Genomic DNA, 144179 nt, shown 5'->3' with positions numbered 1-144179 from the left:
AAATGTATGTACTTTCTTCCTAGAGGCTAAAGAAAGCAGAGGTAGAGTTAGCTCAAAGAAGGTCTAAATCCTCTATTTTGCACTGAGAAAAAGCAAGAGTGACCTCCAGCTTCTAATTTTGTACCATGAACAGGGTGTACATAAAAGGAAATCCAAGAAAAGGACAAGATGCTCAAACTGGAGAAAACAGGAGAGGACAGTACATCAGTAAGAACATATTAAGAGGTCTCCTTCTTCATGATAAACATCTCACAGACCCAGGGAGTCTCAGATGAAGAGGTACTGCTGCATAACAAGAGTGCAAAAGGCCCAGAAAGCCTTAGAAGCCAGTCAGACAAAAAAAAATACAGAGATCATGAACTATTCTTACAGGAGTTCCTCTTATAAATGTGGAGTACCTGCTACAAGAGAATGAGCACTATGTCCCTAGAGAGAACGTACGCTTTTAGGGATTGTTTTGTGTACCCCCCCCCTAAAAATTTGTATGTTGAAGCCCTAACCTCTATTGTAACTATATCTGGAGATTGGACCTTTAAGGAGGTAACTAAGGTTAAGTGAGGTCATAGAGTAAGGCCCTGATCTCATAAGACTGGTGACCTTATAGGTCACCAGAAGAAAAGAGACACCAGAGAGCACTCTCTCTCTCTCTCTATCTCTCTCTCTCTTCTCCCTCTCCCCTCACACACACAGAAGAAAAGCCATGTGAAGACACAGCAAGAAGGCAGCTGGCTGCAAGCCATGCTGAGAGTGTTCACCAGAGACCAAATCTGTCAGCACCTTGATCTGGGACTTCTAGCCTCCAGAACCATGAGAAAATAAATTGCTATTGCTAAGGACACCCAGTCTGTGGTGTCTTGTTATGGCAGCCTGAATTTACTAATACACTCATTCATTCAGCAATAAAATCCAAGGAAGTAGGAGATCAAAAGGGAGATGGAAAGAAAAGTTGGGAGCTTCAAAGAAATGAAACACCGAAAGGAAGAAGGAGACTTCAGGAAAGATCTGAGGATGGGCAATGCCACTATAGGAACGATATGCAGGAGCAAAAATACAGGAGCTTTAGATGCCACCCATAGAGAAAAGACAATCTGTAACAGTGGCAGATTGCCCTCCAGAGTACAAGAGTTATTGTCACAATTAACTTCCTGATGGGAGATTCCTGGCAACTGAGTTGTAAGTTCACAGGTCTTCCACTCCAGACAACTGGCATAGATTGATTACCACCTGGTAGAGCCCCAACAAAGAAATCTTTCTTTTGCTCTCTTCTGTTTACTCTATCAATCAACTTCTCCCAGAGAAATCTCTTCTTTGGCTATAATCCTTATCAGCAATGTAGATCTAGAATATGTTAAGTTTCAACTAATACTTTATCAAAGGACATGCTATTGTATGAGGAAACTGCATCTCCGACTGACAGTTGCGGAAACAGGATTATTCGTTGCTGCTGTTTTATGTGTTCTGTATTGCTGGGATTTTAGAGCCATAAAACAAGTGGAAGTTGGAATTAAATTAACCCAGATTATCAGATGCTTGATAGTGCTGGAGGAGCAGTTCCAGAGGAAAGCAGCAGCTGTACAGGAAACCCAAGTTCCAGGCCCTGGCAGGTAGCTCATTTGGAGCGTTGCCCTGATATGCCAAGGTTGTATGTTCGATCCCCAGTCAGGGTACATTCAAGAATCAACCAGTGAATGCATAAATACAGCAAACAACAAACTGATGTTTCCCTCCCTCTCTCTCTCCTTCTCCTTCCTTTCTCTCTCTAAAAAAAAGAAAGAAAAGAAACTCAAATTCCAAATAAGCAACCACTGACAGAGAAGAAGTCAACCAAGAAAAAATGGGGGAAATTACTGTTTTTATACGTATTTAGGCCCTGTAATTTTTCTACGGCAACAAGAAAAAAAGCAGGTGTAATTTCTCTGATTAAACAAATTGACTAAGGAAATTCTTACTGCTCAACTTTTAGGTTTCTTATGTTATATCATTATAAAGTAGATACGCCTGGGTTAAAAATCCTATATCCATATTTATTAACATGCTGTTTTGGCACATTACTTAACATCTCTAAGCCACAAGTTTCTCACCTATAAAATGAGATATACAACGATACTAACCATTGCAGAATGTTAATATGAAAATTGAGTTAAATAGTGCCCAAAAAGTGCCTAGCAGTTATAGCCAATAAATGTTAGATACCATTATTATTACCTTTCTCTGAACTTTGCTGCTCTGGGGTAAATAGTAAAATGGTATGTGGTGAGAAGGGCTGGGGGGGTGGGTAGAGGAAGGAGAGGAAGAGAAACATCTAGCACACACCCGGTTCTTACTATGTACTAGACAATATACTGATTGCTAAGACATAGTTTATTTTATTTTTTAAATTTAGTTATTATTTCTTTATTATGTATTTTTGTTTTTATTATTTATTATTCACCACAATTTTATGGAGTAGTTTCTATTACTTTAAAGATGATAAAACAGAGGTTCAGAAAGACTAAGCATTTTACTAAGGTCAACATAGACAATAATCAGTGATGCTAGGATAGATACTAACCCAGGCAATGTGACTCCATGGTTTATCATCTTGACAAGAATCAAATAAAACCCATTTCAGCATAATTCAAGTCAAGAATAAAAAAGCAGAAGACTTTTCAGGTAATGTACAGAGCAATGTTGAGCTCACCCCCAAAAGGCTTGCAGGGCAACATCAGAGGCGCCCACGAAAGCCTTGCGAGACCAGGCTGCCCGTGTCACAGCCTCAGGCCACCAGGCAGTGCCTGAGTGAGCAGTCTCCTGAGAGGGGCATCGAGGCTGATCTTTTCCTGACCTTCACATCTCATTCTACACTTAACGTTGAAAAGTCTGTCTCTGGATTGACCTCCATCCTTGAATGTACATTTTGAAGGGAGTTAAATAAAGGTCAAGTGCAAAAATGTATGTTCTCTTTTTGTATTCTCCTTTAAGCTGAAGAAGGAAGACAGGAACAGAGCCTGCTCTGTCCTGGGAGAAAATCTGTCCATCCCTGTTTCTTCTTGGCCCTCTCCTTCCTTGCTAGACCTACCTCAAACTGGTGAGCAAAATTGAGTCTGGAGATGACTCCTTCCGGGGGGTTTCTAGAACTTCTTGTTTTTTTACTCACTGCTGGTGCTCTGGCCATTGAAGCACAAAGATCTGAGACTCAGGGGTGCACTTAATGGGAAAGAAATACACTAGTTTTTATTATCCTTGACCACACATTAGAATCTACCTTGTTAGGCTTTTAAAATTCCCTTGGTCAAGCCACATTTTATACCAGTTTAGCCAATATCTCTGGCAGCAGGGGAGAGAACCCAAGCAACAGTTATTTTCTTTTAAACCCCAGATCATTCCAATGGGCAATTAGTGAAATAATCTGTTTTGGTTGTAGAGCTCGGCACTGACCTTAAGATGGAAAAAAAATAAGTTTTCCATATGGCTCAGCACAGACCACTAAAATTCTACAGTAGCTTTAGGGCCAGAGCATAATAAAGAATACTCCTGGACTCCACATTTTATCCTGTTAATACAGAATCCTTTGGGGGGCTGGGGATGATTAAACTGGAACAGTGTTTCAGGGTTTGGGTCAAAGACAAGTCTCATCATCTTAGTCCACAATATTTGTCACGAATTGCAGAGGCCACATTTTTCTCTAATTTGAAGAATGCTCTTTCCCCTTCCTGATTCCCTCAAGTCTCCAGATACACTTAGGCTGGAAATTAGGTTCTATCCAATTATGGTATGGTTCCCTGCAGCACCAAGAGGAGAAATATAATAGGCTGGCCAAAGCTTCTATTTATGTGCACTATGAAACAAAAAGAGGAGACCCATATATTAGGGTTTTTGTTTTTATTTGGAAGGATAGTGCCCTTCAAACTTCCAAGAAAACTCCAATATATAGCCAAGATTGAGATCCAATACTTGAATCCAGCAATTTTTGAACCGCTGTGCCACAAGAATTTTTAAAACACACAATACCTATTTGCCCTAGCTGGTGTAGCTTAGTGGATTGAGCACCGGACTAGGAAGAAAAGGGTCACTGGTTTGATTCCCATTCAGGACACATGCTTGGGTTGCAGGCCAGGCCCCCAGTATGGGGCAGTTGAGAGGCACCCACACATTGATGTTTCTCTCCCTCTTTTTCTCCCTCCCTTCCCCTCTCTCTCTAAAAATCAATAAATATGATTTTTAAAAATCAATATTTTAAAAAAATAATAATAAGACACACAATACCTGACTATTTGGTCAGGGACACTGACCTCTTTCCATTGGACTGTCAAATTAAAAAATGACAACAGCCAATACAATAACTGTCTGATGTGAATGAATCAAAATTATACCTATTTTTTTCAGATTGACAAAAAATATATATTTGTGTGTGTCCTGCAGAATTTTAGTAATCAGTTTATTTATGCCATGAGATTAAAAAAAAGGTTAAAAATTGATGGTCTAAGCAGTGTATCAGGACCTTGGACAACTGTAAACAGCCTAGGCATTAGGAAGAAGATAATAAATTGAGACATTGTTTTTGAACAAAAAAAAAGCTTTTTACCAAAGAGACAAACAACTTGAAGAAAGCAGGAACAGAAAAGAAGTACAAAACATCAATAGAAAACCCCATTCCTGTTTAAAATAATGTTCTCAAACCAAAATGACTTACACGGTCCAGGTAGATTTTATTAAGAAAAGATATAGACAGGGCTTTTTACATGATGGTAGTTTGAGTTTATCCTTTTGAAAAAGATACCATTTGCATACAGATTACTCTTCAGGTACAAACACACACAAGACAGTGTTCTCTGATTTCTCTAAAAGAGCTGTGACCTTCTAGGTTTGTATCTTATTATTCTACTTTTGATGGCAAAATATTCATAAGACCTAATTGCATTTTCCTTTTTATTCTGCAAGAGAAAAGCAAGATGGTAATAAATGAAAACCTTGTGAGACAATAACAGAGACTAAAGAGCGCACCTGTAGGAGGATTTGGATGTACTAACAACTTGAAACTGGATGAAATTAACAAAATAATGCAAAACACAGTAAACTTTCTAACTCACTTCAAAACTGAGCTTAAATTAATTCTCAGGCCATAATGCACTTTATGATTAATGGGTATTTAAAGAAGAAAGATTTTCACTATTTATCATCAGCTCTCCCTACTTCCCAGTCCATGTATATTAGCAAATTTCCATTTTGCAAAGTACCTGTTGGCCTGATCACTACAGCTCACACAATGCAAAGAACTCTTGCAATTACCTAGATAATTCCTGGTGAACAGGGCATTTGCATAACATTCAGGACACTCCATTATCATTTCCATTACAATGTGGGCAAATTCTCTTTTGGAAACCCAGATAAAGCAGTTCACATTTATCAGGCAAAGCCACAGAGACACTATGCAAATACCTCAACCTTTTCTGTCAAATGTGGTATTTCCATCAGTTAATCATTGAAAGCACCTTTCATTAAGCAAAGGAGCCTGACTGTGAAGGCCTAAAGCCAAGCAAAACTCTTTTTATCCAATCAATCATGAGAAAATAGAAAATGCCCACATTACCTAATTTTATTTATAACGATTAGTCACTGAAAATCAAGAACAAGAGAGAAATTTTTTTTCTCCATGAGCAAAGTAAATCACTTTCATATTTTTTTAAGCGGAGCATTTTTCAGTCACCTGGTTCATCTTATCTGTGACTATTGCAAAGCATCCCACTGCATCCCTGTTCTAGCCAATGAGCTTTGCATCCCGCTCTTTCCAGAGGATACAAGGCAGCGATGGACTGCACTTCCTGTGACTCTGAAGAGAATCGTTAAGGCATAGTGTCAGAAATGTTTATACAGTGTTGCCAACAATTCCACCTCTGAGCTAAAGTTATAAATACTCAACTAAATTCTAAAGGAATATTTATGAGATATTTTCTCCTGAGAAAGAATAGCAATCTCCAAAAATGTCTGTTAAAAAAAGTAACTGAGTATGGGAAATACACTTTTCTTTCAGGTTTCACAAAACTCTGGAATCTGTGGTCCAAGAGGTCCTAGACTTCTCTCTCCAAACTTGACCACTGCCTGGGTGCCACATGCAAAACTTGGGGGGCTTGGGCTGCTCTGAGAGCTTGTTTGGCTGCCTTGGCTTAAGGTTCTCTGGTAGATCCTGGTTCTTTTTAGTGCTACTAAAACCTGCCCATGAAATAGGAACCGGAACAAGATCACTGTGAATATTGGAAGTCCAACAACTCAGTTTCCAAAGCATATATTTCTGAGGCTGATCAACCACATAGGCAGCCAGAGAATAGCAAATGTCACTAGCACACAATTCATTTTATATCCCAGTCTGTGTTTTATTTCCCAGAGTGTAAATAAAGACCACAACAGAGAAAGCCTCTAGTAATTTATAATAAAACTAATGGAATAGATGGCTAATTTAAAATTGATAGGCCCTTGCTAGTGTAGCTCAGTGTATTCAATGTGAGCCTGTGAACCAAAGAGTTGTTGGTTCAGTTCCCCATCAGGGCACATGCCTGGGTTGTGGGCCAGGTCCCCAGTAGGGGGCAAGCAAGAGGCATCCACACATTGATGTTTCTCTCCCTCTCTTTCTCCTTCCCTTCCCCTCTCTCTAAAAATAAATAAATAAAATCTTTAAAAAAAATAAAATTCATAGGAAGCTTTCCCCTCCAGTAGGACATTTTGCTCATTCAGTTATTTTATATGGTGTGTGTTTTTCTATTGAGGTGAAATTTTTATAACAAAATTAATCATTTTTAAAGTGAATAATACAGGATCATCTTGTAATGGGATAGATCAGAGCAGGGGCCCCTGGAAAGCAAGGGAACCCCACCATCCCCCCAAATCCTGAAAAAAGGCACAGAGTGGGGAGTGGGGGTAGGCAGGGAAGAGCCGAAGGTACAGCATTTGAGGCATACTGCATAGCAAAGCAGGTTAACAGCCCTTGCCTTGCTGAAAGGAGGAGCTATGGAACAAGGCTGCTACCCAGGGAAAACTCTGTGTGTGACTGTGAATACATGCACCAATAGAGTAACTAGTGACATAACCGGGTGGGTTGGCGGGGGAGGAGGAAACAAGCTCATACAGCACCTGCATGAGCTGCGGGGGCTAGATACCCACTGTGGATGCCTGTGCATGGCTGGGGATTCTTGCCCTGACTAAAGATGGCAGCTGAAAAGAGGGTCAAAGACACTGAGGAGCTGACAAAAATGGCAAACACTAAAACACCATAGGAAGAACCAGGTGTTCAGCTGCACAGAAAGTTCTGAGCCAAACCTTTAAAATTAGGGTGTGCCAAAAAATACAGGGTCTTCCAGGAGGTCTGCCTGTAGGGCTGTCTGTGGGGCTGGAGGTCTGGAGGCTCTCAGCACCCCTCCCTCGCAGAAGATGGTGGCAGAGGTGTCAATGCTGTGGGGGGCCTGCCTGGCCAAGCACACAGGCACACTGGTGAGCTGATGGCTGAAGTAAAGGCAGCTCAGGAGAGAAACAGATGCTGTGAGAAGGACTCAAGGCGGTGTACACAGACTCATGGGAGACACCTGCAGCTGAACTGTGAGATGCAGGGACCACTAGGGGCTTAGACTCTGCATGGATGGGAACCCACTCCTGGAGAAAAGGTCCTACACAAGGACGCATGCTTCCCTGGGCTCCAGCATCTGAGACACCATGATGCAGTGCAGCATGGCATATGGTTTCCTGAACCGCTGCATGAAGACTGAGAGCAGTGCCCCCCCAGATCCTGAAAGAGAGCTGCTGTGACAAGACAGCTCTGAACCCCATGAGTGCACTTTCCAGAGAGGATAGAGATCTGTTTGTGTGATCAGCTTATGGACAGTAAAGAAATGGGAAACTTCTTGGCATGGTTTTGGCTTGTAGCTTTTAGGGGAGCAAGGGAAATTCTGGGTGTCTTTGTAGAGAAGGGCTCACAGCAGGAGTGCTCTCAGCCCCACCCCCTCAAAGTCGGACCCCTATTAATAAAAACCTGTTTCCTTAAATACAAATCATCGACTCATATAAAAAGGCACCAAGTGGCTGAAACCCAGTTTGCATCGTTACAATCTTCCCAGGTATTTTAAAGCCTAGGCTGGCTACCATGCCATTCCAATGCTAAGAGTGAAAACTATAATCAATCAGAATTCTTTAGTACTCTACATTTTTGCTGTGTACATACCAAATAAAATGTTCAGCTGATTTTTTTTTCACCTACCTGACTAGTTTTAGACATGATTAACTCAAATTGACTACTAATTCAGGGAATGTTTATATAACACTGAAATAACTAATCAATCCAGAAGGAAAATAATGATCAAGTAGATTGTGTTCTCATGCATTTGGCTGACAGACAAAATTGTTACTTTTTAATCTACGATTGCAGTGTCTTAGAGACATAACCTCAGCAAAATTCTATCAGACTCTAAGCCCTCCACAAAGAGAAGCCCTGTGCTCACAACAGGGAACGTGGTCTCATCTCCATCACCACTCAGATATTAGCACTTGCCTTTGACACCACCAGATCCCGCTTCTCCAATCCTGCTGGGGCAGGAACTCTACCATCGCAGCTGACTTCCCACACTCAGCAGTGAGTCTGAGCAGCACATGACAAAACTGGAAAACATACAGAGGCAGCTCCAGAGAACCTTCAGTCTGGCATGGTTTTATTTCAGTGCTAGGTAAAATTTATTTTACCTTCGGTGCCCGTTGGGATCCTTTTCCTGCCTGTTACTCTCTGGTGATGGGTGAATTTCTGGGCCTCCCTGTAGCTGGTCCTATGCTTCCCAAGAAGCCACCAAAATCCTAAACCTTTCTCAACTCTGAACTAACTACCTGTGCTTTTTGCCTGGCGCTTTACTGATTGCAAACAACTCAGAACTACAAAGCTAAAGGCTGTTAATGAACATCACCCCACATTGCTGTTATGCTTCAATCTAAGAGACACAAAGGAGGAACCAGTGATAACATTCTGAAACCCCCTATTAGGCTGAAGGGGAGAAGGGGTTGGGGACCCCAGGGTCCCTTCTGTGCTCCTGAAACCACCAATGTGGGCTGTTACTCTGGTAAAGCTCAGCTCAACCCAGAAATCTGTTTACTTTATGCTTAAGAAAGAATTGTCGCTCCAAGTATAGAGTTTTCACTGCACAAACAACTGTGCAGCTTTTCAAACAAGGAAGGCCCCCATGCCCATTTCCCACCTCCAGCCTCTCTAGTGTCCAGGCATCTGCACTTTTTGAAATCACCCAGGTGAGCTTCAGCCACAGCCAGGGCTGACTCCCTCTCAAAAGGATTCTAGTCATGAGATGATTACAGGGGCCAGCCTGAATCTGAAGTCCTGTGACCCGCAGGAAACATTTCTCTCTCAACAATCAGAAGAGAAAATCACATCCCATTGTTTGTTCTGTTTGTCTCTTTTGGATCTAAGATTCTTTGTGGCAAACATGACATTCAGGTTTTAAATCAGATTCCATTTTTCTCCTAAGACTCACCATTGGTGAATGGGAGGTTAAGGTCTCACTGACTTCATTACTGAAATGAATTGAAAGGCATCAAGGAAGCATCCTGACCAAGCCATCAATAATGTAAAAATCATGTTCCTCGTGGATTGCAAAATAGCTGTCTATTTCCATGGGAACATCCTGTGTGGTTTTGGTGCCTGAGGGGGTGACTAATTAAGACAGCACATCATCCCTACCAGGACAAATTGATTCTCATTTGATCTTCAAATCTTAACAAGAGCACGTCTGCCACCCAGTGTTCAAAGCTGGCATTAAGTTCTTGTCAGCATCACAGAAAAGCAGCTCCTTTCTTTCAGAACTTCAGTTTTATTTCCCTTAACTAAGGTCAGTTCTGGACTGTTTGGGGGTTATAGGAAGAGGTATTATTTCTATTGTTTTAGATTTTATTTATTTATTTTTAGAGAGAGGGGAAGGGAGAGAGAAAGAGAGGGAGAGAAAGAATCACGGATGTATGAGAGAAACATCCATCAGTTGCCTCTCACACAGCCCCAGCGGGGGACCTGGCCCACAGCCCACGCATGTGCCCTGACCAGGAATCAAATCAGCAACCTGTCTGTTTGCAGGGCAACACCCAACCCACTGAGCTGCACCAGTCAGGGCAGGGAGAAGTATTGTTTCTGAGAGAAACCTATAAAAAACATAAATACTTGCACTCATTACTCGTTCATTCAGTCACTGAAGATGACAGAAATTATTCTAAACAGTTATGATCCATGTGCCTGACCCTCCTTCTCAGCAAATTGTCTCCGCAATATTGGCAACCAGAACCTGATGTTCTCAGAGCCAGACTTGCCGTTGGTGAGCCATCTGTGATTTCTGCTTGCATGTTTATAGCCTTGAGAAATTTTGCTCCTAATTGGCTTAAGGTAGTCTGTCCCATTATAGTAATTTAAGTTTCAACAAGAATGTAACAGTGAGGACTGCCATATTTGGTGCTGAAATTCACAGTTCACAAAACACAATTCATATCAAAATGGCCTGTCCCTACAAAATGCATGGGCTCACAGACCAGTGGACCTAGCTGTCCTGTCTCCCCAGGTGATATAATGAGGATACTTACTCTCCCAACCTTATTTCAGCCGTAAAATAAGCTTGAACCTACTCACAAAGAGAAACAGCTATTACATGCAAGAGCAAAAGGTATGGTGGAAGCAAAGACAGACCTTCTTTGATACACTGCCCTCCCCCCAGCCACAGTAAGAGCTGTGCTATGGTAACATGACTGGGGATGGATCACCAGGTAATGGATTCAGAGAGAGGAACCTATGAGAATAACCAGCCTTCTCCTCCTCATGGTTCTACCTCTATAAAGCAGTCTATTCTTTTTGCATTCACCCAAGTTAAAAAATAAAATAGCTATGGCCCACTGGAACAAGTAAAAGACTAAGAGCCATGAAAGAAATGTATCCAGCTGCCACTGTGAGAGTAGTCTAAAACTGACCCTTCCTCTAGTTACTGCATTTGGCCACAAAAAGAACTGACTGACTGGCATTAATCAAGCACTTACTATGTGCCAGGCACTATGGTTTACCTACATTACTACTCCCACCTTACCAGTGAGATGCATTGACTGTCTGACACCAAAGCCCATTCTCTTTCCAAAACCCTGCACCAGCCCTCCTGGAGGGAGCCAGGGGTGCTCTTCCCAACATGCAGGGAATTACAGCATTCTGTTTATCCTTGGTACCACAAGCCACTTTGGCTCTGGGATAAGGGGGAAAAGGCTACAACAACTGAAAACCAATATGCCTCAGATATTATTTACTAATCCCGTTTATATAGTCTGGTACCAACCCTTTCACAATATAAACCCATATGAACAAGCACTCACCCAAGATCCTTCCACCTCGTGCCAGGCCTTTAACAAGAGTCTCCTAACTGATGTTTCTCAGTCCATTAGGGTTTCCCCCCAATCCATTATGCTCTAAATTAATTTTTCTACCTATCTACTTCATCAAAACACATTCAAGCTTTTATACTTTTCCTGTGGCTTAGGATAAAATCTAAACCACTTAAAGTAGCACTTGAGGTTTTCCTCGCTCTTGCCACAGTCAAGGAGCTCAGCTTTTCTGCACTCCACTTCATGCATCTTCCCTTTAATCAGGCACATATATCTACTCGTGAGGAAAGTACCCTGGCTTACATTTCTCTGCTCCTCTCCCCGTGTTCCTCAGCTCTGGAGTAAACTTGCCAAACCTCCCGGCTTGTGTAAATGCTCCCACATTTATCTACTCTCACCTCCTTTATAAGAACTTCCCCCCTGGGTCTCCTCCAGCCCTTATTGTTGGCATCACTTAGTGAACTGTGTGACTGTGTGTGTGTATGTGTGTGTGTTCCCATCTAACTGAAGCACCTTTGGGGCAAAGATCATGCTTCCAATTCAAATTTAAATTACATTTATTGAGAATCTATTTTGTGCCAAGCACTATGTTCCATGCTATCTTATGCCTCTTTTAACCCCCAACAAAACACCCCTGACAGCTGAGAGTAAAGTAGGTATTTAAGAAATACTTGTAAGAAAGGAAACAGTTTTTAAGACATATCTCTATAGTAGATGTTTTATGCACACTATTTATTGATCCTAAAACCACCCTAGAAAGAAGGCATTTTTCAATTTTTGTACATGAAAAGGCAATATTCTAAGATCATAAAATCTTACCAAAGATGTGGTTAAGTTTGAACCAAAGGTAGTTGTTCCTGTCTCCAATTTTTTCCCACTATGTTATGTCTTTATCACAGGTAAACATTTGCTGGCAAGAGATACCATGAAAGAAAATTTTTCTTTGAAGGACAACTGAGGCTTCCAAATGAATGCCACCTTATAAGAGAATTCTTCTTTTAGTCACCAGATTGTCTGTTAAATTAGTTGGTGTATCTGAGCCTAAGTTATTAACTAGATGATGCAATATTGTTATAATAGTGTAGCAATTGAATATTAGCACAAATACTATGTTTGAACTTTAAGAATGTAGTAATATAAATAATTCTTTCCTAAAAACTAAACTTCTAGACCTAACTATCAATTTATGAAAAATATGGGAGTTTGGGGACAAGCTGAGCAATATCATGAAGATTCAACCAGCCAAATCTAGAAATGTGGGAAGAAGATCAATAAAACAGCAGTCAGCAGCCGAGCCAGGACTGAACCCGGGCAGTCTGCCGTCTGCTGAAGAATCCGGGTCCGGAAACACTCTGTTACACTGTCCTCAGCAACGCACCATTCTACCTTCTCCCTTCCCAGTTTATTCTCAGCCCAACTGAAACAAAAAGGAAATATCTCAAAGTAACACCATTTAAACCTAAATCAGAAATGAAACAGTTTCACTTTTCCCAAAAAGAAAAAAAAGAAACAAGAAAACCATTATAGAAATGTCTAATTCTTTCCCAGTGGCATAAATATTTCTGACAGCTGGTTCCTGAAAGCATGTCGCAGTGCCATGGTGAAGAATGAAACCACAGAGCCACTTCCGGGACACCATCACTGACACAGCCAGCCTGGGTGGCTGTCACAGCTCCCACACTGCTGTACACCATTGCACTGAAGTTCCTTTCTACCAGGTCAGGCAATATTGGTAATAATGCCTGTTGATTTACACCTTTGCAAACATTTACAATTTCTCAAGCTATTTATGACAAAAATTCTAAAGATAATCTAAATCAATGACTAACCATATTCTATTGTTTTAATGCATGTGAGTTAGACTATTTCTTCCTAGCAGACAAAATATATTTCTGCCATGTTAAATGCCCTTATAAAAGCTTTATGAAGACAGAGCACCCCAGGTTTAAGTCAATTGTTGAGGACATGACTGATCATCAGAAATTCCTGGTCAGATATTCAAAAATACAGGCTCCAGGCCTCACAGTGAGCCATCTGAATCTGATTCTGGTGAGACCCAAGGACCTATAACTTTTTGAAACTCCTAAAGATTCTAACAGCTGGCCAGGTTTGAAATCCTCTGCTCTGTACAGCAGGAGGGGCCATTCTCTTCCTTTCTCTTTGTTCCTATTTGGCTCATGAACTAGGAACTTCCACTCTGAATTTTAGAGAAGTTTCTGCCAGCCATTGGTTCCTCTTCCCCACACTTGTTCCCACAGAATGGAAATGCTGCAGGACAGTTACTCATCCTGCACAGCCTGTCACATAGGTTCTGGTTGCTGCTCTCTCCCAAGCAAGCTGCTCACTATGGAGCATCTGCTCCTCTCTCCTAGGCTTCTCTCTTGGCCCTCTGACTCTTGTCTATTTAAACTTGAAGGGCTATGAGCAGGCTGTGACTCTTAAATTGTCTGGTCAAGGAAGCATCTACCTTACAAAGCCAACTCCCCCTGCATGCAGGTCCTGTGGTCTGGACCTGGGTGAATGTAAAATGAGGTTCATGCATAAATAACAAGGTGGATTCTGCATTTTAATTCTCACCTGGTTCCTATATCTACTTCTTCACCAGCTCCTCCAGAACTTATGATTCCAATGACTTGGAATTAAGCCAAAACACATCTGAATACTCACATGTATAGACAAAAAGGGTCCACATACTCAATCTGACAAGCTCAAGGGAGACCTGCATGCCAGCCTTACAAACTCAGAGAGCTAAAGTAATCACATAGGATGGTCTGAAATTAAAACTTTCTAACTAAAAGCAGTTCATGGTGGGAAGCCATGTCTTAGGCTAGAATCTTCCCTGACAAAACTCGATTTTGACCTTAATTGAGCCTTTCTATTATCTTTTTGCATCTACAATAACTACCTTTGAAATGTCAAATTTCCTTTTTCTGGACCCTTCAAAGTACAGGCACCAAACTAGAGGGAGACCACAAATGCCTTCATTGTTATTGTTATCATGTTAATTGTTGATTGTCAACTACCCTCTACCACCTGTGTAAAAGAAGTACGTGTGTATTATTTTACTTTTTATCTAGTCCCAAAGGTTTCCCCACTTTGCTTTCTCCCACCTCCCTCATTTGTCACCAATGAATTTCATGTAATGCATTTGTCTTTTCTTTTTATTGTAGTGTATAAAATAAGGTGCAAAACTACCATTCTCCAGAGCATTTTCTCAATCTGTTGATATTTTGCTTTCTACCAATTGTCGTCACTTTAGCTCAGATAAACTCATACAAATTCTTACAGGTTTGGGTGTTCTGTACACTGACACATGATGCAGTTTGCCATTAATCAAGAAATGGATAAACAATGGGCCCCAAGGTAAACAAAGAGTTGGAACCCAGAAGCAGGCAAGAATTTTGTGAAGGGTACCCCTCCCGACCGCCTCTGCCAAACCTCATCTATAGCATCAGGAAGTCCAGACTAGAGGATATAGCCAGGGAGGATCCGTTGCTTAAAAGTATAAAAATAAAGGGATTGTGTGGGACAAAAGAAAAAAGACTTTCTCAGTTATTTTGCAGAGTGGAGCCAAATTCACCAGCATCTGGGGGTAGAGAGTTTATCCTCCTCTTTTTTCCTCTCTCCCATAACAAACAATTTTTTCTAGATTTCTATAAAAAATACTTCAAATTCCTACTTTAAAGCAGCTTTCTTTATACAAAAAATCACTACACTACAGGTAGAAATGGAGAGGCAGTTTTATATCACTTTAAAAAATGTGTCCAAATTTTTTCAGTTGAAATATAAATACTCCTATGGGAGATCCAAAATGGCAGAGGAGTAAGTAGAAGCTATACTAACCTCCTCCCAGGACTAATCTAGAATTACAACTAAGTTGTAGAGAAATCATTCCTAATAACTAACTGAACGCTAGCTGGAGAGAAGTCTTATAACCACGGACAGACAGAAGAAACCACTTCGCCACAACATGACTGGTAGGGAGTGTAGGGGACATGTGAGAGGGCTGGCTGCACTCCTATGAGCAGCAGCTGAAGTTCCAGAGGGATATTTCCATAGCCAGGGGGTTCCCTCTGAGAATCGTGGGGTCTAAACTTCAAGCCTAAGCACCAGAGTCAGAAAGGAACCCAGATAACATCCAGCTATGAAAAGCAACAGGGTTTTTGTCTACACAGAGAGGGATAGCTGGAGATGCAGAGAACCCTTTAAAGGATCAGTGCACAAAATTTCATTTGCAGCTACTTATCCTGGGCTCCAGCAGAGGGAGGGGAGAGTGAGCTAGAGACGCTTGAGGAAAATCTGTGGTTGTGACTTCAGGGAGAGAACTGAAGGAACAGCTAACAGGATCCCTGTGCTGAGTCATTCCCCATACTCAGAAGCCAGCTTTCTCAGGCTTTCTCCTCCAAGTGGTATCAGCCTGAGGGGAAGCAAGAGCCCTGCCCACAAGAATTACTCTGCCCCACCCAGTGGTGCTTAAGCAGGCGATTACAGTTTAAGGCTATATCACTGAATAATTTAACTACTAAGGCAGAAAATACAAAGAGCAGCCACAATGGGAAGACAAAGAAATAGACCCCAAAGGAAAGAACAAGAAAATACTCCAGAAGAAGTAGAAGAAATGGAGGCAATCAATTTATCAGATAGAGAGTTTAAAGTAATGACTATAAGGATACTCAACAGCTTGAAAGAAAGACATACAAACCACAAAAAAGGACCAGTCAGAAATAAAGAATGCAATATCTGAAATAAATAATCCACTGGAAGGAATAAATAGTAAGTTAGATGAAGCATAGGATCAAATCAGCTGTTTGAAGACGATGTAGAAAAAACACTCAGACAAAGCAGCAAACAGAAAAAAAGAATTTTAAAAAATGAGAAGAGCTGAAGAAACATTTTAGACAACATGAAGCATAACAACATCTGTATCATGGGAAAGAAAGGAGATAAGAGCAAGCAAGGGATCAAGAACCTATTTGAAGAAATAATGACTGAAAACTTTCCTAATCTGGTGAAGGAAAAAGACACACAAACCCAGGAAGCTCAGAGAATCCGAAACAAGTTGGACCCAAAGAGGCCTACACCCAGACACATCATAGTTAAAATGACCAGGCTTAAAGACAAGAAGAGAATCCTAAAAGCTGCAAGAGAAAAGCAGGTCGTTATCTACAAGGGAGCAACAACTAGACTGTCATCTGATATCTCAACAAAAACACTTCAGGCCAGAAGGGAGTGGTGTGAAATATCCAAGGTGACGAAAAGCAAGGACCTACAACTAAGGCTACTTTACCCAGCAAGGCTATCATTTAAAATTGAAGGAGAAATAAGGAGCTTCCCAGACAAGAAACAACTAAAGAAATTTGTTTTAACCAAACCATACTGCAACAAATGTTAAAGGGCTTACTTGAAGAAATAAAGAAAGAAAGAAAAACAGAGGAGAGTAGTCTAACAATAAAATGGCACTAAATATATATTATCAATAATCACCTTAAATGCAAATGGCTTAAATACCAACCAAAAGACATAGGGCAGTTGAATGGACAAGAAAACAAGACACGTATATATGCTGTGTCCAAGAGAACCACCTGAGATCGAAAGATACGTGCAAACTAAAAGTAAAGAGTTGGAAAAAGATATTTCATGCAAATAGAAAGGTAAAAAAACCTGGGGTAACAGTACTTATATCCAACAAAATAGACTTTAAAATCAAAGCTATAGTGACAAAGAAGGACTCTAATTAAATGATAAAGAGAACAATCTGACAAGAGGATATAACCCTAGTAAACATTCATACAACCAACATAGCAGCATCTAAATATGTGAAGCAAATCTTGATGGACATAAAGGGAGAGATCAAGAGAAATACAGTCATAGTTGGGGATTTTAACACCCCATTGACTTCAATGAACAGATCTTCTAGGCAGAAAATAAACAAAGAGACAGCAGCCTTAAATGACACACTAGATCAAATATATTTAATATCTTCAGATCATTTCATCACAAAGCAGCAGAAGATACATACTTTTCAAATGCACATGGAATGTTTTCTAGGATAGACCACATGTTAGGACAGAACAAGCCTCAGTAAATTTAACAAGATTGAAATCATATCAAGCATCTTCTCTGATGACAATGCTATGAAACTAGAAATCAGTCACAAGAAGAACACTGAAAAACACACAAAGACATGGAACTTAATAACATGTTATTAAATAATGAATGGGTCAACAATGAGATCAAGGAAGAAATCAAAAGATACCTTGAAACAAATAAAAATGAAGACACAACAATCCAAAATCTGTGGGACACTGGGAAAGCAATCTGAAAAGGAAATTCATAGCATTATAGGTCTATCTCAAAAAAAAAAGAAAAGAAAAAGATCAAATAAATTATCTAAATTCACAGTTAAAGGAACTTGAAAAATAACACACAAAAAAAGCCTAAAGTGAGTGAAAGGAAGGAAACAATAAAGATCAGAGCAGAAATAAATGAAATGGAGTCTAAAAAATGAGATGAAAGATCAGTGAATGCAAGAACTGGTCTTTGAAAAGATAAACAAGACTGACAAGCCTTTAACCAGACTCATCAAAAAGAGAAGGGTGGGGGCCCAAATAAAATCAGAAATAAAAGAGGAGAAATAACAACTGATGCCAAAGAAATACAAAGGATTGTAAAAAAGTATTATGAAGACTATATGCCAACAAGCTGGACAACCTGAATGAAATAGATACATTCCTAGAAACATATAATCTTCTAAAACTAAATCAGGAAGAATCAGAGAATCTGAATAGACAGAGTACACATAGTGAAATTGAAGACCATATGAATAGATGCAGAAAAAGCACTTGATAAAATCTAGCACCCACTTATGATAAAAACTCTCAGCAAAGTGAGAATAGAGGGAACATACTTAAATATAATAAAGATCATATATGACAAACCCACCGCCAGCATCATACTCAATGCACAAAAACTAAAATTGTTCTCCTTAAGATTGAGAACAAGACAGGGATGTCTGCTTTCACCTCTCTCATTCAACATAGCACTGGAAGTCCAACCACAGCAACCAGACAAGAAGAAAGAAAAGACATTCAAATTGGAAAGGAAGAAATAAAACTGTCTTTATTTCCATGATAGTATATATAGAGAACCCCAAAGCTTCCACCAAGAAACTACTAGAACTGATAAATGAATTCAGCAAAGTAGCAAGATACAAAATAAATATTCAGAAATCAGTTGCATTGTTATATGCCAATAACAAACTAATAGAAAGGGAAATTAAGAAAACAATCCCACTTACATTTGCTTCAAAAAGAATAAAATACCTAGGAATAAACCTACCCAAGGATGCAAAAGATCTGTAATCAGAAAATTATAAGACACTGAAGAAATAAATTGAAGAAGACAGAAATAAATGGAAACACATACTGTGTTCATGGATAGGAAGAATTAACATAATTAAAATGTCCATACTAACCAAAGTGGTCTACAGACTCAATACAATTCCTGTCAAGATTCCAATGATATATTTCACGGAACTAGAACAAATATTTCAAAAATTTATATGGAACCACACAAGACCCCACGAAGCAACAATAATCCTGAGAAAGAAGAACAAAGTTAGAGAAATCATGCTACCTCATATCAAACTATACTACAAGGCCATGATAATAAAAACAGAAGCCCATAGTAGTAAAAATAGTCTGGTACTGGCATAAAAATAAACACATACATCAATGCAACAGAATAGAGAGCTCAGAAATAAGCCCACACCTTTACAGTGAATTAATATTTGACAGAGGAAGCAAGTACATACAATAGGCTAAAGGTAGTTTATTCAATAAATGGTATTGGGAAAATTGGACAAATACATGCACAAAAATGAAACTAGACCACCTTCTTACTCCACACACAAGAATAAATTTAAAATGGATTAACAACTTAAATGTTAGACCCGAAGCCATAAAAATCATAGAAGAAGACATGGGCAGCAAAATCTCGGACATTGCTCATAGCAATATTTTATCAGATATATCTCCTCAGGCAAAGGAAGCAACAGAAAAAGTAAACAAATGGGACTACATCAAACTAAAAAGTTTTTGCACAGCAAAGGAAATCACCCATATAAAAAGACAACCCACAGAATGGGAGGATATTTTCATCAACACATCTGATAAGGGGTTAATATCAAAAATTAATAAAGTACTTACAAAACTCAACACCAAATAAACAAACAACCTAATTAAAAAATGGGTAAAGAACATGAATAGACACTTCTCCAGAGAGAAATACAGATGGTCAATAGACATATGAAATGATGCTCAGCATCACTAATCATCAGAGAGATGCAAGTTAAAACTACAATGAAATATTACCTCATACCTATCAGAATGGCCATCATTAATAAATCAACAATAAATGGCAAGGATGTGGAGAAAGGGGAACCATTTTGCACTGTTGGTGGGAATGAAGGCTGGTGTAGCCACTGTGGAAAGCAGTATGGAGATACCTCAAAAGATTAAAAATGAATCCACATTTTGACCCAGCAATCCCACTTCCAGGAATATATCCAAAGGAACACAAAACAGTAATTTGAAAGAACATAAGTACCTCTATGATCATGGCAGTATTTCCCATCACTAAGATATGGAAGCAGCCCCAGTGTCCATCAGTATATGAGTGGATAGAACAACTATGGGACATTTACACAATAGAATACTACTTGGTGGTAAAAAAGAAGAAAATTGTACCCCTTGTGACAGTATGGACGGACCTGGAGAATATTATGCTAAGTGAAATAAGCCAGTTAGAGAAAGACAAACACCATATGATTTCACTCATATGTGGAATCTAATGAACAAACTGAGCTAACAAGGAAAATGAGGACAAACTCATAGATGGAGAGCAGGATGACAGCTAAGGGGTGGGGGTGATTAGGGGGTAGGAGGATTGAGCAAAAAGGAAAAAGGACTCGTGGACATGGACAACAGTGTGGTGCTTGCTAAATGGTAAGGGGACTAAATGGTAATGGAAAAAATATGATAAAGAGTCCATTTTTTAAATAAGAAAAATGAATACTCTTTATAGAACCAAAGATGTTTTTGTAGAGAAGTAAACACACTTTTTATAACTCTTCAACCCAAATTGTGTTGGGGATGTTTTCATGAAGAGCTTCAGAGCATAGTGGTGAATGAGCAATAAGAAAAGAAGTTAGAATTATTATGCCAGGGAGCACTTCTGATGCCAAAAGACAGAACCACACATCTTCCATCAAAGTGTAACTACCATACATACAACCAACATGCATCAAACTTGACTTTACCAACTTGAAATTGATCATATTCTACATGGTGGTTGGTTTTTTAATTTGCTTATCTATGGGGAGAAAGGGTTTATGAAGAAAATCAATGATATTGATAGCATATGAGTATATGGGAGAGTGCTTCTTAACTTTAAAAATAAAAAGTGTTAAACACTTTATACAACTCCTTTGCAAAAAAGTAATGAAGCCAACACTATAACCTTATTACAAATAAACATCTATATGCTGTTTTTTAGTAGTAAGAGATAAGGAAAGTACTGATATGCCATCAAAAGAGTTTCTTCCGCTATAGTGAATGTACTCTGACTCATTCTCATTTTTGTTCATGAGCCTCCTACTGACCAGTGGGACTCATCTATAAGGAAAAACGACCCCAACACAGAGTAAATTAACTTACTAATATGGAGATGGTCCTGGGCTGGTGAGAACAGTGCCTTGATTTGGTTAGCACATAGACCTAGTCAAAACTGAAACATAGTTCTAACATACCTCACTGTTCATCACTTTATTACATATATATATAGTTTATATTATATAGTTTATATGATATATAGTTTATATGACATGTTAGTTTATATTATATTTTTATATGTGTACATATGTGTATGTGTGTATATATATATTTAGATATATAATGCAACCATAACACATATAGGCTGGTAGTTTCACAAACTTATCTATTCCTTAAAGTGAGCCTTCCAGGCAGCCTTAAATGCAAGCAAGCACTTGAAAATATTCAACTGAATTCAGTTACAATTGCTTCACAAATTTATCAATTTACATAGACATTTCTACCCAGTTCATCTAAATTAATGACAGGGCTCCTTTCCACTTTCCTTTAACTAAGAGCAATTATATATACAGGATAGGGCAAAAGTAGATTTACAGTTGTTTATATGAAAAATAATACAATAATTAGTCAATAATACAAAAGTTAACTGTGTTTCTTTACTCACAACTGTCAACCTACTTTTGTCCCACACTGTATTGTCTACCTTGCAGCTAATATTTAGAAATAAATGACCTCAATACATTATACATATGCATATAATATTTACCAAGGGTCACTAAGGATTTTATCCTGCCATTTTTAAATATGACTTACAGCAAAGGCATTGCTATCCTTAAGCTATGTGGCAAGATGATATCCCAAGCAAGTTATGATTTAATGGGAAATTTGGATATCATCCAATTTCACATAAGAGCGAGGTGAAGAAAACACATTAACTGCCAGAGAGAATGTATTTTCACCTATAGGAATATTGATCTGCTCATATGAATGGAAGATCACTGATTTATTTTATCAGCAGAAATACTCAGATCTCATTTGAACCATTAGTCTATTTTGCACTATAATTTCAAACATGTGGAAGTTAAATTCTTCCACCAAATTTCAAATTTATTCCTCTTTTGTGTAAAAAAAATTATTCCTTCATGTATTTTTCCCACTTTAGTATAAATAATATATTACTTTATGCCTTTATAAAACAGCATGAACTCTAATTACCTTTTTGATATCCTTTTAATCCAAAGTGGACTCAATCCATGAAGAGCATTTAGTCACATCTAGGGGGATGGAAATTTAACTAACTTGCTATTTTTTTATGAAATTGTTGAAAAAGGTATCCTTTTAAATCATTTTTGCTGTTCATTAAATCTCTCTTCCTAGCAGAGTGTCACACATTTTGGCGTCTCTGGGCCACACTGAAAGAGTTGTCTTGGGACACACATTAAATACACAAACACCAACAAAAACAAAAAAAAAAATCACATAATGTTCTAACTCAATTTAGAATTTTGTGTTGGGCCACATTTGTAGCCATGTGGGCCACACATGGCCTGCAGACCACGAGTGGGACACCCCATGACTAGAGAGTAAGCCAACTGTCAAGTGATGGTAACAGGAAAAAAATATATTGCATCCTTACACTTCTTCCACATGAATTGTTGAAAAAGGATAAGAAGGAAAAGTAAAATTTTTATTCCATGATCACAAGAAGCAAGATTACAACTACCCCAGTAGTGTTATGTGTGGAGAGAACTCCTTGGCATGCTAAGGGTTAAAGAAAATAAATCAGCACCCTCATCTATTACCAAATGACATTCAACTAGACAATTGACACCATATCACAGCAACTCTATATCATAGCAACTCTAACAGAATTGTGCTATTAAAACGACCATGTAGTTTACTATTTTTATATAAAAGATGGACATTTGAGCTATCTATATAGTCCACCACTTTTGTTTTACCGATAAGGAAGCTAAGGCCCATGAAAGCAAAGTGATTTATTCAAGTGTAAAAAACTAATGCTACAGGAGTGCAGCACAGGAGCCCCAAACCAGGGAGCTGCTTAAGTGTTCATGATATTCTGAAAAATAGTCACGCAGCTGACGAGCAGATGTGGGCATGCCATTTATTACTCACATTGCAGGGGAGTGAGCGGGTCGGTACAGGAGACACCACACCTCCTCCAGTCTGAGGCTTGTTCTAAGGGGTCCCAGGCAAAGGCAGTATAGGTCCAGGTTGCACAAACCCATGGGTGGCGTGGAGCTACGTTACGTCAGTGTGTATGTGCAAAAGGAAAAGGTCAAGAAGCAATCACAGGACAGACAAGAAGCTGCTCCCAAAAGGAGATAAGAAGGGAGTTACAATCCATTCCCAAAACAATATGCATTCCTTCTGGCCAGGGGCCTCCTGGCCAGTCCTGTCACAGGTGGTGGGAGAACCTTGTACTGGCCCCACAAGGAAGGACTAGAACTCCATGTCTCCTGACTTTCAAACCAGTGCTTTGTGTCAAATATCTACTAGCTCATCAGCAACTTGGGACAAAGGATCAAACCAGCATTTATTGAACATTTACTATGAGCAGAGACAAGGAAGCTCTGTGTACCAGTTATCACTGTACTTGTTTCTCAGCTTTAGATCCCCCTCCCAATACCTGCTCTGCAATAAGGGATGGATTTCTTCCACATTTCTCTTTTACAGTGAGCACAATGTTAAGCTTTTTCAGTAGACAGTACAAAATAAGGAGAACTTCTGCTGTGACTGCAGGGTCAGTCAGTGTTGTTTGGTGGAAGAGAGTCGCAATGCTTGGCCCCAGCCATGTGCCCTGAACGCACAGTCCCTGAAAGACCTGGCAGCCCAGCGATCACCTTCTAGAGTGAATCAACACTGCCAGCAACCTGCGCTGGTGCCCTGACTCCCGCTGCACCACTCCATGCCCAGCCACTGGCTACAGCTCTCCTGTGCTCCACATGTTCCAGGAACGACCCGCTCTGGCCCATGAAAACCAGCAAAATTCTCTCCCACCCAGTGGGCTGCAACTACACCTTCCCAAACAAAATCTAAAAGCTAGCCTTAAGGGTGAACCCCTTTTCCAAGTTTGTCTTTCTTGGACACTCTCTCTCAACCCTAGGGTAGCCTATAAGGTTTTCTTATACTTGCACCTTCATCAACATTTAATAATTCTTTGTACTATATTTTCCCCATTTAAATCATTTTGTGGTTTCTATCTCCCGACTGGACCCAGACTGACACACCCCACCAGGGTTGGGATCATAGCCAGTCAAACTAAGAAAAATAGCAACAGGAACAGGAGTAAACAAAAAACTCCCTTTGCAGACTGACCCCAGGTACCTGGGCACTGTTCAGTTATATATGGGGGTTCTGCTCTGCTGAGTGGAGTATGTGAGCTTGGGAGAGAGAAATGAGTTGTTCAGGATCACAGAGAGCCTCTGAGTTAAAAGAAATGAAAGAAAGATGAAGCAGCTCTGGTCAAGTAGCTCAGCTGGTTAGAGTATTGCCCTGGTGCACCAAGGTTGAGGGTTCAAGCCCAGTTGGGGCACATATCAATACAAAAGTCAACCAATGAATGCATATACTTAAGTGGAACAACTAATCCATCTCTCTCTCTCTCTCTCTCTCACACACACACACACACACATACAAAAACATCAATCAATAAAAATTTTTTAAAGGATGAAGCATAAAGTAGATAAAAAGGTAAAGAAAAAATCAACAAGTGCAAGATTTGATTATTCTAATGTGCAAAGTAAATCCTCATCCACATATCCTCAGCAGAATATTCAGCTTTCATGAGTGCAGGAGGAGCTTGGATATATCTGAGGACTGCATCAACCTGAATCCTGCCTCAAGGCAGGCCCATAGAAAGGAGAGAGTCTACCCGAAGAAGCCCTGCTCTCCAAGGACTCTATCAACCCAGATTCCCAACCCCCGTGCAGAGGCAGTGGTGCACTACAAATGCACCATGGGTAGGCTGCCATATTGATCCCCTCAGTCTTTGGATGGAGCCTGAAGTAGCCAGTAGCTTCTGGTTATAGGGAGCCATATTCTGATCTTGAGGTATTGTAAAAAGAGCAAGACAGGAGCAATAAAACAAAGAGTGCTCACAGATGTTACCACCTAAAATGAAGTTTTGGAAATTTACCAAACAGGGGAATTTCAGAGAAGAGCATAGTTAGAGCAAAAGGAATAGGGTAAATTGAATTGAATAGCTGGAGAACAGAAGGGTGAGGTATTTTTTAAGTGATATACACCTAAATCTAATATAAAATGATACTGATTGTAAACTGTAATTGAAAGATAAAATTTAAAGTTTTTTTTAAAAAAGTAAAATGATATAGGAAAAAAGGACATACACAAGCAAATGAAATAAGCTGGGTGAGTTGTGGGCAGTGTTGTTTTGTGAAAGCTTCATAAGGAATGTGAGTTCTCCAGTCCTGGCTTGTGTGGCTCAGTGAGTTAGGCGTCATTAAACAAACCAAAAGGTCACTCATTTGATTCCTAGTCAGGGCACATTCCATGGTTGCAGTCCAGGTCCCTTGTTGGGGGTGTGCAAAGGGCAACTGATTTATGTTTCACTTGCAGCATCGATGTTTCTCTCCCTTTCTTCCTTTTTCCCTCCCTTCCCCCCCCTCTAAATATAAATAAATAGAATTTTGAAAAACAATTAAAAAAAAGAATGTGAGTTCTCCAAATCTGATCTATGCTGTGGGGTTAGAAATAAAACAAACCAGCAAGCTTTCATTTGGGCCTGAGGGACACTCAGGGCAGGCCACCAATGTTTCTGTGGTGACTCCTCTCCTCAGGAGAGGAGCCGTGGAGTCTTTCTCACTGAGAAGGGCCGGTTCTGTCTGCGGAAGTGTGTGCCTGCCATGTGATGCCTCTTGACTTGCTCAGCCCTGAGAGTTTTCTCTGAAATAAATATTTCCTCCTCTGCTCTGTGGTCTGCAGGCTGAGCTCTTCTAAACATTTCCTGTATCTCAGTTTGCAGTAGGTTCAGGAGAAAGAGGTTCAGTAACTTGTGCAGGATCATGTGGCCAGGAAATAATGGCAACAAAAGCAGATGTGCCTGTTTTTTTTAAGTATATTTTATTGACTATGCTATTACAGTTGTCCCATTTTTTTTCTCCCCTGCACCATCTTCACCCTGTATCCCCCTCCCTACAAACTCCTCCCTTCCTTAGTTCATGTCCCTGTGTCATACATATAAGTTCTTTGGCTTCTCCATTTCCTATACTATTCTTAACCTCCCCCTGGCTATATTGTACCGACCACCTATGCTTCTTATTCTTTATACCTTTTCCCCCATTTTCCCCTCACCCCCTCCCTGATGATAACCCTGGACGTGATCTCCATTTCTGTGATTCTGTTCCTGTTCTAGTTGTTTGCTTAGTTTGTTTTTGTTTTTGTTTTTTGGTTCAGTTGTTGATAGTTGTGAGTTAGTTGTCATTTTACTGTTCATAGTTCTGATCTTCTTTTTCTTAGTTAAGTCCCTTTAACATTTCATGTAATAAGGGTTTGGTGATGGTAAACTCCTTTAACTTTACCTTATCTGGGAAGCACTTCATCTGCCCTTCAATTCTAAATAATAGCTTTGTTGAATAGAGTAATCTTGGATGTAAGTCCTTGCTTTTCTTGACAGTGCATACTTCTTGCCAGCCCCTTCTTGCCTACAACATTTCTTTCAAGAAATCAGCTGACAATCTTATGGGAACTCCATTGTAGGTGTCTGTCTCCTTTTCTCTTGCTGCTTCTAAGATTCTCTCCTTATTTTTAATCTTGGTTAATTTAATTATGATGTGTATTAATGTGTTTCTCCTTGGATCCAACTTCTTTGGGACTCCGTGAGTTTCCTGGACTTGCATGTCTAGTTCCTTCACCTAATTGGGGAAGTTCTCCTTCATTATTTGTTCAGATAAGTTTTCCATTTCTTGCTCTTCTTCTTCTTCTCCTTCTGGTACCCCTATAACTTGGATATTGGAATATTTAAAGTTGTTCTGGAGGTTCCTAAGCCTCTCCTCATTTTTTTGAATTCTTGTTTCTTCATTCTGTTCCAGCTGAATGTTTATTTCTTCTTTCTGTTCCAAATCTTTGATTTGAGTCCCAGTTCCCTTCCCTTCACTGTTGGTTCCCTGTATATTTGTCTTTATTTCACTTCACATAGCCTTCATTTCTTCTTTTATTTTGTGGCTGTACTCAATCATTTCTGTGAGCATCCGGATTACCAGTGTTTAGAACTCTGCATCTGATAGGTTGGCTATCTCCTTGACACTTACTTACTTCTCTGGAGTTTTGATATGTTCTTTCATTTGGGCCATATTTCTTTGTTTTGGTGCACCTGTTAAGTTGTTAGGGCCAGAGCCTCAGGTATTCGCCAGGGCAGGGCAAGCCACTTCACTTGTTGTGAACTGTCTGTGGGGGAGGGGTCAGAGAGGGAGCAATGCTGCTTGCTAGGCTCTCACCCCACTCTTAGTCACTTTTCTCGCTTCCCACAAGCAGACTGTGCCCTTTCAGGTGCTGATTCATGGGTGGGTGGGCTTGTGTACATTCTAGGATCCCATGGAGTCCCTGTGACACTGGGAGTTTCTCCCATCACTGCAGCCCCTACAGGTTTTTACTGCTAGAGCTTTTGAGGCTTTATTTCCTCACAATGGAACCCTGGACTGTCTTGCTCCCCAGTTGTTACTCCAAGCTTATCCTCACACAAATGTGGGATAACCCAGTCTGCCAGCCGCAGCCTTGCTGTGTGTCCTCTCTGCCCCAGCTGCTCGTCTCCTCTCCTCCTACTGGTCTGGGTGAATGTTTCTTTAACTCCTTAATTGTCAACCTTCATACAGTTTGATTTTCTGCCAGTTCTGGTTGTTTTCTGTTTTTAAATTCATTGTTATCCTTCTTTTGGTTGTGCAAGGAAGCAATGTATGTCCACCTACGCCTCCATCTTAGATGTACCTGTTAGTACATAACATCTAACCTTTTTTAAAAAAAATCTTATTTATTTATTTTTAGAGAGAGTGGAAGGGAGGGAGAAAGTGGGAGAGAAACATCAATGTGTGGGTGCGTCTCATACATCCCCAAATGAGGACCTGGCCCAAAACCCAGGCATGTGCCCTGACTGGGAATTAAACTGGCGACCCTTTGGTTCACAGTCTGGCACTCAATCCACTGAACCACACCAGCCAGGGCCATCTAAACCCCCTTTATCTCCCAACTACCTGCTTCTAGACCCCTCTCCTCACAGTGTCCCTGGTATTGTTTCCTGTGATCAGCATTAACAACCAGAAGCAACTTTGGCCCATCCTTATCTTCATAGCACCACAGCAGAGCTGTCTTTGATATGCTGCAATCATAGAAAACTCTGAGCCACTTCTTGAACAGGCAGACACGCAGAGTTACAGAATGTGACAGTGCTCCATTTCAATAGTCACCATGGGAAATATGTTTCATTGAGTGGCAGCAAAGAAGCAGGTAAAACGAAAGTCTCCTTCCGTAGTGTTAGCTGTCCTTTTACACAGCAACATCAACCTCTTTTTGCAGAGGACAGCGTGTGCATCCATCAGGAAACCTGACTTATTGCCTCTATTCCAGTCTCTGGATTAGTTTCAAAGAAGTCAATGAAGAGAATATGATGCTGTCAGTGAAGCCTGTATCTCTGTTAGCCCGGGGTGCTCTGGCTACTGATTATCACTGTAACTGTGCAAACTGGGCTTCAGCCATTTGGTGCCTTTTTAAAAGACCCAACAATTTGTGTTGAAGGAAATAGGTTTTTATTAACAGTGGTCCAAACTTGGGGGTGCTGAGAGCGCTCCTGCTCTGAGCTCTTCTCTCCCAAAAGACCCAGAACTCCTCTTGCTCCCCAAAAGACTACAAGCCAAAACCATGCCCAGAAGTTTCCATTTCTTTATCTGTCCACAAGCTGGTCACGCAAACAGATCTCCATCCTCTCTGGAATGTGCACCTGCGGGTTTCAGAGTCGCCATCCTCTCGCAGCAGCTCTCTCCCTCAGGATCTGCGGTGCGCTGCTCTCAGTCTCCACGTAGCTGTCCACAAACCATGTGCCGTGCTGCACTGGATCCTAGTGTCCCAGAAGCTGGAGCCCAGGGAGCACTGTCCCCATATAGGACCCTGACTCCAGGGCTGGGCTCCCATCCTTGTGACATCTAGGCCCCTGGTGGCCTCTGTACCAAAAGAGCGACTTCTCTGTACCAAGCACCCGTACCAAGCAAGAGTGGGAACAAAAGAGAGAGTGAGAGCATTTCCACTTTTTATTTTTAAAAGGCCCTCCCAAAATCCCACATGCACAGGAAGCCAGTAGGAGTGTCCAGGCTTTCCTATGGTGAGTCAGTGTCCCCCTTTTTTGTCAGCTCCCCAGTGTCTCTGACCCTCTTTTTTCTGCCATCTTTAGTCAGAATGGAAGTTTCCCAGCCACACACACACAGGCAAAGAGGCTTCTGTTAGTCAGTGTGGGGCATCTGGCCTCACCGCTGCAGGTCTTGTAGGCGCTCTGTATGAGCTTTGCCTCTACCCCTCACCGGAGCCCCCCCACCTCCACCCCCACAAGCACACATTCCCACAGTCACATTGTCTTTGTTTACAGTTTGTCCTGGCAGCAGCCTCCTTCCTCTGCCCCTCCCCTCAGGAAGGCTCGGACTTTGTTGATCTGACTTTGTTATGCAACAGGCCTTAAGTACTGTGCCTTCTGCTCCCATGGCACCCTTCCTGCCACTCCCCCCCCTTGGGGGTTCCCCTGTCTTTTCAGGGTCTACCCTTGCTCTGACCAACCCCATTGCATTACCATTATGCTCAAGGTAGAAATGAGCTACTCCTTTCCTCTGTTGAATCTCCTGTGAGACTTTCCAAATATGACAGATAGCAAACGGAGAGGGCTGGATAGTATATGCTCAAGGCACTCTCCAGCAGCTCATTTTCCAAAGAGAACTGAATCTCATACCACTTAGAGGCACACCCCAGAAATATGCAATGTGAAGTCAAGTAATTTCTATTTCTTCTTAATAGAAGTCAAGTAATTTCTCTTAAGAAGAAATAGAAACTACTTGATGAAATTAAGATAAAATCTTCTGAGTAGATGAAAATGAATGAGACTCCCAAAAAAGACAAACATGTCCATTCAAATAAAATAGCCATGTCAGGAAACTACATACTTGCCAAAAAGACAAACCACCTCCTGCTGGATGGCTGCAGTGGCTCTGCCTGCGCCTGACCCCGTTCCGTCTGTCCCCCTCACCAAGCCCACCCTCTGGATGGTCTAGGCAGGAGCAGCTCAGCGGGATTGAGTGGGCTCTGCTGAAGACAAGGAAATTGGCTCATACAGGCGAGGGAATGTGAACCCCCCAAACTGCAGACTCCTGGGCTCTCGACACTCCCTTTTGCCATCAAGGCCTCCTCTTGTGACCAGAAGAACAGTCTTAGTCCATTCAGGCTGCTATAACAGCATAGCACAGGCTGGGAAGTTTATAAACAACAGAAATTTTTCTCTCAGTACTGGAGGTTGGAAGCCCAAGGTTGATGTCAACATGGTCAGGTTCTGGTGAGGGCTCACTTCTGGGGTGCAGACTGCCCACCTTCCTCTGTGTCCTCGCCCAGGGGAAGGGGTGGGCTAGCTCTCTGGGGTCTCTTTTATTCCTGCTCTAATCCCATTCATGAGGGCTCTGCTCTCATGACCTAGTCACCTCCCAAAGGCCCCACCTCCTAAATACAGCACTTCCTCAAATAACATTGTTGCAATTAACGTTTTTCCTTATAACGTTGTCAAGAAAATAAAATAGCTTCCCATCTGGAGTCATCATCTGTGCAGCGTTTGAATGAGTGATCTCCCCATGTCCGCATGTGTTTTCTCTGAGACTCTGGTTTCCTCTCACATCCCAAAGCTGTGCACTCGAGGTGAGCTGGCCTGTCTACACTGACCCACCTGAGTCAGTGTGGGTGAGGGTGTGCATGACCCTGGTTTGGAAGGATGTCCTGTCCAGGCTTGGTTCCACTATGCAGCTTCCTGGGTTGCCAGGATGGGCTCTGAGCACCCTTGACCCTGAACTGGAATAATCGAGTTGGAGAATAATGATTTATTTCTCTTTCTTAAATGTATGTATAGCTCACATTTATTTCAATGTTTACTATTAGCACGGTTTTGGGCCTTTCTTTAGAAGTTTGGTGATGTTTCTGTGACTATCAATATGCCCTAGTAATTTAACTCTTGCTTATATCAATAAGTTTGTAGTAAAATTGGTTTCATTATATGTCCTGTCACTTAAAGTCTCCACTTCTAAGAACTTATTGATGACATTAAGTAAAGACTTACTGTATTGTTACTGTGGGCATTAAATTTTTAACACGATTTTGGAGGGACACAGAAATTCAGACTACAGCTTTCTCCATATACATGTAAAGTGATACCGGGCAGGACTCTTCGCATGGCACACATTTCCAAGTGCACCCGGCTGTGCCTCAAGTCCGCACCCTATGCACATGAGCTGACCTTTGCTAAACCTTCCCCAGTAAATCTCACTTTGTCACACACCTTACCCCATGTGTTTGTCCCATAACATGACAGCTATGTAACAAAACTCAAGAGGAACTAAGTCTCCTCACTTTATGGTAGTTTTCATTCTGAATAGAGTCAGCCTTCAGGAGGCAGAATGGCAGAAAAAGGAAAAGCCACAGCCTTTGGGGTAAGACAGGTCAGGGGTTGAGTCCTGGGAACAGGACTGTGTATCCTTAGGCCAGTCATACACCTTCTCACCGGTGAACTGGAGATAATGATGCCTACTGGTAGGTATTCATGAGTTTTAACAAAACCTAGTAAAAGTTCATTCCCTTTCTGCTTTCCTCTTATTTAACTTTTATCCTTCAGTTGCCTTCTTTCCAGACTTACCAGACTTAATTTCAGCTGAGCTTCTGCTATTGACAACAGAAGTCATTTTCATAGGATGAACATTTATCACTGTGAAGTTAAAAAGAAAAAAATGCCTCCAGTTTTTGAAGGTAATTCATAAGACTATTTCTCAAAATGCACTAAATATGGCAGCAATATTTACTGAAAGGTGTTTAAAGGCCCCAGGGTAACACTCTGAAAATAATCACAGGCATTCTGTGAGTTCTGGTCTATTGAAACAGAATTAGATGTATGGCAACTGTCAAGCAGGCCAATGTTCATCTGAGCATCTGCTCTGCAGAAACAGTGTTCTGCCCTGTGAGAAAGATGAAAATGAGTAAGAGTCAGTCTTCATTTTCCTACCTAATGAATAGGTATGTTTTGAGAATTAAAGTAAAATGACACATGTGAAACATTTTATAACAATCTAAATAAATAGGGGAAGTGATAGTCATGATTTTTTTAGTCACAAATGACACACCCAATTGGCTTAAACAAACAAACAAAAGGGGAGAAGCCTTATTGACTGAAGCAACTACAGTACAGGAATGTTTAGCTTCAGGAATGGCTAGATGGAAATGCCCAAACGATGTCAGAATCTGTTTCTGTGTTTGCATGTGTGAACTCCCTTCCAGCATTTTTCCTACACTGACTTCTTTTTCAGACAGGTCCTTCCTCCTTTGTGCCAATTAGAACCTTACATTTATGTCCTCATAGCTGAGCAATTGTGATGGAAAGAGAGCTTCTCTTTCCAATTACTTATAACAAAAGCCACAGATTACGTCTCATTAGTCTGGTATGACTCATGAGACCATCCACGATCCAATCACTGAAGCCAGTAGATAGACTGCTATGATTGGTGAGACAAGGCTCATAATCCCTTACCTAAAATTGGGGTGCTAGGGTCAGTCTCATCTAATAGCATAAATACAGGATGGTGGTGTATGCTGGGAAATGTATGCTGGGAAATGTGTGCTGGACATGCAAAAACACTGTAGAGTGTGAGAGTATTAGTTAAGATTATGTTACAATGTGAGTGCCAGAATAATCCCAAGTCATAGTGGTTTAAACAAATATAGAGGTTTATTTCTCTCACACATTCAGGAGGCCCAATACTAGTCTGAACTGTTAAGGCACTCCAGAATATAAGAGATCCAGGCTCAATTATTTGCTGCTGCCCATTGTGGGGTTTCCATGCTACTCTAAAGGTCACCTCATAGTCCAATATGGATGTTGCAGCTCCAGCTATCACACCCTTATTCTGCCCAACCTATAGAAGAACATATATGAGAAATGGAGAGCCTTCCTACCTTTAAAAATAACTTCCATTTACACCCCATTGAGTAGAACATAGTTATTGGCCATATTTAGCTACAAAGGAAGCTTGAAAATATGATCTTTGTTCTGAATAACCATTCACCAAACCAAAAATTGGGGGTTAATATCACTATTAAAGATGAGGAGGAGAAATACTTGGGGAAAACCAAAAGTCTTTACCACACAAATTTAAATAAACTTTAGAAATACAAGTTATTAAGTGCTAATAAGACAAAATAAGAAGATGGTGTGTTTGACTCTATATATCTGGAATACTAAGCAGCTAAAATTCAAATTGGTCTCCTGATAACACTGCTAAATTAGGTAATTATTGATCCAAAAGAATACTTAATAATGATAAAGTTAAAATTGTGGTAGCCATATGGTTTAGGCACAAAACTCAAATATCTTTAGGATACTGCAAAATAATGACAAAAGTAAAACTGAGGTAGCCAGAGACTTCAAACACACCACTTACATAGATTAGGCATTCACCAAAGATACAGTTTTCATAAAAATAACAAGATAATTTTTTAGATATTGAGAATGTATCTTTTCAGATCTTCAAATCATGGCAACTTTGAGAATAAAATTAAGTACATGTTCTTCCCATTTTATTAGTAAGGAATCAAAGCCAAAACAACAAAGTATTTAAGAATAAAATGAAGAGCTCTGTTTCAAAGATTCTCACTATTATGGATCCAGTTCCATTTCCAGACTCACCTCCCAGAGATTCCCTATGTAACTACATTTTCACTCTGCCCTGTTTCACATTCTCAGCAGAAGCTTTTGGTGATTCTGGATGCTCTATGTGAAACTCCCTGAAAACATTCCTTCACATTGAAATTCCACCCTTATTTTACAGTTGCAAAACAATTAAAGGAGAACAGATGACCACAGCAGGAGTGAGAGAAATAATAACTAAAATAAAGCTTCCCTCTCAAAATAAGAATGTGCCCCAAATGCCACAATAATTGAAAAAACCTAATCAAGCCAAAATTAAATGCAATCAATTTCTGTAATTGTTTGGAAACACCAAAATAAGTACAAGATGCTTATCAAAATAAATGGAAAAAGCTTTATCCTATAAAGAACAACTATAATTATAAAATTATGTTGTAGATTGATAACACAATTCTCTCAAAAACTGATAAAACAAGCAGACAAGATTGTCTTCACTTATTGTTCAAAGACATTCTATCACAGACATTAATAATCAATATCAAATAGATCTATTAAATATATTAAATGTATTAAATCTATATTGGAATACACAAACACACACAGAGCCAATGAGGAATATATACTTTTTGGATACACCTACAACATCTATAAAAATAAACCATTTCAGTCCCTTGGAATAAATTCAATAAATGCCAAAAGACTATAATTCAGACTATTTGGTCCAATCAAATTTCAATAAAATTAGAAATTAATGCCACAAATATAGCTATTTAGTCATTTCAAATATTTGGGGACCAAATAACATATGACCAAACAACCCATAGGACTAAAAATAAATCCTAAAGGAAATTAAGTTCTGTGTAGTACTGAATACAAATGAAACATACTTCATGTAAAAATTTGTTTGACATAGCTAATACAGTACTTAGGAAAAATTGTTTGACACACACTCATTAAGAATTAAGAAAGGTTAAAAATAAACATCTTTGTTATTCTTTTTCTTATCTCTTTGGATGTACTTTGTTAATCATTTTCAACTCTTTGAGTTAAATGTTGTGTTTGAATGACTAATAAGTATATGAAAAAAGATGCTCAACTTCATTAGTATTCAAAGATAAGTAAATGAAAAATCGTGAGATAAAAGGCTAGTTTGTAATATGCTTCTGTATAGTCCCAGATGGCTGTTACTACCATGTTTGCATTCCAGACATTGGAAAAAGAAGTAAACACGTGGAGAATAAAGGGAAACCCCTTCCTTTTAACAGGGCATAGCCTGAAAGATGCATGCCTGACCACAGCTCACATCCCATGGACCAGAACTTGGTCACATGACAATGCCTCACAGCTTTTGGGGTGTCTGGGAAATGTATACTTTGTTGCAAGGTTCCCATGTACCAAGATGAAAACTAAGGTTTCTTTTACTGTAAAAAAGAGAGAGGAAGAGAGAGAAAAGACACTGAATGGATAGCCAACGTGCTCTGTCACATATGACATGCTTATGTTAAATTTTTTGAATTCTCACACTTCTATGGGGGACCCCACCCCCTAACATGTTCTCAATTGTTCATTTGGTTGTGAAAAAGCCTTTGCTGCTCAAAATTTGGAATTTCAGAAATAGGCCAAAAGTAGCTTGGAAAGAAAAAATATGTATGCATGTAAACCTGCCTTTAAGAAATTATTAACTTTATTTAGTCTAGTATTTAATTGAAACTTTTAAAGCATGTATCTTTTATGGGGCTTTTGATGTGATGCTATCTGTGTCCTTATAAGGTGGAAATGATAGTTAGTCCAAAGCCTGGGGGTAGATGGCAGCCAAGTACTTATAGTTAAAAATCTGACTGTTTACATTTCTGTTTATGATATTCCATGATATATTTGTAGTTATATCTTTTCAATTCTTTACACACCAAAAGAATTAGGAGCAATAAACTATAAAAAGGAGGTTGAATGTAAACCTCCTCAAATGCAGTGACAAAAATTTTTAATACCTGTTATCAAAAACACAATCTCTGGAAAATAAATGTGTATTAGACAAACCAATTAATCTTTAATTGAGTTCAGAGTAGAATATTTTCTTTGGAAGAGTTGACTCCTTCCAGCAGATAAAGTGCCCTAATTTCTCCCCACAGAATAATTTCAGCTATTTTCCAAGAAATAAGATGACCCAGAGTTACCAATTTATAAAAGCCTAATTTATTTATTCAGAAACACTTTAGTCTCCAACCTTTAAGCCAAAAGCTTAAAATTCAGTCAAAGGCTGAAAGAATTAAGACACCTATGATTTGTTATAGATAGGAGTAAGCAGGAAAATGAGAATGAATAGAGAGAAAAGCAAAAGCCAAGAGAGGGAGAGTTGTGATAAAAGGCTAAGAGCTGTTATGCCTTGGGTGCCAGTATTAGAGTTCAAGACCATTATAATCACTCCAAAGTTCATCAGGCCCAAGATCGTCACCCCACTGTCTGAACAGAGATGAAATACCATTTTCTATTACACCTCTTCTCTGTACTCCCCCAAACACTCAAAGAAATGTAGTTAAAATCAATGTAAAAAATTGCATTTGTTCGGAAAGTCCATAAAAGGGGGAATATAGGAAATGGCAACGCTATGTCTCTACTGGGGCACCATGGGCGGCCTGCCAGAGCCAATGCCCGGCCCCAGGTCAGTAATTATTATGCCGTAGGGATAGATCTAAATACAATCAGTGGAAATCCGCGTCTTTCAAATTACACCTATACTTTCCTGGGTCTCGAGCTCGGAAATGTGTGTTTGTGTGCCTGCGTTTCCTGAGGTTTCCAGTCTCGCACCGCTGAGTGATGGCAGCTTCAGAACCAAGGACAGCGCACCGGCCTCCCACCTCTCCCACACTTACATCATTCCCATAGTAAACCTGTAATGTAGGTGTTTTTTATTATCCGCAGCATACAGTAGAGAAACAAATTCAGAAGGAGATCAAGTGGCTTATCCAAGGTCACGTGGATAGTAAAAATCAGAGCCAGAATTAGAATCTAAACTCGACATTTAATACTTTTATTCCATTTGATATCACTAATTGCACAACTGTTTGCCAAAATTCTTGTTTCTCTGAGTAATTTTTCTGTAATAAAGCACCATTTTCTAATAACACTGTCAGAATTACTTGCATTTCACCATATGGACACTGTTGGATGAAATGTAATTAATCTTGAGGCATTGAGCTCCCGTGAAGCCAGGTAACAGGTGGAGTCCCTGGCAGAGAGTCATACTTTGAGACTAAGGCAGGCTCCCCCAGTGAAGCACTGCCTTCCATCTTACCCCATAAACTGCTGCCCCCAATCAGGAGGGGTCCGGGAGGGCAACCATAGTCACGGAATACTATCATTCGAGGACTTTGCTAGGCATTTTGGCAATATTTTGAAATTTAGTATTTACGTTTTAAAATATAAAGTTTATTACAATTTTTTCCACTATAAATACATACCAGCAAGAAAAATAAAGCCAAAAGGAGAAACTCCCTTATTTTCCAGTCCCCACTCTTTCTATTTGTGTGTATTTAACCACAGTATTTTCTCCATAAAGCTAATTGCGGTGAGTGTGGGAGCAAGTGGGCCATGATCCTGAAACATCCCCCACCACACCCCTGCTTCAAACAAAGTTGTTACGCATTGGTCAGCTCTGTTGGGGCTCCAAGCACTCTTATCGGAAGAAAAGATATACTTAGTTTTTTTAATTAAAGCTTTAAAATTTTATCAGGTGAAGATTTCAGGTAAATTGTGGATATTTTCAAGTTGAGCTTCATTTTATACCATAAATATTTGTAGCTGATCTAGTGAGCCCATAGAATTTCAACTCTGAGGACTTCAGATATCCACTTGCTGTCTACTTAAACCACACTAGGTGGTACCAGGTGATTTTTCTTTCCTCTTCAAGTGGCAAAATGAAGGTGTGTCACTACGTGTTTTCCTCCCTCAGGCCTGTTCTGAACAGTGAACAAGTTGCAAACAGGCTTAAGGAAAAATTGGGGGGGGGGGGGGGTGGTGACAGAAAAGTTAACATTGGATTGTGATGATGGCTCACAAATTTAAATCACAAACTTACTAAAAAGCCTTGATTTGCACCCGAATAAAAGTATAAAAAGAAAAAAGTGCATTCTTATACTTTATCTATTTAGAAGAAATTGCTTCGCTTAGCTACAAGTTAAAATTTTAAATTCATTGATAAAATCTGAAATGCTTCGACCATTTACTTTTATTCCTTTAATTGGCATCTTTTCAAAGTTGCCTTACAACATCAGACAACCACTATAATGCTGCATGTAACTAATTAAACAGTATAATTAAGTACATATTTAAATTATTTTTTCCTGGGTTATATAGTACTGTATAAAGAGCAACAATTTGATTTTTACTTCTGGCCTTTCAACATCTCCTTTAACATGTATATCATGAAGAGTAACATATCTTCATGAACAGGAACAGTAAACTTATATTTTTACTTTGGATAATATTTCCAGCATTCAATTTGACCATAGATGTCTCTCTATAATTATAGTGCATAGTGCAGCATATGCTCACTAATCCAGATGTAGGAGGGTGCAGCCAGGGGGCCCCCAAAAGAAGGATTTGTAATGGGGTCCAGAACTCAAGGTGTGCAGGAAATATTAGAAAGATACATAGGATGTCCTCACCCTCCACCACAGGTGTGAGTTGGTGGAAGGGACACATGGAGCAAGGCCATAGAGAGCTGTTTTGTACAGCAACTAACCTTTGCAGCTAACCTCTGGCGTGATCATTTAAAATATCTATAACCTTTAACTGGTTGCATAGATATAAATAGCTGTGGCCATGCTCTGAGCCACGGGGATGGAAGGAACTCCCCCCCAAGATGTAACTGGGAGGCAACTCCCTCTAGTTACAGCACCTGCATGAGAGCTTAGAGATGATTGGCTCCACAACATGGGGCCACCCCTGCGCAGACTCATGATGAAGCCCAGTAAGGCTGGGAGGGTATTTAAACCCAGAGTTGGCGGCCATTGGAGAGAGAACCATGTGTTTTTGGCTGAGTGGAAACTCGGCAGCCATTAGAGAGGACCATGCAGCTGTGGCAGTGAGGAGAACCACGTGGCTTTGGCCAGAGTGGTGGGGACCTCCCCCCACACCCAATGAGCCATGAGAAGAATCACCACGCGGCTTTAGCAGAGAACCACTGCTGGGCTTTAGCTGGAGATCCCAGAAAAACAGCTGATGGTGCTAGGAACCAAGGGAGGCCTACCAGCTGAACACGGATTTCTAGGAAGAACTGGGGGCTGCCTGAGCCACGGACTTCTATTTCTTTTCCTGAGATACGATACCCCAGACTGGGCAAAGGGGGAAAGGAAGGACTGTGTGTGTTTGTCGGTGTTTTAAGGGACTTTGGGATTTTGACAAAAACATTAAGTCATTACTCTTAAGTCTGTATAACTTGAATAAATAATTCCTTTCCTTTTCACCAATCTCTAACATGGAGAGCTATAATTCTCTGGTGAAGGGAAAGGTGAACCTAGTACAGGGGGACCCCAGGAGAAATGGGGATCAATTTGGTAGCATTGTGGGACCCTCTTCCTTGGTGATCAATGGGGGGGATCATGGGAGACTGTTGGGAATAAGTAAATTAAGAACTAAATTTCCTCTAATAGACAAGAACCACATTGTAGCTAAAAGGAAATGATAAGGGAGACACGGTGCAGTTAAGCAAACATCCCGTGTCTAGCAGACGCCCTCCCCTGGGTAGGCTAGATAAGCAGTGCTTTGTAGTTTTTAATGAGAAGATAGAAAACTAGCTAGCTAGAGCCAGGAGATTACTAGGTTAATGAACAAACAGCCTGCCTTCCCGTCTTATGCAAGAATGCTTGGTTTGAAATTCCCGCGCGAGGTCTTTGTAAGCGAATTGCTAACTGCCACGTCTGCTTCTGTATAACGCTTGCTTGCCCTCCCCTATATAAGAACGTAGTTGTACGCACTCACGGCAGCTCTCATTTGCAGCTCCTTGTGGGAACTGTGTTGCTAGACACTTTGAGAGTTCGCTCCTGCGCAGGTTAAACTTGGCCAATAAAATAACACCTTTGAACCCCTGAAAGTCTCCGATGCTCATTCCTCGCGGATATTGAATGCAACAGAGACCACATGCACAGTTGCTTTAAAGTAATACAACTACTTGTACATGCTCAGTAAAAGCCCACCAAAACTAGCCAGGAAGGATCTGCCCTATAAGAATAGAGTCCCTCCAGCCCATGAGGTCAATCTCTGCTTGGAGTTGGCCTGCTCCCATGTTCTCTGCTATAAACTCTGGGCATTTGGTTCAATTCTTTGCCCCAATTACTAAGAACCTGGTTACCTGTGCCCACCTGTGACACAGACACCCCTTGTTTGGGAAGTTAGACAACTGGGAAGTAAGCAAATCTAGTATGTTAGTTCAGCAACTTGGCCTCTTAGACCTAGCATGAACTCCTTGCAATAAGCTCTATTAACTTGAACAAGTTACTTAACTTGTCTGGGCCTTTATGTAATCTATAAATTTGGAATTAAACTTTTTCAGAAAATTTGTGAGGGTTAACTGGGTTTGACATCAGTAACATAGAAGAAAAAATGTTATTAAAACAACCATAGCAATTATGTTTCTCAAAGAGCAGCTATCATAATTCATTTTAGTAAAACTAAATCTGTTCTCTACCTACAGATACTATTGGGAAAGAGGGACAAAGTTGGAAAGCTTTGGCCAGTGATGTTAAGGTTACAATCTGAAACAGGTAAACAGCCTCTTATTTTTAATAAAGACTCAGATATAGCAACCATTAAAATTTTCATTAGCTGGGGTTAAGGGACTTAAGCACTAAAGTCTAAGAAAAGGATGTTTAATATTCTATTCTAATTTGTTTGTGTTGTGGCATGTAACCAAGTTTTTCATTCCCAAGCATCCCCCAAAGCCTGCTATACAAACAAAAGCCCTGCGTCAGTAGTTTGAGAGAAAATCGAGGCAAAGTAACTGAATCTTACCCATAGGTTTGTACGGAGGAAAGCAGCTGCAGGGACAAACAAGATCAAAGTCTTAGGAGGAAAATGAACTTGGGCTAGTTCTTATCAAAAACATGCCTCTAGGATTTCACAGAAGTCTTTGGAAGCACACTGAATTTCTTACATAGGATGTGGGATAGATGACTTTGATCAATTATATTTAGACCCCAAACTAAAAGAACTGGGTTATAGATGGAATCATAAATTATTAGTACAGTAGCTGATAACACACAATCTGTATTCAGTTGAGCCTAATTATTCATGGATTCTGTATTTGTGAAATTACCTACTCACTAAAATTTATTCGTAGTCCCAAACAATATGTATGGCATTTTTGCAGTCATTTGCAGACATCACAGAGAAGCAAAAAACTTGAGTCACCCAATGCATATGTTCCCAGCTGAGGTTGACCATGACAACGCTCTGCCTTCTTAAGGTTTCAGCTCTTGTATGTGTCTCTTGCAGTTTACTGAGTGCTACATTTTTCATATTCTTGTGCTTTTGCAGGGGGTGGGGGGGGGGTGATATTGCTGTTTAAAATGGTCCCGGAAGCATAATGCTGAACTGTTGTTGAGTGTACTTAAGAAGGCATGACACAGAAAATACACGTGTCAGATAAGCTTTCCTCAGGTATGAGTTATACTGCCCTTGGCCATAATTTCAGTGTTAATAAAGCAACAATATAAATTAACTAAGGTGTTTTTAAACCGAAACACGCATTACAGTACTGTAATACAACTCTGACACTGACCACCCCAGGTTAGTGTCAGGCTCCCAAGGTGAAAGGCACAGTCCCCAGCAACTCAACCATTACCTAAAATGTCAGCCACAAGTTTGGGGGACTCCAGGGCATCCATAATTCTGACCTACTGGCTACAAATTTGGGGGTTCTAATGAACCCCTCAGGTTCAATAATTCACTAGAATGACTTACAGAACTCAGGAAAGCACTAAGATATGACTAGAGTTTTATTATAAAGAGACACATAGGACAAATCTGGGTATGTGTGTATGGGAGGGAGAGGAAGCCTAACTGGAGTGGGTTAACAGAGTCTAGGAGAATTGGAGATAAAGTGAGGAGTATGTTGAAACGGAACAAAGGGAAGGGGGAGGTAGATGAAGAGGCAAGGAGGAAGTCAGTAAAGGATGTTTCAGTAGGGCTACTACATGTGTGGATGAGCTCATCTGTGTATTGATGAAAATCATGAAGAGGGACAAATTCAAGTTTCAAGATGTACAATTGCACCACGGATGTTTTTTAATATGTGACAGTGTAACAGATCTGAAGGAAACAAGAGTTGACTTCACAGAGAAATTGGAAACGTTCATCCATTCTAACAGTAGAAAAAAAATGTATGAGTCTAGAAGTAGATTGATTGATAAACTTGAGGGGGAAATGATGTGAAATTTCTTTTCATTGCTACCTCTTTCTTAGCGTACAAGTGAAATCATGAACTAAGCTGAGGGAGGAGGCATGGTGGCCAGCTGTCTGGAATGGTGGAGTGAACTGACTTGGGAAATGTAGGATTGCCTTAACAGTACCAAGAGACCACGTGGAGGCTGAAGTCACATATTTCAAGTGGCACCAGTTTGATAGCTGTACTGCATTTTTCCTTAACCATTTCTACTTCTGAGGTACAGATATTGAACTGGTGGGAACACTGAAGGTAATATTTGCCAGGTGAATATGAGAGGAAATTGGGCTAGGGAGTTTGTGGCTGTGTATATGAAGGATTCTGGAATCCAAGTTGTGTAAGGAAGTGAGGACGTGAAGATGGTGGACAAAGGAAAGTTAGGATCACTGCACCTGAGTTCCTGGTGGAGGAGGAAAAAGTTGACCTAAAAGTAGTAGAGAGAGGAAACTGAAAGTATAGGAGAGCAGGAGTGGGATAGTAATTAGTAATGTCTAGGTTATGCCCATAGCAAGGAGTGGTGGCTGAAGTGCGGGTGCAAACAAAATCATAATCAAGTGGTCAGGGACTGAGAGGGCAGGGTATTGGGAAAATTATCTATGCGTCCACAGAAATCACCAAGAATAACTTCAAAAAACGCAGGTGGACACCATGACTGTAAGCCAGGTGCCATATTTGACATCACTGGAGGGACAGTGAAGAGATGACTGCAATAAGGAAGGAGAGCAAGTAATTCACAGGAGTTTGCTTTTGCTTTGTTTTGTTTAGGGAGGCAGGACTAACCATGATTCTGGAAGCAGCTACAGAACACCTGTCGCCTCCTGGCCCTAAAGTATTTAGGTATGGGGGAAAATAACAATCGCCACTTACCTTCAGTATCCTTCCTGAAAATATTGGGTGGCCCAAAAAGTTCATTTGGTTTTTCCGTAAGGTGGCTCTAGTAATGCTTGGTTGTCTTTAACTTCATTTGAAACAATTTTGTTAGAATGGATTGTGATGGCTGTCATATTAGCATGCATTACAAACAAAACTTAACAATTGGTGAATTTTTGTGTAGCTTCTTTAACATTGAAGATAAAATAAGTGACGTTTTGGGCAGAGTATGCTTTATTATTTCAAGAAAGGTAAAAATGCAAGTGAAACACAAAAAAAGACTTATGCAGTGTATGGAGAGGTGCTGTTGTGACAGACTGAACATGTCAAAAATGGTTTGCAAAGTTTCATGCTGGAGATTTCTCAGTGGACAATGCTCCACAGTCAGGTAGACCAGTTGACATTAACTGAGAACAATTGACTTATACCTCTCAGGAGATAGCCGACCTATGCCATTTGGAAAGGCAACTATAGACAATATAAAAACACCATGAAAACAAAGGCAAGGACCTACATCCAAGATTGTTCTATCCAGCAAAGCTTTCATTTAGAATGGAAGGGCAGATAAAGTGCTTCCCAGATAAAGGTCAAGTTACAGGAGTTCATCATCACCAAGCCCTTAATACACGAAATGTTAAAGGGACTTACCTAAGAAAAAATAGATAAAAAATATGAACAATAAAATAACAACAAACTCACAACTATCAACAACTGAGCCTAAAAAAACAAAAACATAAATAAACTAAGCAAACAACTAAAAAAGGAATAGTATCACAGAAATGAAGATCAATGGAGGGTTATCAGTGAGGAGGGGGAGAGGGGAGAATGGAGGAAAAAGTACAAGGAATGAGCATAAATGATAGGTACAAAATAGACAGGGAGAGATTAAGAACAGTATAGGAAATGGAAAAGTCAAAAAACTTGTATGTGCAACCCATGGGCATGAATGAAGGTGGGGGAATGATGGTGGGAGGGGGATACAGGATGGAGGGGAATAAAGGGGAGAAAAGATGGGACAACTATAATAGCAAAATCAATAAAATATATTTAAAAATGTGATACTTGAAGTTATTTATAGATTCCCATGCTTCTAATATTATGTTATTTATGGCTTAATTCAAAAGTATATGAATATCATACTCAGTCAAATACTTGAACCCTTTTGTAAAAGCAAATTCTCTACAAAAGCTATAAAGAAGAAATAAAAATTCAACAGCCAGGAAAAGTTATGTAGCATGTATTTGTGAAGTTACTGAGCACATGTCTGATTAATCATCATACTTGAGGCTACATAGAATTACCAGAGACCTAGAAACTAGAAATTAGGAATAAACCCACTGACTGCTTTGGATAAGTTAAGTACAGTGTGATAGGTGTTTTAATTCTTAAAAGGAGATTTACTAATTTTATTTTCCCCAAGAAATGTATTTAAAACAAATTAGAAGAATAAAAACCATAATAGTATCCCCTCTAGGTAGAATGATTGGGAAATGCATAGGAAAAGGAAATCATTAAGTAAACAAACAATCTTCCTAGGAACTTTCACCCTCACTGGTATATTATATACCAATAACAAAAGAAAACAGTAGGGAGAAAATGACAATTAATGAATTAATGTGAAATTCTGATATGGGGAACTAAAACGCAGCTAAACTGACAATGAAACAGCACATTCAAGTTCAAATGGTATTTTTAAGTTAGCCCTTGTCCCTAAAAACTGAGCCCAAGCTAATTCAATGAAAAAATGTTTTAACATCAATTGAAGTGATATCTATACTTTATAATAGAAAGTGCCTGGTTTTGCATAATTTTTGTCATAGAAACATTAAGTTTGCACACACTTGAAAGAAAATTGTCATTCAAGTTATCACCAAGCACATGAATGAGATTAGATAAAATGACTTAAGATACAAAACCACTCCCAAGATTATAACAACATACTAATATAAACTGAAGGTGGCAACACTGTGCAACTACCCAGTGAGTTCTACCTAGGAAAGGGGAGGGGTAGAAACATTGATCAAACTTTTTAAAACAAAGAGTAAGAGATTTTTAATTTGCATATGCTGCTTGTCCTGCCTGTCCTGATCAGCTGAATTAAATCTCTACACTGTTTCACTTACGTGACATTGCTGCCTGATTAAACCATGGCCAGGACAAGCCAAGACTCAATTTCCTGGCGCCCTATATGTGAGTCAGTCTGAGATGGGAGATTGGCACCCAGCACCCCCAGCCCTACTCAGCTGACCTGACAGCTGATTGTGGAAACATGAGTAAGTCCAGCCAAGAGCAGCAGAACCACCCAACTGACTTGGGGGTGTTGCACAGCATTAACTGCTGACAGAGTGGTCAGGCTAGCCCATTTCTTGGATTGTCCTGTCTGCCTCTGGCATAACCTAAATGGGTTAGGGTCAACCATAACAGGGAGTGGAAAATGGACACTAAGACTGATGAGAACTAAAAGTTATGGTATTGTTTTCTCACAAATTACAATAACAATATTTTTTGAACTGGACCCAAGCCATACATATAAGCTATAAATCGATCCTATTTACCATAAGTGTACAACCTTCAAAATGCATGTGGTGATGGATACTTAGTCTAACAAGTGTCCACATGATGCTTCTATAGATTTGACTTAAAACATTTCAGAATATCCAAACCAATTACAGCACGTCATTTATGCCTTAAGCATCTTTAGAATTTTGTTAGGCTATAAAGCAAAATTAACAAGTATATGCAGAAATGTTTTCTTCAGTTGGCATAGTCATCACACACAAAAATGTCATTGGTACCTAAAATAATTTTAGAAGACAAGGCTATTATTATAGGATTCTTAAGACCTGCTACAGAAGCTTTAATGGCCTGACAAAGCTGATAAATTTTTCTTCCAATGGAGAATGGTTAGTACTATCTTAAGCTATTTGCTGGCTGTATTTCCCCACATTCTAAATCCATTTCTTTCTCAGCATTCTCTCTGGGCTTTCAAACAGTTCTGCTTACTTGTAGCAAAGTGATCCAAGTTCTACTGCAAACTTTTCAAAAACCTTGCTTCTCCAAGTGTGGTAGATGGCCAAGGAGCATCACAGAACTTTTCAAAAACCTTGCTTCTCCAAGTGTGGTAGATGGGCAAGGAGCATCACAGACCCCATCCGGGCCTGCTCAATCAGAACCTGCTTTTTCAAACAAAACACCCAAGTGGTTACTTTATTTTTATTATTTCACTGCAGCTCTTAGTTCTTAGTTACAGCTTGGAGACTATGGCTGTGGGATTCCCTGCTATTTTCAGCAAATAGGCAGATAGTCTTAAAGAAAAAAAAACTGCTTCACACAAAATCATTCCTCCCCACAGTGCACAGCAGCAGGCACAAGAGGAGAGCCATACAACCTTCTGGAGCCTTGACTCACAACTACTATGAGGCTATGAACCACACACCCTCTTCTTCCTTTTGCTTTTTGTTTTTTTAAGATTTATTTATTTATTTATTTTTGAGAGAGGAGGAAGAAAAACATCCGTGTGTTAGAGATGTATCACTTGGTGGCATCCCACAAGATCCCAACCATGGATCCACAACCCAAGCATGTGCCCTGACTGGGAATCAAACCACTGACCTTTCAGTTTGCATGCTGGTGCCCAGTCCACTGTGCCACACCAGCCAGGGCCCTTCTTGTATGCATCAGGCTGATTCCCTTTTCACACAATGCTGTATGTTGATAAATCAATCATAGCCAAAATAACATTTTATACATTTAGGAGGTTTTCTTCCTTTCTACAAGACAGTACATATCTTGAGCATGTGTAGTGAACCTCTTAATCAACTTTTAAAAATCTCCAAAGCCAAACACAGCGCCCAGTAAAGGGTAGAATTTCAACAGTGCCCTCTCTTCTTAATGAATGAATGAAAAGAATAACTTACCTACTGGTTACTGACTAATTCATGAAATTTCAAATACTCGCAAGAATAGTTTACCTAGTTCTAAAGTTTTAAAATTATAGTATATATTTTCACAGCCAAGTCAATTCAATTCTCCTATAGTCCACCTCTTTTGGGTTGATTCCAAAGATTTCAGTCAATATGATAGGAAAATAAACAAATATTCATGTAAAGGTTTAGTTTTTCATTTCCAATACATATGCTTCTATTAACATCCTGTCTTAATCATCTTTGAATCTCTAATGATTCTTATAGTTTCTGGTAATTAATATGCATTCAAGTATTTGAATAAGTTATTTTTAAACTACCATGAGTTTGTTAGTATATTATAATTAAAGAAAAAAGGAGCTCCAATGCAAAACATTTTAATAGGTTGTCAAATATACAGTATTAGAATTATCTAAATATCACTTATAAAAATTGGTATATCACATTAGATGATTCTATAAAATAAAATCACACATTGACAATAGCCCCTGCAGTCCAAGAATACCCCCCATTGATAGTACAAATTACAAACACATTTAAAAAGAGACATTAAACCAAAGTAACTTTGACTAAATACATTCATTCATCAAGTACAATAAACTTAGCATAGTCACTAATAACACAATTTCAGGTGCAATTTCACATGCTTTCGTAAGTCTTCCAGTACAGCTCCCATAAGTAAAGTGTCTTTGTGCACACCATTTTCATATGCAGGTGCATCATACATCATACTTGACTATTTCACTTCATAACTAAACTTGTTAATATATATTATAAGTGAACACCAGGCCAAAATTTAACCCCAATGATGAGAAAGTTTGACAATTAAAAAGAATTCTTAAGTATAATCTTATTTGTGTAATCATATGAATACTATTTCCTCTTACTAGATGCTATCAAAATAATAATTTATACATTAACTCCCCCAAAATGGAAACTCTAACCTTCCTAAAATATTAACTAGCATTTTAGGTAATGATAAAATCATCTATAAGTCAAAAATTTCGTATTCATTGCCAAATTTAAAAATACCAGTGATCTGAAGATTGAGGCCAAAAACATTTGTACTAAATTATAAAATACAATATAAAAAATGTGCAGTAATTTGCTTGTGAAAACATAATGGAACATTTTTCACAGTAGTGTTATGTTAAAACACTATTCTAAATGGACATTCTAAGTAAACGTACCTTTACCAGCAAGAAAACGGAAAAATTAAGGCCTTTGTATGCTATCTGTAATTGCTACTTGAACTCAAAGTGAAAGAGGTTACAATACTGCAAAGTATTATTTTCAACCTAAGATTGTTAGTTGCTTCATTTCAACTCAATAATTACCTTCTCTTTACATAAGCTCAAATGCTAGTTAATTTTGTCATCTCAAAATGAGTATTTCTCTACACCATCCCTATTTTAATTCAGCTCCAACCCCACCTCATCTAGACAGAACACTGGAAATAGTTACAGCTTTATCTGATTGCTTCACAACTGTATATTCAGGGGCTTAAAATGCTTGGCACATGGTAGATATCCAGTAAATATTTTTGAATTAACTAAGAAGCCTGGCTTCCACAGGCAACTCTACTTGTTTTCCCAAACCATTAACAGACTAAAATGACAAGAAACTCATGTCTATGCTTTGATAACGTAGAATGTAATGGAAGGACAACTGAGGCTACACATTCATCAAACCAAGGTTAAAGGCACTGGATCAGAACGATTATTACAAAGCATTGTAAACAATTTGTAAAACAAATCAAGTTTTAAAGTATCAATGCCGAACTGCTATAAGAAAATGGTACTAAAATGATGACATTGCTTTAAAATAGTTTTACAGGACAAAATTTCTGTAATTTCACAAATAAAATTCTTTCATTGTTTTACCATTTTCTTTCATCCTACATCTTCAACAATATTCCAATTCCTAGAAACAAATGTTTTCAGTTGCATGAAACCGAAAAAATGCAACTAAAATAACTCTGAAAATTCCTTTTTCTTAAGTCATGTTAAAATTTGATAGGTGTTATAGAGATATGAAGAATATCATCTTGAAAACCATAAAATAGTAAATTATACTCAATCAGAATCAGAAAACAGTTCTTATTCAGTTAACACAATCTAAAGCCCCACAACAGCAAATTGTAGTGTAAGAGACATACATAGTAAGTACTTTCCAGACACATAAAGAATAATGAATACTGAGTTGAAATATCATCAGCTCCATGTTAGAGCTATTTAATATACACATTTTCACAACTGAGTCTTGAAAAACTATTTAGATAAAATATTTAGCATTTATCAATTTTTACTTGAATCTACGCAACATCCATCCGTATTAAAATATCAATTAATGTAAATACTTTATTATAAAACTATTATACAATTTAAATTTTTACTAGAGAAATGTATTTTTCACTCATAATTTCTTGAAGTTCTTTCTATGAGTGCATTCCATAAGAAATACACTAAAATTATTTGTGTTTCCTAGTGGAAAAAATTTGATAACCTTATTAACCCAAACTATATCCTTATTACACTTTATTTCTTAAACATTTATATGTTTAAATATGCTTGGTGAATAGTGATCATTCTATTCCCACAGTGGTATATTTCAGCATAATGCTACATGACTGGACTACATAGTAAAACAGTCACATGTAGATTACATAAACAGATACTCTGTTATATATAAGTTTACTTATAAAGCAACATAAAATGAGCATTGGATAACAGTGATAAAAATGTAAACAAACAGAATTAAATGTTAATCCCTTCCCTGAAAAACAAAAGATAAAAAGCGCTTCTTGTTTTATTAATATAAAACAAAACATGATTATACAAAACTGTATTTCCAAATATAGATAAAGAAAATCTGGAACAGCTGACTCACACTTTATTGAGCTAAAATGTGCAAAAAAACCCTGATAATACTTAAATGTATTAAATTCATTTTACACAGGCTGATACCATTCCCTACCAAAAACAAAAAACAAAAAACAAAAACATCTTATTTTGTTCAGATTCAAAATCGAGTCTAATTATCTGAACTTGAGATTTGCTGAACCACGCTCTCCAAATAACAACAACAACAAAAGTCTATTGTAGGAGAAATCAAGTAAAATTAGAAAATTTCTGATTATTAATTATGACTTGAAATTCATCCCCACATGAAAAGCATAGGCCAATATCCATTTAGGCAGTAGAAAAAAATATGAAGTCCCTAGAAAAAACTTACAATGACTCAAATAAAAAGTTAAAAACAACTGAATTTTGCTATAACAAAATGCATATGAATTTTGAAGTTATTCAGGTTTAATAGATTTATTAAGCATAGAATTCACAGTGCATTTGGAAATCCTGTCTGTGCTCAGATATCTGCAAAGTGCCCTCAGTGAGGATTGGGAAAGTAACAGAATCATAAATTGTGATGCTTTCCTCCACACCAGAAAGAAGTGCTTAAATTTAAAAGTTTAATTTGTAATTCTAGGGGAAGGCTAGGAAGGACTAACAATTCCCAACTCTAAAACATCTTCTAATAATATGACAAAACTGTTAACAACTTAGATGTGTTATTAGTGAATCAAAATACAAGCAATGAGTATAAACATCCTAACATATTTTCAAATTTAATTTTAAAGTTTTAACTGTTATCAATAATAAATGCTTATTTTTTAAAAGATGGTGAATATGAAACACAGATAATACAGAATCTAATTTATCCAGAAAAATAGTATTGCCCCCTCCCCATGAAACTAAATCAGAATTTCACTCTTGAATATAATATAAAACTACTTTGAGTAAGAATGAAATAGAAGTGTGGATTTAGATACGCACCATTCTCTACTATGTATTAATTTACATAGTATTTTTGATAATATTCAATATTGTCCTTCACTGCTTATTAGTACTCTGAAAAACACCATTTTTAGAAACATACATTTATACTACTGGTTAACTAAATGGACACATAAAAATATATAACTTTTTAAAAAATTCAAGTTATTTAAAGGAGACGTAAGACAAACCTTCAATCATCCACATTGTGAAGCTGCAGTTAAAAGAAAAGGTATTACATAGTTTATAACACTTTTCAAAAAGTGGTAAATATATATTCCAATTTGCCCATAAATGAAAGATTTTAAAGGAAAAACATGTTGTTTTTTCCAAGTACTTTCTTTCCTCTTGCCCAAGCAAGAATCGTTAGTGCCCTTAATTTCAAGATTTTTGTTGTTGTTGTTGTCCATTTCAATTATCTTTTTCATGAAATATAACATGTTGCCAATAAGAACATAAATGAAAATTAAAGAGAAAATTCGCTTTTGGAATGTAGTAATTTAAAATGATTTCATTAAGAAGCACCATTTGGTATGATGATCTAAACTTTAATGTAAAACCTAAATAGTACTTATTTCTGAAGTAGAATTTTCTCCAGTTTTAATAACTTCATACAGCAATACTAACGACATCAACCTGTGCTTTCTAGATTTTTGAAAGTGTTCTCATAACACTTTCATGAGTTTAGATATGGCTCATTGTCAAAGTTGGGTGGACAGAGATTCCATGATAAACTGGCTACAGAAAACTAAACTTTCAATGACTGAATAGTAGTTTGCATTTTACTTGAGCCAAATAGATGTTTCAACCATGTACCACCACCACATTCCCTGCTTAACATTCCAAAGTTTCTTTATTCTTCATAGTTTCCTAATGAACAAATAATTAGTTTTCCTGAGTAAGATTATAAAAAAGTTAACCCTTCTACCAAAAGTATAAAGACAAATAAAATGTAGACTCACAATATAAACTTTTTACATAGCATTACAAGTGCAGAGATAGACTGCTCCTCTTCACAATGATTGCCCCACCCCTTAAAAAGACTGCAGAAAAGGACTCATTTGTCTAAAATACTCTGCAGTACAGTAATTAAATGCTTCAGCCCATAAACATATCCCTCATCCATTGTGTTGCTAGGGAAAACATGAGCAAAATCTATCATTCGCACTTCTACATCTGCAATCTCTTGGCAACCAGTGGGAAGATGATAGAAAACTTTTTCCAGTTGGGAAAGTACATTTCCGTTCAAATGTTCCTGTGACAAGCTTTTCCACCCATTGTCTTGCTCTATACTTTCAACTTTCAATGAAGTCTGACTGTGATGCTTTTTTGAATACATTTTTCTGTGACGAGCATACATCTTAGACAAGCTTTTGCCTACTGAAGCCTCTATTTTTCCATTTGTTGTGGAACTTAACACTCGAAAATTATTATTGTACTCCAGTACATCTGGGTCTGAGAATTGTCCTTTGGACAAAAACTTTTCTGCCAAAGTTCTGTCATTTGATTTTGTAGTAGTTGACTGAGATGAACCTTCATAAACGAACAGTAATGAACTTGCATAAAAGTTAAGCTGCTTCTGGCTTTCAAACCACTGCAGGATACTCTCAACCTTCTGAATACTGGCAGCAACAGCATCTTTTCTTAAGCAGAATCCATTATGAAAAAACCTGGAAACTCCTATAAAAAGGAAAATATAATAATATTGTAATGTATTATTATGATTATGATCTAAAACAGCTACCACTTCAGAACTAAACTCATCTTAGATACAGTTATTCAATTTTTCCCATCATCTCTCGCAATTAACTGAACAGGCAGGAACTATAGTCAGACATAGAAACCTGGACCTCAACTTAATTTCTGGTGATGTTCTTATTAGAAAACATTTAAGTGACACTTATGTAAAGTGAAATATCACGTTTAGACAGAAGTATTTATTGCAGATAGACTGGTAGTTTAGTTCTTTCTATATATATTCTCTTAGGAATGTATTCCAAGATTTGCTTCATTTGCTGTGAGGGATTTTACAGAAAGTTTATTTGTCGCGGGCTGCGAACCAAAGTGTCGCAGGTTCAATTCCCAGTCAGGGTACATGCCTGGCTTGCAGGCCATGACCCCCAGCAACCGCACATTGATGTTTCTCTCTCTCTATCTCCCTCCCTTCCCTCTCTAAAAATAAATAAATAAAATCCTTAAAAAAAAAAAAAGAAAGAAAGAAAGCTTATTTGTCTGTTAGAGTCCCATTTAAGAGCTAATCGAAAACCTGGAGTCAAATCATAAGATTTTAATGGGCCAACAGCCCATTACCAAAATACCAAACCATAGCTGTACTAAATTTTTTCTGTTCCCAATAATATTAAGTCTGTGTTTTCACAAAAGTTAAGCTCACTTTGGGGACTAGCACTATTCCAGTTTTAGTATATTATCCAAAATTGAGACTTTTACATGTTTTAACCTATCAGATTATTAGACCTCTTTTAAAATTATTTATGTTCCCTACTCTGGGAGAGAAACCACTAAAAAGTATATTCAGATTAGCTTGGGAAATGTTTTAATACAGAGACAATCTTCATATTATCTTTCTATCAGCCAAGGCAAATACTAATTAAGATCATACTGTAGGATGCCTGTTTTCTACATATAAAATAAAAAATCTTCTTCAAACTCTTTACACTACACATAACCTGTTTTTCACCTTAGGTACAGCTAAGAATAAACTTCCAATAAAATATTATTTCCAGAAATCTAGGATATCATTGTTTTTATCATTCTAAATATGTTTAGAAGCACATGTTAACAGATTTATTTAAACTACTTTTAATGCTACTTATTTATTCATATGTAGTTCTAGAAGCTAATAATATATAGCTCAACTATAAAAGGAAAATTTCAATAAAAATAAATTACATGCCGTAACACACACTTTGAAGTCTCTTATGTAACAAGTAGTTTTAATATACCATGATCTATATACTAGGATTTTAAAGACAACCTCTAGTTCCAGTGCTTGGACTACATGGTAGTTTCATAGATGCTCATTTTTATTTAAGTACATTAATAAATAAAAAAAAGAAGGAAAATGTAAGAGGACCATTCATGGACCTGCAGTTTTGGTGTATCGCGAACTACAGATTACGATCAGGCCAATTCTGTGAATTCACTCATTATACCAAAAGAGAATTAAAACCAAAATCACTTTAGAATTACATTTGATAATTGTGCAGTAATCAAAGCACTGAAATGTGGTTTTCCAATCCTTACCATCCTTTAGAGTTTCTTTTGTTAAGCTTCTTCCATAGTGCTGGTTTTCTGTCTCATAGCTATCAGAATGAACATGATAAACCTGCCAGAAAAAGTAGTGAATATTCAAAATGAATACCCCTTGACCATGCAGAATTTATCTCAGCAATGGTTAAAGATGGGAAGATTTATTTATATGATTCATTCTAATGGATTCTTAAAAAAATCTTGTCATCATTTCAATAGATTCTGAAAAGGCATTTAACAAATTTATATCCACTATCAATGAAAACTCTTTAAAAGGATAGATAGATGAGTATTCCCAATATGAAAAGTCATCTACCTCAACCCACCAAAGGTTTAGTCTCAAGTTTAAAGTGAATATAAAGAAGCCCCTGTCCTAAGGCACACTTCCAAAAAAAGTGTTCCACCACAATGTCCCTTATCATCACTACTCTCTAATATTGTTCTGGAGTCTCTAGCAAATGTAAACAGACAAGAGAAAGTAATTAGAGGTATAATCATTTGGAATAGAGGAAATAAAAATATTACTCTTTATAGACAATGACTATATACTGAAAAATCAACTATAAAACTAATGCAAACAATAAAAACTTGAAATGCTAACTGAATACAAATTAGCAACCAGAGCCTTGATTGGTGTGACTAGGTTGGTTGGGCATCGTCCCACAAACAGAAAAGTCACCTGTTTGATTCCCAGTCAGGACACATGCCTTGGTCGCTGGCCAGGTCCCTGGTTGGGAGTGTGCAAGAGGCAACCAATTGATGTTTCTCTTGCACACTGACATTTCTCTTCCTCTCTTTCCCCCTCCCTTCCCCTCTCTCTAGAAATAAATAAAATCTTTAAAAAAGACAGACCAAAGCATTACCTTTAAAAAATTAATAAGCAGAAAATAAGCTATGTACATACACACACACACACACACAAATATATATATAGCTGTGTACTAACAACTGGTTAAAAACATAATTAAGACCCCATTTACAAATGCAGCAAAAAAGAAACAAAATATAGAAATTAAATAAAGGTGTAATCTCTATAAAGACATTTTTAACAAATTCCAAGACCTATACACACACACGTACACACACCCCATCATGGTCTCAGAGAAGACTACTCAACATAAAAGATATCAATTCCACTTAAATTAATCCACAACTAAAATGAAATTATAATAAAACATCAACAATTTGGATAGCCACATAAGCTAAAATTCATACAGAAAAACAAGAATAGACAGGAAAAGTCAAAATAAGATTAATATGGAAGGACTAACCTTGCCATCCTATCAGATATTAAAATATACTTCATTTATGTAACTGAGGAATAAATGACAATTATCATTGTACACATTTAAAGGTACAATGTGATTATTTGGTGTACATATACATCATGCAAAGCTTACCAAAATCAAGGTAATCAACAAACCTATTATCTTGTACGTGTGTGTGTGGTGAGAACACTTTGGATCTACTTTCAGCCAATTTCAAGTACACATTGCTATATTATTAACTACAGTCACCATGCTGTACTCATAACTTATTCAATTCATAACTGAAAATTTGTACCCTTTGACCTACATTTCCCATATCTTCACCCTCCAAATCCCTGGAAACCATCATTCTAATTTGTCTCTATGAAGTCAGCTTTTCTTCTTTTTTATTCCGTATATAAGTAATACCATACAGTATTTGTTGTTCTTTGTCTGGCTTATTGTGCTTAGGATAATGTTCTCAAGGTCCATCCATGTTGTCTCAAATGGCAGGATTTCAAATGCTAATAGGTACAATATTTCTCCTGGAGGTGATAAAAATGTTCTGAAGTTGAATATGGTGATGGTTGTCCAATTCCATAAATATATTAAAACCAATGAATTGTATACTTTAAATGAGTGAATTCAGTGGCATTTAAATCGTACCAATGATTTAAAAAATACATCAAACAGAGGAACCTCTATTTGGGGAAACAACATGTGCAATGCCTTATTTATTTATCCTGTGTATGTACCTTAATGCAATAGAAACCCACAGGAGTTTTTATTAGGACAATGTCATAATTATTTTGTAATGTTTGGGAAACAGGCTGGAAGAAAGAAAAACTGAGCTTGGGAGATCAGTTAAGAAACTAGAGTCTGGAAAAGGATAATGATGAAAATGGGATTTGAGATGCTTGGGAATTAAGATCAATAGGATTGATGGATGGCTCTGAGAGGATATGATGGCTACAAGGTTTTTAGTTGGTAAAACTAGTGATGCCATTTATTGAAATAAGGAATAATAGAGATTGTTGCTATTGTTGTAGTTGGTTGTGAGAGAGATGAGTGGATCACTTTTTTATATATTAATTCTAGATGTTTTTAAGTCATCCAAGTAAAATTTCTAGTAGGATCTTAGCTATACAGATTAGGAGATAAAAGGACAAAAAGCTTAGGCTAAAGATATGCCCTTGGGAGTTATTAGTGTAAGTGAAACTGAACCAATAAGAACAAAGGAAGAAACAAAAGAGAGGGAGGCAGTAAAATGGAACAGAGAGAAATACCTCAACATTTAAAGAATAAACAGAAAATAAATGTGCTGGCAAAGAAAACAACAAAGTAGTCTTTGGAAAAAAAACCAGGAGATGGTGTAGTGTCATGAACATCAAAAGGAATGTTTTGAGGGAGACCTAGTTAGCCTTGAAGTTGCTTTCCAAAGTGAAGTAAGGTGAGTAATGAAAATGCCATTTGTATTTAGTGACATGAAGATGTCATTAGGGACCTTAGTCAGAAGCTAATCCGGTGGCATGATGAAGCAAAAGCCAGATTGGAGGTTAAAAATAGTAAATGGGAAGTAAGGCAACAGAAATAACTAGTTTGGTTGTGAAGAGAAGACAGGTTAAAAGTGGTTTGATGTGGGTTGTTTTTTTTTTTTAATTGAGTGATCTGAACATATATAAAACAAAAGGGAAAGAGGAAAAAGAGACAGAAGTTGAAGATGTAACACAAGAAAGAATCAATAGTATTAGATTCCCAAAGAGGTGGGAAGGAATGAGATCTGGAGGGCATAGGGAAGGGCTATCCTTAGACAGGATGGAAAATTCTTCAATATGACAGGAAGGAATACAGGGAATGAAAGCACTTGCAGGTTAGATATATACATGTGTTGGCAGGAAATTAAAGGAATTCCTGTCTGATGGCTTTAATTTTTTTTTTCCATAGTAGGAGGTAAAGTCCTCTGCTAAAAGTGAAGAAGAAATTGGGAGGGTAAGATCTGAAAACAGTGAAGGATTAAATAGTTGCCCTGTCAGATTCCTGTGGGTATTTATTTCTTGTTTATTTTAACATTATGCCATTAACCTTTTTCCTTTTCACTTATATTTACATTTAATTATAGTTTTTCTAAATGAAATAACTACATCAACAATTTCTTTGATCAGAATGCCAAATTAAACTGTGCTTTTATAACCATCACATTAACAATCCATCTATAATGCTCTCTATTAACTCTCTTGTTTAAAACTCAAGAGATCCATATATCATCTTTTATGATGAATTTTAAAACTACCTCACCATGCTTACATAGGTACATAGTCATTTATCAAATTTACCTCCACACGTCTAGAAAATACACTGAAAACCATTTGTTTAGAGAATTTTGTTCTACATTACGTCTTTAAAAAAAAATCCTCACCCAAAAATATGTTTCACTGATTTCAGAGGAGAGAAGGGTGAGAGGAAGAAACAACAATCAAGTTGCCTCTCACACACACCCTGACCATGGATAGAACCTGCAAACCAGGTATGTGCCCTGACCAAAGGATCAAATCCGCAACCCTTTGGTTTATAGGAGGGTGCTCCAATCAAACAAGCCACCCAGCCATGGCTGTACATCTTAATTGTGGCATATCATTTGCAAAGATGGCCTCAACAATCCTTCTTCTCTTTGTATATGCTGCCACTTGTATAGTGACTTCCCTATTCCCACCATCAGAAGTGGAGTCTATTTCTCCTCCCAACCAATAGTATAAGCTGATCCTGTGATATACTTGGACCTAAAAAATTCCAGAAAGTAACTGCCCAACCTAGATTTTAAGAGCCCTTGTAGCTCCCACTCGCGCCCTCTTAGAATGCGGTACATGAAGGAGTTCCAACTAGCCTCCTGGAGGATGAGACCACATGGAAAAAGTCCCATCCAAAAGTTAGAACAAACTCCCAGACACAAGCGTGGAGTCATTTTAGACCATCTAGTCCCAGGCGAGCCATCAGAAAGATGAGTGCAGCCACACAAGGGACCCCAGGTGAGATCAGCAGAACTGTCTACTTGAGATCAGCTCGAAATGACAACCCAGAGAATCATGAGCAAATAAAATAACTGTTTTTCAACCACAGTTTGATACAATGACCGAATTTTAGTTTCCCTTTTCAATTTTAAAAATAGAAAAATTACTGAATATATAAACTCAGGACTTTCCTCATGGGAAAATCATAAATAACCTTTACTTATCACGTTATTTATGTTACAGCTAAACTTAAAGCTTCTTTAAAACAAAATTACCACAGTTGGAGTCGTGAGGGTCAGCCCTTCATTCATTTATTTGTTAATCACATACTAAGTGTCACAATCATTCCAGACACTGACAATGTAACCAGTGAACAAGAGATAAAAAAATTTCTGCCCACGCTGGGGAGTTATAGACAACCAAATTCCAAATCATATCATCTTCTGACTCAGTATTATAATGACATCTATAATTTTCAAGAAAAAACATGTAAAAAATGTGTGTATTATACTAATAATCACTCTTACCCGCATGCCAAGCACCAAGAACCCAATCTCTTCCATTAATGGGTACTTGCTGACCTGTTGCTGAATCTTCTCAGATGAGGCAAAAGGATCATAGCTTTTTCGCCCTATTTTTACATCCATTATGCAGGGCTTATTAAATTTATGGGTCACATCTTCCAGTTTTAGGTATAAATCTGTTATTAAAGAAAAACTTTAATTAATGATAGGCAAACATATTACTACTCAAGTAACTTCTATGGAAACAAAAGGAGGAAAACTTAAAACTGAGAAAAAAATGAGTTAAAATAATTCCACTCTCAGGTTCGATTCCCAGCCAGGGTACATGCCTGGGTTGCAGGCCATAACCCCCAGCAACCACACATTGATGTCTGTCTGTCTGTCTGTCTGTCTCTCTCTCTCTCTCTCTCTCCTTCCCTTCCCTCTCTAAAAATAAATAAATAAAAAATCTTTAAAAAAAGAAAAAAAAATAATTCCACTCAACAATTAGTATATAAATATCACAGAGAAACTCTTATACGAGGTGGTTTAAATAAATACAACCATAAGCAAAAGGTATGAAGTAGATATAAGGTTTCCAAAGACATTAAAAAGGCAATGAGATTACTTCAAAAGCTGTTGAAGAATGAATTACCCTTTTAAATACAATGTATGGCATGTATGCCTTAGCAGAACTCTTATTAGCATTTTAATAATTTTTAAAAAGCTGATTCTTCATTTAAAATTAGTAATAGGAATAAATTTTCCCACAGAGTATACAACAGAAATATGGGTGAAGAAAGGTAAATCAGCCCTGACTGGTGTGGCTCAGTGGGTTGGGCTATGTCTCACAAACCAAAAGGTTGCCAGTTGGATTCCCAGTCAAGGTACATGCTTGGGTTGCAGGCCAGATCCCCAGCTGGGGACAAGAGGCAACTGGGCAGTGCTTCTCTCCCTCCCTTCCCCCATCTCTAAAAAGAAATAAAATCTAAAAAAAAAAAAATCAATCAATCAAAATGATGGTCACTGTCAAATATACTTTCCACTCTCACTAGTCTCTAAAGAAAAACAAATAACTTGCTTTTCAGAATACAAATATCCTCAATCTTCATAAGGTCATTTATAAACCACTTTGCCAACCTGTGTACATCTTCATACAGAAAATTACAAATGGCGGTTCAAGTGAAAAATTATAAAAGCCTCAGTTATCACACTAGCTGAACTATACACAATTTCAACTTGAAAGTAAGGGTCCAAGAGCACCAAGAGAAGGAAGTAAGGAAAGAAAATTCTTCCTCCCATTCCTGGGTGAAAGAATCTACCCAAAGTTCTGAATGATATTGCAATTTTAAGTTATGATTATAATAAGAAACATTTTCCCTAAAAACTTCCCTCAAAGACAGGTGCAATTCTATCTGCTTTTTATGAAAGTAACATATAAAGTTAGAGAATATGTATATTCTCTACGAATTACATAAAAGGATACCAGGGAAAAAAAGACTTATCCTCTAATATCTTTTCCCCTGTCCCACTACAGACTTATAATTACTCTTTTTGCAAACTACCTATATTATTTGTTTAGTGTTTGTTCTAAATTAACATTTTTTCCAGTTCCAGTTTACATTCAGTATTAGTTGCAGGTGTATAGCAAAGTGGCCAGAAAACCATGTACTCTACAGAGTGGTCCCCCCATGGCCTCAAGCACCCACGCCCCTGACCCCACACACAGTCATCATGTCACTGCTGACTGTGTTCCCTAGGCTGTAATCCACATCTCTGGGACTATTTTGTATCTACCAATTGTACTGCTTAACCCCTTCAAAGTTGTTCACCCAACCCCCATAATCCCTCCCCTTCAACAACTGTCAGTCTATTCTCTGTATCTACAAGTCTATTTTTCTTTTATTCATTTTGTTCTTTAGATTCCACATATAAGTGAAATCATGTGGTATTTGTCTTTCTCTGACTTATTTCACTTAACAGAATACCCTCTAGGTCCATCAGTGCTGTCGCAAAAGGTAAGATTTCATTCTTTTTATGGCTGAGTAGGATTCCGTTGTGTAAATGTACCACATCTTTCATTACCTACTCATCTACTGTGGGCCAATAGACATATGAATAGCATCACTAATCATCAGAGAAATGAAAATCAAAACCACAATGAGATACTACCTCACACCTGTTAGAATGGCTACCATCAATAAATCAACAGCCCTAGCTGGTGTGGTTCAGTTGGTTGGGCAACCTTCTGCAAACCAAAATGTCCCTGGGTTATGGGTTCTGTCCCGATCAAGGGCTAAGAAAGGCAAGCAATCTCTCCTTCTCATGCTCCCTCCCTTCCTCTCCCCCTAAAAAAAAAAAATCAATAAACATGCCCTCCAGTGAGGACTGAAAGAAATGAATGAAAGAATAAATTAGCAAACAAATTCTAGATGTGGAGACAAGGGAACCCTTGTACACAGTTGGTGGGAAGGTAGATTGGTACAGCCACTGCGGAACCAGTGGGGAGGTTCCAAATAAATTAAAAATGGAATTGCCTTATGGCTCAGTGATTCCACTTCTGGGAAGACATCTGAAGAAACCCAAAACATTAATTTGAAAGAATATATGCACCCCTATGGAAGAGCCCAAGTGCCCATCAAGAGACCTGTAATTTAATAACTAAAACTAGCATAGTTATTAAATTATAAGGAAGTCAGTGCTGAACCAAAAGTGAGAACTCTGGTAGGGTTTGGGAAGCTTTAAATCCCTTAGGTTTAAAAAACAGGTTGAAAGATAAAAAATAAAGAGATAAACTGTATCGCTTAGCCAAAGGAAAATGGTCGGGTGAGATGTATGACTATGCAGAAAGAACTGGGTGAAGTCAAGCCCAAATACGACAAAAAAGGGACTAGAGCCTCAGAGACCTGCACTGGCATACAAGAAAGAACCCTTCAAATTTTTAAGAAAGGATCTTACAAACAGACATCTTCAACAGGGTAAGAGATAACAAAAGGTCTAGGCACAGACGGTAAATGCTAACAGTGAAAGGCAATGGGACAAATGGGAATATCTCCCACCTCAGCTTCTGTGCTTTAAAAGGTAATCACCACCCTGGCTGGTGTGGCTCAGCAGACTGAGTGCTGGCCTGTGAACCAAAGGGTAGCTGGTTCAATCCCCAGTCAGGATACATGTCTGGATTGTGGGCCAGGTCCCCAGTTGGGGGCGCACAAGAGGCAACCGACTGATGTATCTCTTGCACATCAATGTTTCTCTCCCTCTCTTTCTCCTTCCCTACTACATCTTAAAAAATAAAAAACAAAAGATAATCACAGATGGGATGAGAAGATGGGAAAGGAAGCAGAACAGGACAGTCCTATTCAGATTCTCTCCTCCCATCTCTCAACAACCGTGCGCAAATGAGAAAGAAACTGATTCATTTTCTCTCTTTGGCTGTATAAAAATTTCAGTAACAAGGCTTTTATTTCAAATATCAAAAAAGACTTAGATCCTAATATAGAGTGGATCACTGTATTAAAAAAATTATCATAATTAATTTCCCTAACTCATGAGATCCTAACAGTATCAGTGAGGTGAGGCTTACTAATAAGAGTATAAAGATTGTGAGCAAACCTAGCTGACTTTCACAGCATCTATATCTCAGTATAAGGTTATTATTTTCTACTTGCCAATTTGATAGTGATTAAAAACAATAAACTTTTTTTACACAATGAGATAGAAACAACAGACACTACAGTAGAGTAAAGCAAATCTGAATATAAAATCCCTACTTCTTCCTTTTCTCCTGGGAAAGAAGGAAAATGCAAATGCAAACTCTATATGGCAGGGTACCTCCCCAAAAAGCAGAATTCATAAAGAATTGTGTATTCTTACACGTTTAAATGCCAGTCACCTTCAAAGTACTCTCCATTTAATGCAACCCACCAATCGAGACATTTTTTCCACTGCTCAAAACAGGTTTCGAGCTCATCAATTTTGATGCTTTTTAATGCTTCTGCTGTTTTTGTTTTACCCCTTCCACATCAGCAAAATGATTCCCTTTGAAGACTTTCTTCATCCAGGGGAAACAAAATAAAGTTGTTTGGGGTGAGATCGAGTGAATAGGGAGGGTGGGGCATAGGGGTCATGCTGTTTTTTGGTCAAAAACTGCTTAACACTCATCACTGTATGAGCAGGTATATTCATAAATCGCCCATCATAAAATGGACAACTGCAGACAGAAAACTGTACTTGAACAACAATTAAAAAAAATAAAATGGACAAATACATTGAAAGTCTTCCAAAATAATTCACTGAAGCTGAATGCAGCCTGTCACAACAATGCCAGCTGGTACACTGATACAGATGGGTTCCTAGAACACTCACCTAGTATTCTAGTACAGGGGAAGCCTGTACTACAAGGGGCCCACCCTCCAGAAGACAATTCCGGTTTTTTGGGTCCTCCCTTGCATGACAGGGATACAATATATGTTCACTGAGTGAATGAGTGTTTGCCCTTCTCACTCCTACTGCCCAGCAGAACTTTGGGCTTGGCCTTCCTCACACTATAATAAATTGAGTCACTCCTTCAGTAAATAAACCTGAGTGTTTTATTTAACTTTTTCTTTTTTTACTAACCAAATGTGTTTTTCTTTACCTTACTTGCAGGTTCTTGATATGTTTTAGGTGATTAGAATTCCCAAAGAACTGCTAGATTATTGTTTATTAGCTTTAAGTAAATGATCCTTAGGTTAAGGTTTACTGCGAGTTGGTTTAGTGTTTTCTTTTAGATCTCCAGCCTCAATTTTTTTAAAGTGAAAGTAAAAATTTCAGATCCTCATTTCTATCTTACCCTCTAGGTTATAAATACCAAAAGCTCTGGAGATGTAGAGTTTTTAAGAAAGAGTATGATGTTATATATCTAGCAGCTTGCCACAGGTGCTTTTAAATGAAATAGGTACTAAATAGGAAAATGGAGCATGATATTAGTTTTGAGGTTCTTACTGATTTTTCTATAGGTCATCATCACTAGAAATAAATCTGAATACTAATCCTCTCTGAAAATTGCTAATAGCAAATTATCTCTCTAGAGTTTAAGACATTTTACTATAGGAAAGCCTCACAAGGCAACACCACATGGTGGATAAAAAGGGACACATTTTCAGCTGGGCCTCTCTGGGTATATATATTGTTGTGGTATTTTTCAATTTTTAGGCCAACAGAAAATAAGTTCTAAAACTCATCCAAAAACTCTGATGGACTAAGATAAATGTCATATCTGGGAATAGTTTAAGTTCATTCTGACTGAGGTTAAGGAAATAAATTACATTAATCTGATATCTGGAAAATATATTAGAAAATAATTATGATATTATTTGACATATATAATCTACACATAAAGGTCGAATTTTGAATATTAAAAAGAGCTGGTTTTTACATATATACACACATATATGTATATATAAATCATAAAAATAGAGAACATAATAACTACATTTACTGTCTCAAATTCTGGAAAGCTCTACAGGACAATAGATCTTGATGAAGTGGGTCTGCCAGAGGTCCAAGGACTGGCACTTGTGAACCTCATATCTAAGAGAGCTACTCCATAATATTCCAAAAGGCTTAGTCTTCGACTTCCAGCAAGATGGAGGCATAGGTAGATATACTCTGCCTCCTTGCACAACCAAAAGGAGGACAACAAATTTAAAAACAGAAAATTATCAGAACTGCCAGAAAATTAAACTGTATGGAAACCTGACAACTAAGGAGTTAAAGAAGAAACATTCATTCAGACTGGTAGGAGGGGCAGAGGCAGGCAGCCCATGCAGAGAAGACCCACAGCAAGGCAGCCGCTAGAGGACCGGGTGGGCAAGGTGAGGCTGGCGGACCTGGGCAGGCAAAGTGGCAGCTGGCAGACTGGGCGGTCCCACATTTGCATGTGGATAAACCAGGAGAAACAACTGGGAGTGAGACAGACCATGAAACACAGGGTTCCAGCTCAGGGAAATAAAGCCTCAAAACCTCTGGCTATAAAACCTGTGGGGGTTGTGGCAGTGGGAGAAATTCCCAGCCTCACAGGAAAGTTCACTGGGGAGACCCACAGGGTCCTAGAATGTACATAAGCCAACCTACCCAGGAATCAGCACCAGAAGAGCCAAATCTGCCTGTGGGTAGCAGGGAAAATGACTGAAAGCCAAACAGTAGCTGAGCAAGCAGCACTGTTCCCTCTTGGACCCCTCCCCCACATACAACGCCACATGGCAGCCAAGTGGGTTGCCCCAACCTGGCAAATACCTAACGCTCCCTTACAAAAAAATATAGCCCAAATGAAAGAACAGATCAAAGCCCAAAAAACATAACTAAGGGACAGCCAATCTATTAGATGGAGAGCTGAAAACACTGGTAATCGGGATGCTCACAGAAATGGTTGAGTATAGTCGTAAAACAGAACAAGTGGTGAAGCCTACGCAAAGTGAAATAAAGGAAAATATACAGGGAACCAACAGTGAAGGGAAAGAAACCAGGACTCAAATCAACGATTTGGAGAGAAGGAATAAATATTCAACCAGACCAAAATGAAGAAAAAAGAATTTGAAAAATGAGAGGCCTACGGACCTCTGGGACATCTTTAAATGTTCCAACATCCAAATCATAGGGGTGCCAGAAGGAGAAGAGGAAGAGCAAGAAATGGAAAACTTACTGGAAAAAACAATGAAGGAGAACTTTGCCAATCTGGCAAAGGAAACAGACATCCAGGAAGCTCAGAGAGTCCCAAAGAAGCTGGACCCAAGGAAGCACACACCAAGGCACATCATAATTACATTGCTCAAGATTAAAATTAAAGAGGGAATCCTAGAAGCAGCAAGAGATAAGGAGGCAGTTACCTACAAAGGAGTTCCCAGAAGACTATCAGTTGATTTCTCAAAAGAAACCCTGCAGGCAAGAAGGGGCTGGAAAGGAGTATTTGAAGTCATGAAAGGCAAGGGCCTACAACCAAGGTTACTCTATCCAGCAAAGCTACCATTTAGAATGGAAGGGCAGATAAAGTGCTTCCCAGATAAGGTCAAGTTAAAGGAGTTCATCATCACCAAGCACTTATTATACGAAATATTAAAGGGACTTATCTAAGAAAAAGATGATGATCAAAAATATGAAGAGTAAAATGACAATAAACTCACAACTATCAACAACTTAACCTAAAAAAAAAAAACCCTAAACAAACAACTAGAACAGGAACAGAATCACAGAAATACAGATCACATGGAAGTTTATCAGCAGGGATGGCGAAGGGGGATAATGGGGGAAAGGTACAGGGAATAAGTAGCATAATTGGTAGGTACAATACAGACAGGGGGAGGTTAAGAATACTATAGGAAATAGAGAAGCCAAAGACCTACATGTATGACCCATGGACATGAACTAAGTGGTTGGGCGGGGAATGCTAGTAGGAGGGAAAGTGCAGGGCGGAGAAGAATAAAGTGGAGAAGAAAAATAGGACAACTATAATAGCATAATCAATAAAATATATTTTAAAAAAGGCTTAGTCTTGGTACTTGTGGATGTCCTTTTATTTCTTATACTTTTCATAAACACATGAAGTTCATTACAAGAAGTTACCCTAACTAGAAATATAGTTAAGTTTAAGAGGTTATGGCTATAAGAGATAAATCTATTATTTGTCTATTAATTTATGGAAAGTATGTATAGAATTTCTATAGTTCCTTACTTTTTTGAGGTAAAGCTCACGAAAATAACTAGCAAATAAGGCAAAATATACCACTTCACGCTGTTATAAGCAGACTATTAAGTAAGATTCTCAGTGGCTTTACCAATGACATGGTTACCATGCTCAAAGATTTATATGCTCCATGCTGTTGATGACCGTGTAAGATTATACATTCCTAAGAATGAAGAAAGCTTGTGTATTTTAAATATAGTTTCTATTTAAGAAATATAATTAAATATAATTATCTTAAGGATAAATTAAATACAGGGTGGGGCAAAAGTTATAGTTGTTCATATGAAAATAATACAATAATTAATAATAATACAAGAATAAACTGTGTCCCATGTACTCTCAATTGTAAACCTACTTTTGTCCTACCCTGTACAGTAATTATATTGTTTTATAATATATTAAGCATAACAAATTCCTATAGCAAATCTTCTGTTGGAATATAGTCCTCACATTCTGAGAAGCAGACAATTTCCCAGTATCAAAGGAGAAAAACAAGTAAACATCTGAAACACTGTGGAAAAATTAAAAGAACTACAAATAACTATACAGTAAAGAAGAAATAACTAGTTCCTTTAAAGCACAGGTGGCAAACACAAGGCCTGTGGGCCCAATCCGCTTCTCCACCTTGTTTTACCCGACCCAGCACCTTGTTTCTACCCAGTGGCACCACCAAGCTCTTGCTTAACTGTTAAGGAGTAGTTACATTTTACAGTCCTAAAACTACATTTGGCCCTTTGAAGGCAACCGCGAGGCTGATGTGGCCCTTAGTGAAAATGAGTTTGACACCCTGCTTTAAAGAAAGACAAGGAAGAGGGTACTTAGGGAGTTGAAGGAAAGCTTATTTAGCCCTCTTATTAATGAGTATCACTGATTGTATAAATTATGAGAATATGGGTTCCAAGTTTCATCAAGCTCTTCCCACCGTAACTAGAAAGTGTACAGGCATTGACTACCATCTTTATTTCTACAGGTCCCAAAAGAAGAAAAGGCCACGTGGGAAACACCTGTCCAACTATGAAGCCAAATGGAAAAACAGGAAGCCTTGCTTGTGCTTTCCACATCAATCATCAGCCAATTCTGAGAGCATCAGCAGATCAAAGAAGAATTATAAGTAGAGCCCTGGCTGATGTGTTTCAGTGGATTAAGTGCTGGCCTGCAAACCAAGGGGTCACCAGTTCAATTCCCAGTCAGGACACATGCCTGGGTTGCAGGCCAGGTCCCCAGTAGGTGGGACGCAAGAGACAACCACACATTAATGTTTCTCTTCCTTTCTCCCTCCCTCCCTTCCCTTCTGCCTATAAATAAATAAATAAATACATACATACATATCTTTAAAAAAATAGAGACACTGAGCCTCTAAATTTGGGGTAAAGAGGGAGGGAAGGAACAGATATGTAGGCCAGCTAATGTCAGTACATGCTTCCTAAAACCTGACCAGCAACTGGATCCAGAAACCTACGATCAATGAGGCTGGACATGATATTTGAGAATTCTCAATTTGCTTAAACCTGCTTAAACAAACACTTTTTCTAGCCTTCCAAATAACAATCAACAAAAGGTTGCTGTTGGTACATGTACTAGAAATTTGTGTGTTTATACACAGGTACAAATAAGATTTAACACATTTAACTAACCCAAAATCATCAAAGATAATCTCCAATAAATGCTTCTATCTTAAAAAAAGACTTCCATTGGCTGTGTTCTATGATTAGCTAGTAGTGATAATTATACATTCTATAAATATACTAAAATCTACTTAACTGTACACTTTAAATGGCTGAGTTTTGCCCTAACTGATGTGGCTCAGCGAGTTGGACATTGTTCTGCAAACTGAAAGGTTACCAGTTCGATTCCTGATCAGGGCACATGCCGGCTTCAGGCAAGGTCCCTGGTTGGGGGTGTTTGAGAGGCAGCCCATCGATGTTTCCCTCCCTCTTTCCAGCTCCATTCCCCTACAGCAAATAAAATCTTTTTTTTTTAAGGGATGAGTTTTATGGTATATGAATTTTCTCTCAGTAAAACTGTCAAAAAATTTAAAAGACAAAAGTATTAGGATAGCACATTCTTATATTTCTCTCAAGTTATAACAATTTATTAAAAAAATTGGTAGGTACTTTCTTCATTTTACTACTTTGAATTATAAGAACCATATCAAGCTTTATAGAACTCTAACCTAACCACATAAGATACCCAAATAAAAACAAAGATCAGTAAATAAATTATGTCATTAACTTAATACTATGTAAAGTACAGTAATACAAACGACAGTATCCTACTAAAATTGAAGAATATACTGTTGACCCTTGAACAACAGGAGTTTGAAGTGTGCAGGTCAACCCACTTAGGCTTTTTTCAATAAGTAATGTAACTATACTTTCTCTTCCTTATGACTTTCTTAATAACATTTTCTTTCCCCTAGTTTACTTTTGTGTAAGAATACAGTATATAATACATGTAACACACAAAATATGTGTTACATTATCAGTAAGGCTTCTAGTCAACAAAAGACTATTAGCAGTTCAGTTTTGGGGAATCAAGAATGTTGTACACAGATTTTTGGTTGTGTGGGAAGGTGGGGGTTGGGGTCAGCACCCCAACACCCACATTGTTCAGGGGTCAACTCTATTTTCATAATCCTGTGGGATAAATATGTAAAAAGGTTTCTGGTCTTATATTTGGTCTTCCATTTACAATTAAAAGGATAAAAACAGAAGGATGAGTCCATAAACTCTCCAACAAAATGAAAGTTAAACAACCTGCATGGTGCAACCGTTTTGTCCAACTTCCTGACAAGAGCCAACAAAGTAGGAAAGGAACAGGAAATCCCGAGACAACTGTTCTTATATAGAACCACTCTATACATGTATATTTTTTATTCCCTGCACTTTTTCCCGCTTCTATTTCCATTTTCTCCTCTCACTTTCTTCATCTCATCTTCTCATCTCAGTAGCACCAATATTTCCAGTCATATTCAAATAAGAGTATTAGAGTTTGCAAAGCATTCTCACATAATATAACCTGCATTTTCACAACTCTGTGTGGTACTAGTCAATGTACAAATGAAAAATATATCTCAAAAAAGGTTAATAAATTAGCCATGTTCACAAAATTTGGAAGTGAGCAAGAAATAAGCCAAGTCTTTTGACTTCAACGGTATTGCTCTTTCTGTATGAGCACAGGTGTTCCTCAAGGTTATTTAGTATGGAAGACATATTAAAAAGTCATCGATTTTTAAATCATGTGCTACTAATCCTAAATTACAAAATGATTTTTAATAAAACTACTTTTCTCTTATCCGAGTTTTCTGTACTCTACTTTTCAAAATAAAGATGATGTCTGCTCATCATCTAACACTTCTACCTATTCTACCCCATCTAAACAACCTTTTAAAACTGGGCATTTCATTATCTTGATATCTAATCTAACACCATCCTTGGCAACCTTTGTTAATCTTTCAATGTCACTTTCTTGAGGAATAATGATTTGCTCTAAATTAAACATCAATCAGTAGCAAAGTTAAGTTGAAATCTAGCTATCTTACAAACAGAAATTCCTATGATCATAATATGTAAAATAATTTAAGCAACATGCTGATCTGAATCAGAAACAGGTATCTGGGGCTGAGATAAGAAAGAAGGGAGGGTATGAGAGGGAAAGAGAGGAAACCTCAGCTTACTTTTTCCACATTCATATTTATCTGGGGATACTCACAGGGAGCTACAATAATTCCCTATTAATGAAACTAGACACACAGTCAATGAATCAAAGGAAGACAAAGAACTGAGGAAAAGAACAAGTTCAAACTGAAGCAACCTCCCTTCTTTCCAATTCTCAAAATATAGTTTAAGTACTATCTACATTTAAAAAGCTTATAGCTTTTATTTAACAAGCATATCACTGAACTCCAACATAAATCTGCATAATCAAAATGTCTGGGCATTAAGCCTATTAATTTGCATTTTAATAGGTCTATGGGTTATCCTTCAACTCAGTCAAGTTTGAAACTCTTACCTTATTCATGAACTTTCAATAGCTACACAGTTGAGCTGTTTGTTTAATTAAACTCTATCTGCTCAGTCAAAGGCCCTAAAGTGGCAAATACTGCTTCAAGTATTAACTAATATTAAGAGAAAGAAATGCTGTGCTCTTAAGTAGATCACAGTTTGCCTTCTATGAAACTTACTGGTATTTTTAAAAATATTGCTATTGAGAGCCCAGTGGGGGGAGGATGAAAGAGTGGGATAGGAGACAGCAGGGAAGTTATGCAAAGAAAATACACTTCCTGGTTTTTTCTTTTTCAAAATGCAAAAAAGAAAATTGCCCACATAGTAGAAAAAAAGAACATCTGTAAATGAATACAGTATTTGGTATACACTATTTTCATTTAATTATAACAGACTCATCATCAATTTGTATATGCCGTTTAATAAACCGGTTTTGAAGAGCAAAAGTAGAGAATGATTAGGAAGGAAAACACACACATATTCTGTTTTTAAAATACTAGGCTTACTTTTACATAAAGTCTTTTAAAAAGCCACTCTCCTAAATTAAAACTAAAATACAAATTTTTAGGAAAAGAAATTACCATTTGGTGCAGTGGGAGGTGACCAGATGCCATAATATTTTGGCAAATATTTTCGTAGCTCTAAAAGAACACCATCAGTACAATCAGCAGCATAAACCTGAAATAGGAAAATATAACTTGCATGTTAGTTTCTTATAATGCTCTATAATTACCGTACACATTTCCCAACTGAAATAATACTGATGATCATAATTTATCCGGCATGAGTTTCAACTGGAAGTAAATTTATATAAGCAAAAAAAAGAGTATTCTGTTTCCAATAAAAACTATGTATTGTTTAGAGCACATTCTTGATGATCTAATTCTAGCCTTTCATTGTCCTTGAACTATTTTACAAAGCAAGCTGTAAATAACTCTTAGCAAATGCAAAATAATTCTTGTCTATATACCTGCAAATAAATTCTTTCCAGAGCAAGTTCAATGGACTTCCCTCCACCCACTATGGAAGGGAGGAGTTTTGTGTCCACACATGATTTCATTTCAACTTCCCTTTAGTCCATGTAAATTTTTCCTTCTTTGACTTTTCTTTTGAACCAGTTTTAACATCTACCTGGTTCCCTCATTAAATAGTAAATTTAACAAAACCTTCAACACTTATATATGTAAGGGAATTGTGATTTTACATTTTAAAAAAATATATATCCATTAGTTCAATGTATTGTAAGTCTAATCATTGCTCATCCAATTCCTTGATTTATAAGCAGTAATAATTCTAGAAAATACTAGAAATGTCTAGATAGGCTAGAACTAGATTCTTAATTTTCTTCTTTGATGAGGAGTGAAAAGAAAATATTTTGTTTTAAAAACAACTTGTAAGATTTTTTATTTAATTAAATATTTCAAATATGGTCTACATAATTATCTAAAGCCATTCAAGTTCACTGCTGTAAAATGTTTATGAAATCTTAGTATTAGAATTCTTATATATGTGAAACCATATTCATGTCAAGTAGTTACATACAACAGAGTTCTACAGAATAAACTCAGGTGACTCACCAAATACCCATGTGATACACTGTATTTCACAGCCTTCCCTGTTGAAAAATGAGCAGAAGTGACAATAGTCACTTCCAGGCCAAGGTAATTAAGAGCAGGGCGTACTTTATTATCCCTGTGTTCCTGGCACAATGACAGTGAGGGCGATGTTCATGATATAACAAGATGGAGGGCCCAAGTACATCTCTTATGTACTGACCTAAAGTCCATGATACATTTATAAGTGAAAAATATAAAAGAATTAGATGACAGAGAGGTAAACTTGTTCTTTTTAAATATTTTTTTATAGTACCAGAACTGGCATTTACTACAACATGCCAGACAAGGTAACCTTTCTACTTAGAAGTGTAAGAAAATATATAACAAATATTTTTAAAATGCAGAGCTGAGCTACCAAGGGAAAAAAGGAACTTCATAGGCATTTAAAATAAAGAGGCAACCAAAGTGTTAAGCTGAGCAGTGATGTGTGGGGTTTCACAGAGGTCCACACTTAAGACTTGAATCAAAGGGTCTCTGAATTCAGGTCTAGGCACAGATGAGGACAGAGTTATACTGAAGCAGGGAGATCAAATAAAAGTCTAAATACTAAATAGTTAAAAACCTTAGCATCTATCCTGGACAGGTGGCTCAGTTGGTTAGAGCATCATCCCAATATATCAAAAAGTTGTGGGTTTGATCCCCAGTCAGGTCATGTACAGGAGGCAATCAAGTTAATGTTTCTCTCTCTCCTCCTCATTCTTCTTTCTCTAAAATCAATTAAATAGCTATATAGCTATATATCTCTCTCCCCCCTTGGGTAAAGATTAAAAAAAAAATAAGCCTTGGCATCCTTCTCTCTTCCCACCACACTATAAGAAAGCTGGTGGCCACACTGATTGAGAAAAAAAAGAGAAACAACAACAATATGACGAATAAAAAGAGAGTCACAACTAGACACAGCAGAGATTTTTAAGAATACTATAAAAAACTTTACCAACTGGGCAATTTTGTATAAAAATCTAATTAATTATGTTTTTACTATCACATTAACAAAAAAAATCAGGACATTTAAGAAACCAAATCACTGGTTAAAAACATAATCCTTGCCAGGAACAAAGAAAAGAATTAAAGGGAAAAGAAAGGATACAAAGGAGGAAAGGAATAAAGAGAAACAGATGAGAAAAAGACTAATGAATGTATAATTATTCTATCAAGCCTTTAAGGAACAAAATCCCTATGTGATACAAAGTCTTCCACATAACAGAACAAGAAATGCTCCTCAACTCATTTCATGAAGTTAAAGAAACTTGATGTCAAAACCAAACAAGGAAAATATGTGAAGAAAATAGTTCAATCTCATTTATAAAGCATAACTCTAAAAAATTTGAAATAAAATGCTTGCAAACAAAATTCAGTAATGTGTATTATTAAAAATAAAAAGACATGTCCTAGTAGGTTTTATTCCAAAAAATGAAAGGTGATATAACATTAGATTATCTATTATGGCATTTATGACATTAACAGATTAAAGGAGGAAACATATGATCATTTCAATAGATATAAAAAAGGTAGCTGAAATATATTCAATACCTAGTCATACTTTAAATTGTTTTCTGAAATAAAAATAGAAAGGATACTGTTATAACTTCTCTTTTCCACCTCCACAATATTCTACCCAAGAAGCTGACCTGAATCAAGGGCATCAATGGGGTCCCTTGCCCTCTTGTCATTGTCTCTTATTGGTGTAAGAGTGAAAAGTAGAAGAGTTGAAGTCAGGTTATTTACTTCTCTAGTTCCCTCTTTATCAGTTCCTATCTTCTCATAAAGTTACCTTCCCTGGTAACCACACCCTCTCCTTGTCCTTACAGGCCCAGGGATGCTACAGCATTCTCTCTTGCAGGTGACCTTAAACTCTGATGATACCTTTGTCAAAAATCCCTTTATTAAACTAACAGTGTACATAAGTTGTTTACTGACAGAACCTTGACTCACACAAAAGGCAATTTCCTTAACCTAGGAAGAAGTACCCACCAAACCCTAAAGAGAGAGGCATACTTTAGTGGGGAAATGTTAAAAGCACTTTGTTGTATGAGAGGGAGAAATCCCCCCATCATAGCTTCTATTGAGCCCTGGACTAGAAGTCCTTGACAGAAGTATATAGATTCAAAAGGTACAAACAAAACCACCAATCACAAAAGATATAATCGTCTATCTAGAAAATAACCAAAATTGTTAGAGAATCTCAGATAAATACGAGTTAAAAACAGTTCAGCAAGATTACCAGATATAAGAACACTAGACAAATATCTTCTTCATTCTTATATTTTAGCAATCATTTGGAAACTTAATTCAAAAAATACTGTTTACAATTGAAACAAAAAATAAGGTACCTGGAATAAATCCAACGAATTATGTGCAAGACTTTTACAGAGTAAATATAAAATAATTTCTTCAAAAACAGGCAGTATGTATCAGTCAAAAGCATATGTTCTAGAGCTAACCAACTGCATTCAATCTGGGGCCACCCTTTACTTTGGCATGATCGTGATCAAATTATGTAAACTAACAATGCCTTAGAGTACATGCACATGTACAAAATGAGGGACATAGCAGTACCTACCTCACCGATAGTTGCGAGGCTTAAATGATTTAATAGTGGTAAAGCAGTTATAACGATACTTGTATTTTTACTTTAGCCTGTCTTTTTTTACCTAAACTTAAGAGCTAAACCTAAGAGCTAAAGCCATAGAATTTAGACAAAAACATAAGCATAAATTTTCATGACTTTAGATATGACACCAAAAGCACAAGTGACAAAAGAAAACAGATACATTGAACATTAATATCTAAAAATACTAATATTTAAAAATATTTGAAAAACACTATGAAAAAAGTGAAAAGACAACCCAAAGAATGGGAAAAAAATATTTGCAAATCAAAAATCTGATCAGGGGCTTGCATCTAGAATACATACAAAACTCCTAAAACTAAATAAAAAAGACAACCCAATGAAGAAATGAACAAAGGATCTCAACAAACATTACTCCAGAGAAGATTTACATACAGTCACTAAATACATGAAAAAATGTCCAAAATCATTACCATTAGAGAAATACATTCACTCGGATGGCCATTAAGGGGGGGCGGGGGGAGAGATGCAGCAAATGTTGATGAGGATGTAGAGAAATTAGAACCCTCATACATTGCTGGTGGGAATGTAATATGGCACAGCCACTTTGAGAAACACTTGAACAGTCCCTCAAAAAGATAATATGGAATTATCATAGGACCCACCAATTCCAGTCCTAGCTATGTACCTCCAAAATTGGAAACAGGTACTCAAACAAATACTTGTACATGAATGTTCAAAGAAGCTCTACTTACAAAAGCCAAAAAACAGCCCAAAGGTCCACCAATGAATGAATGGATAAACAAAGTGTGGTATGTAAGTATAATGGAACATTAGCCATAAAAAGGAACAAAGTATAAATGTAAACTACAATGTAGATGGATCTTAAAAATATTACCCTGAAAAGAAGCTAGACATAAAAGGTCACATATTGTATAAGCAGAATAGTGGGTGCCAGGGGCTGGGAGGAGTGAGGAACCAGGGCATCATGTCTTCAAAGTTACAGGGCTTTCTTTCAAAGAAAATCTTTCAAATGAACATCTTTTGTAACTACACAGAGCTGATGATTGTGAAACATTGTGAATGTGTTAAAAAGTGTTCCTAGTCATATGTGTAATTAGATGTTACATCTGCCCCGCCAGAAAACTGAAAAACACTTTGAGTACAACAAAACAAATCTTACCTCACTTACCATATTATAGAATTCTAGCTCTCTTGGACCCCTTGGAGGTGGCTGCAGTTGTTTCAAAACTGTGCCATCTGGATGTTGCAAGATACCTAAGAACAAAAATTGAATATTGTTAATATTTACATATTTGCTAATCACATATTTGTTAATGCTTTAATAATTGTGTATCTTGCGTCCTAGGATATAGATATGCTCCTGAAGTTACAGATAAACCACTTTCATAAACTGAAGGGTTTTTTACTTATTTCAGAAATTTCAACATTCAACCAACATGTTTCGGTGCTTGTTATATGCAAAGCACCAGAACACAAATTCTAAATAGCCTGGTTTTACCGTCTCCAACTATTTCCCTTATAGCCACCTAGACTTTCTAGTAAGTATGTAAACATTTTTATAGAAATTCTTCAGTAACAGACTTTTAGGGAGATGTTAATTTATAGTTTAACAAGAAGCAAGTTAAAAGCAGCAGCAGCAAAAACTGATCTCACCTTTACAAAGAGAAGAAAATGTTAACAGTAGCCCTACATGAATCTGCTGCTTTGTATTTCTTGTTTCTCTGATTTGATATAAGAAAGCAAATAATTTTTTTTCTTGATTTAGATGCACTATGTACAGCTGTAGAGATAGAATAAGGGCACCCAGCCAAGGGGAAAAGTCAGGACACCAAATCTGGAGCAGGAAAGGGCACCTTTTTATAATCTGCCTTTTTTCCAAAAGAAGGAGCCTTTTTCTAAAGTCATTATGTATGTACTAGCGCTGGCCCTATCCCCTACACATGAAGACTCATTCCCAAATTTATGTTAAAATCTTAAATTTCCATATCTTGAGTTTTCACAAAATCATGCCAGTTAGAACATAATAAGGCTCAAATAAATCTATAACTTTAATGAAGTATGCCACTTACATTGCTATTGACAAGTTTCTACTGCTATTGACAAGTGTCAGAATTTTTTCTTTCTTTTCTTTTTTATTTTAAATTGAACTTATTAAGGTGACAATGGTTAACAAAATTACAGGTTTCAGATGCACAATTCCACAACACATCACCTGTACACTGTATTGTATATTCACCACCCCAAGTCGTCTCCTTCCATCACCATTCATCCCCCGACCCTACCCCACCTCTCTACTTTTGAAGTGTAGGGAATTTGTAATTGTGATAAAAATACAGAATTTAATCAACAGAAGCAGAGAGTCTCAATTTAAGACTACAGTCATCAAGTTATTAATACTTAGATATAGGATAGGTAAATGTTAATCCATATGGGTAAAATTGGTTGGTAAGCAGTCAAAGGATTTGGGGGACTTTAAGATGTAGTCTAATATAACTAAAAATTCATGAAGAGAGATTCTAATCCTGAAGGTTGTGATATGTAGAAGAAAGACCTTCTCCCCCACGGTAAGAGACAATTTCTATGGGCTAATGAAGAGTGATAGATGAAAAGAAACCTTGATGAACTTAATTCCAAAAGGTGAGGAACATGGAGAATTCATAAATGAAGAGAGAACCTTGGCAGCTTCTCTTGGGGCAGGCACCTAGTCTATGTACAGGTACACCTCCCATTAAACAAATATTTTATCAGGCAAGCAAAAATCAGCTTGACTATAGACAACAGTGTGGTGTAGCAGGATGGATTAGAGACAACAGTCCTAACAGATTGTTTGGTCCAGCTATTCTCCTACTCTACTCACTTTGCAACACAGCCCATCTAAGTTTTCAGAAAAAGTGGAAGAGAAGAGAAGTGGGTGGAAGTGAAGATGGTAATTCCACACATTCTCCCTAATGACGTTAAGTCAAGGATTCAAATGTAAACCAACAGTATCTTAAACTGAAGACAAATCCCTCTCAGCTGAAAAACTGTAAAAAATTTTTTTAAAAAGCATCTTGGGCCCTGGCTGGCATAGCTCAGTGGATTGAGTGCGGGCTGCAAACCAAAGCATCGCAGGTTTGATTCCCAGTCAGGGCACATGCCTGGGTTGCAGGCCATGGCCCCCAGTAACCACACATTGATGTTTCTCTCTCTCTCTCTCTTTCTCCCTCCCTTCTCTCTCTAAAAATGAATAAATAAAATATTTTTTTAAAAAAAGCATCTTGGAAGACTGAGCCAATAACAGATATACTGAATCTAAGACTATAACCCAGGATCTCCTTAACTAAATTCTAGAAAAAGTATGACCTATCAGCCTCTTACCCTAACAAAGGAAAGGACTTTCACTCTTTGTGGAACAAAACAAAAAATTGTACACTTTGTTCCCCACTGTTCCTTAAATAAAATGTGAAAATCCAATAAAAAAATAAAATATATAGCCACAAAATCAACAAAATATGATGCATAGTCAAGAGAAAAGTCAACTGACTAACACAGAAGCTGACACATGACCAAGTAATTTTAATTATACATATGGATGTTAAAACAATGATAAACATGTAAAAATTATAGATAAATGGATATAAATGCTGAATAGATGAGGTATTTCAGGAGACAAATTTTTTTAGAAAAATTTTTTAAAAGACTTAAAACAAAGAGTTAAACAAGAATACTGAAAAAAATCCTTTCACAAATCAGCCTCACTCTAAATGTAAGATTACAACAGAGGAATTTCAACCCCACGGTGCACTAAAGGTTTATTCGTCTACGTGGTCTTCCATAACAACATACCATAGCTATGTGGCTTAAACAACAAATTCTTATTTTCTCACAGTTCTAGAGGCCAGAAGTCCCAGATCAAGGTGCCAGCCAAGTTGGCTCCTGGTAAGAGCTATCTTTCTAGCTTGTAGCCTGCTTACTTTGTTCTTACATTGTGTGGGGAAAAAACAAATGAGAAAAGGAGGGAGTGGGAGGGGGAGAAGAGAGCAAGAGCAAGAACAAGAACACTCTCGTATCTTTTTATAACAACACTAATCCTACTGGATCATTCTCCCACCCTTGTAACTTCATTAATCTTAATCACCTCCATAAAGGCCCTATCTCCAAATACAATCATATTGAGGCTTGTTTTTATCCCCCTAACATCTGAAATTTAAGGGACACAACATTCAGTCCATAACAGAAGGTAACCATAACAAGAACAAAATTCAAACTTGGCCCTACTGTTGTCTAGACTGGTTCAATCACCAACATTAACAGCCTAGCAGAAGAGGCGTATTAATTTCAGGCAAAAATATTGTTTTCATAAGTTGCTTCAGTCCTATACAACATGTCCAAAATTTTTTAAAAACTTACAAGGCATACAAAAAAGGGGGAAAAATCACTGTCGAGAGTTAATGCAATGGACAGACCAGTTTGAGATGACACTGATGTTATAAATTATCAGAGGAGCTTAAAGTAAGCATGATTAATATGCTAAAGGTTATAATAGAAAAGGCAAAAAATGCATGAAAAGATGGGGAATTTCAGCAGACAGAAAATTTGAGTCAAGTGGACCATTAGAAATAAAAAACGAGCCCTGGCTGGCACAGCTCAGTGGATTGAGCTCAGGCTGCAAACCAAGTATCGCAGGTTCGATTCCCAGTCAGGGCACATGCCTGGGTTACAGGCCATGACCCCCCAGCAACTGCACATTGATGTTTCTTTCTCTCTCTCTCTATCTCTCTCTCTCTCTCTCTCTCTCTCTCTCTCCCTCCCTCCCTCCCTCTCTCTCTCTCCCCCCTCCCTCTCTTCCCTCTCTAAAAATAAATAAATAAATAAATCTTAAAAAAAATAAAAAAAAAAAAGAAATAAAAAACGAGCCCTGGCTGGTGTGGCTGAGTGGAGCTGGCCTGTTACCCTTTTGGGGCACATACCTGGGTTGCAGCAGGGTTTTGGTAGGGGGCATGCAAGACACAATCCCACACTGATGTTTCTCTCCTCTCTCTCTCTTTCTTTCTCCCTTCCCCTCCCTCTAAAAATAAATTTTTAAAAATCTTAAAGAAAAAAAATAATAAATGAGGTAACAGTCAAAAAATGCCTTCTATGGGCTTGTCAGTAAACACAAAATAGTGGAGGAAGGAATCAGTGAATTTGATAACAAGTCAACAGAAATTATCCAAATTGAAACACAAAAAAGAAAAAAAAAAAGAGTGAAAAAAATCATAAGCAAGTATCCAAGATCTGTGCAGCATCAGCCTGAGAAAACTACTGTTTAAATCCCCCCCACCCCTGCGGAGAGAGCTATACCCGTTCTTTGCAGCCATTATCCACAATAGCAAAGAGGTGGAAGCAACCTAATGTCCACCAAGAGATGAAATGGATTTTTTACAAGGGGCATATAATTTACTGGAATATTATTCAGCCTTAAAGAAGAAAATTATTTTGTATGTTACAACATAGATGAACCTTGAGGACATATACTAAGTGAAACAAGACAAACTCGTTTTGCAAAAGTACAAATACTGCCATGATTCCACTTACATGAGGTATTTAATGTAGTCAAACTCTTAGGAATAGCAATTACAATGCTGATTTCCAGGGGCTGGGGGAAGAGAGAAAGGAAGATTTGTTGCACAATAATTACAGAGTTTCAGTATTGCAAGATGAAGAATTCTAGAGATTTGTTGCACAAAAACATGCAACTTAAAAATGGGTAGAATGGGAAAAATAAAAATAAAGTTAAAACAATTTTAAATGCTTAGAATGGCAAATTTTATGTTGTGTTATTTTGATGCAATTAAAAAAACTTGTGTATTAAATTGGATTATGACTATGTAAAATGAATGCATGTTAAATTTTCTATTTGTGGATGGAACATTCTAGGTAGGTTTTACTTATTTTTTGTAACTTTCCCCAGAAATTTCTATAATAAACACACACTGCTTTTATTATTAGATAAGTACCTGATATAAGAAAATACATATATGGCAAAAATAATTATATATTCTTTAAAATCTAAGTTATGTAAACAAGTTACTGAAAAATACAGGAAAACATTTTAACAACAGAAGGGGTTTGAAGAAATACTTAAGACGACAATGGTTGACATGTTCTAAAGCTAATGAAAAACATTAAAATACAGAGCCAAGACACGCAGAGAATCCCAAACAGAATGAAAAAAAAAAACCCTCCTAGATATTTTACATATAAAAACATAGATGGATTAAAAATAAAAGGAAAAAAGATATACTAGCAAGTACTATTCATAAGGAAGTTGTTATATTAATCTTAAATATCAGGTTATATCAATACCAGCCACAGAGTTCAAGAAAAAGAATGTTATCATATGTAAAGAGGAACATTTCATAATATTAAGGTCAATACATTAAAACAAAATGATCTTAAATGTGTGTACTAGTAAGTTTCCAAATACATGAAACAAAAACTGAAAAAACAGAAAAGACAAACCCACAATTACTTTCTCAATAACCAATAAACACCTATACAGAACATTAGTAATAATATATAAAACTTGAACAATGCTATGAAGCAACTGATGCAGAATGCTACATCCAACAAATTACATGATTTTTTCCTGTACAAGCAGAACATCTACCAAGACTGTCCATATGCTGGACAATAAAAAAAAAAAAGCTAAAATAAAAAAGAACACAGATACTTTCTGACCATAATGGAAATAACAGTAAGATATTTGGGGGAATATCAGATGGAAATAAACACACTTCTATATAATCTATGGATCAAAATTCAGAAGGGAAATTAGAAAATCTTTTTAGCTAATTGCTAATGAAAACTCAACATATCAAAATTTGTGGAATGTAGCTAAAATACCACCAGTGTTTTGAGGAGAATGTATAGTTTTAAATGCTTGTATTAGAAAAGTAAAAAGAAGGTTCCAAACTAGATGCTAGAAAAAGAATATATTAACCCCAAACAAACTGAAAGAGAAAAAAAATCAATGAAATAAGAATGGGCATGGAGAAATGTCAACGAAACTAAAAGGTTCACTGATAAACCTCTAGCTAGAGAAATCAAGAATGATAACTTAATAAATTACCATTGACAGGAATACATGAAAGATGAGTTATCAGTACAAATCATACAAACATTAACTGCAGAAGAGAATTCTGAACTTCACATACCAATAACTCCAACAACTTAGGTGAAATGAATAAATTCCTTTAGACACTAATTATTAAAACTGACACAAGAAGAAACAGATACTCTGAGTTGTCCTATGTCTACAAAAAACATTGAATTGATAATTTTAAATACCCTAAAGCAACCATAGGCTGAAATGCCTAACTAGTAAATGTTATCAAAAATTTACGGAAGAAAAAAAAAACAATCTTACCAAATTTGTTCAGAAACAGGAAAATACAAAACATTTCCCCATATTTTAAATATATTTTATTAATTATGCTATTTTAGTTGTCCCAACTTTTCCCTCTTTCCCTCCTCCACCCAGTACTCCATTCCCTCCAGCAATTCCCCCCTTTAGTTCATGTCCATGGCATTTGTATTTGGTTCTACATTACCTACACTATTTTTAATATTCCTCTGTCTATTTTGTACCTACCAATTTATGCTTCTTAATCCCTACACCTTTTCTCCCATTATTCCCCTTCCCCCTCCCAGCTAATAACCCTCCAACTGATCTCCATATCTATGATTTTGTTCTTGTTCTGGCTGTTTGCTTAGTTTGTTTTTATAGATTCAGTTGTTGATAGTTGTGAATTTGTTGCCATTTTAATGTTCATAGTTTTTATCTTTTTTTAAAATAAATCCCTTTAACATTTCCTGTAATAATGGTTTGATGATGATGTACTCCTTTAGCCTTACCTTGTCTGGGAAGCACTTTAACTGCCCTTCCATTCTAAATGATAGGTTTGCTGGATAGAGTAATCTAGGCTGTAAGTCTTTGCTTTTCGTCACTTTGAATACTTCTTGCCATCCCCTTCTTGCCTGCAAAGTTTCTTTTCAGAAATCAGCTGAAAGTCTTAAGGGAATTCCTTTGTAGGTAAATTCTCTGCTTTTCTCTTGCTGCTTTTAAGATTCTCTATCTTTAACCTTTGGCATTTTAATTCTGTATCTTGGTGTGGTCCTCTTTGGGTCCAACCTTGTTTGGGACTCCCTGTGCTTCCTGGACTTGCATGTCTATTTCTTTCACCAAATTAGGGAAATTTCATCATTTTTTTCAAATAAATATTCAATTCCTTACTTTTCCTCTTCTCTTTCTGGCATCTCTATGATTCAGATGTTGGTGTGTTTGGTGATGTCCCAGAATATCCTTATGCTATCCCCGTTTTTTTTTTTTTAATTCTTTTCTCTTCTTGCTGTTCTGGTTGAATGCTTACTTCTCCCTTATGTTCCACATTGTTGACTTGAATACTGACTTTATCCCCATCCACTATTGGTTCCCTGTAGATTTTCCTTTATTTCATTTAGTGTAACCTTCATTTCTTCCTGAGTCTTTTTTATTTTGTTGCCATTCTTACTGAGTCCTTGGAGCATCCTGATCACCAGTGTTTGGAACTTTGCATCTGATATGTTGGTTATCTCTGTTTCACTTCGTTTTTTTTTTTTTTTCTGCAGTTTTGTTCTGTTCTTTCATTTGGGCCATATTCCTTTGTCTCCTCAATTTGGCAGCCTCCCTGTGTTTGTCTGTGTATTAGGTAGAACTTCTTTGACTCCCTGTTTTAGCAGCATGGCCTATTAGAAAAAGAACCTATCTGGATGAATGTAGCTTCTTTAAATCCTTGGTTGTCAGACTTCCCTACAGCTCAATTTCCTGACTATTCTGGGAGTTCTTTGTTTTGAGGTGTAGTTGTCTCCAATCCAAGTACTAAACAGGCCGACCCTACTTAGCTTCTGAGATCAGACAAGACTGAGCACATTCAGGGTGGTATGGCTGCAGAATGTTTTGAAGTATAGCTGTAATTCTTCCTGTGGTTGTGGGAGAAGGCATAGTGTGTTTACCTATGACTCCATCTTGACCAGAAGTCCCGCCATACATTTTATGAAGCCAGAAGAATATCCAATATTTTGGATATTCTTGATATCCAAAATCAAGAATATTCTTGATTTTTAAAAACCCAACAAAGGCTTAAAAGAAAATTAAAGACCATTATCTCAAATGAACAAAGTCACAGAAATCTCCAATAAAACATTAGTAGTAAAGCTAATCCAGTAATATATACAGGGTTATTTATCATGACCATGAGGACTTTATTCCAGGAATGCAAGGTTCATTTAAATATTTCAAAATGAGTAAATATATTGATATTTTAAAGAGACAGAGTTCTCAATAAGAAAAAAAGGTAGAAGCAAAGAAGAACCCTGTGGGACAGCTTTAAATTGCAGGTATATATATATGAACTCAAATTTTTAAGAATATAGAATTATGTATTTTAGTCCAATTTGGTGAAAGGACAAAGAACAACACACAAGAAGCAACAGTATTACCTAGTGCTCAGATCTTGATTTTTAAAAATCATTTACCCCTAAAGGAATCAGGTTCTTGTAGAAAAAATGGCTCATTCCAGGGCTGGGGCAGGGAAGGTACAAGATGAACATTACACATCTTTTTATGACAGAAAGTGAGAAAATGCTTTAAAACAAAAAAAATGGGAAAGGTTCAGAAGACATAGGATCCACCCTGAAAAAGCTCCCATTGCCTAAATCTGAGACAACATGAACATCAAAATAAGCAGCAACAATAATAGCTAAGATCCATACATGGAAGTTTGAAAATTCCATTAGTCAAACCTAATAATGAATGAATTAATCAATCAATCAAAGAGAAAGAGAGACAGGGAGGGAGAGAAGGAAAACTATTCCTTAAAGGAGAATACTATCTAACAAATGTAAAAGGAATAAGTTTGAATATTATAACTGCAACTATATTAGCAATAAGTGAGATGGTCAAGTAATTGTCAATGGATACTTTTCACATTGAGTGAAAACTTTGATGAAGAACAGTATATTTAACAGTCTTAAAATATTCCCCTAAATTATTTAATCACAATAGAAAAAAAGAAAACTTTACAGTGGAAAATTTGGTAGACATCACTTAACCAGGAAATAAAAGCTACAGCACCAGTAATGCAAATGACATGCTGTATCTTATAATGTTCCAAGAACACAACATAATATAGTATTTTACCAAAAATGCATGCATCTGAATCCAATGAAACTTAAGGGATATTCTAAAAACCCATATGCCTATATTCTTCAAATAACCATGGTTATGAAAAGTAAATATGAAAAACTGCTTCAAATGATAGGCAACTAAGGAGTCATAACAACTACATGCAATGTGTAGTCATGGATGGGGAAAAATGCTATGAAAAGATATTACAGCCCTAGCCAATGTGGCTCAGTTGGATGTAGCCCACAAAGCAAAAGGTCACTGGTTCGATTTCAGGTCAGGGCACATGCCTGGGTTGTGGGCCAGGACCCTGGTTAGGGTCATGTGGGAGGCAGCTAATCAATGTTTCTCTTCCTCTCTTTCTCCCTCCCTTCTCCTCTCTCTACAAATAAATTTAAAAAAAAAAAAGGATAATGACAAAAGCCAAAATGTTAAATATTCTGAATTTGATCATTTTACCATATTGAGAAAACATTCTTAATTTTAGGAGCTATATACTTAATTATTGAGGGGAAAGGAATCATGATGCTTATAATTTAGTCTTAAATGGTTCTGCAAAATCATTATCATATACCACAGAGAATGATAAAGCACATGTGGCAAAATATTAATAGGTTAATCCAGAAAAATGGTACATTAGTTCATTGTACCATTCTTGCAACATTTAAGTTGGAAACTTTTCCAAAAAATAAAAAAATCTTCATAAAGGCAGTAAAATTCCCAGTAGGAAAAATCTATTGAATACTATATAAGACCTCTACAGTGAAAGTTTTCAGTCTTGCGTAAGAGAAATTAAAGGCCTAAATAAATGGAGACATATACCATGTTCAAGTATTGGAAGACTTAATATTATTTAAAAAATCAATTTTCACCAAAGCAATATAGAGATTCAAAACAGATACAAAATCTTATCAAATTTCTTGGGGAAAATGACATGTTGATTTAAAAATCTATATGGAAATTCAGCCAGAAAAAGTCAAGACAATCTTGAAAAACAAGATTGTTTTTCTTGCTTACTCTTCAGTATGAGACTTATTCTAAATCAACTTTAATTAAAACAGTAAGATATTATTGCTAAGATAAGCAAATAAATCAGTGAAAATAAACAGAAGTCCAAAAGCAAATCTAGAGAACTGACTGAAAATATGTGGTATATATGGACAATGGAGTACAATTCCATTGAACAAGTTGCACTCCATTGTTCACATATACATGAGGTGTACAAAAGATGACAAAGCTCTCCAGAAATTAATATTACTGACTTCTAGGATATATCATTAGTTTAAAAAGCAAAGCACAAACCAGGATGTATAGCACACTGCTTTCTGTGTTAGAAAGGGAAATCAGAAAACTTATACATATCTGCTTATTTTTGCAACAAGAAACAGAACTGAAAAAAAAATAATAATAATAAAAATAATAAAACTGGTTACCTACAAGGGAAGCTGGGGAATGGTGTAGAGAGGAAGGGGATGTTGTTACACTTCTGATACACCTTTCTGTAAAATTTGACTTTTTTATAGGCACTCAAAAATATCTAGCTAAATAAAAATGAACAAAGGGAACTAATTTTAAACAAATGAATCCAACTGTACTTTAGAAGAAACTGTCAAAGAAGGTGGTAAATATAAAACCCAAAAAAGCCCCAATCCAAATAACTTTTTAAGAGTTTGCAACCACATACCCTCAATATAAGGGAATCTCATCTTGAACTTCTTATCTAGGTTTGCTTTCTGCAATAGTATGGAAATACAATTTCTAAAAATTATAGAATTAAGCAAGAAATATATGTATTAACATTGCTGAGAACAAGGGTTCATACTGAGATAGACGGAAAATACGGATTTAGAATCAGAACAGAAAGAACTCTGGAGTTATAAAACTGAAAATATCAGTATGAAATTGTAACTTTAAAATATTTACATATACTTTTTAGTTACAGCCATTGAAAATTCCTAGAAGCAATGACACTTTAATAGCAATGAGCATACCTAGCACCCAAATCTTGGTTTTTAAATATCCCACTCAAAATGAACCAAAACCCTTGGAGAACTGGCTGGTTCTAGACTTGGGAAGAGATAAGTCTAAAATAACTTGAGACAGAAAGTAAGTGCCACTGACCAAATCTGGAACAGTTTGAACAGTAAAATAAGTAAGTTCTACAATGGGTCATGACCCTTTATAAAGTAAGAATCCGTGAGTCCAAACTGATCACATATAAGTACATACATACACAGGAGTAAAGGGAGGGTTATTTCTTCTAAGAGAATCCTGGTTGTTAAAATAGAGGGAGTGGTAGAACTATATGAAAAATCATAATTTTTCCACTATCAGAGTAAAGACTATTTGGGGCAAGAATCATCAATAGATGCCAAATCTAGGGATGAAGTATGATGAGGATCCAGATATCTATACGATCTTAAAATTAAAATGTCTCCCCACAGATGCTTATTAGTTGCAATGGGAAAAATGTTAACTATATATTGAAGAAGCCCGACCAAACTTGGGCCAGATTATCACAATTAATAATGGGCAGATAAATATTGTGAGCCTCCAGATGTGACTTAAGTAGGGCACAGTTGTATAATGTTCCAACTAAAAATTCATTACCTCAATTTCATCATGAGAACCCATCCGAAATCCAAATTAAAGAACATCTCATAAAATAACTAGCCTGTATTCTCAAGCATGACAAGTCATAAGAGACAAAGAAAGGCTGAGAAACTGAAACAAATTAGAAGATTCTAAGAGATAGGACAACTAAACACAATAAATGATCATAAACTGGATCCTCCGCCAAGAAAAATACGGTATTAATGGAACAGCTGACAAAATTAGAAAATGAACTATAGATAAAAGCATTGTATCACTGTTAAATTTTCCGTATTTTATAAGTGTGCTGTCGTCACAGAAATATACATTAAAGTATTAATGTATAAAGGGGCATACAACCTATTCTCAAATAGTTCAGGAAAAAAATGCAAAATCAAAAATTCAGAAAAATGTTAAGTTCTCTGTATTGTTCTTGCAACTTTTCTGTAAGTTTGAAATTATTTTAAGTGAATTAAACTTAAGAGAATACATAATAAAATAGGCCAGTAAACCAAAAAAGTTGTGGGTTTTCCCCAAAAAACAGTTATCAGTTTAAATCCCATTTCTCTACAGACTACCTCATTCTATATCCTAAATTGGATCAGGACACAAATACCAGATTTCAAATAGTTGTCTTAATCTTTAAGGACTGCTGAAAGAAATTAATGATACATGTTAAATATTAAAGAAAAAAAGGGACCTTATGTTAACTTTGGTGAGCTTTGGGAATTTAAATTGGTAACAATCACACTTTTGTTAAACTTTCCTATAGAAAAAGTTATACAATGTGCAAGGTATATTATAATAAACAAGAATGTTAATATATAACATAATAGCAAACAAAAAAGGATGAAAATCTAAAGATCTAACACTAGAGAAAAAATTATATTACTATAGAATACAAGTTTTTTAAAGAATAAAGTATACCATTAATACAAAAATATGGATATTCTAACTACATGATATAATACAAACTAGAAACAAAAAGTTGCTGATATATATATATATGTTTCTAGGGCAGATCAGAATTGTATTATGTGTTCATGTATGTATGTGTCCAGAAACAAAGGCTTGAAAGGACATACCCGGTAAGATACAGTTACCAGCTATTGTCCTTGGGACAGAGCAAGTAGGGGGAAGGGCACTACTATACTGTTTTACTCTTCAAGTTTTTTTTCTTAAAAGATCATGTACTAGTTTTACAATTTTAAAGAAATTGGGAGAAAAACTTTGTATTCTGAGAAACAAGATTTCAATGTACTTTGATGAAAAATTATTTCAGCGAAGAACATAAAATATAATAGATATCAGAACTATAACATTCTTGTCACTTAACTATAACAAGATCTCTTTTTCTGTTCAAGTACTGTTATACTATTGGTTCCATGTTTTTAATTTTTAACAAAGCCAATGTTGATATAAGAAACAACCAAACCTATAAGGGATTTTTTATAACAGTTTATTTCAGCCCAAACTGACAATTGCTGGGAAGCAAGACTTCAAATGCTCCACAGAATGTCAGTTTGCAGTTTCTTTTATGTTTCTTATGAAATTAAGATTACATGAAGGTGGAAGAAAGCAAGAAGATAAATGAATTACAGGGTGGTAAACAAAATTATCTGCCCTCTAGAAGCTGGTTATTTCAAAGATGTGTTAATCTTAGATGCAAAAAACAATGGACAGGGCTCGCTAAACGCAAAGGTAAATCTTTTACTAAGTTATATACCTACCATGCCTGCTCATTTTTATGATCAGATCACCCTATGAGGTTACTTTCCAGAACCCCTTTTTCATCCACACCAACAGCTCTTTTTTGGAAATAGGTAAGATATGAATCCTAAATCAAAAAACCCTGGTTACTTAATGATAGTAACAAAAATTTTTAAAAGCAAATATCCACACAATGTTTTAAGAAAGTTTATTCTGAGAATTTCACTTGATAGCCAAACCAAACTGTGATTTAATACATGAGATACTTTAGAACTGTAAGTGGTTTATTATACTAGAAAGACATAACTTCTTAAACTCTGAATTACTACCTTGTTATTCATTTTATAAATAGGGAAGATTATCATCATATGGTGTCCTTTCACTAACACTATACGCAAGACTGTGTGAATAGCTGAGAATTAAATTCATCAAATATTTATTAAATTGCTGGCACAGAATGTTTGTGGCACTGTACACTGGTCATTCAAAGACAGTCCCTCAGTCTTACAAAAAAAGTCTTACAAAATAGAAAAAGAAGTTTATTTAAATTGAATGCAATAAATTAAACTTTGGACTCCATCTAGAATCTAAACTATTCCTTTAATTAGGTAATGTGGGTGACAAATTCTTTCAGCCACTATTTGCAATGTAGTTTTAAGTCACATTCAAGGTACATTTGTAAATGAGTCAGAGATAACTCTCTGAAAAGGCTCATATTACATACTTTGATAAGCAGCAGTTACACCCTTAAGTGACAATCATCGTTTTTGTGTTAATGTTGGGATTTTTTTTCCTCTCTTCTCCTTTACACAGAAGTCAATCTCTAGGGACCCTTAGGAAACAATTTTTTTTCAGGCCTCTAGAATAGTATCAGGAATATTATCACTAAAATTCATGAGTGTAAATCAATTGGTATGCACATAAACCTGTTAAAGTAATTCCTTAGGTACTCTCAAATTCTGGTTACCTGAAGTGACACACAAGAATGTATAAGCTAAGCATCTTGAGATTGTTGTTTCCTTACATCTATGCTAAACACCTTGAGAATGATGTTTGCTTCCTTATCTGGTGTACTAAAGGAATGGTCACTTTTCCCTTTTCCAGAGTTCAACTGAGCAGAATGTACAAGGCTGTGGGGATAAACAGATTGGGTCTCTAACTGGAGGAACTCATAATTTAGTGGGGAGTATGCGTATCAACTACATGACAACATCATTAAGACCTAACTTTCAACAAAAGGAGGGAAAGATCAAAGTAGTAGGAAATGCTGCTCTTCAAGAAATAACATACAGCATATTCAAACAAATATTCATCCATTTTCAAAACTCTGAGTTATCTGCAAGCACAGTACAAGGTGGAAAAACTGTGCTCTGAGGCAGGACCCTTGGTTTCCCGATTCTAACACTGCAATTGTGGGACTTAAGGCTTGTTGCTTAACCAGATTTGGCATCGGTTATTTCCTCTAAAAGTGTCAGTATTATTTAACTAGCCTAAACTCAAATCATCTTCCCAGCATAAACCAAATTGTGTCTAGTGGCTTTCAGGTCTAAGATGTGTTTTACCAACTCACTCCTCCATCAGACTCCCCAAGTAATCATGACCCAGGGAAGCAAGGTGAGTAAGCTAGGTGAACTACAGTTTCTAAACCGAACTGTCCATCATCAAGATAATAAACTGAGACAGGCCCTATATTGCGCTTTAAACGTTGTGAGCTCATAAAATGTATTGCACAGGCCACGATAATCTTATAGAAAGATGGGTCAAGAATAACAAAATCCTGCCTGTGTACCATTCTAGTACAACAGCAGGGTGTTGTTTCCTACCTAGAATCCGAGTTTCAGCTACTGGAACCACGCCTCCTGGAGAAATCCACCAGATATTAGGAAAACCTCCCAAGAGGCTGGGAAGGATCTCAGATAAGACAAGTTCTCAGAAATAAATAAATGAATAAATAAATAAATAAATAAATAAAGGGGGGGCTGTTTTTCCCCCCTTCCTGCTATGCACTGAAAAAGAGGCACTAGATTAGCATCATCTGTATTTCATTCCTTCTCTTTTGCAACAGCTACCCATTTATAATAAACAGACCTCGTGCTCGGTGGAGAATTTACTTCCCCGTCCAGTAAAAATGAAGTTCCTTATTTTCACTAAAGACGCTGTCTCCAATCAACACCCACCCTCCCTGGGGAGAGACCAGGCACTCCTCTCCCTGCCACCTCCTGCTTACAGCGTAAGCCTGGCGCCCCACACCCTAGAATCGCCCCACTTTGGACACCCTGCTGCATGGGTCGCGAGGCTCTTGGGGAGAGCGGAAGAGGCCCGCGTGTAGACCAGGGGGGCGTCCGGCCAGTGGGCGCCAGGCTGCCTCCGCCGGCTGGGGATTCAGGGAGACGAAAGGGGAGCGGCGAGCCCCACGCCACCCTACTTACCCACTTTGTCCTTCCCGTACTTGTGCCCGGCCACCTGATGCGACAGGGGCACGCAGCCGTTGAGGAAGCGGAGCCTGCCGCCCGCCGGTTTCGGGGCGCTCTCGGAAACGGCCTCGCTGGCCGGTGGGATCCGGATTTCTGGGGGACCAGGCGCCTCGAGCGGGAGGGGGGATGGTGGCTCCGTTGCCATAACCGAGAGCTGAAGCGGTAGTGGCAGCGAGGGCAGGAAGAAAAAAATAGGACGGAGAGAGGGTGAGCCGGGGAAGCCTGGGGTCGCTCAGATTCGGTCGTGCGGAGGCCCGGGGGTTCCCGCGGCTGGTGCCCGCTGAGGCCAGGGGAGGGGGCCCATGACGCCGCGGAGGCAAGGGCGCTGCCCTGCCCAACTCCCGGCGGAGCACGGATCCCGGGTCCCAATGCTCTGCCGCCGCGGCCGCCAGCCGGGGCGCAGCCCAGAGACGGAACCGAGCCGAGGCGCTCCCTGGGGCCCTGACGGAGACGGCGGCCCCACCTCCTGCGCCCCCGCCCCCTCCCGCCGTCCTCCAGTCCCCTCGGCAGCCGCGCGCGCGTCTGCGCCGCTCGCACTGCTGCGGGCGAGAGCTTCCGACTGCGCGACCCGCGGCCGCCGCCGCTACTGAGCATGCCCACAGGCCGCCGGACGGGACCCCCTAGGGCGGGGTGGGACGAGGTAGGGTGGGCCCCGGGCCCAGGACGGAGACATGGTTGGGGCGAGCACACTGGCGGTCCTTCACTCCCCAAACCACAGGCCAGCGTTAAGAGATCGTCAGCGCCGCTGTGCTTTCATTCATTCAGGGCGCGTCTCAGCGGTTCTGGGGAAAGGCTCAAAGGCCTGGGGCTTCTAGTTGTGTGGAGCGGTCAGTCACGTGTCAGGAGAGTTAGGAAGCCGCTGCGGCGCCTAGGGTGGCCTGGGAAGCTACCCCTTAACTGCAGTCAACTCCCTGAAACTCCCACCCTACGCAAAAACGACAGACGTAAAACCAGACATCTTCTTAGAAGACGCGGCTTCAAAACACCCTTCAAGTAAATCCTAGCCTCTCTCCCTAAATTGGTGCCCCTAAACGGCTCTTATTTAAGAAAAAAAAATGTTTGGAACCGACACTGATCTGAGACTAAAAGTCAAAGAATAATCTGAATCTTTTTTAAGTGAGCACATGTTTTGAAGAAATGAGTCCTTTTTCCCCCTCTCTCCCACTCGACCCTTAGCGCAGGTTCCAAGGTCCTCAACCGATGACTGGGTCAAAGGCAGAGAAAGGGATGTACACAGGGAGTAAGAAGAAATTCTGGAATGGGACTATGCTTGATTTGCGACTGCCACTGGCATTTTATACAAAACCTAGACCTGATCTTGCAGGTGCCGGACTGGATACGAAATTTTTAAGTAAAAAATCTTAGATATCTGACTATGGCAACTGTCCTAACACCTGTACAAAGCCTCCCGAACCCCCACACACCTGAGAAACACGCAAACCCCAGCCTCAATTCCCTATTCCCAAAGCCCTGCCTCAGGGCTCCAGGACCCCGCCCCTCAAGATTGCGCAAACTCAGTTGCTACCTCTCTAGGTCGCTTCCTCCTCCCACCTCCTGCAGCTGTCAAAATCCGGACTGTACACTTCCTTGTGGCCCGGGACACAGATCTGCGCATGCTCATCATCCGCTAGGGTGGATAACACGCACGTGCTTACGGACTGCCGCGGCGCCTGCGCCGTAGTTGCCTGGAGTTGGTGCCCTTAGGCCGCCTTTCGCACCTCGAGTTAGTCTGTCAGCGCTACGCTGTTTGTTTTCAGTGTCCTGTGCACTCCTAGCAAGCGACTGCGCCATGACTCTGACTTCCAACGTACGAGGTGAAGTGGGGCCCCGGATTGGGTGAGGCTGGCGGCCTGCGCACCAGTTGCAGCTTCGTCAGCACCTCTCTGGGCTGTTACGGCTGCTGTGCGTGCCCGCGGATCCTGTAACCTTGAGATGCACAAGGGCTTGCTCTTGGCCGGTGCTGCGGGCTCCCTGGGCCGTACCGGGAAAGGGGTGTGGATTGGTGGTATCCGCCAGCAAAATTGGCGTGGGGGATATGCAGGCATCTACCCAGGTCTGGATCACTTTTCCACCAACCAAACCCTAAAACCTAATGATACCAATGCTAGCTTTTCTTGTTCTCCCCCGAGACACTTCTGTGTTCTGATTCAGGAGGCGTGGAAAAAAGGAAAAACAAACAAAAAACCTGTTCCCTCTTCTCACGTTTAAATCACTGTGTAGTTAGAGCATGTATTGCCAGCAACCCTGAAGAGATGGATGCATGACTAATCACATCTTAGTTTTGCACTTTTTTTTTAAGGGAAGAAACCCAATTCGGGATCTTAAGTTTTCCCAGGTTTTCATTATGCTCTGGCATCTGGCGCTTCGTGGCAGTAGTCCAGGAGAGAGGATTGAAAACTGAGCTCATTGAGCCTTCAGTTTTTTCACCTTTGCTTCCCTGTGCTGGTACCTAAATATTGGAAACGTCACTTCACAGAAGGTCAAATTAAAATTAAGAGACTTTCCAGAAGTCAATTAATGTGAACTTCATTTCATAAAAATTGGGGGTGGTAGTAAATTATTAATATAATGTTATGTACCAGTATGTGATAATATGTGATATCTTTGCCCAAAATAAAAGCGCCGCACATCAACATTTGGGCACCTGTAACAGTAGTTAAGTAAAGGGAAAGAGATTGTCTAGAAGTTAATTGAAAGTAGCCCCATAAGACACTGAAATAGAGGATAGGCTGACAGTGTCCACAGAGGAGAGAAGAGGGAATTTCAGGGGACAATGGGAAGGGTTCACGGGAACAAATTTAAAGGACACATGGACAAAAACTAGGGGGAGGGTGGTAATGGGAGGGAAGTGGGGAGGGTTGGGAGGGTGGGCTGGATTGGGAATAAAAGGGAGGAAACTGTACTTGAACAATGATTAAAATAAAATTTTTTTTAAAAGTAGCCCCATTAATTTATTTAGTACGTATTGAGCATCAACAGTGCCAGAATCTGTAAAAAGGTTCCTACTAATATGAGCCTTAATTTTGTAGTAGATTCTGTGAACTGGAGGATTCCACTTCTGTGGTCAAAAGTTATGTGAGAGAGTGAGGGTGACAACCCATAAATCTTCTAAGTTACTTATGAGGTATGAAGGAGGTGATTATTTGCAAAAATTACTTGAAAGGATACTCATCGTAAGTCTCAAATTGAGGCACCTTGGTATATTTAAAGTAGGGAATGATTTTTGTTTGTGTTTTGTTTTTTAAAAATCCAAACCTATACTTTCAGGAATAAGACTATTATGTAAAATAAGATATTCATGTGATTTGAGCCACTGGTAATATTACAGGAAGACAGTTTGCACTTCTGTGATATGGGTGGAAAGATTCCAAATGTGTCTTCAAAATGTGGAGTCATTTTGTGTAAGTGCACACTAAATTCTATTGCAGTAGCATGTTGTTGAAATATGAAATAGGTGAACCCTAGGGCTTCTTAATACAACCTACAGGCTAATCTTTCTTGCAATCACCACAGATTTGTTTTCTGTTTTTAAATCTAACCCTAGGGGAATCTAAAGGTGACTTTCCCCTTAGTTTGCAATTTTCTAAGGGATAGGAAATTGCTTGGTGAAGAGGGTTATTAATCTTGAAGTACTCAACTTTGTATGAGAAGCAGCTACTTTTTATTTTACCTAAAAGCATAAAGGTTGTTGTGAGGACTGTCTTGAGCCTTGGTAAATCTTTTCTTCCAGCACCTTCTTTCTCAAATATAGTAGTGTGGCAGAGTAGGGACAATGTCTTGGGAATCCACCTCATAATGATTAGAGTCAAGTTATTTTCCCAATTTTTAAACCAAATCTATTAGTTTATACAGATTGAAAATCATTTTAGATAGTTTGATTTTGGGGAAGATAACCATGTCTCTACTTAGTTAAATAAATTAATAATTATAAAGGGCTTAGAATGGTATTTGATAATGGTAACTGCTGTATATGTTAGATAATAAATAAAAGGGTATATGTGTGCTTGCAGAATTCTTGTTTATATTCAGAAGAAAAAATCCAATTTAACCAAATATTTTAGAAGGCTTTCCTTAATCTGCTGCCCCCTCAAGTCCCTTTTTTTTTTTTTCAGTTTGCTTTATCCTCAGGCTACAAAATAGGTTTTCATCTATCTCCCTTTTGGCTTATTATTCACCCCAAACCTTGAACACTACAATGTATGTAATCAAAACGAAATGTCATAAATTCTTATTCTCTGACTTTTATATCCTTGTCTATTTTATACAACTAATTTATTTGGGTTCAATAAATGCATTGAGTCATTTAAAGTAACTATTTAAGTGGGTTTTTTTAGGAAGAATGCACAGCTCTGACTGTGAATAAAGAAGTTCCTATGGGTTAACAAATAATGGGGCCGGGGCTTGAGGAATGCAGGGGAAACCAAGTTTATTAGAGCATTCCCTGTGTATATCTGAAATATTTCATAATAAAGTTTTATTTTTAATCTCAGGACTTACATTTCACACTTTGATACAAGAGGTTAAAATGAGGCCAAAGAAAGATAAGTTATTTGGTGTAACAGCAATGTGTTGGTCTGGTGGGCAGGTAGAGCATAAATTCAAGTTAGTAATCTATTATTTCTTTTTACTCAATTTATATTGAACACTACCTGTATGCCAGGCCTTGAGAGAAAACATTACCAGGCACAGCCTACCAATCTGAAGGAGACCTAAGAGAGGGAAAAATTTAAACACAGCTCCCCTCCCCCCTCTTGAGATGAACATTCTGATTTTGTGGCAGTTGACACTGGGCTGGAGAGGACAGTTTGGGGCAGAAAAGGACTAAAGGAAAAGAAGCAGGGTGAGATTAACAAAATAATCCCCACGCTAGAGAAAAGCAGAGAAATAGGTTGTAAACAAGGATGTAGGATTTGGGGACAAGTTCATATTTTCTCTATCTCTGAATAATTCTAATAGAGAAAACCAGAGATTACACAGTAATAGGCTAAGGGAAGAGTAAGAAAGGGAGGGATTATTTAGCAATGTATTTTCTGTATGTTGTTCTTTTTATTGGCTTATTCATGGTATTTGTGTAGATAGAAAGCATTGTTAAGTACGGGTGGATACGCTGGGGTTTGATCTAACTGTAGTAATTCTGTGCCTTGAGAGATGTCTATAGACAATGCAAGTGGCTATAAACCGGAAGGGACAGAAATAATGATCAGGATTTTTCTGGACTCCAGAATGTCTGCAAGTCAGTTGGTTGTCAACTAAAATATCTTTAAAAATTGGGTCTTGGTAAAGTCCTTTGTTGTCTCTAGTTTTTAATAGGCATATATACTACCAAGGACTAAATGTTACTTGAGTTTTCAGTTTCTTTCCATTCTAATTGTTGACTTTTGAATCTAGAATCATTCTTATCTATTTTTATATAGTTTCCTTCCCTTCTTGTCCCTAGTTGTCAGTGACATCCACAGCTTTTTGCCAGAAAAGACTGATTGAGGCTGCATTTTATATTTATCTCTAATAAGTTTAGAGAATTAGAATTTGGGAAGGGGAAAAAGAAGAAATGGACATTCTTCTGTAATTTTAAAAACTCACTGGAGCAGATACAAAGCCATTTTTCTAGCATATGTGTGTGTGTGAGAGAGAGAGAGAGAGACATTTGTGTAGGGTCATTACTGACCCTTGTTAGGAAGTAGGGACACAGTGCATGTTCTGATTCCCCATGGGACAGCCACTCTTGGATGGTATCTTGGATGGAGTCAGTTCCCATTTCTTTCATTTGCTGTTGCGTCTTTTTTGTGTCAGTTATTCTGTCATTTCTTCCCCCATCAAAATATCTGGGGGAAGTAAATACATTTTTTTTTTTAAAAAAAGCTTACCATACCAAGTGGATTCAGTGGGTAATAAGAGAAAAGAGAATAGAAGAATGTTTTAATGGATAAGGTTTTTTTTTTAAGTTTAAGGTAGAAATTTCTATCGGATTCTCTTTTTTATATTGTGAGACAAATTAATGCTAGCCAGTCAGACGTGTTCTTTGGGTCTCAGGCTTTTTTGTAATATGTAAGCACCATTAAAATAAGCCTGTTAGAGATTACCTTATAATTCACCTAAAAAGTAAGGTGTAACTAAGATCAACAGCATTTAAGGAATTGTGTTATTTTAATATTTTGGGATATTCCTCCTTTCAGATTTTTCCTAAAGATAGCATTCAACAAAGATAATTGAACATAGGCTATACAAAGCAATATTTTAGCCCATTTTATGATAAGTACATTAACTCTTCAGACTGGCTTTCCATTATGGAGAAGTGGATTGCCATAGCTCCTGACACAGAATATTTTCTTGAGGGGGTTCCATGGTAAATAATGCATCAGAAAGGAAGGTCATGAATGAAGCTAGGAATCAGAGCAAAGTTTCAGCCCTGCTTGGAATTGCCACAGGGAAATACTGTGAAGCAGTACTAAAATTCAAGACAAATCTTCACAAAATGTGCAGTTGAAAAACATCCTCCAGTAAGGCCAAAGGTTTGAAGCTGTCAAATGACTTATTAACTTGTTTTCTCAGTCATGCAGCACTTGGAAAGGGCATAGTGTTAATGTTTATTTTATGGGATTACAGCAAGGAGAAATAGAAATGTTGAGGGAAGGAAAACATACTAAATTACTTTGTAGAGAAAAATACTGTGGTTGAAAATAGAATCCAAGGAATATGCTAATTAGAAACTTGATAAAATCTAAATTATTAAATAAGCTAAGAGAAGGCCAAGATAAAAGAAACTTAAGTGTCAGAACGGTTGTTCCTTTCCTTTAGAATTCTGTAAGACGAGCTCCAGTTTTATGTAAGGCAGTATTGGGTACAGTGGTTAATCACATTAGTGTAATAAGAAATCTGACTCAGTATTGCAAACTTAGCCATACAGTTCATTATTCATTATATGTTTTTATTTGGCCTTGGAATGTGTTTTTTATACTTATCTCTCTAGGGCCTTATTTGATAGTCTGGGAACTTATTTCAAACACTGTGAAGATCTGACTCAGGAAGTGCTGGGAAGCAGTCCAGTGTGTTTATCCTGACCCCTGTTCAACTTCTTCCTGCAGTCCACTCCGTGCTGGGAATAGACAACTCTCCTCTGAGGCTGAGGCTAACCAGACTATGCAGAGCTTTCTCCTCTCCAACATTCTCTGGAAATGGGGTAGTTGTTAAGTGCTTGGGTTTCTAAGGACTACTTGAAAAGCTATGTCGAAAGAATAAATAGGTGGCTGTTAGTCAAGTGAATAATTGAGTAGAAAAATGTCATTAAATTTATTATTTTTTATTATTCAGTTACAGTTAACATTCAGTGTTATTTTATATTAGTTTCAGGTATACAGCTTAGTGGTTTAGACATTTATGTAGTTTACGAAGTGATCCTCCCAGTATTTCTAGTACTCACTTGCACCGTAGACAGTTATTACAGTATTATTGACTATATTCTCTATGCTGTACTTCACGTCCTTGTGACTATTTTGTAACTACCAATTAGTACTTCTTAATCCCTTCGCTTTTTTCACTCAACCCCAAACCCCCAAAATGTCATTAAATTTAAAATGAAGTTTGTTGGGAATTCAGATAACCTTCCACTGATAGATAATGGAAATTTAGAATTTATTAAATGAGAATAATACTCATCATGTTTAATATTAAATTAGTACATTCTGATTTTTATGTTAATGAGATGGCACTTTGAAATTTAAAAAAACAAAACACAATTTTGAAGGACTTTGAAGCCTAGAATCATGCCAGATATATTACTTTGAATGTTTACTATTAAGGGTGGTTTTGTTTTATTGGTCTTTTTTTGTTTTTTTCTTTGGATACCAGTCCTGTTTGCTGTTATACATTTTAAAGCCACTAAAGGACTTACTATTCAAATGAATTCTGAGTCATTTTGTTAACATAATTACCCCCTGACTTGGGGTGGGGGGATAGGGGAATCTGTCCTGTTTGTAGTCTGAATTTTTTAAATATTTTTTTAAGCAGTAGGTATCTTGCAGGCTCACATGTCATTTTTATTTAAGATTTTGTTTGTTTATTTATTTATTTTTAGAGAGAGAGGAAGGAAGGTGGAAAAAGAGGTAGAGAAACTTTGGATGTGAGAGAGGAAACATAGGTCAGTTACCTCTTGCACGTGCCCTAACCGGAACCAAACCTGCAACCCAGGCAGGTGCCCTGACCATGTTCCAGCAGCCTTTCGCTTTATGGGACGATGCCCAACCAGCGAAGGCACACTGATCAGGGCTCATGTGTTATTTTAAATCTTTTTGTGAATTCTTAAAAAGATTATTAAGCCTTGTTTTTCTTTCTCTACCTATAAACTGATTTTTAAGTTTCCCTCTTCTATTTTAATTTAGCTATCATTTCTCAATCCAAAATACACAATTGCTTACGTGTGGGCTGGGGAAAGTCTTAACTAAGTCTTACACTAATGTGTTCTGATCATTCAGTTAACATTAAAAACCAACTTTGACTATTGGGATGCTTGATACTCAAAAAATTGGATTTCCTGAACATCTGTGTTAGATTATTAGCATATATTTTGGTTTTTATAATTATTCCTGTTTTTCTTTCCTACTCTAGTTGAATGGATCGCAGCAGTTACCATTGCTGCTGGGACAGCTGCAATTGGTTACCTAGCTTACAAAAGATTTTATGTTAAAGATCATCGCAACAAATCTATGGTTAACCCTAACATTCAGAAAGACAACCCCAAGATCGTACATGCTTTTGACATGGAGGATTTGGGAGATAAAGCTGTGTACTGCCGTTGTTGGAGGTCCAAAAAGGTGAGGAAAACAAGTCCTTTATATTAGTACCATCTTTAATGTAATATTCTTTTTAAACTATAATGTCAAACTGGTATCACCAGATACTGTTAAGACACAGCTTTTTTTTTCCCCTTTTTTTCCCCTTTTTTTAATGGATCCTGCTCTTCTCTGTTTTTCATGTACTCTTCAGGAATATAGTTACTAAAATGTATAACCACTGTACAGTAAAATTACATCATGTTCTCATTGAGTTCAGGTGAATGTAACCACATTCTTAGCCAAAGAAGAGAGAGAAATCCCTTTACTCATAAGATTTCCTCCTCAAGTGGATCTTAGCCTTCCACTGTCCCATGAAAGGAAGTATGCAGCCTAAATACAGAGAAACAGAAGAGGTCAATTCTTTTTTGAGCTTTTAAGCTCCTGAATTCTAGTATAAGTTTTAGAAATTTCAAGATAAAGTTTTGGTAAATTAGCCCTGAAAATTTTTTATTTGGTAAACATCGACCCTGTATCCTAAGCTTCCTTTAAGCAGCAGCTCCTGCAGTTAAATTATAACATTGGAGTTTTAAAAATCTTATTTTCTTTTGTGAGAATTGCATTACATTAAGTTCTGTGTGGATGTGTTATCTTTAATACCCACAGCTTTTACACAGTGATGATAGCTGCTGATCTGAAGATGGTAAAATTTTCTAAGATCATCTTGAAAAGCTTTGTACACTGAATAACTTCAGAATTTCTAGTGTATGGTGAAAACACTACGTATTACCACTGTTAGCATTTAAATATAATGGATTTCACTAAAGATGACTTCATAAGGACTAAGAGAATAGGCGATACAAATGACGTATCTGGCCCTGGGCAGATGTCTCAGTTGGTAGGAGCATTTTCCCATGCACTGAAAGGGTTGCAGGTTCAATTCCATGTCAGGACACATGCTTGGGTTGTTGATTTGATCCCAGTTGAAGTGTGCACAGAAAGCAACTGATCAATGTTTCGCACACCAATGTTTCTTTCCCCCCCGCCTCCTTTCCTCCTCCCCACCCCCATTCTTCTCTAAAAATCAGTAAGCATTTCCTCAGGTGAGGATTAAAAAAAACCCGATGTATCTATTTCGGGAAGCATATTATGTGAGGCCTTAAAGCACATTATGTGAGGGACCCCGTCCTACAGTGGAGAGCCGTTATCACGTGTCAACATATCGCATACTAGGCACTTGGAAGCATATTCTACTAACCCTCTTCTCCCAGTACAGTTGATGTTGTATAACCCAGTGATACAGTGCTTGGATTACGACATTATGTCTAAAAAACACCTGATGAGCATGTGGAATATGAACCAAAAAATTAATAGTGCCATTACAACAAGTTATATCTTAAGAAGAACACTGTTCATTAGGAATGTGGGGTTGTTTGAAAATACTAGCAGGATTGCTAGAAAGTAATCCTCAGTAATATTCTATATACTAGCTCTGGTTTGTTTTTTAAAACTATGCCTGTATAGGTTTCATTCTGTTGTTACTTACCAAAATATAGAAAGTAATACCTTTATAAATTAGAGAATTTGTAAGTCAGAGTTGTAATAGTTCTTTAGTCAGTGTTTTTATTTATTTATTTATTTATTTATTTATTTATTGTTATTATTTTAATCCTCGCCTGAGGACATGTTTATTTATTTTAGAGAGAGAGGAAGGGAAAGAGAGAAACATGGATCAATTAGTTACCTCCCATATGGACCTTGACTGGGGATTGAATCCACAACCTAGGTGTGTGCCCTGACTGTGGATCAAACCCACAACCTTTTGGTGCTCCAGACAATGTTCCAACCAGTGAGCCACCCAGCCAGGGCTAGTCAGTGATTTTAATTAATTCACTTCATGTCTACTATATATGTATGCATGACAAAAGTTAAATAATAAAACAGCAGGTGTCATGGATTTGTATAGTTGATACAGTACCAGGGCTTTATATAAAAAGAAGAGCTTACACTGTGGGCTACAATTTTCTGGGAAGGCATAGTGATATACATGCAAGTTAAATTGCCCCAGAAAGATTGGTAGCATTTGAATAAATTAGCAAGTATTGAAGACATTCTCAAAATCTAGAAAAGACTCATATGAGCAAAGGAGGAATCAATGAAGAATCTAGTCTGGTCCTAGCACCTGTCTCCCCCTAGAAACAAGGCCAAATGGAAGAATCTTGAGTACACCAGTGAGGAGTTGGTGCCTCCAGACATGGGGGAGCTTCTTATTAGGGATTTCAGATACAAAGTTATGATGCTTATACCAGGGCGCTAGCTGTGGGAATGGAGAACAGTGAATAGATGCATGAAACATTTTGAGGAAAGGATCAGCCAAATGCAATGACTGGTTTGTGTGGAAGATTGGGGGAGAAAAACTGATGATTATGGAAGTGTCTAGGCCTGTGGGATTCAAAGAGGTGGTGCCATTAACAGAAATAAGGAATGCAGGGGGAAAAGCTAATTTCCTAGGACAGTGATAAGGAGATCAATTTCAAAGAGTGCATTAAAGGTGACCTTTGAATAGAAATGCACAGCAGGTGTTCTGAAATGTGGGACTAAAGTTGAGGCATGGGGGTTAGAGATAGAAATCAGCAAAAGTGATGAGTCAAGCATAGGAATGAAACCAAACGGTCCTTGACACAGATAAAAATCAAGGACTATGAATGAACACTTAGAGAATTTTCTGCATTTTAGGAAAAGGAATAAGAGCTTAGTTAAAACAAAGCTAAGAATATCATGGCTTTACAGTGGAAAGGGGGAAAAGTTTCAAAGATTTGGTTGTCATCATCAGCTTGTGCAAAGTCGACCTGGTGAATAGATTATTATAGTAAGACTGTTGGATCAAACAATTAGTCATTTGACCTTTTGGTGTCATTTCAACAGAAGAATAGAATAGAAGCTGTGTCCAAGTGGGTTAAAGTGTGAATTACTAATAAAGAAATGCTGGCAGTCTGAGTACATGTCAAATTTTCAGTAAGTGTGACGGTGAATGGAAAGAGAAAGAAGATAACAAATAGCTTAGTGAGCTCTAATGCTTAGCTTTGAGGTCAAGTAAAGTGTGTTACCTTGGTTGGGTTTTCCCAGAAGGTAAAGGGCCAATAAAGTAAAAGTGTTCTTTCATGGACTAAAATCTCAGGTATTTAAGGAAGAAACAAATGTACAGAAGCTAGTGATTTAAATGTTTACTAGACTTTATAGCTCAACATAACATTCCAGGGTTATTCTTGCATGATACAATTTAGAGTTTCCCGATGGTTGAACTAGGGATCACCAATTCCCATAGGTAGACTGTAAGGAAAGGAGTGCCAGACCAATCATTTTATTTTCAATTTTCTCAGTCTTTTTTATTCATTTATCTTTTATGACATTAGTGATCCCCTTTGCATCTAGCATTTGTCACTTCTAAATTTTGACTGAATCTTGAGTACTTTTCATTCCCAATTAAGAGTTCATTTTGAGTATTATTCAAGTTAATGGATGTACTTTTCTTCATGCTACTTTGGAAGCTCCCCACATTCTTGAGGTTCCTAAGATTATCACACAGGTGCCAAGTCACACACGTGTCAATGCACAGAAGACTTGTAATTAATACCTTTGATTAGATAGCTGTATTCAGTTTATATTTAGTAATTTTTCCTTATACAACCCAGTTGCGTTTACAATAAAAGGTAAATGGCTCTTTTACCTATTTCCAAAAAATGTTATTTGCAATATAAGCTTTATTTTAATCCTAATTCACTCTTAAGGTACAATTGCTGGTTTGTTGTGTGCATCTAACATGAGCAATTTTCCCAGACCTAATGAATTGGATCTCTTTAGTAACATGTAGAAAATAATTTTTAACACACCTCATTCCCCTGCTTCCCCCAAGATTGGTATGCCTTCTGCTGTTTCAAAAAAATTCACTCATTCCATATTTCACAAAAGGGATATCCATATGTAAAGTGAGAAGGAAAGAAGCCAATAAAGAAGAAATGATTAAAGCAACTACAGGGAAAGATATTATTTGAGACTTTGAGACAGTGGTGTCTTCAAAGAGGGTGGAAGGAAGTGAGACTAAGCACGAATATGAAACTCAGCCTTAAAAAGGAAGAAAGATAGTCTTACTTTCGAAACAAGAAGATAAAGGAACATTGGTGTAAGAGAAGAGTATGCAACATAGTCTTGCTAGATTCCCACCCCACCCCCTTTGCTTCAGGTAGGTTGTTACATCATTTGCTGAGTTGTACTGTGGCCAGCAGGAAGGCAGGACAGACTTTGAGCTGGGGCAAGAAAAGAATGCAGACTAAGAAATTAGAAATAGAGGAAAGCCATTCCAGTTAACATCCAGAACTCAACTGAAATTGAAACTGATGTGCAACTGCACATACTATGTAGAATCATTGTCTTTTATTTACAACTTCAGGGATTGAGTTGGGGGGGTTTTTGTTAGTGGTGTGCTTGTTTATGTTTTGGGGTGTATGTGTCATAGAAAGTGTCCCTCCTATTAATAGTTTGGAAGTGGGTTGCACTGAGTCCATTTTTTTCATAGAAACAATATCTAACAAATATAATAGGTCCCAATACACCAAGGCTGTGGGTTTCATCCCTGGTCAGAACACAGACAAGAATTAACCAATGAATGCGTAAATAGTGGAACAACAAATCAATGTCTGTCTGTCTCTCTCTCTTTCTCTCTCTCCCCCATCTCTTCCTCTCTCTCCCTGCCTTCCTCCCCTCTCTCCCTCTTCCCCTCTTACCTTCTCTCCCTTCCTCTCTCTAAAAAATCAATAATTTTTTTGAAAAACACATAATAGGATATTATCCGAATGTTGGTCAATCCACAAAAGGACAGTTTTGTAAAATCTTAATTCTGTTTATACATTTTCTTGCTATATCTACTATCTTACATTTACCAAAGTAAGTACATAAGAATGGTATAAAATGCCATATTCTCTCAGGAAGTTTGAAGATCTCACTGCTTTTGTTTTCTTTCTCAACCAAAGCAATCATGTTTCACAGAGTGGTTTATGGTAATAAGCCAGAATGGCCCCAGGCAACTTCCTTGGGAAATATAATCCAAACTCATTAAAAATACAAAGTTTAGAGAGGGAAAATAAAAATTTTTCTTTAGCTGTTGCAGATAGAAGAGATAATTCAAGGAGGAATGTGTATTTATTTCCATTTTGAATTGTCCTAAAAACAGAAATATCATAACTTGAGGTATGTGGCCATTAAAAAGAAACAAATCTTGTGTTTTTTATGAAAACCCTGATAATGTTGTCAGCTTTCTAAGTGGAAAAAAAGGATCCTGGTGTCTTTTTTTCTCCCAAACATTTATTCCAACTTCTTGTAACTCTCTCTTCCCTAGTTTTAAAGCTATTTCAGATTAGTGGATGTATAGTTTTTAATTGGTGTAACAAACATAATAGAATATTTTCTGGACATACAGGAAATTCAGCCAATTTAATTCACAAACTTTTCTTCAGGATGTATTAATAAACAAAGACTGCCACCTTAGAACAAATTTTAGAATTAACTATGAGCTAAACTTTTTCACCAATCATTTGATCTTTAAGTATTAATACTACATGAACTGAATTCAGTATACCCTTTGCATTTTTATAATTTCAGTTCTTGGCTGGACAAATTTAACAAATTTCAAAATTTTAAATGCAAGAAGTTTAATAAAATTTTCATGTTTTCATTACATTATTATTTATTGCAGAAACTACTATACCTAGATTATGTTTGAAAGTCTTTATCACTCATTTTCTTTCTCTTGAATAAAAAAATGAAAATAAGACACTTTCTAAAAAACATATTGTTATATAATTTACTATTTGAATTTTAATGCCAAGCAATTACCATTCATTTATACTAAAGATCGTGAAGTAATTTCAATAAACATATCCCATTGACATGTACAAAGCATTTCTAAGAAATTACTAATCTTATTTTGAAATAACTCATTTTGGTTTTTGGTTGAAAATAAAATGTTTGTTTCATAACTTAAAATGAGAAATCCCTAATGTGTAAGTATAATGAGAATACTTGATCTTCACATGAACTTTGGGAAATGATTCTGACTTAAGTCAATAATTTCTGTGGTTAAGCAATAATAGAAAGTATTATTAATATTAAGATACCACTCCAAATATTTTTCCCTTGCTGGTGTGGCTCAGTGGATTAAGTACTGGCTTGTGAAATCAAAGGGTTGCTGGTTTGGTTCCCAGACTAGGGCACATGCCTGGGTTGTGGGCCAGGTCCGCAGCAGGGGGCACACAAAAGGCAATGACACATTGATGTTTCTCTCCCTCTCTTCTCTCTCCTTTCCCCTCTCTAAAAATAAATAAATAAAATCTTTAATATAAATAAATAAAGATATCAGTGCCTCTGCCAAATGGACATTTAACAACTAGTTTACATTTTAAAGGCATAAAAGCTTTATATACTTTAGTAATATGAAATTTTTTTAATAAATAGGATGTACTACTCACCACTTTTTTTTTATTTTTTTAATTGATGTTCGAATATAATTGTCTCCATTTTCCCATCACCACTTTCCCCTCCACTCCCCACCCACCTCCCACCCTCAGTCCTACCCCCCTTTGGCTTTGTCCATGGGTCCTTTGTACATGTTCATTTACAACCCTTTCTTTTCTTTCCCACGTTATTTTTCTCCTCCCTCTTCTCTGTTTACTGTCAGTTTGTTGTCAATTTCAATGTCTCTGGTTATATTTTGCTTTCTTGCTTGTTTTTTTAATTAGGTTTCCCTTATAGGTGGAGATCATATGGTGTTTGTCCTTTACCACCTGGCTTACTTCTCCTAGCAAAATGCACTCTAGTTCCATCCATGTTGTGAAGGGTAGGAATTCCTTTTTTTCTGCTGAGTAGTATTCCATTGCATAAATGTACCACAGTTTATTGATCCACTCATTTACTGATGGGCACCTAGGCTGCTTCCAGCATGTGGCTATTGTAAATTGTGCTGCTATGAACATTGGGGTGCATAGGTTTTTTTGAATTAGTGTTTCAGGGTTTTTAGGGTATAATCCCAGCAGTGGAATTGCTGGGTCAAAAGGCAATTCCATTTTTAGTTTCTTGAGGAAATTCCATACAGTTTTCCAAGGAGGCTGCACCAGTTTGTATTCCCACCAACAGTGCACTAGGGTTCCCTTTTCTCCACAACCTCGCTAGCACTTATTGTTTGTTGATTTGTTTATGATGGCCATTCTCACCGGTATTTCATTGTGGTTTTAATTTGCATCTCTCTGATGGCTAATGATGCTGAGCATCCTTTCATATGTCTCTGGGCCCTCTGTATGTCCTCCTTGGAGAAGTATCTGTTCAGGTCCTTTGCCCATTTTTTAATTGGATGGTTTGTCTTCCTGGTGTGGAGTCATGTGAGTTCTTTGTATATTTTGGAGGTCAAACTCTTGTCCGAGATACCATTGGCAAATATATTTTCCCATACAATTGGTTCCCTTTCATTTTGCTAATGTTTTCTTTAGCCGTGCAGAAGCTTTTTATTTTGATGAAGTCCTATTTGTTTGTTCTTTCCTTTATGTCTCTTGCTCTAGGAGGCATATCAGTAAAAATATTACTGCATGGAATATCTGAGATTTTCCTGTCTATCTTCTCTCCTAGGACTTTTATGGAATCATGACTCATATTTAAGTCTTTTATCCATCTTCAGTTTATTTTTGTGTATGGTGTAAGTTGGTGGTTGAGTTTCATTTTTTTGCATGTAGCTGTCCAGATCTCCCAACACCATTTGTTAAAGAGGCTATTTTTATTCCATTTCTTGCTTTTGCCCCCTTTGTTGAATATTAATTGACCATAGAGACTTGGGTTTTTTATTTCTGGGTTCTCTACTCATTACTTTTTAAAGAAATATTTACTTTTTACTTGTTTACTTTTAAAAACATGATAAAACATGAATTTTAGTTTTTAGGCAGAAACAGATTATTATAAAAAGTATATTTTTATTTTTGATCCATGGCTTTGTTAATCTTTTGTAAGATTTTCTTTATTTCTCTAGAGATTTCTCTCCCATTCTTGATTCTGTATATGGAGGAAAATAATTTGAGAAAATTAACTAGTTTTTAGTATTTTTAATGGGATTAGAAAAGAAATAAAAGTGAAGCATGCTCAATCACTACATTCTTTGAGGCTTTTTAATTTACAGATATTTCATTTTCTAGAAATACATTTTATAACATGTGCATAAAACTTTACAGCAATATGTTTTGTGTGAGCTATTTATAAAAATGGATTCTTTTACAATGTAAACTTTTATTCTCACTGTACAATCATCTGTTTGTTTATCAAACACATGTCACTTTGAAATGCTGTTCTTTGTGGTAGGATACATTTTAGCTTGATATGTTTTATGGCCTCTTTCCCCATCTGTGCCAAATAACCTGAAAGCTTGCAGTTACATTTTTGCTTCAAGGATTTGTTTTTAATATGAATAAACTGTGTACCATATCTTATTCACCTAAAAAAAGAAATAACATAAGCTTTATATATACATTACATTTATATTGCCATCTACACCAACATGGAATTTATATCTGGATATATAAGATATTCTGAAAACCATTAGGTTTTCTGTTATTTGTAACTCAGAATTATATATACATGGTAAAATTAAAAATGAATATCTTTAACATCAACCAAGTATTATTTTAATTTTAGAGTAGACACTTCTAATATCAAGATTTAAGATTATATACATTTATTGTCTAGTTTCAGGTATTAGAAACTTAGACCCCTCTTCACTGTGAGTTATGAGGCAACTTGACCCTTAAGGCCAAGACTCTTGATACTTTACTCTTCTAGACTCTTTCAGTATAGTAGTGTACCCTGTAATAAACATGAAACTCTACATTCTAGAGTGTAAGTACATTCCAGACATCAAAAATAAGACAAAAGTGCTAGCTATCATCATTTAACATGAAATAGAAATAAAAGCTATACCTAGAGAGAGAAAGAAACAAATAATTTACTGGTAATTGGACCTTGTAAGGGTAAAATCCAGAGGAGACACCTAAAACGCTGCTGTTGAATTCTTATTTTTATTTAACAGCAGGAAGGATGTATTTGCAAAAACCAATAATATATATGAGGTGTGTCCAGAAAAAGTCCAACTATTGTAAATATAACAGGAATGGTTTGCGCAACACCAACGTAACCTGTCCACCAAGGAGAGTGGACTGCAATGCGCATATGTAAACAGCGACGACTTCACTGGACTAGTCAGTGGGGCTGGTAGATGCCTTTGAGTGAGCATCTGTACTGTGTGGTCATCGCATTCTAAACGACTGAGCAAGTAGAGCAATGAATCTCCATCATATTTTGTGGTAAGCTCGAACATTCCTGCATGGAAACTATTCAGATGATTCAAAAGGCTGAAGCTGTGTGCAAGTGGTGATTGGCAGCTTCATCAGGACAACGTGCCCACTCATGCATCACGCCTGATGCAGAGTTTTTTAGCAAAACATCAAATCACCCAGGTGACTCGGCCACTTAACAGCCTACATTTGGTGCCCTGAGACTCCTGGCTTTTCCCAAAACTAAAATCACCTTTGAAAGGGAAAAGATTTCAGACCAACAGTGAGATTCAGGAAAATACAATGGGGCAGCTGATGGTGATTAGGACAACTGTGTGAGATCCTGAGGTGCCTAGTTTGAAGGGGACTGAGGCATCATTGTCCTGTGTACAATGTTTCTTGTATCTTGTATCTTCTTTAATAAATGTCTCTCTTTTTCATAGTATGTGGCTGGATACTTTCTGGACAGACTCATATAGAGAGAGAGCACAAATGAAAATATACCTGATTATAATAACTGAAGAAATAGGACAAATAATCTTGTCAGAATATGCATGAGACCTGAAAACAAAAACTACAAAAGAAATAAAATAGGATTTGGCCAAAAAGATTCTCATGTTTATCTGGAGGAATAAATAGGTAAAGGATAAACAGGGAAGGTTTGGTAATGAAGATTAGCATAAAGGGAAACTAGCCCCATTTTAAGTATATTTTATGTATTTATTTATTTATTACATATTTTTAGACTGAAGGGAAGGGAGGAAGAAAGAGAGGAAGAGAAACATCAGTGTGTGGTTCCCTCTCATGTGCCCCCCACTGGGGACCTGGCCCGAAACCCAGGCATGTGCCCTAAACTGGGAATTGAACCAGTGACAGCAGGCTGGCACTCAATCCACTGAGCAACACCAGCCAGGGCCCAATTTTAAGTATATTTTAAACAGTTATTATCCCAGTAGAATAGGTTGATGAATATGATAATCTCAAAACTATACATAGGCATTTTATGTTTTATTTTTATAAAATTATGAAAGTATAACAATTTAGGAAGCAACCTCTAATGTTGAAGCAACAAGGTCTAGAGCAGCATTTTGCAAAGTATGCTCTATAGAACACTGTAATAATGGATGAAGTTAGAAGTCCCCATAATCTAGTCAGTTTAGAAGAGTTTGAGAGTTCTGGCAAAGATGGAGGCATAGGCAGAAACACTTTGCTTCCTCATACAACCAAAAAAAGGTTAACAACCAATTTAAAAACAAAGAATAACCAGAACTTCCAGAAAATCATTTGCATGGAAATCCAACAACGAAGGAATTAAAACATTCATCCAGACTGGTAGAAGGGGTGGAGACAGGTAGTCAGGGTGGAAAGGATGCCTGGCAAGGCAAGGTGGTGGACCGCATAGGCGTTCCCACATTCACATGCAGATAAGCTGGGAGGAACAACAGGAGAGTAAGACAAACGAAACCTAGGGTATAAGCACAGGAAACTAAAGACTCAAAATCCCTGGCTGAAAAAATTTGTGGGGGTTGTGGTAGCGGGGGAAACTCCAGTCTCACACAAGAGTCTATTGGAGAGGCCCACAGGGTCCTAAAATGTACACACACCAACCCACCTGCGAATTAGTACCTGAAAGGACACAATGCATTTGTGGGAAGCAAGAGAAATGATGGAAAGTGGGGCAAGAACCGAGCAAGCACCATTGTTCCTTCTCTGATCCCTCCCCCACAGATAGTGCCCCATCCCACTAAGAGGTTTACCCTGCTGTGGCAAATACCTAAGGCTCCACCTCTGACCATGTAACGTACCATGCCAAGACAAAGATGTATGACCCAAATGAAAGAACAGTTGGAACTCCAGAAAAAGAACTAAGTGATGAGCAGATAGACAACCTATCACATGCGAGTTCAAAACACTGGTAATCAGGATGCTCACAGAACTGGTTAAATTTGGTCACAAATTAGATGAAAAAATGAAGGCTATGCTAAGTGAAATAAAGGAAAATGTACAGGGAACCAACAGTGAAGGGAAGGAAACCAGGACTCAAATCAACAATTTGGAACAAAAGGAAGAAATAAACATCCAACTGGAACAGAATGAAGAAACAAGAATGCAAAAAAAATGAGACGCTTAGGAACCTGTGGGACAACTTCAGACTCTCCAACATCTGAATCAGAGGGGTGCCAGAAGAAGAGGAAGAGCATGAAGTTGAAAACTTATTTGGAAAAATGATGGAGAACTTCCTCAGTCTGGCAAAGGAATAGACTTCCAGGAAGCCCAGACACTCCCAAAGAAATTGGACCCAAGGAGGAACACACCAAGACACACCATAATTAAGTTACCCAAGATTAAAGATAAGGAGAGAGTCTTAAAAGCAGCAAGAGAAAAGGAGGCCATTACCTACAAAGGAATTCCCCATAAGGCTATCAGCTGATTTCTTAAAAGAAATTACGGGCAAGAAGGGGTTGGGATGAAGTATTTGAAGTCGTGAAAGGCAAGGACTGACATCCAAGATTACTCTATCCAGCAAGGCTATCCTTTAGAATGGGAGGGCAGATAAAGTGCTTCCCAGATAAGATCAAGTTAAAGGAGTTCATCATCACCAAGTCATTATTATATGAAATGTTAAAGGGATTTATCTAAGAAACAGAAGATCAAAAACTATGAATAATAAAATGACAAGGGTCTCACAACTATTGACAACCTAAAAAAAAAAAAAAAAACTAAATAAACTAAGCAAACAACTAGAACAGGAACAGAATCACAGAAATGGAGATTAGACTTCCAGTCAAGATGGAGGCGTAGGTAGACACTGTGCCTCCTCACACAGCCAAAAGAAGGACAACAGAAATTTAAAAACAAAAAACAACCAGAACTGACAGAAAATCAAACTGTATGGAAGTCTGACAACCAAGGAGTTAAAGAAGACACATTCATCCAGACTGGTAGGAGGGGCAGAGTCGGGTAGGAGAGGTAGAGTTGGGCAGCCGGGCAGAGAGGACTTGTGGCAAAGCAATAGTGGAGGACCGGGTGGGCAAGCCTGCAGCTGGCTGGCAAGGCAGCAGCTGGTGGACCCGGTGAGGCAGTGGCTGGTGGAACCAGGGGTCTCACATTTGCGCACAGATAAACTGGGAGGAACAATTGGGGAGTGAGACATACCGACCAACCCAGGGTCCCAGCTCAGGGAAATAAAGCCTCAAACCACTGATTGAAAACACCTGTGGGGGTTGAGGCGGCAGCGGGAGAAACTCCCAACCTCACATGAGAGTTCATTGGAGAGACCCACGGGGTCCTAGAATGTACACAAACACACCTACCGGGAATCAGCACCAGAAGGGCCCACTTTGCTTGTGGGTAGTGGGGGAAATGACTGAAGTCTGCAGAGAGCGGAGCAAGCACCATTGTTTCCTCTCAGACCCCTTCCCCACATATAGCATCGCAAGGTAGCGACCTGGTTGCCCCACCCTAGTGAACACCTAAGGCTCCGCCCCTTATACGTAGCAGGTGCGACAAGACAAAAAAAAAAATTGGCCCAAATGAAAGAACAGATCAAAGCTCCAGAAAAAATACAACTAAGCAATGAAGAGGTAGCCAACTTATCGGATGCACAATTCAAAACACTGGTAATTAGGATGCTCACAGAATTCGTTGAATTTGGTTGCAAATTAAATGAAAAAATGAAGGCTATGCTAAGTGAAATAAAGGAAAATGTACAGGGAACCAATAGTGATAGGAAGGAAACTGGGACTCAAATCAATGGTGTGGACCAGAAGGAAGAAAGAAACAACCAAACAGAAAAGAATGAAGAAATAAGAATTCAAAAAAATGAGGAGAGGCTTAGGAACCTCCAGGACATCTTTAAACATTCCAACATCCGGATTATAGGGGTACCAGAAAGAGAAGAGGAAAGCAAGAAATTAAAAACTTACTTGAACAAATAATGAAGGAGAACTTCCCATATCTGGCAAAGGAAATAGACTTCTGAGAAGTCCAGGAAGCTCAGAGAGTCCCCAAGAACTTGGACCCAAGGAGGAACACACCAAGGCACATCATAATTACATTACCCAAGATTAAAAATAAGGAGAGAATCTTAGAAGCAGCAAGAGATAAGGAGACCATTACCTACAAAGGAGTTCCCATCAGACTGTCAGCTGATTTCTCAGAAGAGACCTTGCAGGCAAGAAGGGGCTGGGAAGAAGTATTCCAAGTCATGAAAGGCAAGGACCTACATCCAAGATTGTTCTATCCAGCAAAGCTTTCATTTAGAATGGGAGGGCAGATAAAGTGCTTCTCAGATAAGGTCAAGTTAAAGGAGTTCATCATCACCAATTCCTTATTATATGAAATGTTAAAGGGATTTATCTAAGAAAAAGAAGATAAAAATATGAACAGTAAAATGACAGCAAACTCAGTTATTACCATCCACACCCAAAACAAAAACAAAAGCAAACTAAGCAAACAACTAGAACAGAAACAGAACCACACAAAATGGAGAACACATGGAGGGTTATCAACAGGGAAGTGAGAGGGGGAAAAGGTACAGAGAATAAGTAGCATAGATGGTAGGTAGAAAATAGACGGGGAGGGTAAGAATAGGACATGTAGGAGTCAAAGAACTTATATGTTTGACACATTGACATGAACTAAAGGGCGGAGGGAATGTGGTTGGGAGGGGGTATACAGGATGGAGGGGATTAAAGGGGGGGAAATGGGACAAGTGTAATAGCATAATCAATAAAATATATTTTTAAAAAAGATAAATGGAGATCACATGCAGGGTTATCAGTGAGGAGGGGGAGAAGGAGCATGGAAAAACAGGTATGGAGAATAAGAAGCATAATAGGTAGGCACAAAATAGGGGGAGGTTAAGAATACTATAGGAAATGGAGAAGCCAAAAAACTGACATGTACAACCCATGGACATTAACTTAGGTGGGGTTGGGGAATGCTGGAGGGTGAGGGGAGTTCAGGGTGGAGGGGGATAGAGGGGAGAAAAAAATTGGGGCAACTGTAATAGCATAGCCAGTAAAATGTACTTAAAAATAAACTTAATGGATATCATAAAAAAAGAGTTTGGGTTAAAATAGGGTTTTTTTTATAGCAGAAGCTTTTGCAAAATATTAATGTATATTGTGAAACAAAATAGCTATGTATGTTTTTTAAACACATATCAGAATATATTGCAGCACTCCATTGGAACACACTTTAGGAAACACTTATCAATTTAGTTTTGTCCCTTTTTTCCCCACTGGACACAAAAATGTCTGTTATATCTAGAATGTGTCATCATGAAAACAAATGTAAATCTACCACATTTCTAAAACAAGAAGTCTTCATGAAGAATGTTAAAAAGAAATGTATGAAGGGAAATGTATGATATTAAAAAGGCCTTTTGTATGGGAGCAGAGGAATTAAGGGCAGGAAAAAATACGCAAAACAAAAAGGTTTAGGGAAAAAATTCTACAAAGTAACAAAGGATAATATACAAATTGATTTTAAATAAATGAACTTAGACTTTTACACATAAATTGGCAGTGGACATAGAAAGGATTACTAGTATATAAACATGGAAAAGGTTTTTAAAATCCATAATCAAATATCACAAAAGGAAATGCTATTGTATATTGAGTTATCATGTTATATATGTGAATTGAACGTCCGTCACCCTCTCCTTGCCAAACGGTACTGCAGATGTGATTAGACACTTCACATTCTCTTTCTGTCTTCCTAGTTCCCCCTCTGTGATGGATCTCACACAAAACACAATGAAGAGACTGGAGACAACGTGGGACCTTTGATCATTAAGAGAAAAGAAGCTTAAATCAACAGTTTTAATGCTGCAAACCAACTTGTCCTGATTGTTTAATTAGAATAACTACCACTTCTGTCTAATTCGCCTTCTCTGGGTTCTAGATGTGATCCATTGCAAACTGCTGCTTTCATATTCATGGCATTTGCCATACTTGTTGAGCCACCATGGTGCACATTTGTTTAAACAAAAAAAAAAAAAAAGGAAAAAGTGAAAGCAACATCATGGCCTTTGGGTTATTTTGGTCTTAGAAGGATCTGTTTCTTTATATTCAATATAATCACATTAGAATGTAGTTGTATGTTGAAGTTAAAGTAATAAATTATTCTCAAAATGATGAATATGCAGATTTACTTAAAATATTCAAGAAAAAGTGTCTCCATTTATAACTTAGTTAACCTAGAAAGTAAATTGGGTGTGTTCGAGCTACATCAATCTTAGTACAATGTAGGAAAAACCTGTTATGACCTTGATTTTCTTGACAGTAGTAATGACACTGAGAAAATAGGGCTTCTTTGTTTTCCCAGTTATTAATCAAAATGAACTTTGAATGTTATTCTGCTTATTTAGAAGTGGGCCAGGTCAATAATAAAGGGGTGGTAACTTCTTTGGTAGTCATCTTCATGGATAGTTCATTGATCCAGTAAAGCAACCACTAGCAATTTAAGTCTCAAAGGGAATAGATTTAAAGTACTCATGAAGGATGCCTTAAAATATAATGTCCCAGAATTATAGCCCAAGGAGTAGCATGCACCAATATGGGGACATTTAATTGGAGCACATAATGTCAAGTCTCCTAAATGCAAAGCCACACATCCCCGACAAATGGTGGTCACAGGGTAAGAAGAAAGGTATGAGAACATTTTTATTTCCCAAAGACTCAGCCCACAAACATCACATTCATTACTAATTCAGAAAAATGAAAATGTAAAAATGTAAGTAATTAGGATCAACATAAGAAGAAAGGAGTAAATATTTTTTAAAGAGAATTTTGGACATTATGGGTAAGAAGAAAAACACATGGCAAAATACATATGTAATATAGACAAACAACTTGAAATTTACAAAAGTAACAAACTTTTTTTTTAAAGATTTTATTTATTTTTAGAGGGGAAGGAAGGGAGAGAAACATCAACGTGTGGTTGCATCTCACATGCCCTACTGGGGCTCTGGCCTGCAATCCAGGCATATGCCCTAACTGGGAATCAAACCTGCAACCCTTTGATTCACAGGCCAGCACTCAATCCACTGAGTCACACCAGCCATGGCCAGATAAATATTCTTAGCATTTCTTTAAGTATACTTGACTCCTCAGTAGTAGTAAATCACAAGCTTCTACTTGCTAAAATCCAGAATTACCTCAGAAATTACAGGAATCAATGAAACCAAACATTCGCATTCTTATGTGACCACTGATACTTTCTAAATGTACAGTTTTGTGTATTATGGTATATAAAGTTGATGCCCAGATTATGTATACTGGTTTTAAGTACCCCATGTGACTGACTTGGACATGTCTTTAAAGCACATCTTCAGCACAAAATCTAAAATATCACAAACCTGGATTCTGCTTATCAGTTTCTTAGGGTACAGTTTTTTCTGTGCCCTTCCCCCCATTTAAAATAAGTATGAATGCATCAGCAAAAAGAGCCTCATGCTTTTAAAAGGTGGTTTCAAAGAAAAAAAAATCCATGCATTCCCAAAGTTTCTGGCAAAGGGACATTTTTTAACAGACTAAACTGTTTTCTTAATTTTGAATTTGAAATATTATTAGTCATGCATTTATATAGTTAAGTGGAAGAGAAAATAAGTAGTACCAATTCTCAAAACTATTTTTCAAACAGATTATTTGGGTGTGTGTGTGTTTATGGTGAAATTAGAAATGATCACCTTACTGTAGATCTACCATAGCATCAAGTCTAAAATAATTAGGTAAATGTATATTTTGGGTCATGTTAAAATTTTATTACATGCTCTTGAACTAGAATTTCTTTGTATATTAAAACCTTTTCATATTACTTATTGTAAAAAGTCACGTGGGTGTGGTTTAGTTAATGTATGTTTTCACACAAAAGTCACTGTTCTCATTTAAGCATCCTAAAGCTTCTAATTGCTTTTTCATTTGATTGGGAAATCAGGCAAATGGAGCTTCCCCACAGCACCACCATCTTTTTTTTCTCCATGTCATTTACGTTCCAGTGATTTCCAAAGTAAGATTTTAGGCTAGGTTGAGAATTTTCTAATATTATGAAGAAACTTGTTCACTGTGTTGTAGAATGACATTTGTCTCACCAGATATGCATTAAGCATATAGACCATACACTATGTAATTGAGAATGAAGCATTTGGAGAATTAAAAGCTGACAGTTTACCATATATCATTTATGACATAGGTTATATAACTTATGATTTGGTGTTATTTTCCATGACAAATTATAGCAGGTACAGTCATGTATATAGTCTTTTACTAAGTAAGTGAATTTATTTGATTTTTGCATTAGATTTTGGCGTTGTTTTTAAGATAAACATACATCATTTACAGTTCCTAATTAGCAGCATGTTTAGTGTTGGGCATCTGTGAGGATTCTCTACTACTTGTCTACTAGAAGGTGTCCCTGCTTTTAACACTGATTTCAAGCAAAGCCATTCACCTCCCAGCCTTTTAATTGAAGTAGTTGGACTAAATGGCATTTTAAGCAATTGTTCCCAAAATGTAGGCCAAGACTAAATTTTCAGCATCCACAAAGGGGGAAAAAAGGCTGATAGAAAGTTATTAATTAAATTTAATTTTTATGGAAGTATTAAGTATGGGAATGACTAAACCAATGTGTCCTATATACAGTTCTCAGACTTACTGTTTTATAGATATTAAAACAACATAGTTTGATTTTAATACTTTTTATATATGAACATTTTTATATATGATTATTAGCACAATGCATTGAGACTTCATATAAAATTATTAATGTGAAAAAATGTTTTTTAAATTCCATTTACCATAATGAATCCAAGGTAAGGATAATGCCAATCCATCCTAATCCCCTCACAACCTATAATTTTAACACGGTGATTTGCATAGGAAGATTGTTAACAGCACCTCTGCGTTTCCTGTGAAAGTCTCTATTTTTTTCTGTATTTAAGTGAAGAAGTACTTCATAAAAGAGTTGCATATATTAACTGAAGTTGCCAGGAATCCTGCCAAAAGGGAAAGACTGGCAATAAAATTTTAATCCGTCAATCAATGAATATGATTAAGGTACAAATTAGGAGTATTGATAGGGTGTCAACCCTTCGGTGTGTAAACAAAAAGGCAGTTCAACCTCAACTGGAACAACAAAGTGCCAAGCTGAGAATGTTTCAGGTAGGCATTGTGTAAATTAGATCTTCTTCACCTTCAGCGATAAAATATCTGAGGATAGTCAATTTCTAGTTCTTCCAACCTGTCATTGATAAGCAGAAGTCAATTTCCGTCAAGACTTGGATCTTCAAGTGCTACTTTAAAAGTTGTTTTCATTTATTAAGTATACAGAATTGTATAGATTCCCAGCTTTATTTTTACATTTAAAATAATTTTGAATGTCTGCTACCTCCCTACATGCTCATTATGGTAAGATAAATTGTTTTTTTGTAGGTTTTTAAAAATATATTTTATTATGTTATTGCAGTTACCCCAGTGTTCCCCCTTTGCCCCCTCTTCCCAGTACCCCCATTCCCTCCAACAATGTCCCACCCCCTTAGTTCATGTCCATGGGTTGTGCATATATGTTTTTTGGCTTCTACATTTCCTATACTATTCTTAACAACCCCTTGTCTATTTTGTACCTACCATTTATGCTTATTTCCTGTACATTTTCCCCCATTTTCCCCCTTTCCCCTCCCAGCTGATAACCCTCTAATTGAACTCCATATCTATGATTCTGTTCGTGTTCATGTTGTTTGCTTAGTTTGTTTTTATAGATTCAGTTGTTGATAGTTGTGACTTGTTGCCATTTTAATGTTCATAGTTTTTATTTTCTTCTTTTTCTTAAATAAGTCCCTTTAACATTTCATGTAATAATGGCTTGGTGATGGTAAACTCCTTTAGCTTTCCCTTGTCTGGAAAAACAATTTCTCTGCCCTTCCGTTCTAAATGATAGCTTTGCTGGATAGAGTAATGTAGGTTGTAGTCCCTTGCTGTTTATCACTTTGAATATTTCTTGCCAGTGTCTTCTTGCCTGCAAAGTTTCTTTTGAGAAATCAGCTGACAGTCTTATGGGCACTCCATTGTAGGTAACTCTGCTTTTCTCTCACTGCTTTTAAGATTCTCTCTTTTTCTTTAACCTTTGGCATTTTAATTATGATGTTCCTTGTGTCTTGGAAAGTTAGTCCTCTTTGGGTCCAACTTGTTTGGGACTCTCTGTGCTTCCTGGACTTGTATGTCTATTTCCTTTACCCAATTAGGGAAGTTTGCTTTCATTATTTTTTTCAAATAAGTTTAATTTCTTGCTCTTACTCTTCTGGCATTCCTATACTTCAGATGTTTGTACATTTGGAGGTGTCCCTTATTCTAAGGAGGTGTCCTTAGAATAAACCTGTTTTTTGTTTTTGCCTCTTGCTGTTGTGATTGAATGCTTATTTCTTCCTTATGTTCCAAATTGTTGATTTGAATCTTGGCTACATACCCTCCACTGTTGGTTCCCTGTAGATGTTTCTTTATTTCACTGAAGGTAACTTTCATTTCTGCCTGGGTCTTTTTTATGCTGTTGCCATAGTCATTGAGTTCTTTGAGCATCCTTATAACCAGTGTTTTGAATTCTGCATCTGATAGGTTGGTTATCTCCATTTTGTTTAGTTCTCTAGAAAGAGTTTTGAGTTTTTGTGTGTTTTTTTCTAGAATTTTGTTCTGTTCTTTCATTTGGGCCATATTTTTTTTTAGATTTTATTATTTATTTTTAGAGAAGGGAAGTGTGGGAGAAATAGAGGGAGAGAAACAACAATGTGTAGTTGCTTCTCATTCGGCCCTCCACTGGGGATCTGGCCTGCAACCTAGGCATGTGCCCTAGACTGGGAACCGAACCTGCTACCCTTTGGTTCACAGACAGGCACTCAATCCACTGAGTCACAGCAGCCGGGGCTGGGCTCTATTTCTTTGTCTCCTCAAGTTGGCAGCTTCCCTGTGTTTATCAGTGTATTAGGTAAAGCTGCTTTGGCTCCCTTTCTTAATAGTGTGGCCTATTGTGTTGTTTTGGGGGGTTGGGGTTTTTTTGCCAATACTGCCAACCAACATTTTCACTGTTGGCTTAAGCAATGGCGCATCTAGCTCAATTTACAAGATACATATGAGAGATGAGGTCTCTTATGGTTCTATTATCCATTAAACTTAGCTAAATCTGTTCAATTTATTTCAAAATCTCCCAACTATGAAAGTTAGAGTTCCATTTATGTACTCCATCTGCAGAGCAATCCTGTTTCTTTATTATAAACTTGCTTAACCAGGCTTCCTCCCCTCGTTCTAGACAATAAGGCTGTGTGTTCACCTCAGCACCATTAACAATTTTACTTAAAATTTCTCAACCTTGCCCTGACTGGTATGGCTTGATTTGTTGGGCATCGACCTGCAAAGCAGAAGGTTCCTGGCTCGATTCCAGGTCAAGACATATGCCTGGGTTGCTAGTTTGGATCCCAGATGGAGCACCGACAAAAAGCAATAGATTGATATTTCTCTCCCTCTCTCCCTCCCTTTCCCTCTCTAAAAATAAATAAAATCTTTAAAATAAAATAAAATTTCTCAGCCTTTATCTTTCTAATTTGCAGTCTCCCCTGCAGCTATCACACAAACCTTTTCCTTATCTCTTCACCTCTGCATCCATTCCAACAAAGAGCATTTTAGTCATCACTTAAAGCATGCCTTTCTCTTTTAGGATCCCTGGAAGCTGCTTCTAGCACAAAAGTTAAAATAACGTTTGCTGATTACTACTTCCATCCTGACCATGGACGCCACCTAGTGTAGAGTCTGATAATGAAATTTTTAAGCCTTAAATTACAGTTGTTAGTATGCACTTAAGTCCCTAACCCTGAAGTACCTTTGTACCTCCAAAAGTCTGGTCACTTAACAACAGCTTATAGCTTACAGATCTGTAACTCCCTTATGCTTATAGCATCTGGTTTGCCAAGTCATTGGTAATGCCATAGGACTCATTTCTTATTAACTGCTAAGAAAGAAAATTTCAAAGTTTGGTCATTAACAATATATTCATTACCCAGAATGGTTACAAGCACATAGCAGGTGCTCAGTAAGTACTTATTTTATTTGAATGAAATTTTATTTTTTAATCTTGCTTATGTATTGATTTGAGAGAGAGAGAAACATACATTTGTTGTCCCACTTATTTATACATTTATTGGTTGGTCCTTGTATGTGCCCTGACCAGGGATGGATTTTGCAACCTTGAGTTACCATCCAGGGCGTGAGTGTATTTTTAAAAGAATACAAAAATAATTCCTTAAAAACTATTTTTGTCTTGTTTTGCCCCTGGGTCCTGATTATCTGTTTTTCAAGTTTGTTCCTCTACTTCCAATATTACAGACTATTGACCATGCCCATTATGAAAATGTACTGTATAACTATCCTATCTTGACAAGATTGACAATAATTTAGTCTAATACTTCTGTGCCTAAACTTTTAGTATGAAATCCAGCAAACAAATACTACTACTATCCAGATCAGCTTTTTTAAAGACAGTATACTGAGGATGGGCTACATGATATATGATACTTAGGGTGGGAGAAGAAGTGTGACATTTGGGATGTTTAAAGTCTGTGAGTGTTGCTTTGGGAGAAGAGAAAACTGCTATAAAGCCCTGGCATTTGTCCTTCTGTAAGTCTTTCTTTTTTAAATTTTTTTTTATTTTTTATTTTTATTTTTATTTTTTTTTTACATCAATGTGCAGTTGCTGGGGGCTATGGCCTGCAGCCCAGGAATGTACCCTGGCTGGGAATCGAACTTGGGACACTTTGGTTCCCAGCCCACGCTCAATCCACTGAGCTACGCCAGCCAGGCAAGTCTTTCTTTTTTTAAAGATTTCATTTATTTGTTTTTAGAGAGGGGAAGGGAGGGAGAGAAACATCAATATGTGGTTGCCTCTTGCACGCCCCCTACTGGGGATCTGGCCCCCCAACCCAGGCACGTGCCCTGACTGGGAATCAAGCCCATGACCTTTTGATTTGCACACCAGCACTCAATCCACTGAGCTACACCAACCAGGGCTGTAAGGCTTTCTAATTGCATTTGTTACCTCTCTGGGAGCAGTGGGCATTGGTGCAATAGTCATGAGCTTCTGAATCCTGCTTCAATTCAAATCCCTGCTATGCCACTAATTAGTTGAGACCTCAAAGAAATCATTTTCTGTGTGCCTCTGATGCTTAATTTTATGTGAACCTGACTGGGCCACAGAGTGCCTAGATATTTGAACAAGCATTATTTCTAATGTATCTATGAGAGCATTTTCAAATGAGATTAACATTTAAATCCGTAGACTAAGTAAAGCAGATTGTCTTCCCTAACATGCATGGGCCTCATCAAATCAGTTGATGGCCTGGGTAGAACAAAAAGACTGACCTTTTCCAGATGAAGGGAGAATTCTTCCTGCCTGACTGCCTTTGAACTGGAATACCCACTGTTCCAGGGTCCCAAGCCTGTCAGTCTTCAGACTGGAACTACACCATCAGATCTCCTAGGTCTCCAGTTTGCTGACTCACCCTGCAGAGTTTAAGACTTGTTACCCTCCATAATCTCATGAGCCAATTTCTTGTAACAAATACCACCACCACCACTGCATCTCTCTGACTCTCTCTCTTCATACAAATATAGATATACAAAAATATATACACTGTGTTTGTTGCTCTGGTGATTCCTGACTAATACAGCCCCTCATTATTTTTTTAAACATGTAAAAGAGGGATTATACTTCGAGAGGGTTAAAGATAGTAAATCTTATCATCTATCATGGAATCTTATATATAACACAAACTAGCTTGGGTTCCTGACCGTAATATTATGTCTGCTGTTAAAAGTAGTATAGAAAGAGATTCAGAGTTGTTTTCTACATAAATAATGTAGACAAATTATTGAAATTGGCAAATTTATTTTGTTAACCTTCCCAAGATATTTTTTAGATGTATCTTATTTTTCTACATGAGGAGGGAACACAATTTTTTAAATTGCAGGGTCTTTCTGCAGCAATTTCTAAAAATAATTATCGGACACCTACTCTTCCAAGCTGTAAGTAACAAGACTGAAACAGTCCCTGCCCTACAGAGGTTATTAACCCCTAACTCTTAATAGGGAGGAAGGTTATTGTTAGACACAAGAAATAAGGCTATTACTAATTATTATGATTAGAGATAGCAGGTGAGTGAGATAAGTACAAACGAGTAAGAATACAAGGGGCCCAAATCCAGAATCAGAGGTCAGAGCAGTAAGAGCTGAAGAGCAAGCGAATGTTTGAAGGGGAAGAGAAGCAAGCAAGTTTCAAGTTTCTGACCTGACATGGCCCTGATTGGTCCAACCACTTGTTAGATCCGCAGGGCACCTTCCTGTGAAATGATCTCACTGATAGGATTTTTCTTCCCTGTTAATGTGCAAGATGAAATTCAGTTGTCATCCCTGACTCATCAGGTGAAAGCAGGACCAAGTGTAGCATTAAACCCAGGTAGAAGCGGCTGGCTTTTTCTGTTTTAGCCAAAACTTAAAAGGTTTTATATCAACCTTCAACACTTCAGCAGAAAGGCTAAGAAGTTAAATCAATTATATTAATTATTGTTGTCATTGCCTAATAAATAGCTGATCTGGATGAAAATGTTTTATGATCTGAGTTTAAATAGTGATATTTTAGTTTAAGCTACACTACAATGTAATTTTGAAGAGGGTTAAATGAGTACATATACAAAAACCATTCTTAGAATTCACTGCCCATCAATGAGCAGCCTGGACAGTCATTAAAAAAGTGAAAGGTTTAGGACTCTGCCTTTTCCACTATGTGACCTTGGTCAGGTCACTCAGCTTATCTGAGTCCCTAGAAAACAGGGATTATAGGGCTGACTGTCTCACAGGGCTGCCATGGAAGAAGAAATGCACATGAAGCACTTTACCTTGTACCCACCACCTGGTAAGTCTGCTCAACTATTCATTATTGTGCATTATTATTCAGCGGTTGAACAGCATATCGGAATGCTGTATGACCAATCACTACTGCATAGCCATGACCATTTCAACTCAAGGAAAGAAACTCTTTACTTGATCAGAAACTACAGTTTGGTGAGAACTATAATCAACAACTATAGTTGGTTTAAGTATAATGTTGCTTTGATTGTTATATCTTTTATTTCATCAACACTGTTTAAAGGCCCAGAAGAAACTGGAAAAGAACAGAAGCAATAAATGCACCACACGAAGTTGGTGAGATTGGAAATTGAAACTGAGAGAAGTAACCCAACCATTCCCACATTTTTCTCTTTCCTTTTTGTTCTTTGGCCCCTTCTATTAATATCTGCTCCGTAGGATGAAAGGTTTGTGAGAAATGCAGTTCTGGAGATTCCCATGTACCGGTTACCATGTCCACCAGGGGGAGTCCTGGCCACACCTTTCTATAGCAAGGTAATAGGTATAATGAAACAGTCTCTTTTTTGTCAAGTTTTTCATTACCATTTAATCAAGATTAGAAAAACTGCAATACTGTTGACTAATGAGAGAGTACCACGTAATTTCAAAGAAGCAGTTTCAACCAGCTGTATGTATTAGTGTCCTAAGGGAGAGAAAATAGAAGAAGGACAAGGAGGAGAAGGAGAGAAGAGAATGGCCAGAATCAAACTCCAGACAGTAAGCAGTTTGAACAAGCAGACCTCAGACTATTCTTTTATCAGTACACACACACATGCAACGCACACTTGCAAGGTAAGAGCCCCAAGAAACTCCACATTTAAATAAAAGTTTTAATCTCTCATTGCCTTCAAATACTACATCTTAAACAATAGGCAATATTTAAAATAATACACTTCCTGAGTGAAGTACATTTATCTAGCCTTAATATCATTTTCCAAAAAGTAGAGAGATTGTTTTTTCTTGGTAAAAGAATTCCATCTATTCCTATTTATTTGGGAGGATAAAGTGAAGACTCAACTATATGTATTTTATGATGCCTTACAAGTGTCAATAGCAAGCCAAAAAGTCATTGTACATACAAATCAAAGTACAAAGTATTCAATTACAAAAGGAGTAAACATGTCTTTGGAGATTATAATTCATGTTGGAAGATATACCAGCAGAAAGTCTAGAAGGATTCAGGAAAAAGAAAGAAGGCCTTTGGGTTTCAGTAGTTGGTACAGACTTCATGGACTGGGTCCTAAAATACACGCAATGCAGAAAGACAGACCTGTCACAGTTGTCTGTCCAACTGCATGGCTAGCACAAATAAATAGCCTCCCCCTCTCCAAAATATTCAAACTCAGGTCAAAGCAGTGGAAGAAGAGGTCAGTGGAAAGTGGAACTTCCTGATAACCTTCCTCCCATGCGAATGCCATCAAATTTTTTGTATCCCCACTAACCACTTGGGCAATCATTTTAACACAAGTGACTTCATAAGAACTTGTATCTTTGCTTGTCCTATTCTGTTTGCATGACATGCCCTCCCTCAATGTTTTTTGTGTCTAATTTTACTATTATTGTCAACATTCATCTCATGTGCTATGTCCTCCAAGAAGTCACTGACAAGTTCTTATTCTTTTTGCACTTTCAAAACACTAATGTTTTGTATGTATACATATACATACAAATTGTATAGGTATTTCCTCATTCAAGGAACAAACTGTGGAATTTGGGGGTGGGGCACAGGGAAAAAGTGAAGAGGCATTAGGGTGCATAGTGTGCTAGTGTTGCATAAAGTTATTCAGTGCTGTCCTTCACGGCCAAGCCTCACCACCTACCGGCACCATCATTCATCATTCCTGATCGATATTCTAGAAACAGGTCAGTCCAGTCTAACTTAAATCCCATACCAAGCGCTCTATCTCTTCTTAGAATATTTCTCCAAACCTTTTTTTTTTGATAAATCCAACTTCCTCAAGAATCAAAGAATCAATTTAATATTGCCTCTCCTGGGAAGCTGTTCCTACTGCCTCGATTATTATTAGATGCCCCTTGTTTGCAGTCCACACAACTCCGTTTACTTTTTGTCTGAGTCATTGCATATATTACAAGTCTTTTCATTTAAGCTATGAAGTCTTTCCAGGTTCCCCGCTATCTGATATCTGTTGAGTGAATGCATGAATGAACAGATACCTATTAAGTACCAGAACCTTTGGTAGGCTGGGAGAAGGAGTGAAATAAAACACAATTCTTGCCTTTAGGGCGTTTGTAGTCCAGCTAAGTCATAATGATGTAACAGTGACCAGTGACAGAGGCAGAAAAAAGAGACACTGAGTTGTAGGGGTCATTGGCTGGACGAGAGGGAGGTGACAAGGAGACAGATTCCTTTGATGTGTTCCCAGCACCTAATAGCACAAAGACGAAAAACTGGGAGACCTCTGGCCAAAAAAGGCACATGCAGGTTCTGTTCATCCCTATAAGCTAACACTGAAAAATCAGGATATTTTATATAATAGGGTGGATTTCTGGCATCATTAGAGAAATCTGGTGACGTGGAATTAATTGCATTCTCAGAAGTGAAGAACAGCTGTGTTTTTCAGACAGGGCACTTTTTTTCATTTACCAGTTTTTATAGTAAGTAAACTTATTTCAATTAAGAAATGAATCACTTTGAAGAAAAAGTAAGGTAAATAACTGTACAGCCAGTACTTGGATACGGCCTAAAAAGCAAAGGTGGTCCTTATACGAAGGGCTTCCAGTCTCTCCACCCTGCCCACCCCCATCCCCACCTGCGACTTCCAGCAATCTTTGCCAAGTTGTGCACATGTTAGGCAAAGCAGTAAGATCTTCATGGTATGCTGAATACTTTATAAAATGTTATCTTTGTAATTATTTTCCAGAGTTTAATCTCATTTGTTATTAATGTCACAAGGCCTTGTTTCTTTTATTTGTATTCTACCAGAATGTATTCATTTATACTTTTGTTTTGAGTAATTTCAATTTAGTGTTCTTTTTAAGTATAGAATATTAGATGTAGAATGTTCTATGTTTTATAATTCAACCATAATCATTTATTCCTTTAGTTATTTATTGTTTATTTCTTTTTTTAATTTTATTTTTCAATTACAGTTTACATTAAATATTATTTTGTATTAGTTTCAAGTGTGCAGTATAGTGGTTAGACAAGCATATACATTATACAAAGTGTTCCCCTCCCTGACATTTCCAGTACCTACCTGGCACTATACATAGTTATTACAATGTTATTGGCCACATTCCCTATGCGGTACTTTACATCCCTGTGACTATTTTGTAACCACCGATTTGTACTTCTTACTCCCTTTAATCTTTTTCACCCACTACCCCAACCGCTCTCCCTTTTGGCAACCATCCCTCTATTCTCTGTACAGAATCGTTTTTTAACATATTTACATCTGTGGATATAACAGTTAGATGAGTCTTAATTCTATAATTTCTTTTTTTTAAGATTTTTTTTTATTTATTCATGAGAGAGAGAGGGAGAGAGGGAGAGAGGAACATCAATGTGCGGTTGCTAGGGGTTATGGCCTGCAACCCAGGCATGTGCCCTTGCTGGGAATCGACCTGCGACACTTTGGTTCGCAGCCTGCACTCAATCCACTGAGCTACACCAGCCAGGGCTTATAATTTCTTATTATCTCTTATGTTTAGCTTTTTAAAAATAAATTTTCAGCCCTGGCCAGTGTGGCTAAGTTGGCTGAAACATCATCCCATCATCTAAAGGTCGTGGGTTCCATCCTGGTCTGGGCGCATGTGATCCTCCGTGGAGGAGGCAACCAAGCAATGCTTCTCTCTCTCATTGATGTTTCTCTCTCTCCCTTCTTCTCTCTCTTTCTCTCTCTCTAAAAACAAGAGAAAATGTCCTCAGGTGAGGATCATATAAATATATAAGTTGGTGTTCACTATGCATCCTGTACTTGTGTGGCTATGTTCATTTCTTCTGACAATTTAAGAAGTTTGTGTTTTTGTATTGTTACCATTATTATGAGATATAATCTACCTTCTATTTGTTTAAATAGTGTCTAGTTACTGCAGAAATATTTCATATTCAGAAATTATGATGACAGCATATTTGTACTACTTTCTTCCTTTCTTCCCTTTCTGCCACCAACCTGAATAGATACCAGAGTGCAGGTGGCAGAACAGCAAATGTAAAGACCTGGGGTAAATTATGCTAAATTTTGTGTTTATGTGTTTGTTTTAAGAATTCAAGGAGGTGCCCTAGCTGGGTAGCTCATTTGGTTAGAGTGTTATCCTAATACACTACGGTTGTATGTTTGATCCTGGGTCAGGGCACATACAAGAAGCAACCAATGAATGCATCAATAAGAGAGACAACAAATCTACGTCTCTCCCTCTCCTTCTTTCCCTTCCTCTCTCTCTAAAAAAAGAAGAAAGCCTTGGCCAGTATGGCTCAGTTGGTTGGAGTGTCCCTATAAACCAAAAGGTCACAGGTTTGATTCCTAATCAGGGCACATACCTAGGTTGCAGGTTCAGTCCCCAAAGGAGCATGGACAAGAGTCACCCGATTGATGTTTCTCTCACATCGATGTTTCTCTACTCTCTGTCTCCTTCCCTTCCCTTCTCTCTAAAATCAATAAGCGTGTCCTCAGGCAAGGAATAATAATAATAATAATAATAATAATAATAATAATAAGAAGAAGAAGAAGAAGAAGAAGAAGAAGAAGAAGAAAATATTTAAAAAATAACTAGGAGGCCCCTGGGGCTGGAGGGAGTGGAAAGGTGGTAAGGTCAGAGAAGTCACTGAGGCTGTGTATTGGTCTTTTACTCTACGATCTAAAGCTGCTGGAGAGTTTTGAGCAGGGGACTGACATCTGATTTCCATATAACCCAGACCTCTGTATGAAAACTAACTGTAGAGACACCAAGCACAGAAGGGAGGAAACCATGAGAGGCTATGCAATAATCTAGATGAGAGAAATGATGGCAGCTTCCTCCAGGGTGAAGTGATAGAAAATTGCTCAGATTCAAACTGTTCTGAAGGTAGAGTGGATTGGATTTGCTGATGGGTTGGATGTAGGATGTGAAAGAAGGAGAATTACTGCAAGGCTTTTGACCTGAGCATTTACTGAGATGTTCTCCAGATTGCTGCAGGAGGAGAGCAAAACCTATTATTAAACCCCAAATTAGCAACCTCAGATAGCTGAACCTATTATTACACTACAATAATAATTGAAATGATGCGATAATGGAGCATGAATTTACACCAAAAAAATATGAAAAAGAATAGAAGCTTAGAAAGGACCTTAATATTAATAAGAACTGAAAATAAAAATGGCATTTCTAATTGCAAAAAAGGATAAATAATTTGAAGTATTGTGCTGAAACAACTAAATAGCCAACTAGAAAGAAGAGTGATGTTAAATACCCGCCCCTACCTAAAACCTGGCGATGCCTGATTATCCTCCCCAAAGTATAAAGACACTGAGAGACTGTAAAGTTCTGGAAGAAAAGATAAGACAATATATTTTAACTCTTGAAGTGGGAAAGATTTTTATAACATGAAACATGGAAGCCACTTTTGACTTTATTGTAAAAGATTAAAAACTTCTGCAAGACAAACACCCATTAAATAATATCAAAAGATAAACAAGAAACTTGGGGTGGGGCTGTATTTGCAAGTATCACAGACACGTAGGATGTTATTTGTCAACTCTTCTACATTAATAAAACATTTATTTTAAAATCTCATAATAAAAATATTAAGAAAAAATGAATTCTATAGAAATTCAGGAATTGGAGAAACTGAACATAGTGGAAGAGGTATGGTACTTTCTAGAAGAAATCTGTACTTCAGGAAGTTCTCCTAGGCCCACACTGCCCGTGGGGCACTCCAAGTGGGTTTTTTACACTTACCCTCAGGTAGGCTATTCTCACTGGTTACTGTCTGCATGTTTGGTTTGTGGACCAAATGGTAAACAACTAGAGACGATGATGCCATAGCTGTGGTAAAGAAACCAATAACCGAAATTATTCCCCATTTCCACATTGCTTTATGGACTGAATCAGACCAAGGCACTCTTTTTATAGCAGCGACAGATCACCTGCTTGCAAAAATTCTGGGATACTCCTCAGAATTTCCTACCCCATACCACCCTCAATCATCAGGAACATAAAAATCTGGACATGAGGATGACTTTAGAAAAAATGTCAAGAAACCAGACTTAAATGACCAGAAGCTTTGCTCTTGGCCCTTATAAAGATCCAGAATCCTCCAAATAGGAGATATGGGGATAACTCTTAAAAAATTTTATTGATTGATCTGAGAGAGAGAGGATGAGAGAAATTGATTTGTTGTTTTATTTAGTTATGTATTCATTGGTTGATTTTTGTATGTGCTCTGACGAGGGGTCAAACCTGCCATCTAGGGCAATGCTCCAACCAAGTGAGCTACTCAGCCAGAGTGGATTAACTCCTTTTGAAATGGTATTTGGATACCCAATGCCTACTAGCATCTCTAAAGCTTCTGTTAAGCAAGCATTATGAAAATTTAAGTGAACAATTTGACGCTATGACTAGCTGTATACAAGAACTAACAAGTGTGCTTGAATCATATCACCAACAGGTAGAAGGAGGCATGGCCTCCATCAACAGACAAGGTTTGCCATCCTTTTGTCCGGGAGACCGGGTGCACATTAAGGTCTGCAGGAGAAAACGTGTGCTGGCACCTTGACGGGACGGACCTTATGAGGCACTTCTAGCCACCTATATTGCCAACAGCATTTAAAAAAAATCCTCCTGGATCCATGCAAACCATGTCAAAATAGACCTACATCATAGCTCTCAAGACGACTGGGGGGCAGTTTCTCCAGGTGACCTTACACTAAGGGTCTCCAGGGCTAATGCTCAGGCCCCAGGGGCAGACAGCACTGGGAATCACCTACTTCTCTCCAACTCAGCCCCTGCTTTTAAGACTCCCTAAGTAAAGACATAAAAAAGCCCACTCACACCTCCTCTTATTAATGAACACTTCCCCTTCCCACAATTTACTAATTTTTAACTTTTTTATAGACAACTGGAGAGTGTTCACCCCTATCCACTTTCCATCTCCCTTTCTAAATGTCCACTAAGGGTTCCATTTCAACCTGTGTCTTGCTCTTCCTAACTCTCTTTTGCAACAGGTTGGGCACAGACCAAATACCCCTTTATGCCAGTTTACCAAACTCTGGCTACATTAACTAATCAATCTGACCGTTGGTTATGCCAACATCTAGATAGTGAGAAGGAGCCTGAAGTGGTTTTGTTCCAGTTGATGTGAACATCTGGTGGACTGAGCATGAAAGATGGATGAGCAACAGAGTATGGCATCCACAACAAGACAAACATCAGTCTGCTTCTCCTGGTCAGTCCTTCAGGCCTCAGAAATCCTCTACAGAAGCTCCAGGACTGTCCATTGCCTAGTAAAGGCAAGTGACAGTCCCTTGCATCGAAAACAGGATGTTTGACCTCCCTGAGTGATATATCAAGATAATACTGTAATCAAACTCTGTGGTTTGATTCCACAAAAGGTATTTATAAACCTCTCAAGGAAATTGTAAGTGACTACAGCATTAGTGTTTTTGGCACAAACGTCTGCCCAAAAATGTTCTGAATGGCTCACAAGCTACCCTGTACAACTGGGGTGTTGCGGATGCCCTGCCCACCCTCCCACCACCAGGGTTAGGTTGCCCAATACCACCAACTATGTGTGGGCGGACCAAAAGCCTGGACTTAGTTGGTTAGGTGACAGAACCAAGCTTTACGACTGCCAAAACCAGACTACAGGCCTCTTGTACCAGCCATTTTGCAATCTGTTCTGAGTTCACAGATTGACAGGAGCACATGGAAAATGAGGTGTGTGAATGCTAACAGTGCTAGTAGCAAAGACCAGGGAATACTCCACAGCCTAGAAATTACAGATTCTACTTTCACCTCATCTGTAAACCACACTGGTCTTTTCATGTGATGAAAAGGTGTACAAAACTTCCCACCTACATAGTCAGGATAATGTAGACTTGGATACCTCGCTCCTTAGCCACCAAGCACTCCATCCTGAATGCCAGCGAAATTACAAATGTGGGCTTCTTTGTTCACAAAGTTGTGCCGCATAAACACACGAAGCGAGAAGTTGTAAAGAATGTGCTTATATATCACAACACCGAGTTCTCTTCAGCGTTAGGGATCTTATCCCCAAGCTTTGAAGATTACAAATTAAAAACAAAAAAAGCAAGCCTAAATGTCTCCATGGTAATGGAACAAGAGTTCAATACCACTCTGTAAACTTTGAAGATACTCGAGTCAGAAGTTAACAGCTTAGCCTCTGGGCTTCTCCAAAATCATCGTGTCCTTAATACAACTGCCCAACTAAGAGGAGCTTGTGCACTTACTGGTGAAGTGTTGCTTCTACGTGATCCATGCAGGATAAGTAGTGTCTAACCTAAATCTGTTAAAAGGCAGGATTATCTTTCTCCGACTGCCTTATTTCACTTAACATAATGTTCTCCAAGTCCATACTGTCTCAAAGGGTGAGATTTTCTTTTTTACACCTGAGTGGTATCCCATTGTGTAAATGTCCCATAGTTGTTTTATCCATTCATCTACTGATGGACACTTGGGCCGCTTCCATATCTTGGCGATTGTAAATAATGCGGCAATTAACATTTGGGTGCTTGTTCTTTCGAATTAGTGTTTTGGTTTCCTTTGGAAAGACAAACACCATATGATTTCACTCATATGTGGAATCATTAACAAACTGAACTACCAAGCAAAATAAGGACAGACTCATAGAGAGAGAGCAGGATGACAGCAAAGGCTGGGAAGATGGTAGTGGGTGGAGGGATTGAACAAAAAAGGAAAAAGTGTTCACCGACACGGACAACAGTGTGGTGATGGGGGCAGGGGGTGGGAGAGGTGAGGGGAGTATAATGTGACTAAATGGTAATAGAAAAAATACAATAAATTTTTTTAAAGGAAAGGATTAATATTTTATATTGGGTAAATGAAGCAAAGGCATTTTATCGTAATGAGTTATTCCCAAGCATGGGAGACTGGTTTAAATGGGTTGTGGAAATGTGCTCTGATTTGTTCTTTTTTGTTTGTTTATGCCCCTGCTACGCTATGTTATTTTCTCTCTTTATAATCTCTTAGCACTCAATTACTAACTCATTTGTTCTCTCCACTGCCACCAGCTCATATTTTGATACGTGAAACTTCTAGAGAACTTACAGTGGAGGAAACCGTGGGCGTCAGGAGGGTCTCCCGGGAATGTGCCATCCTGGCATGTAGATTATTTTGAACTGAAAACAAGGCCAAACAAACTCAAGAAGAGGTTTCTTTTAGGTTTGTCATTGTTGTTGTTGTTTTTTTTAATCTCCTTCTTTCCTGCCTAAAGAGATTTAGATAGAAAAACCTGCTTGAAGGAGGGAAGCATCTTCACTATAGCGAGTATGAATTAAGTGTGACAGACAGAAGCGACTCAACCAAAAATCTGTTCACTAGATTCCCCTTTGCATCACATTGTTTCTGGGTGGGCCTGCAAGAATCGTTTGCTGAATGTTTGCTTTTTTAATCTACCTATGAATTGCCTGCCTCCCCCTCCATAGTCCAGAATGACATACAGACCTGAGTTTGCCTCACTGTCTTTGCAGTTTCCATGCTTATGTGATTTTCCCTTGTATACATGTTAAAATTTGAGTTTCTATTTATCTGCTGTATGCCATTTGACTTATTTGACCAACCAGGAAAAGTAAAAGAGAAGGGGAAAGCTTCCCCAGTCCTGACACTTTAATGACCTTCATATGGAAAATGAGTACAATAAAGCCTACCACATGTGGTGGTTGTGGTGACTGAATCAAGCGCCACATGAGAAACTGCCTGTCCTGGTATCTGACAGATGTGAGCACCAGATGTGTGTGAGTCATGCCGCCTCCCAGGTTCTCACGGAGTAATTGGCAGGAAGTCATCAGTGTATCTTTATTGTGATAATATAAGGTTAAAAAAGAAAAGAAATGAAACATAGAAGTAATTTTCAAAGATGATCAACATAGTGGTCAACATCTTGCATATCTGACATCCAGAGCAGATTATTTAGTTGTTGTTTTTGAACACCCCCTCCCATTCAATATGACAAAGTTGGTTTCAGTATAATAGTCATAAAAATGAATGAATAATAATTATGGCCAGGAAAGAAGTGCAGATGGAGAAAATTTTTCTTTTATTTAACTTTCTATATATAAACATGCTGATAAAAAGAAAAAGAAAAATTTGATGTATTTGCAAAAGCATCAATGTATTTTTTGAAAGAAGGGGAAATACCTACATGTTGTTCTGTGATAGAAATGAGTAACATTACACTTTCTGTTTTTGTGTTAACTTAGGAAAATGTGTCAATGACTTCATCACATTTGACCTTCTTTGTATCTTCATATTGAATAGAGTGTGTAGCCAGATTTGTTGCTGTATCTTCTGAGCAGCAATATGCTTTAATAATTTCAACTTGGAAAAGTTTCTTTCACACAAAAGCAATAGACACATACAGAATTAGGGAATGTATTAAACATGAGGATAAATTTGGCAGAGTCATAAAAATTGAATTTTACAAGAAATTTCAGAAATTGCAATATTCTTCATATCTGTCTTCAGGATTAATTCTAGACTTTCTTTTTTTAAGATTTTATTTATTTATTTTTAGACAGAGGGGAAGGGAGGGAGAAAGAAAAGGGAATATCAATGTGTGGTTGCCTCTTGCGTACCCCCTACTGGATGCCTGGTCTGCAACCCAGACATGTGCCCTCACTGGGAATTGAACCTGTGACCCTTTGGTTCACAGGCTGACATTCAATCTATTGAGTCAAACCAGCCAGGGCTAATTCTAGACTTTCAAATGTCTCCACAATTAAAAAAGAAACAAACATTAAGATGTTTTCTTCAAGAGAAATTACATTTTCCATAATTTAATAAAACTTTCCAAATTTTTTTTATTTTACAAAAAAATTGAGAAAATGACTGAGCAATAGTAAATATTGGCATTTTTCTTGATCCTTGCTTTAAAATAGGTGTCCAGTGTTTGAAATTCAGACATTAACTCTTGATTTCTTATAGCCAGTTAAGGTCTGCATCGTTTATTGCTTGTCTTGGCATTGACCTTTGAATTTTTATCGTTCTTTTTTAAATGTAAGTGTTTCCTTACATTTCCTTACATTGACCTTTGAGTTTTTATTGTTCTTTTTTAAATGTAAGTGTTTCCTTACATTTCCTTACATTTTGTTATTGTACAACCTTCCTCTCAATTTCTGTGTATGGATCTTCAGGGAACAATTTTAAAGGTTGGTGTTTCACCAGATGTTATTCAAGTCTGATTCTAGCTATTTGTAAATATTTTTGCAATGAATTAAACTCATCTAAAAATTTCATATAAGGAGTAAAGGTGACTAAAATAAAAATTTCCTTACATCTATCATTGTTTATTTTGAATCTATTGTTTAAAGATAGGAATATGTAAGTTACAAGGGTTGGAGGCAAAAACCACCCAATGATGTAAAACAACTCTAGATCATTATGAAGTTACTTTCAAAACAAATGCATGTGGCTTATTTAACTCCAGTGGTTCAGAGACCTACGGTATAAGTGGAAATTCTCCAAATTAACTTCCATGTAGTATGCAAAGCTACTAAAGGATTAATAATGAAAACATGCTAATTAGAAGTGAATATATGTATCACTAAAACCCAACAGGTGATGGAAATGTTCTAAATTTAGATTATGGTAGTAACTGTGCAACACTAAATATACTAAAACCCCCAAAATTGTATACCTTAAACAGGTGAATTTTATAGTAGGTGAATTATATCACAATAAAGGCATAAAAAAAGAACCTCAAGAGTAACTGCAGGAATAATTTAGAACTTAAATCTATGAACAATTTTGGTATAGGAGTATTTTATCACCGACATTGTTTAGAAATTACTGGCAGGTTTATATTATTCTTCTTTCCAATGAGCCACATATAGTTTGTAACTGGGGTGAACAGCATCCTTGGCTCACCGCTGGATCAATTTGTGTGTCCATAATTCTATATAATGTAACTGTTATTAAGTTTTACTCATTTAGGCTCTAAGCTCAGGGACAGCTACATTATGACTGCCCGAATGCTAAACCACACAGGAACCCAGGGGATTGTGGAATCTAGCATTAAATGACATTTTCAGGGGTGGTGACTTTACAGTTTCCCTGACTCTGATACTGAGTTTTCTGTGTTATATTTCCTGCTCTCGCTCTCTCTCTCTCTCCCATTTCCCTCCCCAGCATTCTGTGTTAGAAATATCTGCAAATTATTCCAAGAGGCTTAATGTTCTTAAATCTGCCAGTTGCCTGAGACTTTTTTAAACACTAGCAGAATAAGGTGAGTTTTCTTTTTTAAGGTATGAAGTCTACAGCAGCTATGTAGCTACAACACCTACATTCACACTGATTCCATCTTGTTTTCCTGCTAAGGCAAGAGAAACTTCAATCCAGACACCCAAATTTGCTTTGTTTTGAGGTGGGTGGGATGTTAATGTTAAGATATGACTCAGTTGTTTCCCATTGCCACCAGGGTGCTGGGCTGGAGAGACTTAAGGATTTCACAATGTATCAGCCACTTATGTAAGTGCACCCTTTATGGGAAGTTGTCAAAACCTAGAAACTGTGGCTTTCTTTACCTTTTCTATTCACTTGCCTTCTCCACATTTCCCCACAGCATGGTTATCACCTAGCAAAAGGCCTCTGCCCAAAGTCTCATGCTGTTTTTCCTGGTCAAAAACATGCTTTCTCTTCACAGTTTCCCAGGCAGCTGTACTCATTTTACTTTCAAGTTTTACAAAGTGGATTGACCCCCTCATTTTTTCTCTCTTCTCACTTCTTGTATTTCTGGGTCATCTAGAAGTGTGTCCCTTTCCCCCAGGACACAATGGATAGAATTCTTCAACAAATAAAAGCCAAAGAGACAGGTGTGCAAAGGGACTGACTCAGAGTTGACAGTTCAAGGTCAACTGTATTTCCTTTTCCAGTGTTTTTTTGTTTGTTTAAAAGATTTTATTTATTTATTTTTAGAGAGAGGAAGGGAGGGAGAAAGAGAGGGAGAGAAACATCAATGTGTGGTGATCTCTCTAGTGCCCCCTACTAGGGACCTGGCCCACAACCCAGGCATGTACCCTGACTGGCAATCAACAGGCTACCCTAAGATGAGTCTAGTGCTCAATCAACTGAGCTACACAAGCCAATGTATTTCCTTAATTGAAAGGTAGACATTTTTTAAATTTTATTTATTTTTAGAGAGAGGGGAAGAGGGGGAGAAAGTGAGGGAGAGAAACATCAATGTGTGGTTGCCTCTCACATGCCCCCTCCTGGGAACCTGGCTCATAACACAGGTATGTGCCCTGACTGGGAATCAAACCAGCAACACTTTGGTTTGCAGGCTCGTGCTCAATCCACTGAGCCACACCAGCAAGGACCATGTTTATATTTTAATGTTTATGAATTTAGGATATCTGACCACTCACACAGTTTTATATCACATGCATAGTGGTACCTGCCTCTGAGGGTGGTCACGAGGATGAAAGGCGATCCTGTGTAAAGTGCACTTCACTGGTGGGAATTCTTTCCTAATAGACATTTTCTCTCGAGAAGGTAGAGGAGGCTGTTGGAGTCGGTGGGAACATGAGACATTATTTTTGTTTTGGTTGGACGTGGGTTTGTGTAAGTGTGTGGATTTCTTTTTCTCACAGCAATAATAGCTCACCTCTGCTCTAAGAGGCCTCCGCCCTGACAGCAGGAATAGGGTGGGCGACGGCGATGGAAACTGCTTCTGAGATGGCTCCCGTAAGTGGGGCATAGCGTCGTTCTTAGTACGTATTTTACTGACGTATAACTTACCTACTACAAACCAACCAATTAGGATGTACATTTCAAACATTTTTCATGAATTTGTCAAGTACAACCGTCCAGTTTTAGAATCTTTTCATCACTCCCAAAAAGTTTGTGCTCATTCACAATTAATTCTTAGTTGTGTTCCCAAGTCTGAGCAACCACTGATCTGCTGTAGTTTGGTCTGTATGAATTTACCTTTGTTTGACATTTTATATAAATGGAATAATATAACATGCAGGTCTTTTGCATCTAGCTTTTCTCACTTAACATATTTTTGAAGTTCAGCCATGTCGCGACATGTGACAGTAGTTTGTTCTTTTGTATTGCTTTAATGTTTTATTGTATGGGCATACCATATTCAGTTTATTCACCATAGATGGACATTTAGGTTGTGCCCAATTTTTAATCATTATAAATAATTGCTTCATCATATGGTGAAGTTTATGTTTTTGTTAAAAGACCATCAAAATATTTTTCCAAAGCGACAATACCATTTCACATTCTCACCAGCGTATATAAGACTTGCGGTTTGTCCACATCCTCTCCCACACTTGTTTGTCTTTAATAAGCCATGTGTTTTTAAAATTGTCGTGTAAAAAAACCCACGTAAAGTTTACCGTCTTAACTCTCCCTAAGTGTGCAGTTCAGCAGTGTTGAGTGCATTGACATTGCACAATCAGTCTCCAGAATGCTCATCTTGCAAAACTGAAACTCCGTGTTCTCCCCTCTCCCAGCCCTTAGAAACCACCATTCTACTTTCCATTTCTATGACTTTGACTACTCCAGTTACCTCAGATATGTGGAACCATACAGTATTTGTCTTTTTGTGACTGGCTTATTTCATTTTGCATTATGTCCTTGGGATTCATGCATCTTTTAGCATGTATCTGAATTTTCTTCTTTTCTAAGATTGAAGACATACAGGTTTGCAAAAGTAATTGTGGTGTTAGATAGAAATATATTAGCCCCAGAAGCTAATGAGGTGGTCCATTCTAACATAGTACAGTGTTAACAAAAAATTGAAGGCATGGGTTTTTACAGGCTAAGGAATGTTGTGTTATCATCCTTAGAGTTAAACAAAGTCCCCCTTGCAGTCTTAGGAACAGGGGAGGGAAAGAAAAAGGAAAAAAAAAAGAAAATAGGAGAGGAATATTGAAGACGAAAGGTTTTTGAAAAGGAGAAAGACATACAGATAAGGAATTAGGAATACACACTTTATCTTATTTTCCCCTTGGCAGTCAGAAGTAACTGTTTGCCTTTTCCAAGATACACATGCACACACACACACACACACACACATGCACATACACACATATAGACCTATATATGTCTATATATGTATATAGGTCTATATGTATATATACCTATATGCATTCATTCATGTATACATATGCATATGTATATATAGGTATATAGACATTCAGATATGTGTATATATATATATATATATGTATATATACATATAAACCTGTACACATACAAATATATATGGGTACTCCTGGCAGATTGGGTTTTGGAGTCCTTGGCATTCTTAAAAGATTATATAGTTGGTTCTGCATTTACCACCTGTAATTAGATCATGTTAGTCTTTGTAGAAAAGCATATCCAGCCATGATTCAGGGCACTTGAAATAAGTTTGTTGAAGGGCTGTATCACATAGATGTGTTTAACATCTTTAATAGCATTAACATGCTCAATATTGTTTAAACTGGGGGGTAAAGTTACACACATCTCTCTTTCTCATTAAATTATCATATATTGTCCTGGATTACTTAGAGAATTACTTAGAGAGTCGGGTACTCATTTATTGCCTTTAAGAATAGTCATTATTATAACATGGCAATATCTGTTGAGTTGACCAAAAAGCCAGTTTAGATGTTTTCATAAAATGAAAGACACATTTTTCATTTTCACCAATAACTTTATTGATTTGGATATTTTGAGCATGTTGGCTGTCTCTCGCTATTGGCTTCTAGTGGGTTGAGGCCAGGGGTGCTGCTAAACATCTTCCCATGTGTAAGACACCCCCACAGCAAAGAATTATTTGGCCAAAATGTCAATAGTACCAAGAAACTTCGCAAACCACTTTTGAAATGTTCCATCAGTCACAGCACCTTCTCCATACACTGCACAAATCTTTTGTTTGCATTTCAGTTGTATTTTTACCTTTCTTGAAATAATAAAGCATAATACACCAAAATGTTGCATATCTTTTTTCCATCTTCAATATTGAAATTGCTACATAAAAACTTACCAATTTTGATAATTTTTTAAAAAATGCATGCTGATATGACAGCTGCCACAATACAATCTAACAAAATTGTTTCAAATGAAGTTAAAGACAACTAAGCACTACTAGAGCGATCTTTTGGAAAAATCCAAATGAACTTTAAGCAAAAATTCTCAGAGCAATAAAATGTGAGGGTGAAGTTTAAAGGCTTCACCCAAATATTTGTATCATAGCCTAATGTGAAAATTCATATCAAAGGATGAAAGGACAAAATTCTGAAAATACTTATGGAGAGGAAAGAGATTCCCCAGCATCAGAGAAAATTGTTAAATGGAATTAAGAGAGAGAGAGAGATAGGTAGCTACCTAAGAAGGAGGAACTCTGCAAAGGAGAACACAACTAATTAAGCAATAAAATTCTCTCTACATATAGTTTTCTGCTTTAGGGCTATCACTGTCTTAATCTTTTTCACATTAAAAGTTTAAATTGAGTTGATTCAGGACATTTTCCCATGGAAACATTTTTCAACTTAGAGAAGAAATTTGGGAGGTGAGGGAAGGTGGGGTTCTGCTGCATTGTCATTGCTGCTTCTTTAAAAAATTATACAGCCCTGGCTGGTGTGGCTCAGGGTATTGAGTGCCAGCCTGCAAACCAAAGGTTGCTGGTTCAATTCCCAGTCAGGGCACATGCCTGGGTTGTAAGCCAGACCCCCAGTTAGAGGTGTGCATGAGGCAACCAATTGATGTTTCTCTCACACATTGTTGTTTCTCTCCCTCTCTGTCTCCCTCCCTTCTGCTCTCTCTAAAAGTAAATAAATAAAAATCTTAAAAAATTATACAAATGAGCCCTGGCTGGTGTAGCTCAGTGGAATGAGCACTGGCCAGTGCATCAAGGGGTCATTGGGTTGTTCCCCGGCAGGGCATACATACCTGGGTTCCCTGGTGGGGAAACGTGAGAGGCAACCACACACTAATGTTTCTCTCCCTTTCTTTCTCCCTCCTTTCCCCTCTGTCTAAAAATAAATAAATAAAATCTTTCAAAAATTTACAGAAATGAATTCATGTAGCCCTAGCCATGTAGTTCAGTTGGTTAGAGCATTGTCCCAATACACCAAGGTTAGATCTTCCAGGGAAGCTTTTTCCTAGGCTTACTGGCAATGAGCTATCCGCAACAAGTGCTTCCCCATAAAGGCATTCATTCTCTGAACATAACTTCTGATATGATATTCAAACACTATCAGCTTGGGAACGCAACTCCCCAAAGCAACTGGTGTCTAAGCCCAGACTATTTCTCTCCTATTTTCAAGGACACCCTTATGCTTTCCCCATAAAAAGAAAGGACAATGTGGGGTTGGACCCCACTTTTTAGAGTACAAAATCAGTGCATAAAGCTAGCCTCTCTACAGGATAAGGCCTTGCTGGGGTGTTTCAGAAGCCTCTTCACCCAAAAGTACTTTAAACTTTCTAAAGCTAACTGGACCATGGGTGGCCACCTTAACCCAAGGGTTGTCTACCTATACTTTTTGTTTACTAGCTGACAATTTACACCTTGGAGTAAAACAATGAGTTGCATCAGTGAGATTCTTCCTTTTAGGGAGCTGAAATGGCGGTACCAAAAAGCTTGGCCATTTTAGCAGCAGAAGCAGTTGCTGGAAGATTGTCAAAAAGTGGAGTAAGGATAGTGCAAGCTCAAGCCATGTGTAAGAGAAGCTAAGGGGGTGCCAGAAAAAGGATGTCAAGCCAATGTGCAGAGAGAAGTGAGATCCCGTAAAAAGGAAAGTAAGAAAGTAGCCAGGTTCCAGATTTGTCAAAGTTTCCTTCTCCTTTTCTTTCTTCTTCTTATTCTCCTTCTTCTTTATTAATTATTATTATTATTTGGTGGGGGGAAAGTGAAACTTCCAAATTAAGTTTCAGATCTCATTGGTTATTTCTATCATATTTTCGCTATCCAATTCCCCTGCACATTTCTTTTTTAACTTGAGTGGATTTTTTTTTTGTTTCTTGCTCTTTGTAAGCCTTTACAGTGATAGCTATTGTCTTGGGTTTCCTGGAAAGCCTTCCTCCACCCTCATCTTGTAGTAATGGACTGCCATTTCTAGAAGAAAGGTGATCATGTCCAGTAGGCTTTTGGAAATATAAGGCTGAAACAGCCTTATAGAGTGAGAGTTTTGCCTGAAAAGAGATTTTAAAGTCATCATCACATAGAGAAAAACAAATAACCGAATGATTTTTATAGAGCACTTTCAACATATTAGGTACTATGTTTGGTGCATTATATGTATTAATGTCAGTTAATTTTTACAGTAATATATCTAGAGATTATCATCTCTACTGACAGATGATGAAATTGAGGCTTAGAGAGTTTAAGTGGCTTAGCGAAAGTCGGCCGGTGGGTGTTCAGAGCTGGGATTCCATCTCAGGGTAGTGGTCAGTCTACAAAACCCATGCTCCTCTGACTGCCCTGGGTGGCCTCCCAGTTTATAGCAGGTCTATCTTTTAGGAAGACACGGATGATGAGAGACCAAAGCTTGGAATTCTGGGGCACTCTTGAAAAGAGGAGCTAGTGACAGAGAAGGGAAAGTCAGGGAACTAGAAGACCCAACTAACATGGTCCTATGGAAGACAGAGGTGGTGAGTGTTAGGAAAAGTACACAGGTGGCCCACGATCAAATAGATCGAAAACATCACGGAGGATAAGTAGTGAATTGGATTCGGTAATTAGAAAAGCTCAAGCGTGACATTGGTGAAAACCGATTCTGCTTGTGCTGAGAGCAGAAGCCAAGTTTTAATGAGAACACAAGTTCACAAGAATTAAGGGATTTAGGAGTGTGAGTTGACTACCCTGAGCACGTACTGTCAGCGGAAGGGAAGGAGCCAACGGTGAAGACGCAGCTCAGAATTCAGAATTCTAAGCGCAGCAGACAAGCGAGGTTAGCACTGGATAAAGGAGGAGCCTTTTGCAATAGGAACTAGGTAGGTATGAGTCTGTGCATGCGTGGAGGGTGAGAAATTCATGTCTTTGAGAAGAGTGAAATCTGTAAAAATAACAAGATCAGCTATAGCACCTTAGACATTCGGGTAAGCGCTTTACAA

General features: G+C 37.7%; 2 protein-coding genes, 1 long non-coding RNA gene and 1 pseudogene across 5 annotated transcripts; 3 read left to right on the top strand and 1 right to left on the bottom strand.

Annotated features, from left to right (window-relative positions):
- Window positions 1–47470: 47470 nt before the first annotated feature.
- Window positions 47471–92323, bottom strand: IPMK (inositol polyphosphate multikinase). 2 transcript variants are annotated; one of them, XM_028512382.1, is made up of 6 exons: window positions 91818–92323; window positions 76069–76154; window positions 71273–71369; window positions 58992–59164; window positions 54207–54288; window positions 47471–52622 (listed from the first exon to the last, which is right to left on the bottom strand). In XM_028512382.1, the coding sequence occupies exons 1-6, from the start codon at window positions 92005–92007 to the stop codon at window positions 52000–52002; spliced, it is 1251 nt and encodes a 416-aa protein (XP_028368183.1). In that variant the 5' UTR covers window positions 92008–92323; the 3' UTR covers window positions 47471–51999. The 2 variants fall into 2 exon arrangements, with proteins under 2 accessions (XP_028368183.1, XP_028368181.1); XM_028512380.2 differs by having other exon boundaries at window positions 76060–76154; window positions 91818–92148.
- LOC118500839 lies at window positions 86261–91320 on the top strand. The gene is made up of 2 exons (XR_004903423.1): window positions 86261–88051; window positions 88097–91320. It is a non-coding gene; the product is annotated as an uncharacterized LOC118500839 (long non-coding RNA).
- A 1153-nt stretch (window positions 92324–93476) lies between the features above and the next one.
- On the top strand, window positions 93477–116127 carry CISD1 (CDGSH iron sulfur domain 1). Of its 2 annotated transcripts, none has more exons than XM_028513479.2 (3): window positions 93477–93676; window positions 100464–100669; window positions 115715–116127. In XM_028513479.2, the coding sequence occupies exons 1-3, from the start codon at window positions 93652–93654 to the stop codon at window positions 115802–115804; spliced, it is 321 nt and encodes a 106-aa protein (XP_028369280.1). In that variant the 5' UTR covers window positions 93477–93651; the 3' UTR covers window positions 115805–116127. The 2 variants fall into 2 exon arrangements, with proteins under 2 accessions (XP_028369280.1, XP_028369279.1); XM_028513478.2 differs by lacking the exon at window positions 93477–93676 and adding an exon at window positions 98601–99039.
- A 23640-nt stretch (window positions 116128–139767) lies between these two features.
- LOC114498286 lies at window positions 139768–139865 on the top strand (annotated as a pseudogene).
- The last annotated feature ends 4314 nt before the right edge of the window (window positions 139866–144179 follow it).

This window comes from Phyllostomus discolor, chromosome 5, assembly GCF_004126475.2.
Source record: "Phyllostomus discolor isolate MPI-MPIP mPhyDis1 chromosome 5, mPhyDis1.pri.v3, whole genome shotgun sequence".
Classification (NCBI taxonomy): domain Eukaryota; kingdom Metazoa; phylum Chordata; class Mammalia; order Chiroptera; family Phyllostomidae; genus Phyllostomus; species Phyllostomus discolor.
Note: the sequence above shows the minus strand (reverse complement) of the source record. Positions and strands in the feature narration are given on the sequence as shown.

What these genes read in the sequence shown, in the direction of transcription:
- CISD1 (XM_028513478.2), top strand. Translation starts at nt 99,000, where the DNA reads ATGCAGAGCTTTCTCCTCTCCAACATTCTCTGGAAATGGG. An exon ending in CAACATTCTCTGGAAATGGG is followed by an intron (nt 99,040 to 100,463) that starts GTAGTTGTTAAG and finishes TTCCTACTCTAG; the next exon opens with TTGAATGGATCGCAGCAGTT. An exon ending in GTTGTTGGAGGTCCAAAAAG is followed by an intron (nt 100,670 to 115,714) that starts GTGAGGAAAACA and finishes CTGTCTTCCTAG; the next exon opens with TTCCCCCTCTGTGATGGATC.
- IPMK (XM_028512380.2), bottom strand. Translation starts at nt 92,007, where the DNA reads ATGGCAACGGAGCCACCATCCCCCCTCCCGCTCGAGGCGCCTGGTCCC. An exon ending in ACCTCCCACTGCACCAAATG is followed by an intron (nt 59,165 to 71,272) that starts GTAATTTCTTTT and finishes CTTTAATAACAG; the next exon opens with ATTTATACCTAAAACTGGAA. An exon ending in TCTTGGTGCTTGGCATGCGG is followed by an intron (nt 54,289 to 58,991) that starts GTAAGAGTGATT and finishes TTTTTCTGGCAG; the next exon opens with GTTTATCATGTTCATTCTGA.